At 43.2% G+C, this 121,896-nt stretch overlaps 1 protein-coding gene and 1 non-coding gene across 6 annotated transcripts; both read right to left on the bottom strand.

Moving 5' to 3' along the window:
* Positions 1-28,732: 28,732 nt before the first annotated feature.
* BACH1 (BTB domain and CNC homolog 1) lies at positions 28,733-113,934 on the bottom strand. Of its 5 annotated transcripts, none has more exons than XR_009494760.1 (6): positions 113,907-113,934; positions 87,529-87,822; positions 82,594-83,931; positions 80,790-80,996; positions 38,585-53,515; positions 28,733-32,889 (listed from the first exon to the last, which is right to left on the bottom strand). XR_009494760.1 is itself a non-coding variant. In XM_059887428.1 (5 exons), the coding sequence occupies exons 2-5, from the start codon at positions 87,760-87,762 to the stop codon at positions 59,741-59,743; spliced, it is 1,857 nt and encodes a 618-aa protein (XP_059743411.1). In that variant the 5' UTR covers positions 87,763-87,822; positions 113,907-113,934; the 3' UTR covers positions 57,604-59,740. The 5 variants fall into 5 exon arrangements, 3 of the variants coding, with proteins under 3 accessions (XP_059743411.1, XP_002684658.1, XP_015321892.1); XR_009494761.1 differs by lacking the exon at positions 28,733-32,889 and adding an exon at positions 58,551-59,818 and having other exon boundaries at positions 53,443-53,515; XM_059887428.1 differs by lacking the exons at positions 28,733-32,889; positions 38,585-53,515 and adding an exon at positions 57,604-59,818.
* LOC112448281 (U6 spliceosomal RNA) lies at positions 34,707-34,814 on the bottom strand. The gene has a single exon (XR_003036652.1). It is a non-coding gene; the product is annotated as a U6 spliceosomal RNA (small nuclear RNA).
* Positions 113,935-121,896: the final 7,962 nt, after the last annotated feature.

Here is a 121,896-nt window from a genome sequence, read left to right on the forward strand (position 1 = left end):
TTGGCAAAGTAATGTCTCTGCTTTTTAATATGCTGTCTAGGTTGGTTAAAGCTTTTTTCCAAGGAGCAAGTCTTTTTTAATTTCATGGCTGCAGGCACCATCTGCAGTGATTTTGGAGCCCAAAAAAACAAAGTCTGTCACTGTTTCCTCTGTTCCCCATCTATTTGCCATGAAATGATGGGACCAGATGCCATGATCTTAGTTTTCTGAATGTTAAATATTAAGCCAACTTTTTCACTCTCCTCTTTCACTTTCATCAAGACACTCTTTTGTTCTTCTTTGCTTTTTGCCCTAACAGTGGTATCATCTGTATATCTGAGGTTATTGATATTTTTCCCAGCAATCTTGATTCCAGCTTATGCTTCATCCAGCCCAGCATTTCACATGATGTACTCTGAATATAAGTTAATAAGCAGGGTGACAATATACAGCCTTGACGTACTCCTTTTCCTATTTGGAACCAGTCTGTTGTTCCATGTCCAGTTCTAACTGTTGCTTCTTGACCTGCACAAACATTTCTCAGGAGGTAGGTAAGGCAGTCTGGTATTCCCATCTCTTTCAGAATTTTCCACAGTTTGTGGTAAATTGTAAACTGTATGTGTAATCCATACAGTCAAAGGCTTTGGCATAAAGCCAATAAAGCAGAAATAGATGTCTTTTTGGAACTCTCTTGCTTTTTCCATGATCCAGCGGATGTTGGCAATTTTTATCTCTGGTTCCTCTGCCTTTTCTAAATCCAGCTTGAACATCTGGAAGTTCATGGTTCACGTACTCTTGAAGCCCGACTTGGAGAATTTTGAGCATTACTTTGCTAGCGTGTGGGATGAGTGCAACTGTGTGGTAGTTTGAAAATTCTTTGGCATTGTCTTTCTTTGGGATTGGAATTGAAAACTGACCTTTTCCAGTCCTGTGACCACTGCTGAGTTTTCCAAATTTGCTGGCATATTGAGTGCAGCACTTTCGCAGCATCATCTTTCAGGATTTGAAATAGCTCAACTGGAATTCTATCGCCTCCACTAGCTTTGTTCATAGTGATGCTTCCTAAGGCCCACTTGACTTCCCATTCCAGGATGTCTGGCTCTAGGTGAGTGAGCACACCATCGTGGTTATCTGGGTCATGAAGATCTTTCTTGTATAGTTCTGTGTATTCTTGCCACCTCTTCTTAATATCTTCTGCTTCTGTTAGATCCATACCATTTCTGTCCTTAATTGTGCCTATCTTTGCATTAAATTTTCTCTCAGTATCTCTAATTTTCTTGAGGGATCTCTAGTCTTTCCCATTCTATTGTTTTCCTCTATTTCTTTGCATTGATCACTGAGGAAGGCTTTCTTATCTCTCCTTGATATTCCTTGGAACTCTGCATTCAAATAGATATATTTTTCCTTTTCTCCTTTTCTTTAGATTCTCTTCTTTTCTCAGTTATTTGTAAGGCCTCCTCAGACAACCATTTTGCCTTTTTGTGTTTCTTTTTCTTGGGGATGGTCTTGATCCCTAGATCTTGTACAAGGTCACAACCCTTCATCCATAGTTCTTCAGGCACTCTGTCTATCAGATCTCATCCTTCGAATTTATTTCTCACTTCCACTGTATAATCATAAGGGATTTGATACAGGTCATACCTAAATGGTCTAGTGATTTTCCCTACTTTCTTCAATTTCAGTCTGAATTTGGCAATAAGGAGTTCATGACCTGAGCCACAGTCAGCTCCCGGTCTTGTTTTGGCTGACTGTATAGAGCTTCTCCATCTTTGGCTGCAAAGAATATATCAATCTGATTTCGGTGTTGACCATCTGGTGATGTCCATGTGTAGAGTCTTCTCTTGTGTTGTTGGAAGAGGGTGTTTGCTCTGACCAGTGCCTTCTTTTGGCAAATCTCTGTTAGCCTTTGCCCTGCTTTGTTTTGTACTTGAAGGCCAAATTTGCCTATTACTCCAGGTATCTCTTGACTTCCTACTTTTGCATTCCAGTCCCCTATAATGCAAAGGACATCTTTTTTGTGTGTTAGTTCTAGAAGGTCTTGTAGGTCTTCATAGAACCATTCAACTTCAGCTTCTTCAGCATTACTAGTCAGGGCATAGACTTGGATTACTGTAATATTGAATGGTTTGCCTTGGAAACAAACAGAGATCATTCTGTTATTTATGAGATTGCATCCAAGAACTGCATTTATGACTGTATGGTTGACTATGATGGTTACTCCATTTCTTCTAAGGGATTCTTGACCACAGTAGTAGACATAGTGGTCATCTGAGTTAAATTCACCCACTCCAGTCCATTTTAATTCACTGGTTCCTGAAATGTTGATGTTCACTCTTGCCATCTCTTGACTGACCACTTCCAATTTGCCTAGATTCATGGACCTAACATTCCAGGTTCCTATGCAGTATTGCTCTTACAGCATTAGACTTTACTTCCATCACCAGTCACATCCACAACTGGGTGTTGTTTTTGCTTTGGTTCCATCTCTTCATTCTTTTTGGAGTTATTTCTCCACTGATTTCCAGGAGCATATTGGGCACCTATCAACCTGGGGAGTTCATCTTTCAGTGTCATATCTTTTTGCCTTTCCAAATTGTTCGTGGGGTTCTCAAGGCAAGAATACTGAAGTGGTTTACCATTTCCTTCTCCAGTGGACCACGTTTTGGCAGAACTCTCCACCATGACCTGTCCATCTTGGGTGGCCCTACATGGCACAGTTCATAGTTTCAATGAGTTAGACAATCCTGTGGTCCATGTGATCAGTCTGATTAGTTTTCTGTGATTGTGGTTTTCATTCTGTCTGCCCTCTGATGGAGAAGGATAAGAAGCTTGTGGAAGCTTCCTGATGGGAGAGACTGACTGAGGGGGAAACTGGGTCTTGTTATGATGCACTGGGCCATGTTCAGGAAATCTTTAATCCAATTTTCTGTTGGTGGGTGGGGCTGTGTTCCCTCCCTGTTGTTTGACCTGAGGCCAAACTATGGTGCAGGTAATGAAGAAAATGGCACCTCCTTCAAAAGGTCCCATGCATGCACTGCTGCACTCAGTGCCCCCGACCCTGCAGCAGGTCACCACCAACCCATGCCTGCACCAGAGACTCCTGGACACTCACAGGCAAGTCTGGTCAGTCTCTTGGGGGGTCACTGCTCCTTTCTCCTGGGTCCTGGTGCACACAAGTTTTTGTTTGTGCCCTCCAAGAGTTCGTTTCCCCAGTCCTGTGTAAGTTCTGGTGGCTCTCTGGTGGGGTTAATGGCAACCTCGTCCAAGAGGGCTTATGCCACACCCAGGTCTGCTGCACCCAGAGCCTCTACCCCTGCGGCAGGCCACGGCTGACCCATACCTCCGCAGGAGACACTCAAACACAGATCTGGCTCAGTCTCTGTTGGGTCTCTGTGTCCTGGTGCACACAAAGTTTGTTTGAGCCCTCCAAGCATCTCTGGCGGGTATGGGGTTTGATTCCAAATGTGATTTCACCCCTCCTACCATCTTGCTGGTGATTCTCCTTTGCCCTTGGACATGAGGTATCTTATTTTGGTGGGATCCAACATTCTCCTGTCAACAGTTTTTCAGCAGCAAGTTGTAATTTTGGAGTTCTCGCAGGAGAAGATGAGTGCACAGCCTTCTACCCTGCCATCTCTCTCTGCCACACTACAAACCCCTTAGAACACTATATTGTTGTGCCACAGCTACAGAAAGTTGGACAATAGCATCCACATTAACAATATATAACCACTCAGCCCAGCCTCCCAGTTCTGCCGCGCATCCAGGCATGTCCACCACGTGCTCCATGCCTAACAAGGACATTTTCATTCATTCTTTGCTAACTAACCAAATGCAAGTGATCTAGGAAAATAAATATTTATTTTCTAACGGTTAAATAATACTATCGGAAAATTCTTCTCACTCAGATGACTGCAAAGTAGAAAGTTTACTGGAGAAATCCAGTCATACATCTGGTAAAATGTTTTTGGATGCTGGTAGAAAATGGATAATCAGGTGATACAATTCAGCATTCCAGAGACTTCTCTGATAGCCCGGTGGTTAAGAATCTGACTTGTAATGGAGGGCATATGGGTTTGATCCCTGACTGGGGAAATAACATCCCACACACCACGGAGCAACTAAGTCCAAGTGCTGCATCCACTGACCCAACTGCTTGGAGCCTGTGGGCCACAGCTAGAGACTCGGACGACCCAGGGAAAGACCCCACGTGGAGCAACTAAGACCTGAGGCAGCCACATAAATAAATACTTTTCAAAATTCACCATTCCAGCATCACAGGAGTTTAATAACAAGACAAAGGCTTTAAGTGGTATCTAAGACTAGAGACCTCATCAAGAAAATTAGAGATATCAAGGGAATATTTCATGCAAAGATGGACTTGGTAAAGGACAGAAATGGTATGGACCTAACAGAGCAAAAGATATTAAGAAGAGGTGGCAAGAATACACAGAAGAACTGTACAAAAAAGAGCTTCACAACCCAGATAATCACAATGGTGTGATCGCTCAACTAGAGCCAGACATCCTAGAATGTGAAGTCAAGTGGGCCTTAGAAAGCATCACTACAAACAAAGCTAGTGGAAGTAATGCAATTCCAGTTAAGCTATTTCAAATCCTGTAAGATGATGCTGTGAAAGTGCTGCACTCAATATGCCAGCAAACTTGGAAAACTCAGCAGTGGCCACAGGACTAGAAAAGGTCAGTTTTCAATTCCAATCCCAAAGAAAGGCAATGCCAAAGAATGCTCAAACTACCACACAGTTGCACTCACCTCACACGCTAGAAAAGTAATGCTCAAAATTCTCCAAGCCAGACTTCAGCAATACATGAACCGTGAACTTCCAGATGTTCAAGCTGGTTTTTAGAAGAGGCAGAGGAACCAGAGATCAAATTGCCAACATCCGATGGATCATAGAAAAAGCAAGAGAGTTCCAGAAAAAAATCTATTTCTGCTTTATTGACTATGCCAAAGCCTTTGACTGTGTGGATCACAATCTGCTAAGTCTGCTAAGTCACTTCAGTCGTGTCCGACTCTGTGCGACCCCATAGATGGCAGCCCACCAGGCTGCCCCGTCCCTGGGATTCTCCAGGCAAGAGTACCGGAGTGGGTTGCCATTTCCTTCTCCAATGCATGAAAGTGAAAAGTGAAAGTGAAGTCGCTCAGTCATGTCCAACTCTTCGTGACCCCATGGACTGCAGCCTACCAGGCTCCTCTGCCCATCGGATTTTCCAGGCAAAAGTATTGGAGTGGGGTGCCATTACCTTCTCCAGTGGATCACAATAAACTGTGGAAAATTCTGAAAAAGATGGGAATACCAGACTACCTGACCTGCCTCTTGAGAAACCTATATGCAAGTCAAGAAGCAGCAGTTAGAACAGGACATGGAACAACAGACTGGTTCCAAATAGGAAAAGGAGTACATCAAGGCTGTATATTGTCATCCTGCTTATTTAACTTATATGCAGAGTACATCATGAGAAACATTGGACTGGAAGAAGCACAAGCTGGAATCAAGATTGCTGGGAGAAATATCAATAACCTCAGATATAGAGATGACACCACCCTTATAGCAGAAAGTGAAGAGGAACTAAAAAGCCTCTTGATGAAAGTGAAAGAGGAGAGTGAAAAAGTTGGCTTAAAGCTCGACATTCAGAAAACAAAGATCATGGCATCCGGTCCCATCACTTCATGGGAAATAGATGGGGAAACAGTGGAAACAGTGTCAGACTTTATTTTGGGGGGCTACAAAATCACTCCAGATGGTGATTGCAGCCATGAAATTAAAAGACGCTTACTCCTTGGAAGGAAAGTTATGACCAACCTAGATAGCATATTCAAAAGCAGAGACATTACTTTGCCAACAAAGGTCCGTCTAGTCAAGGCTATGGTTTTTCCAGTGGTCATGTATGGATGTGAGAGTTGGACTGTGAAGAAAGCTGAGTGCTGAAGAATTGATGCTTTTGAACTGTGGTGTTGGAGAAGACTCTTGAGAGTCCCTTGGACTGCAAGGAATCCAACCAGTTCCTCCTAAAGGAGATCAGTCCTGGGTATTCATTGGAAGGAATGATGCTAAAGCTGAAACTCCAGTACTTTGGCCACCTCATGCGAAGAGTTGACTCATTGGAAAAGACTCTGATGCTGGGAGGGATTGGGGGCAGGAGGAGAAGGGGACGACAGAGGATGAGATGGCTTGATGGCATCACTGACTTGTTGGACATGAGTTTGGGTAAACCCTGGGAGTTGGTGATGGACAGGGAGGCCTGGCATGCTGCGATTTATGGGGTCACAACGATTCAGACACGACTGAGCAACTGAACTGAACTGAAGATGGTTGAATGGCATCATTGATGCGGTGGACATGAACTTGGGCAAAGTTTGGCAGATGCTGAGGAGCAGGGAAGCCTGGCATGCTGCAGTCCAATGGGAGGTGAAGAGCTGGAGACAACTGGGCAACTGAAGAATATCAAGGCATTCTTTTATGCACATTAAACAGGATTCCAGGAGCACATCTCCCCCGACCCACACCACATCATAATCGTGACTTATAGAGGAATATTCCTGCAGACAAGGAGAACACTCAGCTCCTACCTGTTCCTTGATCCCGATCCTACCATATCCAGGCAATACCTCCCTCTTATTACCACTTTAGAAAGCCATGTATTTTAAGAAGTTTCTTAAAATAGATCTTTCCATTCTTACGCTCCAAATTCAGTTTCAATTATGGAATCAAATGTAAATGACCAGCAATTGAGAAAACCAAAAAATTAAAAACCAAAAAAACCCTCCTTGAAACAATAAAAAAATGCTCAATTCCCTGAAAGCCTTTTCCCTGCCACTGTAGTCAAAATAATGATTATTATGAAATATAAATTTTCAGGGAAGAGAAGCATTTTTTTTTTCAATTTTTATAATAGTTTTCTAGGTTGGATCCTTCTGAATTCATGTGAACAGAGGGATGGTCGGCTGCTTTTTATTCCTCCCCTTGGTGCTTCGCAAATACTAAAACTGATGGCCAGGATGTTGGTAAGGGGAAAATATTGAAATAACACAAAAAGTAATGTCTGAACTCAGATTTATTCTATCCACTATACTAAAATACTTGGGTAAAACTCACTGTGGCAAAGTATCGATATTACATGATAACATCCACAATAAAAATGATATTTTCTGTTGATGTTGCTGTACAGAAGAGCATAGAAAACACCAAAACTGTGTGGAAAACACCTGCTTCTTCCCAGCTTTTCCTTTTGGCTGAGACCAAATGGATTCCCAGAGAAATGCTATAAGCCCTCCAGAGGCACCAGACACGGAGCTCTTCCATTCTGATTTATGGCTTGTCCAGAAGACCCTTTGGTTGTGCAGAGGACGAATATTAGCTATATGTCAGTCATACTTTACTTGTGAGAGAATTTGGTCACTTATAGCATGTTAATAGAAAGCACACTTAAAAAACATTCAATCAAAAACAACTTGTCAAATACAGAAGACTAGAAAACACAGTGACCCTGCAAAGAGAAGTACTCACTCGGGAAAGAGCTCGCTTTACCCAAACAGTACTCTATGCAGACCACGAGGAAGGGAATCCTAGGACAGAAACACAAAGAGCCTGGATCTCAGAAAGAGGAAGTCAAAAAATATTCTTAACAGCATTTATCTTTCATGGAATAAGAGAAGGGAAGAGAGTAGACGCCAGAGGAGGCAATGTGGTCACTTCTTTTTTTTTTTTTTTACCCCGGGTGGGACATGAATGTGGTCACTTCTTGCCTTTTCTGAGCTGAAACCCCAACAACACTTAACATTCAGATGACTTGCCTGCTTTTTACAGCTCTTTTCTCTTAAAAAATTTTTATTTGGGGAAATATTTAAGACATAGAAAAGGAAACAGCAAATAAGTACCTGTGCACCCACCTTTAGTTTAAGAAATAAAATAACACTTTGTTCTTGCTGTTGTTCAGTCACTAAGTCGTGTCTGACTCTTTGTGACTCCATGGAGCATGCCAGGCTTCCCTGTCCTTCACTATCTCCTGGAGTTTGCCCAAGTTCATGTCCACTGAGTTGGTGGTTGATGCTATGCAACCACCTCATCTCAAAAAACACTAATCCAGTATATTTAATGCCCTGGGTTTACTCATTACAAATATATCCCCATGGCTGCAATCACCATCTGCAGTGATTTTGGAGCCCAGAAAAATAAAGTCTGACACTGTTTCCACTGTTTCCCCATCTATTTCCCATGAAGTGATGGGACCGGATGCCATGATCTTTGTTTTCTGAATGTTGAGCTTTAAGCCAACTTTTTCACTCTCCTCTTTCACTTTCATCAAGAGGTTTTTTAGTTCCTCTTCACTTTCTGCCATAAGGGTGGTGTCATCTGCACATCTGAGGTTATTGATATTTCTCCCAGCAATCTTGATTCCAGCTTGTGCTTCTTCCAGCCCAGTGTTTCTCATGATGTACTCTGCATATAAGTTAAATAAACAGGGTGACAATATACAGCCTTGACGTACTCCTTTTCTTATTTGGAACCAGTCTGTTGTTCCATGTCCAGTTCTAACTGTTGCTTCCTGACCTGCATATAGGTTTCTCAAGAGGCAGGTCAGGTGGTCTGGTATTCCCATCTCTTTCAGTATTTTCCGCAGTTTATTATGATCCACACAAGCAAAGGCTTTGGCATAGTCAGTAAAGCAGAAATAGATATTTTTCTGGAACTCTCTTGCTTTTTCCATGATCCAGCAAATGTTGGCAATTTGATCTCTGGTTCCTCTGCCTTTTCTAAAACCAGCTTGAACATCTGGAAGTTCACGGTTCATGTATTACTGAAGTCTGGCTTGGAGAATTTTGAGCATTACTTTACTAGCATGTGAGATGAGTGCAATTGTGCGGTAGTTTGAGCATTCTTTGGCATTGCCTTTCTTTGGGATTGGAATGAAAACTGACCTTTTCCAGTCCTGTGGCCACTGCTGAGTTTTCCAAATGTGCTGGCATATTGAGTGCAGCACTTTCACAGCATCATCTTTCAGGATTTGAAATAGCTCAACTGGAATTCCATCACCTCCACTAGCTTTGTTCCTAATGATGCTTTCCAAGGCCCACTTGACTTCACATTCCAGGATGTCTGGCTCCTAAGTGAGTGATGGGTTTGTCTTTTCCAATCATTTTTGATAGTTTTATTCTGTGTATATGTAACCTTTAACAATTCTTGAATTGTGTTATATGTTTTCAACTTTTATATACTTTTTTAAATTTGCTAACCATTATATATGTTTTAACTTTTTAGCATTTACATAGCTTTATGTATTTAACTTTTACATAATCTTCAATTTTCTAAAGTATCACTATGTTTATACGGTTCTTTCATCAATATACTTGGCTCTAGTTTATTAATCTTCAGTGCTGCATAGTAGTCCTTTGTATGAATACACCACCATGAGTTTACCTGCTTTTCTGTTGATGACTTAGGCTTGCTATTACAAACACTTTTACAAAACATATTTTGCTGTGAGCATCTCTGTCTCCTGGACAAGTTGCCATGGGGTATACTCCTGTGGGTTGTTGAGTTATAAGGCAAGTAATCTGTGACTTTATTAAACATTGTAAAACTGATCTCCAGTGCGGCTCCCTCAATTTACATTCCCCCTGCTTGTGTAGGACCTGCCACTGCTTTACATCCTTGTCATGACATGGTATTGTCAGGTTTTCAAAATTTCTGTCAATGTGATAGGTGTGAACTTACAATCATCTTCTCAAGTGATTATTAGTTATTTCTGTTTCCTCATCAGTGAGGTTCCACATCACCATGTTTTTTTTATGTGTTACCTTTTTATTGTATTGCTTGTCCTTTTCATAGTGATGAGAATGAGTTCTTTTGTATACACTGCATACTAAGTCTCTGCTGATTGTACACGCTGCAGGTATCTTTTTCACTCTTATTGTGATGTCTTTTGATGAACAAAATTTTCATTGTAGTATATGCCATTCATATTTTTATAATTTGTACTTTACCAGTTTTATTTCATGACAGAAGTCTTAAAGATATTCTTCATTTTCTTCTAAATTTTTTCAGTTTTTTATCTTCATAGTCAAATTTTTAATATATCTTAACTCAATTTCTTTATGAAATAGTATGGCATAGTGATTAAGAGTGTAGAATCTGAAGCTAGACTGCTTGGGCTCACATCTCAGCTCTATCGCTTTTTAGCCAGTCACTTAACCTTTATGCGCCCTAGTTTCTTAATCTGTAAAATGGGTATAAAAATAACAGTGTCTATTGATAGATAAGTGTGAAGTTGCGACAAGGATAAGCAAAAAACTCTTAGAACCATATGTACTAAATGTGTTTAAGTGATTACTGTTATTACATGAAGTAGGGACCTAATTTTATTTTTGTATGTACTTAGCCAAATTTTCCACTCATTTATATTATTTAGTCCCTGTCTCTCTCACTTTCTAACAATGCCATTTCTGTCACACATCAGCTTTCATACAGTATGAGCATTTTTCTAGCTTCTTTATTCTTCCATTGGTCTATTTGTCTATCCTCTAGAAAAATTTCCAGTCTACTTTTTAAATTCCCTTAGTCTAGAAGTCTCTAGTGGAGGTGATGGAATCCCAGTTGATCTATTTCAAATCCTGAAAGATGATGCTGTGAAAGTGCTACACTCAATATGCCAGCACATTTGGAAAACTCAGCAGTAGCCACAGGACTGGAAAAGGTCAGTTTTCATTCCAATCCCAAAGAAAGGCAATGCCAAAGAATGCTCAAACTACCACACAATTGCATTCATCTCACATGCTAATAAAGTAATGCTCAAAATTCTCCAAGCCAGGCTTCAGCAATACATGAACCATGAACTTCCAGATGTTCAAGCTGGTTTTAGAAAAGGCAGAGGAACCAGAGACCAAATTGCCAACATTTACTGGATCATGGAAAAAGCAAGAGAGTTCCAGAAAAACATCTATTTCTGCTTTATTGACTATGCCAAAGCCTTTGACTGTGTGCATCACAATCAACTGTGGAAAATTCTGAAAAAGATGGGAATACCAGACCACCTGACCTGCCTCTTGAGAAACCTATATGCAGGTCAGGAAGCAACAGTTAGAACTGGACATGGAACAACAGACTGGTTCCAAATAGGAAAAGGATTATGTCAAGGCTGTATATTGTCACCCTGCTTATTTAACTTCTATGCAGAGTACATCATGAGAAATGCTGGGCTGGATGAAGCACAAGCTGGAATCAAGATTGCTGGGAGAAATATCAATAACTTCAGATATGCAGATGACACCGCCCTTATGGCAGAAAGTGAAGACTAAAGAGCCTCTTGATGAAAGTGAAAGAGGAGAGTGAAAAAGTTGGCTTAAAGCTCAACATTCAGAAAACAAAGATCATGGCATCCGGTCCCATCACTTCATGGGAAATAGATGGGGAAACAGTGGAAACAGTGTCAGACTTTATTTTTCTGGGCTCCAAAATCACTGCAGATGGTGATTGCAGCCATGAAATTAAAAGACGCTTACTCCTTGGAAGCAAAGTTATAACCAACCTAGATAGCATATTGAAAAGCAGAGACATTACTTTGCCAACAAAGGTCCGTCTAGTCAAGGCTATGGTTTTTCCAGTGGTCATGTATGGATGTGAGAGTTGGACTGTGAAGAAAGCTGAGTGCTGAAGAATTGATGCTTTTGAACTGTGGTGTTGAAGAAGACTCTTGAGAGTCCCTTGGACTGCAAGGAGGTCCAACCAGTCCATTTTCTGAAGGAGATCAGCCCTGGGATTTCTTTGGAAGGAATGATGCTAAAGCTGAAACTCCAGTACTTTGGCCACCTCATGCAAAGAGTTGACTCATTGGAAAAGACTCTGATGCTGGGAAGGATTGGGGGCAGGAGGAGAAGGGGACGACAGAGGATAAGATGGCTGGATGGCATCACTGACTCGATGGACGTGAGTCTGAGTGAACTCCGGGAGCTGGTGATGGACAGGGAGACCTGGCGTGCTGCGATTCATGGGGTTGCAAAGAGTCAGAAATGACTGAGTGACTGAACTGAGCTGAGAAGTCTCTAAAGTTGTTACTCTGGCCTCTTCTTCTTTTATCTACAATCCCACCTCAACAACATTATTTTTTTCTTTTTTAAATTCATTTACTTTTTAACTGAATGATAATTGCTTTACAGAGTTGTTGTTTTCTATCAAACTGCAACGTGAGTCAGGCACAGATGTACATATGCCCCCTCCCTCTTGAGCCTTCCTCCCATCTCCCAGCCATCCCACCTCTCTAGGTTGATACAGAGCCCCTGTTTGAGTTCCCTGAGACATATAGCAAATTCCCATTGGCTGTCTATTTTACATATGGTAATATAAGTCTCCATGTCACTCTTTCCATACATCTCACCCTCTCCTCCCCTCTCCCCTTGTCCATAAGTCTGAACAACATTATTTGTAGTTGTTTGATAAATAACTGAAGGACAAGGGCACTCTTTGTTCCCTGGGGCTGCCAAAACAATATACCACAAACTGGGGAACTTAAACTAGTTGTCTCTCATTTATAGAAGCTGGAAATTTAAAATCAAGATGTTGGCAGAGTCATGGTCCCTCAGGGGCCTATAAAGAAATCCTCCCTTTTCTTTCCCTAGCTTCGCATGCTTTGCTGACAATTTTTGGTGTCCCTTGGGTTACAGATTCATTGCCAAATCCTGTCTTCATGTGGCATTTTTCCTGTGTCCCTGTTTTTACATGGAGTTCTTTTTGTAAGGACATCAATCATATTGGATTAAAGATCCCACCTACGCCTGTGGGGCCTCATCTTAACTAATTATGTCTGCAACAACTCTTATTTTCAAACCAGGTAACATTCTGAGGGACTGGGAGTTGGGACTTTCTTTTGTGTGGGGGTAGCATTCAACCCATAACAAGAGCACAGCCCAAAATGCTAATGTTTGAATTCAATCACATCTTTCAATCTTCACCTGAACACTGCAATCCACCTGCTGAGAATTCTTGCCTTTCTCTTTCAGTTACAGTGGTTCAATCCTCCTAGACCCAGTTGTCCTAACTCAGACAAATTTTAAACCAAATAACTGCAAACTTCAAAGAACGATCTATATCAGGAGTTAGCAAAGAATGAAGATTTTAGAATCTTACCCCCAGAGATCCTGATTTAGTGGTTCGAGTTGATTAATGCCAATGCAGATAGTCAAGGGACCACACTTTGGGAAGCACTAAGCCAGACAATAGTGTCATAAGGCACGTTTCTATGGAAGCAGCAATCTGTGGCATAGCCCACCTCATTACTCAACATGCAGGCAGCTGCTTATCAAGCCAAAGGTCTTGGAAAAGGCTGTCTGCAGAGAACTTGAGTTTTCTTGATAAGTTCTCTGGAAAGTTAGATTAATACCACTTCAGAGTTTAAATCCCACTCTTAGAGGATCACAGAATTGAACTGGTTTCATTTTTTAATTAGTAATTCAATTGTGTCTTCAATTTTCACAGGCTGCAAATTCCCTCAAGGTCTAAAGTAGGACACTGCAGGAATCTATTCTACATTAATAAAGCTTGGACCAGAGGTTGCTTTTTTATCCAGAAAAATAAAATTAAAAGACAACAGCTGGTATTTGTTAAAATCCCACTACTTGCCAGCATTTTTCTGGCCACTACTGATACAGCGTTGAACAAAATAGACATAATCCCTGTTATTGCAGAGCTTTTATTCTCATTAATGGGAGATGATTGAGAAGCAAGAAAAATTAGTAAAATTAGTGAAAACTCCAGGATGATAGACATTTTCGACTGTTTCATTTAATACTGCATTCCAAGTGCCTAGAATGGTCGTTGGCACATAGTTGCAGGTCAACAAATGTATGTGTGGGTGCATGCTAAATTGCTTCATTTGTGTTCAACACTTTGCAATCTGATGGATCCTGGCCCACCAGACTCCTCTGACTGTGGGATTCTCCAGGAAACAATACTGGAGTGGGTTACCATGCCTTCCTCCTGGGGATCTTCCTGACTCAGGGATTGAACCCACATCTCTAATGTCTCCTGCACTGGCAGGGGGTTCTTTACCACTAGCACCACCTGCATATGTTGACTACCAAATAGTGATGAGTGCAATGGCAAAATAAGGTAGGAATATGGAATAAAGTGCGGGAGGGGATACAATTTTAAATGAGAGAATCAAGAAAAGGTTCATAGAGAAAAGGGTCTTTGGAGTAAAGATCTGAAGGAAGTGAGGATGCAAGCCATGCATGTACCTGAGAAAGAAAGGGACCAGAACTCAGCCTGTGCAAGGGCCCTGAGGCGGGAGCAAACTTGGTATATTCAAGGAATAGGGTGGAGACAAGGAAAGGAGGGAGAGAGAGGTAGGATCATGGAAAGATAAGGGCATTATGGATGGACAGTTTGGGAAGAGCCAAAAGTACCCCTGTAATGAGCTTAGCATTTGCTCTGAGAAGGGAAAACCCCAAGGGTTTAAGCAATGGAATAATAGAAACTGCTCATATTTAACAAGTGTATATTCAGCTGCTGTGTTTTGAATACACTGAAGTGCATAAGCAGGAAGTCATCACAAAAACCCACAAAAAATTAGAGTGTCTTGGAACAGAATGGTAGTAGTAGTACAATAAGAAGAAATAGAATTCTAGGTGTATTTTGAAGACTTGGGCAACAGGATTTGCTGAGGGATGAAATTTCAGGTGTGAGAAAAAGAGAGTAGTTGAAGATGTAGCCGGGCAAATGGGCGACAAAGGGAGACAGAAAGGTTCTGTATATTGATTGTGGCAGTGGTTTCATGATACATTCTTCAGTTGAAATTCATTGAATTGTGCAGTTTAAATGGACAGTCTAATGGGCATAAATTATATCTCAAAAGTTGATTAAAAATTTTTTAAAGAGGATAAAGCTAGGGGTTTTATCTTAAGTGACCAAAATAATGGAGTTGCAATTTACATAAATGAGAAGGACAAAAAGAGAAGGCTATTTTGTTGACGGGGAAATAGCAGGAGCTGAAACTCACGTTGAGCTTGAAATACCTATAAGATATGGAAGCAGAGATGTTAAACAGACAGTCAGATATAAAAATCTGGGGTTCAGGAAATAAGCCAGGCTGGAAATACACATATGGAAATTATAACACATAGATAAAGCCATAAGGCTGTATAAAATTATTACAAGATTGAGTATAGATAGAAAATAGATGAGAGCTAAGGACCAATCCCTGAGATGCTCCAGCATTAAGAGATGGTGAAGATGAGGAGGAACAGCAAAGATCCTGAGAAGGAGGAGCAGTGATTAAGGAGGACAAGAAGTGGAGTCTGGTACCCAAGAAGGCTAGTGAAGGAAGGTTTCAGAGAGAAAGGAATAATCCTGTGGCAAACACTGCTGATAAAACAGGCTAAATGAAGACTGAGAACTGCTCATTCATGTAGGCAACCTGGAGGTCATTACTAATGGGCTGATAGTGAAGAAAGAAAAGAGAAATTAGAGTTAGCCCATATAGTTAATCCATTCATGACGTTTTACTGCAAGAAATGGGAGTGAGTGGTAAGTGAAGGAGAAAGTGCGGTCAAGGGAGAGTTTCCTTAAGATGAGAAAAATCATAGCATGTTTTCTCACTGATGGGAATGACCCAGTAGAGAAAGAAATGTCATTGCCTTAAAGGAGCTAGGGGGAAATTGTTAGAGCATTGTTTCTGAGTAAGTAAGAGACAATGGAATTGAGCGCATCGGCAGAAGTGGTGGCTTGTGTCAGGAGCCCAGAGAGCTCTTTAGTTATAGAAACAAGGAGGAGACTGAAGCACAATAAAGCGAGGTGAGGCCAGGGGAGCTGCTGCTACGTCTTCTCTGATTTGTTCTATTTTCTCAATGAAAGAAGCAGCAATATAATCATTGACAGTGAATGTGAGCGAGAGGGATTACCAGGTGGCTCAGTGGTAAAGAATTTGCCTGCCAGTGCAGGAGACACAGGTTCGATCCCTGGGTCAGGAAGATCCCCAGGAGAAGGAAATAGCAACCCACTCCAATATTCTTGCCTGGGAAATCCCTTGGACAGAGGAGCCTGATGGGCTACAGTCCATGGGGTCACAAAGAGTTGGACATGACTTAGCGACTAAGCACACACACACATGAGTGAGAAACTGTTGGAGACTTGACAAGAGAGATCAAACTACGCCAATAGCCAGCTAGTAGGAGAAGGCAATGGCACCTCACTCCAGTCCTCTTGCCTGGAAAATCCCATGGGCAGAGGAGCCTGGTAGGCTGCAGTCCATGAAGTCGCTAAGAGTCAGACACGACTGAGCAACTTCACTTTCACTTTTCACTTTCATGCATTGGAGAAGGAAATGGCAACCCACTCCAGTGTTTTTGCCTGGAGAATCCCAGGGATGGGGGAGCTTGGTGGGCTGCTGTCTATGGGATCGCACAGAGTCGGACATGACTGAAGCGACTTAGCAGCAGCAGCAGCATCAGAGGGACTGGCAAACCCCAGCCCCTTGGCCCACCTCTTTTTATATGGCCTGTGAGTTAAGAATGGCTTTTACATTTTTTCAAAGTAAATGTAAAGGTAACTATAGCCTTTTAGTGAGAACAGGTGCTTGAAGAGCTCAGGATATTTACTCTCAGCTCACAAAGTCTGTAATATCTACTAATGGCCTTTTAGGAAAAAACTGACTGTCCCTTGATGTAGGAGAATGAGAGATTGAGTGGGTTGAGACTGTACAGCAAGACATGCCAGACGACAGGAAGGCGCTGGGTGGGAGCTTGATAGAATGTCAACACACGGAATCCTCACACAGGCACTGCAAGTGAAATATTAATAACCCAGTTTTAGAGATACTCTAATTGGCTTTCAGGGAAGTTCAGTAACTTTCTCAAGGTCACACAAATAGTAAGTGTTGGGATAATGACTTAATTAGCAAATATACAGCTACCTCAAATTCCTGTTTCCTTTCCACTCTGCCATGTCGCATTACAGAAGACTGTGGTCTCTTTCCCTTTACCTAGATTTCTTGCATCTGCAATGGCAAATTGATGCATAAAGGAAGCAGCACGTGCAGCCAATGAGCCACTTCTTAAGCTGGACAGATGTAGGGGTAGACCTCTCCCTGCTCTTGGCTTTGTGACCTTGAACAAGCTATGTAGCATGTCCAAGTCTCTGATTTTCTCATCTGTAAAATCGGATTAGTAATAATTGCACCATTTGAAGTTGTTGATCAGTTCAGTTCAGTTCAGTCACTCAGGCATGTCCAACTCTTTGTGACCCCATGGACTGCAGCACACCAGGCTTCCCTGTCCATCACCAACTCCCCAAGGTTATTCAAACTCATGTCCACCGAGTCACTGATGCCATCCAACCATCTAATCCTCTATCTTTCCTTTCTCCTCCCACCTTCAATTTTCCCCAGCATCAGGGTCTTTTCCAATGAATCAGTTCTTCGCATCAGGTGGCCAAAGCATTGCAGTTTCAGCTTCAGCATCAGGCCCTTCAATGAATATTCAGGACCGATTTCCTTTAGGATGGGCTGGCTGGATCTCCTTGCAGTCCAAGGGACTCTCTAGAGTCTACTCCAACACCACAGTTCTAAAGCATCAATTCTTTGGCCCTCAGCTTTCTTTTTTTTTTTTTAATTATTATTTTTTTTAATTTTATTTTATTTTAAACTTTACATAATTGTATTAGTTTTGCCAAATATCAAAATGAATCCACTTATAGTCCTACTCTCACATCCATACATGACCACTGGAAAAACCACAGCCTTGACTAGACGGACCTTTGTTAGCAAAGTAATATCTCTGCTAGTCAGCCATGTTTTACCTGTAAAAATGATGGTTTCATATATTTCAAACTATTACCTACCATCCAAGGATACTGTGTGGGTTAAAGTTGTTTTTGTTGTCGCTTAGTTGCTTAGTCATGTCTGATTCTTTGTGACCCCGTGGACTGTAGCCAGCCAGCCTCCTCTGTCCATGAAATTTCCTAGGCAAGAATACTGGAATGGAAGAATGCCATTTCTTTCTCCAGGGGATCTTCCCAACCCAGGGATCAAACTTGCGCCTCCTGTGTCTCTTGCATTGGCAGGCAGATTCTTCATCACTGAGCCACCTGGGAAGCCACTGGATTTACGTTAATATACATCTAGCACAAAAGCGACTTAGCGCAGCAGCACAAATAAAATGCCAGCATTTAAAGAGCAGCTCTTCTATGGACAATAATAACAGGAGCATCCTTACACCTAAAAAAGTATTTATTTGGAGAGAAGGAGCTGCAAAATGACTCCAACTATGTTCACCTGGCCCAGAGGCACAGGGGGAAATGAAGGGAGGAAGTCTGCAGGAATCCTAGTTGTGGTCAGTCAGCCTCAAATCACACTAACCCTAAGTCTAAAACCATCTTGATAACATTTGGCTTGGAGGAGCCCTGCAGGCCACTTCATGACCACCTTCTAATACTTGGATGACTCATGGGGTAGTCAGCCATTTGACTGAGACATCTCACTCTGCTGGGCCACAGGGCATAGAAATAGGTATAGTGAGTGGAAGTTACATGGAGACAGTTACAAGACATTGAGCTAAAACATTCTGGTACTTAGAATTATTAAGCATGGAATGAGCTGCAGTGGGAGGTAGAGAGTTCAAGGGGAGACCAGGAAAGCATTAGATCATCTATTGCTAAAGGAACCACATAATGGGCATGTTCATCCCATAATAAACTAAAAGATCTTCAATCTTTGAGATTCTTTCCAACTCTAAAATAGTATTAGTTAATAGCCCATGACTTCTTGCTCCTTGGAAGAAAAGCTATGACAAACCTAGATGTCACTTTGTCAACAAAGGCCCATATACTCAAAGTTATGGTTTTCCAGTAGTCATGTACATATGTGAGAGCTGGACCATAAAGAAGGCCGAGCCCCAGAGATGCTTTTGAACCGTGGTGCTGGAGAAGACTCTTGAGAGTCCCTTGGACTGTAAGGAGATCCAACCAGTCAATCCTAAAGGAAATCAACCCTGAATACTCTTTGGGAGGACTGATGCTGAAGCTGAAGCTCCAAAACTTTGGCCACCTGATGTGAAGAACTGACTCATCAGAAAAGACCCTGATGCTGGGAAAGATTTAAGGCAGGAGGAGAAGGGGATGACAGAGGATGAGATGGCTGGATGGCATCACTGACTCGATGGACATGAGTTTGAGCAACTTCTGGGAGATAGTAAAGGACAGGAAAGACTGGCGTGCTGCAGCCCATGGGGTCTCATGACTTAGTGACTGAACAACAACAGTGGCCCTGACTTTGGGCTAGTAATGCTGTAAAGTGAGAACAGCTAGTTAAGTATACCAACCCCACATCCAAGGAGCCGTGGCTGTGTGGGCGCAGGAGGGCCTAGAGGAGCTATCCCATGATGAAGGTCAGGAAGGGTGGCAGTGAGGAGATACCCCTCATGCAAGGTAAAGAGCAATGGCTGAGCTTTGCTGGAGCAGCCGTGAAGAGATACCCCACGACCAAGGTAAGAGAAACCCAAGTAAGATGGTAGGTGTTGCAAGAGGAGGGCATCAGAGGGCAGACACACTGAAACCATACTCACAGAAAACTAGTCAATCTAATCACACTAGGACCACAGCCTTGTCAAACTCAATGAAACTAAGCCATGCCTGTGGGGCAACCCAAGGTGGGCGGGTCATCGTGGAGAGATCTGACAGAATGTGGTCCACTGGAGAAGGGAATGGCAAACCACTTCAGTATTCTTGCCTTGAGAACCCCATGAACAGTATGAAAAGGCAAAATGATAGGATACTGAAAGAGAAACCCCCCAGGTCAGTAGGTGCCCAATATGCTACTGGAGATCAGTGGAGAAATAACTCCAGAAAGAATGAAGGGATGGAGCCAAAGCAAAAACAATACCCAGCTGTGGATGTGACTGGTGATAGAAGCAAGGTCCGATGCTGTAAAGAGCAATATTGCATAGGAACCTGGAACGTCAGGTCCATGAATCAAGGCAAATTGGAAGTGGTCAAACAAGAGATGGCAAGAGTGAATGTCAACATTCTAGGAATCAGCGAATTGAAATGGACTGGAATGGGTGAATTTAACTCAGATGACCATTATATCTACTACTGCAGGCAGGAATCCCTCAGAAGAAATGGAGTAGCCATCATGGTCAACAAAAGAGTCTGAAATGCAGTACCTGGATGCAATCTCAAAAAGGACAGAATGATCTCTGTTCGTTTCCAAGGCAAACTATTCAATATCACAGTAATCCAAGTCTATGCCCCAACCAGTAACGCTGAAGAAGCTGAAGTTGAATGGTTCTATGAAGACCTACAAGACCTTTTAGAACTAACACCCAAAAAAGATGTCCTTTTCATTATAGGGGACTGGAATGCAAAAGTAGGAAGTCAAGAAACACCTGGAGTAACAGGCAAATTTGGTCTTGGAATACAGAATGAAGCAGGGCAAAGACTAATAGAGTTTTGCCAAGAAAATGCACTGGTCATAACAAACACCCTCTTCCAACAACACAAGAGAAGACTCTTTACATGGACATCACCAGATGGTCAACACCGAAATCAGATTGATTATATTCTTTGCAGCCAAAGATGGAGAAGCTCTATACAGTCAACAAAAACAAGACCAGGAGCTGACTGTGGCTCAGACCATGAACTCCTTATTGCCAAATTCAGACTTAAATTGAAGAAAGTAGGGAAAACCACTAGACCATTCAGGTATGACCTAAATCAAATCCTTTATGATTATACAGTGGAAGTGAGAAATAGATTTAAGGGCCTAGATCTGATAGATAGAGTGCCTGATGAACTATGGAATGAGGTTCGTGACATTGTACAGGAGACAGGGATCAAGACCATCCCCATGGAAAAAGAAATGCAAAAAAGCAAAATGGCTGTCTGGGGAGGCCTTACAAATAGCTGTGAAAAGAAAAGAAGCGAAAAGCAAAGGAGAAAAGGAAAGATATAAACATCTGATTGCAGAGTTCCAAAGAATAGCAAGAAGAGATAAGAAAGCCTTCCTCAGCGATCAATGCAAAGAAATAGAGGAAAACAACAGAATGGGAAAGACTAGAGATCTCTTCAAGAAAATCAGAGATACCAAAGGAACATTTCATGCAAAGATGGGCTCGATAAAGGACAGAAATGGGATGGACCTAACAGAAGCAGAAGATATCAAGAAGAGATGGCAAGAATACACAGAAGAACTGTACAAAAAAGATCTTCATGACCCAGATAATCACGATGGTGTGATCACTGACCTAGAGCCAGACATCCTGGAATGTGAAGTCAAGTGGGCCTTAGAAAGCATCTCTATGAACAAAGCTAGTGGAGGTGATAGAATTCCAGTTGAGCTATTCCAAATCCTGAAAGATGATGCTGTGAAAGTGCTACACTCAATATGCCAGCAAATTTGGAAAACTCAGCACTGGCCACAGGACTGGAAAAGGTCAGTTTTCATTCCAATCCCAAAGAAAGACAATGCCAAAGAATGCTAAACTACTGCACAATTGCACTCATCTCACACGCTAGTAAAGTAATGCTCAAAATTCCCCAAGCCAGGCTTCAGCAATATGTGAACCGTGAACTTCCTGATGTTCAAGCTGGTTTTAGAAAAGGCAGAGGAACCAGAGATCAAATTGCCAACATCCGCTGGATCATGGAAAAAGCAAGAGAGTTCCAGAAAAACATCTATTCTGCTTTATTGACTATGCCAAAGCCTTTGACTGTGTGGATCACAAGAAACTAGAAAATTCTGAAAGAGATGGGAATACCAGACCACCTGACACACAGGAAGCAACAGTTAGAACTAGACATGGAACAACAGACTGATTCCAAATAGGAAAAGGAGTACGTCAAGGCTGTATATTGTCACCCTGTTTATTTAACTTATATGCAGAGTACATCATGAGAAACGCTGGACTGGAAGAAGCACAAGCTGAAATCAAGATTGCCAGGAGAAATATCAATAACCTCAGATATGCATATGACACCACCCTTATGGCAGAAAGTGAAGAGGAACTAAAAAGCCTCTTGATGAAAGTGAAAGAGGAGAGTGAAAAAGTTGGCTTAAAGCTCAACATTCAGAAAATGAAGATCATGGCATCCGGTCCCATCACTTCATGGGAAAGAGATGGGGAAACAGTGGAAACAGTGTTAGACTTTATTTTTCTGGGCTCCAAAATCACTGCAGATGGTGACTGCAGCCATGAAATTAAAAGACGCTTACTCCTTGGAAGGAAAGTTATGACCAACCTAGAAAGCATATTCAAAAGCAAAGACATTACTTTGCCAACAAAGGTTCATCTAGTCAGGCTATGGTTTTTCCTGTGGTCATGTATGGATGTGAAAGCTGGACTGTGAAGAAGGCTGAGCACCGAAGAATTGATGCTTTTGAACTGTGGTGTTGGAGAAGACTCTTAAGAGTCCCTTGGACTGCAAGGAGATCCAACCAGTCCATTTTCTGAAGGAGATCAGCCCTGGGATTTCTTTGGAAGGAATGATGCTAAAGCTGAAACTCCAGTACTTTGGCCACCTCATGCGAAGACTTGACTCATTGGAAAAGACTCTGATGCTGGGAGGGATTGGGGGCAAGAGGAGGAGGGGACGACAGAGGATGAGATGGCTGGATGGCATCACTGACTCGATGGACGTGAGTCTGAGTGAACTCCAGGAGTTGATGATGGACAGGGAGGCCTGGCGTGCTGCGATTCATGGGGTCGCACAGAGTCAGACACGACTGAGCGACTGATCTGATCTGATCTGATAGTACCTAACGGGGCTTCCCCAGTGGCTCATCGGTAAAGAATCTACCTGCAGTGCAGGAGACCTAGTTCAATCCCTGGGTTGAGAAGTTCCCCTAGAGGAGGGCATGGCAACCCACTCCAGTAATCTTTCCTGGAGAATCCCATGAACAGAGGAGCCTGGTGGGCTACAGTCCATAGAGTCACAGAATCAGACAGGACTGGAGCAACTGAGCATGCAGCACGCATAGTGCCCAATACAGAGCAAGCATCTAAGCAATGTTTGACCCTTTCCTCGTGATTCCTCTGTTCCTGAATGCAGGAAGTCTTACGAGGCTGTCTTATCATTCAGCAGTTGTATTCTCTCTCTCCTTTATTTCATTCTGTTTGATTTATCATCTATCTGCTAATTAAGAAACAGACGAAGGAAGAGCTGATTTTAAAGCAACAAGTTTAAGCTCAAATTTTAATCCAAATCCATTGTCATGAAACTGTTATCATATCACAGTCAGTATTTTATATTTAAACTGGCTTTTCCAAGAATAGATCACTGGGATTTATATCACTGTTAGGGAAAGAAATTGTTTTCTGAGAATAGATTGAAAATAAGCAATTGTCATTTGAAAGATATTTAGATCACTCACAGATAGATGGAACAGAATTGCTACCTACTTTAGTCTGATTGATCAGAAAAGCCATCCATGTCAAAGACAATATTTAAGCTGATTTCCAATAGACAAGTCACATGAGTCAACAGTGGAGAGAAAAGAACAGAAGGAGCAGCATGTGTGAACATCTTGAAGTAGGAAAGATTTGGGTGTGTTTGAAAAAGAGTGACTCTGGTGTAGTGATGGCGTAGTGCAACCTAAGTTTGGAGAGATCAGCAGAGACAGATCAGGTAGAGCCACAGGGCCAAGAAGACTTGCAAGGAGGTCGGATTTGTTACAAATAAAATAAAAAGCCACCAGAAGCTTTATGTTCTGGAAGATGATTACTTTTGCCTGTGATGTGGAAATGGATTATAGAGGAGCAAATGTGGAATCAGAGAGACCATCAAGGAGATATCAACATAGTCTATGAAGGATGGGCTGTGACCAAGAATCAAAAAGAGGGAGAAAAGAGAGAGTCTAGACAGGTTGCAGAGTAGAGTCAGTTGAAGTTGCCAGGGCTTTGGATAGGGTTATGGGAAAAGGAAATCAGGACTGATTCACATTTCTGGATTGAGTATGTGCGTGCTCAGTCACTTCAGTCATGTCTGACACTTTATGACCCTGTGGACTATAGTCTGCCAGGCTCCTCAGTCCATGGGATTCTCCAGGCAAGAATACTGGAGTGGGTTGCCATGTTCTCCTCCAGGGGATCTTCCCGACACAGGGATTGAACCTGGGCCTCCTGCATTACATGCAGATTCTTTACCATTGAACCACCAGGGAAGCCCCTGGATTAACTAAAGGATAATTGTGCCGTTTATTGGTATAGAACAGACGGAGGGAGGGGTTCACTTATAGAAAAGAAATGAGAAGTTCTATCTTAGATGTATTCATTGGAAGGACTAATGTTGAAACTGAAGCTCCAATACTTTGGCCACCTGACTCAAAGAGCCGACACAATTGGAAAGACCCTGGTGCTCAGAAAGATTGAAGGCAAAAGGAGAAGGGAGAGGCAGAGGATGAGATGGTTAGATAGCATCACTGACTCAATGGACATGAATGTGAGCAAAGTCCAAGAAATATTGAAGGACAGAGGAACCTGACATGCTTTGGTCCATGGGGTCACAGAGCCAGACACAACTTAGCGACGGAACAGCAACAATCTTAGGTGTATATGATTCCAAGTGTCTGTAAGACATACAGAGCCGTCAGGTAAGCAGCATTGCATACGGTGCTCAGAAAAAAAGAAATCATCTAGGTTGGAGATATAAACTTTGGAGTCTTGAGTCATAATGATTTTTAAAGACAGAGAATTAATAGGATCACTCAGGGAGAAAGAGTAAAAGAGGATCCACAGCTTAAACCAGAGGAATGCCAATACTTCAAGGGAGGAATAGGAGCCAGCAGAGAAGAAAACTGACTGAGGAAGCCAGTGCATTTGGAAAATTAGAAAACAATAGTGCAATGAGAGCCAAGAGAAGAGAGTGTTTCAAGAAGCAAATGGCCAGCCCCATCACATACCCAAGGGGTGGATAAGAGGACAGAGAAGGAGACATTGCAATCGGCTGTGTGAGGATTGTCAGTGATGCTGAGACAAGAAATTTCAGTACAGTGGTGAGGCAGTGTAGGAGCCATATTGGAATATATTAAAGAAAAGTTCAGGAGGTGGAATCAATACAGTTAACAATCCTTGAGAATTTGGGTTATACAGAATAATGGAAAATGAGTGAAATCAATCTTCAAGGAGCTATGGAACCAAGGTTTGTTTGTTTCTAAGATAAAGATGGAAAATTAGAATATGGTTACAAAACTGATCTGGTAAAGGAACTTCCCTGGTGGGTCCAGTGGCTAAGACTCCACGCTCCCAGTGCAGGGGACCTAGGTCCAGTCCCTGGTCAGGGAACTAAACCCCACATGCTGCAGCTGAAACTTCACATGCCTCCACTAAAAGCTCACATGTCACAGCTAAGATGCAGTGCAGCCAAAGAAATACATAAATTTTTTTTTTTTTCTAAATCTGATCTGGGAAAGAATGGAAAATTTCATAAAAGTGGGAAACCAAAGTGAAATGTTTTAGAAATCAAAGAGCACTGGATCCAGAGGATAAAGGCAAGACCTGTAACTGGCCCAGATGAACAAAGTGCCCCCATCATGAAGGGAGGGAAAAGGTGAAGTTAGCGACTCCAGCACTCTTGCCTGGAAAATCCCATGGATGGAGGAGCCTGGTGGGCCGCAGTCCGTGGGGTCACGAAGAGTCAGACACGACTGAGTGACTTCACTTTCACTTTTCATTTTCATGCATTGGAGAAGGAAATGGGGACCCACTCCAGTGTTCTTGCCTGGAGAATCCCAGGGACGGGGGAGCCTGGTGGGCTGCTGCCTGTGGGGTCGCACAGAGTCGGACACGACTGAAGTGACTTAGCAGCAGCAGCAACAGCACCTTATGAAGGCTGTTGTTGTTAGTCACTCAGTCGTGTCTGACTCTTTGCAACCCATGGACTGCAGCACACCAGACTTCCTTGTCCTTCACCATCTCCTGGAGTTTGCTCAAACTCATGCCCATTGAGTAAGTGATGCCATCCAACCATCTCATCCTCTGTCGTCCCCTTCTCCTGTCCTCAGTCTTTCCCAGCATCAGAGTCTTTTCCAGTGAGTCGGCTCTTCTCATCAGGTGACCAAAATATTGGAGCTTCAGCTTCAGCATCAGTCCTTCCGATGAATATTCAGGGTTGATTTCCCTTAGGATTGACTGGTTTGATCTCCTTGCAGTCCAAGGGACTCTCAAGAGTCTTCTCCAGCACGCTAATTCGAAAGCATCAGTTCTTTGGTGCTCAGCCTTTTTTTATGGTCCAACTCTCTCATCTATACATGACTACTGGACCACAGAGAATAATCAAACAAATACAGAATGCAGGAAATCAACAGGAAAAATGACTCATCTCTTCAACAAATAAATGGCTTGTTTAAAAACAAAGAGGTGGGAGAGGAGGAAACTGTTAAACAATAATAGAAGCATAAAAGATAAATCAACCAAACTCTATTAAAAAAAAAAAAAAAGTGTTTGAGTCCTGATGGAACAAATAGGACAATTAACAAATTTTGAGACAATTGAAAAACTTTCAGCATGTATTGGAATAATATTTCAAATAATAATTTTGTTAGATGTGATAATACTATTGTGGGTATGTTGTTTTAAAGTCTTTACGTGTTAGAAATGAGATGCGTGTATGCATGCTGCCTCTTCAGCTGTGTCCAACTCTTCGAGACCCCCCTACCAACTGTAGCCCAACAGTCTCCTCTGTCCATGGGATTCTCCAGGCAAGAATACTGGAGTGGGTTGCCAAGTCCTCCTCCAGGGGATCTTCCTGACCCAGGAATCAAACCTATGTGTCTTATGTGTCTTGCATTGGCAGGCAGGTTCTTTACCACTAGCGCCACCCGAGAAGCCCCAGAAATGAGGTATTTACTAGTAAAGTTACTGCGGCCCAAGAGTGCAGAATGGTTAAACACAGTTGGCAAAATAATGATAATTATTGCATCTGGGTGATAGCACCATCAAAGTTTATTATACTCTTCTCTCTAATTCCGGATACGCTTGCAATTTTCCATAATAAAATACTTTAAACAAAGTTGAAATGGAAAAGACAATGTGCCGTTAAAATCTGAGCCTTGAGACCTGAAGCTTATAAAGTCCTTTCAGAATCTGAAATCACTTGCAATTTTATAGTACGCAAGAATGATCCAAATACCAATGTGTACTGTTATTCTGCTGAACTGACATTCACTTGTTTGCAGTGTCTTTATAAGAATCCATCATAGCTGGAGACATCCAGTAATCTGCGAAGAGCTGCTTGTCTTTAGCATTTGGCAGACAATAAACAGGTTACAAGTCTCGCTAAATCATCCATCCACTTCCGTCTTTAAGCAGGTGAATGACTATGATGGTGGGATTCAACTTCACAGCCAATTACCCCATCTGACTCAGATTTCTTGAGACAAAACAGGAGAATAAGGAAACATAAATAGTGGCTGTGTGCAGCCAGATGTACAAATATTTATCTAGCTACTCCACCACTGCAGAGAGTTTTAATGATGTAGTCTGACAGCATAAACGGCAGACACCAATATTGTATGTGTGTCTGAGATATGACAATGTAGCAGCCCCTCTGGGGTGCTTACACCATTTAGGAGTTTCATTCCAATGAAATCCAAATGCGAGAAGCATCCAGCTGTGCGGAATACATCAGGCTTTCTCTTCCTCTTTTCCCCTCTCCCGAACACCTTTGGGACCTGGACTCATTCCAAAAGCCCTGCAGTTTCCTCACAATGATCTATGTCCCCACGTGGCCCTGGTTCAACTGTACCTCTGTATCACCACCACCGCCATTTCCATCACCACTCACACACACACACACACACACACACACACACACACACACACACACACAGGAATTCCTGTTTCTAGCACAGGATACAGTAGAAATAGATCTCAACGTGTGGTGCTGAGATTTGCAGCATCACCTGGAAACTCCTGAAATTTGCAAAATTCTTGGACTCCCCCTACCCCAGACCTAGGGAACCAGAAGCTCTGGGCTGGGGGCTAACACCCCAAGTTTTAATAAATCCTCCAGGTGCTTTCTAGGCACGGTGAAGCTTGGGGAAAGTAGAGAAGGGTCATGCCCGTAAAATGAAGGGTAAGCTGGGAGGTTAACACTGAAAGTCTTTTTAATCCTTAAAAATCTCAGGCTGGGAATTCCCTGGTGGGACAGTGGATAAGACTCCACCTGCCAATTCAGGGTATATGGGTTTGGTCCTTGGTCCTGGAAGATTCCACATGCCCTGGGGGCAACTAAGCACGAGGGTGCCTAGAGATCATGCTGTGAGATGAGAAGAAGCCACTGCAATGAGAAGCCCATGCACGGCAGTGACACCCCACTCACCGCAACTTTAGAAAGCCAGAGGACCGCAGTGAAGACTCAGCGCAGCCACAGATAAGTAAATAAATAAATCTAGGGCAGAGTGGGAGAAGGCAATGGCACCCCACTCCAGTACTCTTGCCCGGAGAATCCCATGGATGGAGGAGCCTGGTAGGCTGCAGTCTATGGGGTCGCTAACAGTCGGGCACGACTGAGCAACTTCACTTTCACTTTTCACTTTCATGCATTGGAGAAGGAAATGGCAACCCACTCCAGTGTTCTTGCCTGGAGAATCCCAGGGACGGGAGAGCCTGGTGGGCTGCCGTCTATGGGGTCGCACAGAGTCGGACACGACTGAGGTGACTTAGCAGTAGCAGCAGCAGCAGGGCAGAGTGAGTACAAGACATTCTCATTTTACACAAGAACAAAAATGAATAATTAAGAAATCAAAAGACACATGGTCAATGTGAATTCATTAGAGAAATCACAGAGGTGGGTGAAAACAGGCCAGATAATCCAAAACCAGTGTTAACAAAATAAGTGCTAAATGACTGTTATTGTTTCAGCATATCTTCCAAACTGAGGTTAGCGTAACAGCAGTTTGTGTTGAATCCATTTGTCAACAAGTGCTAATTGAACACCTGTGATGTCCTTTTCTTCAAAGCACAACCACCAATGGAGACACCCAGAAAGAGAGTCTTTGTGGAATTCCCTGAAGGATGTAGGAATTACATCATAATATGAGTAATGTGTATAAGAGACATTAGAGTAAACTTTAAAGGGATTATTAGAAAGTGAGAAAATTATTGGGGTATTCTCTTCTCTGTCTCTGTCTAGTGTATAGAAGAAAAAAAAAATCTATTATTTTAAAAGGAACAAATATAATGGAAACAGTGTCCAAAGACATCTACTCCACATCTCAGTTCAATGTGAAGTTTTCCTCCTTCTGACTTATTTCACTCTATATATATTGACAAATATATACGGAATCTAGAAAAATGGTACAGATAAGCCTGTTTGCAGGGCAGACATAGACACAGATAGAGAACAGATGGGTGAACACAGTGGGGAAAGGGAGGGTGGGATGAATTGGGAGATAGGATTGACATATATATACCACCATGTGTGAAATAGCCAGTGGGAACCTGATATACAGCACAGAGTGTTCCGTTCAGTGTTCTGTGATGACCTAGATGGGTGGGATTGGGGTGCGGGGGTTAGGAGGAAATCCCAAGCGGGAACAGGACATATGTATACCGGATACACTTCGTTGTACAGTAGAAACTAACACAACATCATAAAGCAATAATACTCCAATAAAACACTTGTTGTTTAGTTGCTGAGTCATGTTGGACTCTTCTCGACAGCATGGACTACATATAGCCCACCAGGCCCCTCAGTCCAAGAGATTTCCCAGGCAAGAATACTGAAGTGGGTTGCCATTCCCTTCTCCAGGGGATCTTCCAGATTGAACCTGGGTCCTCTGCATTGGAGGCAGATTCTTTACCATCGGAGCCACTAGGGAAGCCCAAAAAACTTTTAATTTTTTTTTTTTTAATGTGAAGTAAATTGTTGCTAAATTCGAACTCAAAACCAGTATGTCTCTTACTGAACTTTGTGTTTATTGGATCCTGCCAAGAAGCCAGTTCATGAAATCCACTTCTTTGGAAAATCTCCAGGGAGAGAATTTCTGAAATGAGGATTCTGAAGTACAAGTATGTGGGTTATGTCTCTAATTTCCCAGAATACATGTGATTTCTCATAATTAAAATGCCCAGGGTTTTTCTTTGATTTTTATTAGGTTATAAAACTGGTGGGATAATTATTCATGTTAAAAAGAATTATTTTCAGTTTTAAGCTATCACCGTATTCCAAACTCTTTTCCATTTCTCTTCATGGTGGTGAGGCTGTATTTATAAATGTAGAATAAAGTCACCCAGATGATAATATTTCAAATACTCCCTGCCTTCTTTTTAATTAATAAACCCAAAAGCCATCTTTTGCAGAAATGACTGCCTTAAGCTTCAAAAAAGTTTTCAGCTTAAAAGTAGCAAAGTTCAACATTTTATAGTCGGCTGTTTTATTGCAAATTTATGTGGTAGTAGGAAAAATCAGAAAATTGAATCAGGAGATTCAAAAGATGTTAAAGTATGGCAGAAACCAGAACAATATTGTAAAGCAATTATCCTCCAATTAAAATAAATGTAAATATAAATTTTTAAAAAATGCTAAAGGGGTCATTTTCCTCCCTCCATACCACCCTCCTTAAACTTTTACATAATGCAAAAAAAAAAAAATCTTATTTTTCCTTTCTAAAATAATTTGCCTAAATTTTACTGAAGGCTTTTATTATCATTATGACATCTAAAGAGTTAGAATTGAATGTATTTCTGTGGAAATAGACAAAGACCAATCAAATGAGAATAATGAAGGGCTATTTATTCAGAACTTGGATAAGAAGTGAGTCGGCCACTGTCCCTGGCATCTTGGCAAAGATGCAAAGGCAGGCAGGGAAGTAGAAAACTTGATGGATCAAAACAGAGAGGCTTCAGGTGTGCTCTGAGAGGAGGCTGTGGGCTCAGGAAAGCTGGAGGAGGGCTAAATCATAGCAGGGCGTCTTCTGTGAGCGGTTAAGGCTACATATTTGGCTTTTTCTGGTTGACCCTCAGTTGGAAGCGGGACAAAAAATTGGGAAGCTATTTTTAATCAAGTTCTGGGCATTTGGGGTCGACTGTTACAAAAATTACTGTGTAGCCAATGCTCCCTAGATTGTTATTAGAAATAGTAGTCTGACCTCTAACAAGTCAGCAGTCTGACATATGACAGGCTGGCTTCCTGGACAGTTTATTGTCAGTAAAGGGGCTGGTTTCCTGGGCAAGTTTGTTGTAGGTTGTGGGTCAGAGTTCTATTTTTATATAGGGCCTGGCCATTGTCTGCTTCTATGTTTAGTTTCTCCTTTCCAAGTCAATTATAATTTAATGAGTAGCTGCAATACTGATGTAGCTCAGGTTCAGAATAGGACACCTACCTCTGTGGAAATTTTGGCCCAGCAATCAGAGGAGGTGTCGTACAATTCCCATGTGTATGAGGACCTATCCAAGTGATAATAATTTGGGATCTTTGGAGAGACAAATCGAAGTGAACCACCCCGGGACAAAGATGGGGCCACAAAGAAAGGTTTGAAAAAATGTCTGGCACAGGCAGATGGTTTCCAGAAAGCAGAGGTAAGACAAATCAGAAAAGCCAGTAAGCTCTAAGACATGAGACAAGATCAGTTCAGTTCAGTTGCTCAGTCGTGTCCAACTCCTTACTGCAGCACGCCAAGCCTCCCTGTCCATCACCAACTCCCGAGGTTTACTCAAACTCATGTTCACTGGGTCGGTGATGCCATCCAACCATCTCATCCTGTCATCCCCTTTTCCTCCTGCCTTCAATCTTCCCCAGCATCAGGGTCTTTTCCAGTGAGTCAGTTCTTCACATCAGGTGGCCTAAGTATTGGAGTTTCAGCCTCAGCATCAGTCCTTCCAATGAATATGCATGACTGGTTTCCTTTAGGATGGACTGGTTGGATCTCCTTGCAGTCCAAGGGACTCTCAAGAGTCTTCTCCAACACCACAGTTCAAAAGCATCAATTCTTCGGGCCTCAGCTTTCTTCATAATCCAGTTCCACATCCATACATGACTACTGGAAAAACCATAGCTTTGACTAGATGGACCTTTGTTGGCAAAGTAACATCTCTGCTTTTTAATATGCTGTCTAGGTTGGTCATAACTTTTCTTCCAAGGAGCAAGTGTCTTTTAATTTCATGGCTGGAAATGTGAGAGGACATGCATCCTAAAGGCTCAGAAACAGAGTCCAAAACCACTCTGCATACCTAACAAAACTCATCCATTGGCAACATGGCCCAGAGTCCTGCCCATCTGGGACGCCTGTCCAATCTGATATTCAGCCTGTGTACACTGGTTTGACCTAGCAATTAGTCAGTTCCCCATTCCATCATGGTGCCAAGACAACTGGTCATTAAGTATGCATTTTAAGATTACCCCCACTTCAAAGTGACAGCCAGAATGTAGCCTCAACCAATGGTTACCAAGAATAAACTATTTGGATGTAGTTTTGTAAATATACTGTTTCCTTTCAATCTTGTTCTTTAGTCGCTAAGGCATGTCCAACTCTGCAACCACATGGACAGCAGCATGCCATGCTTCCTTGTCCTTCACTATGTCCCAGAGTTTGCTCAGACTCATGTCCTTTCAATCTAGATGCTGTGTAAATTGTCTCAAGCTTGATCTGAGCTCAGAAGGTATGAGAAGCTAAAAGAAGGAATCAAAGAAAAGTACCCTGATAAGAAGAGGGTACACTTTCCTTATTGAGTGAGGGCCATAGGAAACCTTGAAGTTTGAAATCACACACTCATGTCACCAGGGCAGGTTGAAGGACAACTCCTTGGGATCTGTGGCCATGGAAGGGATTATGTCAATGCTGCAACTGAGGTCATTGCAGAAGCTTCCGAAATGGAAGCCCAGGGACATCCTTGGTGGTCCAGTGGTTAAGACTCCATGTTACCACTGCAGGGGGCACAAGTTCAATCCTTTGTTGGGGAATTAAGATCCTGCATGGAAAAAAAAAGAAAGATGGGAGGCCAAGTCAGAGCAGAGAATGAAGAGGATAAAGAAGAGCATTAATTCTGAGAGTTTCAGCAAGAGAATTGCCAGTCCCCCCTGGATCCCATGGACGGAGGAGCCTGGTAGGCTACAGTCCATGGGGTCACAAAGAGTTAGACATGACTGAGCGACTTCACTTCACTTCATTGATAATGTGCCTCCGTCAGGAAGTCACGGTGATGGACACTGCAGGGGTATTTCTGAGTGTGTGTTCAGAGCAGAGACACTGTCTTCCCACCTCATATGTTAATTTGCCCCTGCATCCTCCCAGGTTAGCATCCACCTTAGGTTAAAAAAAAAAAGAGGGGTGGACATTTAACAAACATTTTTTACCATTTGAATGTTTCATAATAGTTAAGTCCATTGCTATGGCAGTAAATGAACAGATGCTATTTGGGGGAAAATATCCAAAATTCACACATGACATGCCACAAGGATGGTAAACTAGTTACTAAAATAGCCAAATAATGTAAAGGTAGTTTTTAAAATACCTTTTTTTTCAGGTCAATATTTGAAATCCCACAAATTCTATGATTCCTGAAAATAAAACTGTACTGAGTATAATTATGATGTTATTTTTTTCTAGTTACTTCTATTTAATGGATATGCATTACAGACCAAAATAGATTTGCTTATTCTGGGAAAGGGGAATTCCTCCCCTTCTTTTGTGCATTTTTAGTTTCTGCCGTTTAATTTCGAGAAGGATCTGCTGGGGGGGTGGGGTGGGGAGCAGGTTTCCCTAGTAGCTCAGCTGGTAAAAAATCCACCTGCTATGCAGGAAACCCTGATTCAATTCCTGGGTTGGGAAGATCCACTGGAGAAGGGATAGGCTACCCACTCCGGTATTCTTGGGCTTCCCTGGTGGTTCAGATGGTAAAGAATGTGCCTACAATGCGGGAGACCTGAGTTCAATCCTTGGGTTGGGAAGACCCCCTGGAGGAGGGCATGGCAACCCACTCCAGTATTCTTGCCTAGAGAATCTTCATGGACGGAGGAGCCTGGCAGGCTGCAGTCCATGGGGTTGCAAAGAGTCAGACACCAGTGAGCGACTAAGCACAGTATATCTGCTCGGGGACAGTGTTGCAGCTGCTATGTGAACCAGGTCCAATCCCAAGTCCACAAGCCTTTCCAATCAGAACAGCTTTTCTCTCAAGAAAAGACACCATCTCTTGGCAATATGTTCGGGGATGTTTATAGACATTTCAAAATTTCAGTTTCAGAGCCTTGCAACTTAACTCTTTTTTTTTAAAGGCCCAATTTACTTATTTCTTCCTTTTAATTAACTTTTATTGGAGTGTAGTTTCTTTACAATGCTGTGTTAGTTTCAGGCATACAGCAAAGTGAGTTGCTTTTACGTATACATATATCCACTCTTCTTCAGATTTCCTTCCCATTTAGATCCCCACAGATCATGGGGTAAGGTTCCCGGTGCTAAACAGTAAGTTCTCGTTAGCTATTTGTTTTATGCCCAGTATCAATGGTGTATATGTGTCAATCCCAGTCTCCCAAGTGATCCCATACCCCTCTTCCCCCACCTTGGTGTCCATAAGTTTCCTCCCTACATCTTTGTCTCTACTTCTGCTTTGTCAGTAAGTTCATCTATACCACCTTTCTGGATTTCACACATAAGGGATATTATATGATATTTGTTTTTCTCTTTCTAATTTAGTTCACTCTGTATGAGTGTCTCTAGGTCCATGCCTCTGCAAATGGCACTATTTCATTCGTTTTTATGGCTGAGTCATATTCCACTGTAAAAAAAAATATATATATGAAATGCTTTACAAATCTGCATATCATCCTTGTGCAGGAGTCATGCTGATCTTCTCTGTATCCTTCCAATTTTAGTATTTGTTGTTGTTGTTTTAGTTGCTAAGTCATGTCCAACTGTTTCAAGACCCCACATACTATATACCACCCCAGGCTCCTCTGTGGGCTTTCCAGGCAAGAATACTGAAGTGGGTTGCCATTTCCTTCTCCAGGGCATTTTCCTGACCCAGGGATCGAACCTGTGTCTCCTGCGCTGCAGGTGGATTCTTTACTGCTGAGCCACCTGGGAAGCCCTAATTTTAGTGCAAGTGCTGCCAAAGTGAACAACCAACTTAACTCTTTAAAATATGAATAGAGTAGATGATACAGATCCCTCATCTCGCACACAGTGGGGTGCTGATGATAGTAATTCTGTTGTCTCAGAATCGTTGACTGAGACCTGAAGCAGAAGGCAGAGACACACCAAGCACCTCCCACTCTAAGGACAGCTGCCGACAGCTGGAGGCGTGAACCCCTGCAGAACATTTTAATAGACCAGAGTCAACAAGCTGTACTGATCTCAACCATTTCCCTGCCCTAAGCAAGCACAAGACCACGAAGAGGAGAGGGAGGAGAGACTGCCTGTCATGAGTCATCAGTGAAAAGGTGAGAGCCTCAGTACTTTCCATGGAGGAATAAAAAAGGGGAATACTCACAGATATTGGGGTGTCAGAAACAAGAGGGGGTGGGCATCTTGATCCCCAGGGGACACAGGCCGATGGGGCAGTCATGCTGAGCTGCTCAATCTCGGAGCCTCTCTGAGCAGGGGAGAGGAGGACTCAGAGGGCAGAGAGAGAGAGACTAGAAGTGGGAAAACCAGCCCTCCTGCTACCTGGTGTTTCCAGGAAACCTGAGTCTGCAGTGACTCATGGTTGACTGCAGAAGATAGCTGGGCTAAAGCCATGCTTACTGTACTCCAAACAAGAGGTCCACGCACAGGGTGGGTGTCCCCAGTGATGGAAAAAGAATGGCAGGGTGTATCACTGGTAGTGAAAGCTGCAGTGGGATTCAAAGAACTTGAGCTAGTTAGTCTCCCTTGGTAGGAAACTTGATGGAAACAAGAGATGGAGCTCTGGGTTCATATTAAGAGGTGCGTAAAGAACTCACACGTGCACCCCAAGAAGGAAGCAGCATGGGATGTCCACCCTCAGGGGGTATCTGTACTTGGTCCATCTCAACCTAAGAAGGAATAGCCAATGGAATTATCTGGAGGTCCAGTGGTTAGGACTCCATGCTTCCACTGCAGGGGACATGGGTTTGATGCTCGGTCAGGGAACTAAGATCCCACATGCTGTGGCGCAGCCATAGATAAATAAACACATGTTTAAAACAGGAAGCAATAGCCAAGGGATGGCCAATGCACACCGGGAATGACAGATCCATCCCTTTCCATCTCCCCTCTGTAATCAAGAAGAAAAGTGCCCCAAGAAATGAGAGATAAGGAGTAAAAAAGCAGGCCAAGCCTTCTTCTTCCTCTAAGACCCCTTGGAAAAGCATGGCCAGGGTCAGGAGGAGGAGAGGAGACAGATGGATCTAAAATAGATATTTTAAACTTGACCCGCCATTTTAAAATATTCATAAGTAAATAAAAAATGCATGGAACTCTGTATGAGGCAGCATTTTCCTCCTCAAATGAATAAACATTTGCAGGTAGTAAATTGCAAGAAGAGCTCTCCAGCCGAGAGGGATGTAGCCCTGAGGTCAGGGAATCACAATGATGAAGCAGGAGCATGGCAGAAGTGACCCCTGCGCAGGATTTCAATTCCAGGCCACTGTTTTCTTAGACTTCAGGAAAACTAAAGGTAAGCAGCAAAGTTTAAAGTATTTCATCAAAACTTCAATGAAAGATTTTAAATATGTGAGCAACTGGGTCATAAAAACCAAAAAAAAAAAAAAGAGAGGAACTGATCCCCAGCAGGCTCGCCATCACCTCTGGGATTTTGCAGAGGTGAGGAGATCACTTTAGAAGGTACCCTGAGGCCAGGCTCCCCTACTAGAAGGGCAAGAAGTAGGTACTTGCTTTGGCTTAGAAAAGGCTGGGGAGAAAAAAAGCAGCCTGAAGAATAGATAAAGAAGACTTTGCAAAAGCAGAGAAAACTCCCTACCCTAGTGAATACACTAGAGCAGTGACTTTCACACTCCTAGTACCAAAATCCATAAGAATAACACACACTGTGACCAGGACCCTGGCCACCTGGACATGCATCACTAAGATTCGTGAAACAGGATTTACTCGCTATGTGCAATGAAGGGACTCTGGTCTTTTACATTCTGTTCTCTTTTTTTTAAATGCTGGTCACAGCTCATATAAATTGATTTCCAGATCCTAGTAGCCTACCAGTGGCAGTATGAACAACTCTCATTAGGGCCAGATGACTCTTAAGAGGGAATTTGGGTCACACACCATGGACACCGTTTGTTTCTTCTCTCCCAAATACGATTCCCATGTCCACAGCCCCCTCTAATGTCATCAGATTGGAATCATGTATTCCTTTTAAAAATGCTTATTTTTAATTATTTGGCTGTGCCAGGTCTTAGCTGTGGCATGGGGCACGTGGGATCTAATTCCCTGACCAGGGATCGAACCTGGGCCCCCTGCACTGGGAGCATGGAGTGGTAACTGCTGAAACACCAGGAAAATCCCTGGAATCACTTACTCCTGATAACCTGCTTTCCAGATGAGTTCAAGGTTACATCTCTCTACTGGTTCTCTTATCTAACTATCTTCCATGCCTTTCTAGCTCTCCCCCTTGTAGACATGGATTAGACTACCCAACATTGAAAGTGAAAATGAAAGTCACTCAGTCGTGACCGACTCTTTGCAACCCCATGAACTATACAGTCCATGGAATTCTCTAGGCCAGAATACTGGAGTGGGTAGCCTTTCCCTTCTCCAGGAGATGTTCCATAGCCAGCGTTCAAACCCAGGTCTCTCACACTGCAGGCGGATTCTTTATGAGCTGAGCCACAAGGGAAGCCCACCCAATATTATCTCCACTAATTAAACACTTTCCAATCCCTTGGTGGGTTAGTCACTACATCGTGTCCGACTCTTTGCTATCCCATGGACTGTAGCCCACCAGGCTCCTCTGACCATGGGATTTTTTTCTGGCAAGAATACTGGAGTAGGTTGCCATTTCCTTTTCCAGGGTATCTTCCCGACCCACAAATCGAACCCAGGTCCCCTGCATTGAAGGTGGATTCCTGCACTGCAGGTGGTTTCTTTACCGACAGAGCTACAAGGGAAGCCAATCCCTTAAATATCCAGTATGTACAAGTCATCCACAGGACATTCTTCATAAGCATGTCTGAATAATAACAGTAACAAGTAACATTTATAGATGCCAGGGTGTGTCAACCACTGTCCTCAGCTTTATCAATCTATATCTCTGTACTGGTCATCTTTGTAGTCATCCCATAAATAAGGAAAGACAGACCCGGGAAGGATAAGTAAGGACACATAGCTGTTAAGTATATACTTTGAATACAAGGGATCTTGGAAAATTAGCAGGTCATAGAAAAGCATGACACAAAGAATAAGTTTGATCTTCTGATGGGGGGAAGAGGGTCATGAGACAAGGAACATCAGTGGGTCTTATGCAGAGCCTCTTCCAGGTTTTACGCTCATGGCTCATGGCATAGAATAACCCTTCTGTACCAAAGGGTTCCAACCAAGAGACTTCTTGCTCTCTCAAAAAGACACACATTTGTTTCAGTTTCAGTCAAAATTTCTACTTTGTAAAGTCAAATCTTGCAATAATTTTATCCCCACAAAACAGAGAAGCGAGATACACATCCTGATAGCATTTGGATGTGTTAACCATCTTTTCCTACCATTTTCACTTGTTTGAAGAATTGTAGATCCTGCGTTACTTGGAATATTGCCTAGAAAAGTCTTTCTCAAGGGAAAGTTCCTCAGAGTGACTGTGCTCATAGGTCCTCAGTTTTCTAGTTCAATGTGACAGCAGAATCTAGGGGCATACAAATCATGTTTAACAACGCTAGATCCTTCACTTAGGATGATATTCCTTTCCACTCCTCCAGGGGGCACCATTTACATAGAATTCAATACAAATGGCACCCGCGGGGATTAGGCAGAGTGGTACTCCTGAAAAATCGTTCTGCTTGAAACCTCTTCAGATATCAGACACCTGGAAAAATAAAATAAAATAATCAAATGAGTTAATTGAATTAATGTTCATAAGGTTGCTCGCTTCCCTTGTAGCTCAGTCGGTAAAGAATCTGCCTGCAATGCAGAAGACCCAGGTTCGATTCCTGGGTCTGGAAGATCCCGTGGAGAAGGAAATGGCAAACCACTCTAGTATTCTTGCCTGGAAAAACCCATGGACAGAGGAGCCTGGTAGGCTACAGTCCATGAGTCCGCAAGAGTCAGACATGACTTAGTGACTAAAGAACCACCAAGGTTGCTTAGTGTCCAGAGAATAGGTAGGAAAGGTAGAAACAGATCGTTTCATCACTTCTTCCTTTCAGAGGGAAACTGTCTGTTCTGTTATTAATAATTAATGCCTCTCTTCCAACTGTTAGGTAGTTAGAATAGGGGGAAAAAGTCCAGAATGGCAGTGGCTAAAAGACAAAGAAGGGAAAAGCCCGCCAAAATAGAACAAAGGAAGGTCTGAGGACCAGAGTGAGGACCTCAGGTAGAACAAACAGCATTTCTGACTGGCCCAGTTTACACAGGGCAGGCCCAGGGGGAGAAAAAGACACATAAAAAGAGGAGCCAAAATTGGGCCAGGGGTTCCCCTTCTCTTCATATCTTTTAGGTCAGCCCACCCTCACACCTCCAGGATGTGTTTTCCTTTGCTTTCCAAATAAACTGAGCTGGAACATGGAGCTGTAACACTGGTCCATCCGAGGGCTGTAACACTGGTCCGTCCACCGCTTTGAATTTTCGTTGCAACAAGACAGAACCGATGAAATTACAAATTCCCCCATATTCTCTCTAGAATGTGTTAGTTTCCCTATTGGTCAGGACTTATTCTCAACCATTCTTTCTAAGGTGATTTTGCAGATATCTGATTTCATTCCCATTATGCTGATTGTCACATAAAATTCTCTGAGTTCTCTGAGTTCCTGAATGTAGTGCCGGTTCTCATAGTATGGTCCCTGGGTGTCAGCAGCAGCACCACTTGGGAACTTGTCAGAAGTGCAAATACTTGGGCCCTAACCCAGACATCAGTGTGTTTTCTAGTCTTACAGATGATTCTGACGCATGCTAAACTTTGAGAACTATTGCCTTAACATATAATTTCCAATTCCACTGACACCAGAAACACCCATGAGGTTTTTTAAACTACATTGCTGTTGTCATTCAGTCACTAAGTCAGGTCTGACTCTTTGCAACCCCAAGGACTGCAGCACGCCCCTGTCCTTTACCATCTCCTGAAGTCAGCTCAAACTCATGTCCATTGAGTTGGTGATGCCATCCAACCATCTCATCCTCTGTTGTCCCCTTCTCCTCCTGCCCTCAATCTTTCCCAGCATCAGGGTCTTTTCCAGTGAGTCAGCTCTTTGCATCAGGTGGCCAAAGTATTGGAGCTTCAGTTTCAGCATCAGTCCCCCAAGTGAATATTCAGGGTTGATTTCCTTTAGAATTGACTGGTTTGATCTCCTTGAGTCTAAGAGATTCTTTCAGACACCACAATTCGAAAACATCAGTTCCTCAGTGCTCGACCTTCTTTATAGTCCAACTCTCATATCCATGCATGACTACTGGAAAAACCATAGCTTTGACTATACAGGCCTTTGTCAGCAAAGTGATGTCTCTGCTTTTTGTTACGCTCTCTATAGGTGCCCTGGATTCTCTCCGGGCCACTGGGAGAGTAAAAATAACTTTGGAATCAAAAAGATCTGGGTGGAAATTTTAGTTTTATCACTCACCAGTGTGTTCCTGGATAAGGCTGCATTTTCTCACCTCTGAAGTGATGATAGTAGGACCTGCCTCCTAGGAATGTGTTGGAGGTAAAATGTAGCAAATGCCTCATACAGAGATTGACAGTGAATCCTCTTCCTTGGCCTCCATCACAGCTGGAATCTCATTTGCCCAGCCTGTGAGGGTGCAGGTCTCATCTTACTCAGAATCACAAAACAAGAGTTGCCAGAAGCTGTTTCCAAAGTTTCACAAAATAGCCTAACATTTTCACAGCAGTTATTGGGGGTTTTGCCATGAATCAGTGGGAACAATACGGCCCTGAGATCCCACGAGCTATTTCAAACTCTAGATTGATGAGTACAGGAGTTCCTAGGAAGTGATATTTACCAACTGAGAGCATTATAATTGTTAAAGTAGCTGTTATGAACCAGATCATATTCCTGCTGACAACAGGGAGGCAAAGAATTTCAATGGTTGCCTAGAAAATTGAGTAAAAGTTCCCCAAGTCACCTGCCACACACAGGTTTGTTTTTCCTTAATTATCTGGGTAATTGCTTTGCGTACTCTATCTGCCTTTACCAAGAGACACCTGGGCAGAAGAGTGAGCAGTTTGAGTGTTTACGGGGCTGCCTGCTGAGTGCAGCTTCAGGCTGCCCATCTTGGTGTGGTGACTTCTCCATTGTCAGTGGGACACGCCTATCAACTCCTCCCGCCCCCCGCACCAGAACTAATGAGGCCTTTCTAATTAATCTGGGTCCCTGCTCTGGCAGAATTACATGGTTTGTCCTTTTTTTAATGTACATGAAATTATCTGCCTAAAATCAAATCATTTCATTGGAAAACATAATACTCAGATCAATTTGATAATATACATACAAATTTGTGAAGGAGTCAAGACAGAAACAATCAGGTCTCATCAAGGCAGCAGTCGTTTTCTTAAATGTCATTTTTTACAAATCTGTACAAATCAAACCAACACTCATCAAACACTGTCTCTGAATGAGAGTACAGAGCTCACTAGATAGTTATCACTGGATTTCCTGAATGTAAGATAAAAGGTAAACATTAGAAGCCAAAGTTGAGATTGGAGCTGGTGAGAGAGTTAGCAAATACACCACTTATGGTGAAGAAAAGACATTTTTCAGAGGCACCAAAACATCCTTCTTGGCCTGAACATGGTAGGCCAAGTGAAGCACAAGTCAAAGTTTCACTCAAAGACACAGGACTTGAATTGCAGATGCCGAGTGACACAGATCAGCTGTCCCTCCCGGATGACACAGGAGGTTTAGTCTTGCTTATGCTACTTCTCTGTGTTTGTGAAAAGGCCCATTGTATGAGTCAGGATAGGCCAGGCTATGCTGCCGTAACAAATAACCCCAAGTCTCAATAAGTTATTGCTACAAATGTTTACCTATTGCCTGCTTTGTTGGTCAGGATTTTCCAGAAAAACAGAACAAATTGTAGATAGATAATGAGAAATTGGCTCATGCGATTATGGAGTCTAAGACATCCCCAAAATCTGCAACCTGGAGACCTAGGAAAACTGGTTGTGTAGTTCAGTCCCAGTCCGAAAGCTTGAGAACCAGGGGAGCTCATGGTAGAAATCCCAGCTCAAGCACAGAAGATAAAATGAGATGTCCCAGCTCAAGAGCTGAAACAGAGAAAATCAAGAATTCTTCCTCCTCTGGTTCTGTTCATGCTCTCAACAGGTTGGATCATACCCACCTACACGGAGGAGGTAAATTTACTGAGTCCCATCATTCGAATGCTAATATCATGTGGAAACCCTCTCACAGGCACATCTGGGAAAAATGTTTAGTTAATATCTGGGCACCCTGTGATCCACTCAAGCTGACATGTAAAATTAACCATCACACCAATGTAACATGTCAAACAAAAGTTGGCTGTGGCTTTGACCCACTCACCTTCACTCAATGAACCACAGTAAGGAGGACGAGCAACATTCCAGGACCAGTTGGGACAGACTGAGGGAAGGGAGACATGGGAGAAATATGCACTGATTCTTAGTGCTTCTGCCTGGGAGTGATGCATGATCCTTGCGCACATACCTCACTGGCTGCAGCAAGTCAAATGCGCTCTCCTGAGTTCAGCATGGTGGGAAAGTAAAATCCTTCCACAGCAAAAGATGGAGGGGAAAATGAGGTATTAGGCAAACAGAAAAAGATGTTTCTCACTCTAACATACTAACGGAATTCTGATGGGGTCCCCAAATAAATGCTCCTTCTAGACCATACTCCATAGACTTCCCCTCAGTGCCCCACTGCACTTCTTACCACTACTCCATGCAAGCCAGGCTTCTGCTGTACTCGAGGAGAGTTGCAAGCCCCTCCTTCAGTCCCTAAAAGTGCAGCAAATGCCTGGATGAGCATTTAAGACAATTTATTGAAGGCCTGATTATATTCTTTGCAGCCAAATATGGAGAAGCTCTATACAGTCAGCAAAAACAAGACCAGGAGCTGACTGTGGCTCAGACCATGAACTCCTTATTGCCAAATTCAGACCTAAATTGAAGAAAGTAGGGAAAACCACTAAATCATTCAGGTATGACCTAAATCAAATCCCTTATGATTATACAGTGGAAGTGAGAAATAAATTCAAGGAATCTGATAGATAGAGTGCCTGATGAACTATGGATGGAGGTTTGTGACATTGTACAGGAGACAGGGATCAAGACCATCCCCATGGAAAAGAAATGCAAAAAAGCAAAATGGCTGTCTGGGGAGGCCTTACAAATAGCTGTGAAAAGAGGAGGAGTGAAAAGCAAAGGAGAAAAGGAAAGATATAAGCATCTGAATGCAGAGTTCCAAAGAATAGCAAGGAGAGATAAGAAAGCCTTCCTCAGCGATCAATGCAAAGAAATAGAGGAAAACAACAGAATGGGAAGAACTAGAGATCTCTTCAAGAAATTAGAGATACCAAGGGAACATTTCATGCAAAGATGGGCTCAATAAAGGACAGAAATGGGATGGACCTAACAGAAGCAGAAGATATTAAGAATAGGTGGCAAGAAGAACTGTACAAAAAAGATCCTCATGACCAAGATAATCACGATGGTGTGATCACTGACCTAGAGCCAGATATCCTGGAATGTGAAGTCAAGTGGGCCTTAGAACCCTCTTACACTATTGGTGGGAATGCAAACTAGTACAGCCACTATGGAGAACAGTGTGGAGATAGCTTAAAAAACTGGAAATAGAACTGCCTTATGATCCAGCAATCCCACTGCTGGGCATACACACTGAGGAAACCAGAAGGGAACGAGACACGTGTACCCCAATGTTCATCACAGCACTGTTTATAATAGCCAGGACATGGAAGCAACCTAGATGCCCATCAGCAGATGAATGGATAAGAAAGCTGTGGTACATATACACAATGGAGTATTACTCAGCCATTAAAAAGAATACATTTGAATCAGTTCTAATGAGGTGGATGAAACTGGAACCTATTATACAGAGTGAAGTAAGCCAGAAAGAAAAACACCAATACAGTATACTAACACATATATATGGAATTTAGAAAGATGGTAACAATAACCCTGTGTACGAGACAGCAAAAGAGACACTGATGTATAGATCAGTCTTATGGACTCTGTGGGAGAGGGAGAGGGTGGGGAGATTTGGGAGAATGGCATTGAAACATGTATAATATCATGTATGAAACGAGTTGGCAGTCCAGGTTCGATGCACGATGCTGGATGCTTGGGGCTGGTGCACTGGGACGACCCAGAGGGAGGGTATGTGGAGGGAGGAGGGAGGAGGGTTCAGGATGGGGAGCATGGGTATACCTGTGGCGGATTCATTTTGATGTTTGGCAAAACTAATACAATATTGTAAAGTTTAAAAATAAAATTAAAAAAAGAAAAAAAAGAAAATCAAAATAGTCAGTCAAAAAAAAAAAAAAGAAAGCACCACTATGAACAAAGCTAGTGGAGGTGATGGAATTCCAGTGGAGCTATTTCAAATCCTGAAAGATGATGCTGTGAAAGTGCTGCACTCAATATGCCAGCAAATTTGGAAAACTCAGCAGTGGCCACAGGACTGGAAAAGGTCAGTTTTCATTCCAATCCCAAAGAAAGGCAATGCCAAAGAATGCTCAAACTACTGCACAGTTGCACTCATCTCACACGCTAGTAAAGTAATGCTCAAAATTCTCTAAGCCACGCTTCAGCAATACGTGAACTATGAACTTCCAGATGTTCAAGCTGGTTTTAGAAAAGGCAGAGGAACCAGAAATCAAATTGCCAACATCCGCTGGATCATGGAAAAAGCAAGAGAGTTCCAGAAAAACATCTATTTCTGCTTTATTGACTATGCCAAAGCCTTTGACTGTGTGCATCACAATCAACTGTGGAAAATTCTGAAAGAGGTGGGAATACCAGACCACCTGACCTGCCTCTTGAGAAACCTATATGCAGGTCAGGAAGCAACAGTTAGAACTGGACATGGAACAGCAGACTGGTTCCAAATAGGAAAAGGAGTATGTCAAGGCTGTATATTATCACCCTGCTTATTTAACTTATATGCAGAGTACTTCATGAGAAACGCTGGACTGGAAGAAGCACAAGCTGGAATCAAGATTGCTGGGAGAAATATCAGTAACCTCAGATATGCATATGACACCACCCTTATAGCAGAAAGTGAAGAGGAACTAAAATGCCTCTTGATGAAAGTGAAAGAGGAGAGTGAAAAAGTTGGCTTAAAGCTCAACATTCAGAAAATTAAGATCACGGCATCTGGTCCTATCACTTCATGAGAAATAGATGGGGAAACAGTGTCAGACTTTATTTTTCTGGGCTTCAAAATCACTGCAGATGGTGATTCCAACCATGAAATTAAAAGACACTTACTCCTTGGAAGGAAAGTTATAACCAACCTAGATAGCATATTCAAAAGCAGAGACATTACTTTGCCAACAAAGGTCCGTCTAGTCAAGGCTATGGTTTTTCCAGCAGTTATGTATGGATGTGAGAGTTGGACTGTGAAGAAAGCTGAGCACTGAAGAATTGATGCTTTTGAACTGTGGTGCTGGAGAAGACTCTTGAGAGTCCCTTGGACTGCAAGGAGATCCAACCAGTCCATGCTAAAGGAGATCAGTCCTGGGTGTTCTTTGGAAGGACTGATGCTAAAGCTGAAACTCCAATACTTTGGCCACCTCATGTGAAGAGTTGACTCATTGGAAAAGACTCTGATGCTGGGAGGGATTGGGGGCAGGAGGAGAAGGGGACGACAGAGGATGAGATGGCTGGATGGCATCACTGACTCGATGGACATGAGTTTGGGTGTACTCCAGGAGTTGGTGATGGACAGGGAGGCCTGGCATGCTGCGATTCATGGGGTCGCAAAGAGTCAGACATGACTGAGCGACTGAACTGAACTGAAAGATAACAAGGACATTATAAAGGAGAAAAATGAAAGAAAACAATAATCCTGGATAGGAAATATACACTGGTCCTTGAATTGAGTCCCTCAGCCATATGCCCTCCACTAGTTTTCCTTCTCTGTGGGCTCCCCAAGCCCACCTGTCACCTTGAGCTCTCAGTCCCCAGGGAATAGTCCTGACCCCGCTTTTTCTCACTGAAAGATATCATTCATCATATCCTCACTCAAACCCCACCATAACCCCACAGAGATTCGATTTGCTCACAAAATTCAGCTCTGATGATTTTATTCAGAGTTGTTTAGCATCTACAGTTTCAATTTGTTGATTCTAAGATAGAATTTTGACTTTTGCATGAACAATGAGCCCATAGAAGAGCAATTTTACTCAAAGATGATGAGTATCTTCTACCTGAGTAAGAGGAAATTACAGCTAGATTCATAATACAATTTGTGTCCATTGTACTCCAAAAGATAATGACACTGTGTGTGTGTGTGTGTGTGTGTGTGTGTTGTGCTTATTGTGGACATAGATATGCATGTGTAAAGCGAGTACTTCTTTTACATTTTAAAGTCGCTCAGTCGTGTCCAACTCTTTGAGACTCCATGGACTATACAGTCCGTGGAATTCTCCAGGCCAGAATACTGGAGTGGGTAGCCATTCCCTTCTCCAGGGGATGTCCCCAACCCAGAGATCAAACCCAGGTCTTCCGCATTGCAGGGGGATTCTTTACCAACTGAGCCACCAGGGAAGCCAAAAATCTCACACTCGTAATTTGTTTCCTCCTGCCGCTTAACAGAGAGATAAAAAATGTCTGACAGTTGCAGCCTATTTCCTCTGTTTGGACACCCCTAGCTTTCCTGCCTGTTACCCTCTCATTCTCCCCTTTTCTTTTAGGAGAATTATGTTGCCTAGGGAAAGGGGCATTGTTCTCATTCTGTAACTGCTTCTGAGCTGAGAAGGGGCATCTTCCCTAAACTGGTGATGCAACATGTTCTCATAAGCCTCATATTGAGGATCTCTGATCCAGGGGCCCCAAGTAGTAGTTCGAGGAAGCTGCTGAAGTCGCAAGAGTGTGAGCAACCATTTGTAACTTAAAAGCCTTCATGCAGCTAGAAACAAATCCAGTTACACAGTTACAGATGCAGGGAGCAAACAGCAAAAGCAGAACAATCAGCAAAGTTAGAAGTCACATTATGTCCACAGTTAAGGTACAGAGTGTTGCACCAGTCCATTTTAGGATTGTTAGATGTCATCAGATTAAGAAGAGGCATCACATATGATTGTTGTTGTCGAAGGTATTCACAGACTTGGAGGAAGTCCTTTCCTTGAAGTGGAGACGCCCACCATAGGGAAGCCCTCCGATGAAAAGGGAAGCACTCTGCAGACCCAGCAGTTAGACTGATTGTGGAAGGCAGCATAGGAATGAGCCCAGGACAGGAAGGCATTGTCTTGAGGATCAAACGGCAGACTCAGGACTTTTGGAGTCAGCAGAAGCAGGCTCACATAGATTATCAGGCCTGTCCAGATCAAATTCAAAGGAAGTTGTGATGCTCATTGTCCTCGTAGGAGTCCACATGGTATGAAGAAGCACTGTGGGGAGAGCCAACCTGTCTTGGGTCCTTTGGATGCCCCGCAGTCTGCAACCCTCCACTCGGTGCTCTGATGTCAATGGGGTGCCAGAGACCCACAGGCAGGGTCTTTCCCAGCCCCCATGCATTAGCTCCAGAGTACTTCCTGGGTGTTCATATATACATAGTTTGAATATTCATGTAAATAATATTTTATGTTTTGCATTTTCACTTAGGTCATAAACATGTTTCAATATTTTATATAATTCTCCTAATTAACATGGTTAAAAACTACACAATATTCCATCCTGATACAATATAATATTCCATCTATACAATATTCCATCTTGAAAAACTGACATAATTTAATAAAGCATTCTCTTAATTTAGATAGTTTGCTTTAGTTTGCTTTATTTAGTATTATGAATGAGCTTGTCATAAACTGCTTCATGCTTATGAATGTTTGCTTCTGTGAGATTATTTTACTGAGGTAAATTTCCAGGCATAAATTCAATATTTCACATAACTGCCTTAATTAACATGGTTAAAAACTATAACATTCCTGACTTAATAATATAAATATTATTACTTTGTCCTAGTTTTATATGCCTTCCTCAATTTACATTGATTATGAATAATTTTACTGCAGTATTAGATAATATCTTTATTTGAAACTTGTGTTAGCTCAGTTTAATTTGATCAACTAATAAACTCAATGAAATACACATAGTTTACTTCTAATATGAAGAAATTTAAAAAAAAAAGAAGAAGAAGAAATGTTAACCCCTCCAGAATTAGCCTATAAATATTTGCACTGGGATAAAGGAAGCTTCTTTTTATATAAAGGCCTTCTGATATACACAAATTATATGTGTATGATAACCTTTTGATTGCAAGTAACAGAAATCAAACTTACACTAATTTATGCAAGAATCAGAAACCAACACAATACTGTAAAGCAATTATCCTCCAATTAAAAATAAATTTTAAAATTAAAAAAAAGAATTAGAATATTATTAAAACTCTCTTCCATCTCCTTCTGTCTAGACCTTGCTTCATCTTCTCCTACTGGAGACAGATGTCTGCACCTGGAGCCATTCCCAACAGTTCTACTCCCAAAGAGAAAACGAGCTGTTTGTTGCATATTGGAAGACTGCTTCCAATTCTTCATCCCTCAATGCAGCCACATATTAGCCACGACCTGATTGCAGGCAGTATATCTGTCTGCCCTGGCTTTGGGCTGGTGCACGTGACTTGCTTTGGCCAATAACAAATGGGTGGAGATGACAGCGTGCCACTTCTGAGATGACATCTCTGATACTTTGTATGTTCTTGCTTGCTCTTTTGTGGAACATTCCCCACTAGTCTGCTGGAAGTTAAAGAGACACATGCAACAGATGTGGAAACCTGAAATGTGGACTAGAGATACCCCAGCTTCATGTACTTTTATTTTTTGAGTTATATTTTAAATATTACAGTAATCCATTTTTTTTAAACTAACATAAAAAGTGAGCTAATTACTAGTTAATACAGTAAATAATAAATACCTGTAGACCACCAGGCTCCTCTATCCATGGAATTTTCCAGGCAACAATACTGGAGTGGACTGCCATTTCCTTCCCCAGGGGATCTCCCTGACCAAGGGATTGAACCTGAATCTCTCGAGTCTCCTGCATTGACAAAAGGGTTCTTTACCAGCTGAGCCACCAGGGGAAGCCCCAAATAATAAAACTATATGTAATTGGAATCTCCATTATGGCCAGCAATTCTAAAGAAAGAAAAAGGAAAAGAAGAAACAAAATGCAATACTTACCAAAAGTCAGAAACAGCAATGTTTCTTTAGATTAAAAAAAAATCTTAAAATGTGTATTTGGTAATAAACATATTTTAAAATCCAAGTGAAAAAGAAGTAGTCTTTTAAAACATCATTTACCATAACTGAGGAAAAATAGGAACTGTTTTCACAGGGAAGTAAAGAGTATTGTCTCTCAAGTCACAGGTTAAAAGGCTGCCTTTAACGTCTTTTTGTTGCCATCTGGCCACCAGCATCAGCTCCCAGCAAAGGTTCAGAGTAAACTATTTGGTGCCAAATGCAGGTGACCAACTGAGTGGCTGAACACACATAACTGTGCAGGTGAGCTAACCTAGTGGAAGAAGATGCAGAAGGAACCAGCTAGAAAAGCGAGGCAAAGGAGACAGAAATAGTACCAGGATTAAACAGAACAAGGGCTGAGACTCACGGCCAGAGAGAGCACAGAGGAGAGCTGCACACGCACCCTGGTTCCCAGGGCCCAGGAGCGACCACAGCGGCGATCTTCGGTGAGCAAGGCGGACCACAGCAGAGCAGAGAACCCTGGAACACCAGACAGCTGTTTCTGAAGAAATCCAACCAAAAGCGAAGCAGGATCAACAAGAGAAGGATCCAGAGGAATGAAGTTCGCAGGAGGGGAGGCAATGCCAGCTTCTGTCTAGGGAAATTACACACAGGGCTTGACACCCAAGCATCTAAGAGAACCAAGCCGAAACAGGCTGGGTAAGCAGCCTCGCCTCCTTGCGAAGGGCATTCCGGGGAGTGATCGCTTTCAGTTATGAAGCAGACAAAAATTATTTCCAAATGCCATTATTTCCAAAGATAGTTCTATTGATATGCTTCCCCATGCCTCTCCCGAGATCCATGATGAACTGCAAACGGCGTTCAGATAATAGAGTACAGAGTAGAAATAGCTGGGATGGGCAAGAGCAAAGCAGAGACTGAAAACTGGGCACCCTTCAGGACTGTTCCACTAAAGACTTTAAAGATCATGTAACATCTTTATCAAATGACATAGTCATTTGAACTGGAGGAAAAAAATCTGTAACTGGGAGGAGTGGTTCTTTTCATACAGGAAGGTTTTTCCTGTAGTTGATTAACTTCAACGCTGGGCAGTAGAAAATAGGTTAATATGGGGAGAGTTAAAAGGTAAACTTTCCTCTCTCGAATCATTTTCAGACATTTGAGAATGTATACCTTTTTTTTTAACTTCCTCTTGGAAGGGTTTAAGGATGATAAGAGACTGAAAGGGGAATTTGTATTAGAAAAGGAGGAGATTTATGACAGAAAGCACCTCTCTTTTCTTGGTTGGGCTCAAAATACCTTGAAATAACTTTGTAGTTCCCATAAACCTGTCCATGCCGTCTTTAATCCAAAGAGAGACCAGTTAGGTGTCACCTGAGAAGGTTCCATGGTAAAAGAATCCACCTGCAGGGGATGAAGTTTCAATCTTAGGGTCTTGAAGATCCTCTGGAGGAGGAAATGTCAACCCACTCCAGTATTCTTACCTAGAAAATCCCACGGACAGAGGGGCCTAGTGGGATACTGTCCACAGGATCTCAAAGAGTCAGACATGACTTAGCGACTGACAATTTCACTTCACTTTAACATCTCTATAGGGCGTCCCTGGTGGCTCAGAGGTAAAGAATCTGCCTACAGATGCAGGAGACAAGATGTAGGCTCAATCCCATCAAGAAGATCCCCTGGAGAAGGAAATGGCAACCTACTCCAGTATTCTTGCCTGGGGAATCCTATGGACAGAAGCACCTGGTGGGATACTGTCCATGGGGTCACGAAGAGTCAGACATAACTTAGCGATTAAACAACAATAACATCTTTACAACTATGGACATATGTTGATCCAACTTTTGATATCTGCAGCAGGAAATCAGGCTAAATGCGAAAGGTCTCCTCCCTTGTCTTTTATCTTTTTAAGTATTTATGAGCACTTGCCAAGAATTAACCAGAACAATGGTTGTATCAGTCAGGGTTCTCCAGAGAAAGAGAGATAGACTAAAAGAATAAGTGTGTGTGTGCACATGTACATCCACACACACTGGGACCCGTTCCTACAGATAGGGTGGGATCCATGTCACCCACAGCACCTGGTCTGTGAGTGGGAGAGGGGATGCTTCTGGGGGAGGGGGGTGCTTCTGCGCTGGCTGGAGACAGGTACCTTACAGGCTAGAGAGACAACCAGTAGAAGACCACCCCTGCCAGATGGCAAGAAAGTGTCAGGGCCTTTTCCCCATGAATTCATTTTCCTCCTGTAAAGTAGGGAGCTCACATAATTACAGGGAGAAGAAATTAAAATAATTTGAAAACCATTCATCCCATCTACAAAATACTCAGTCTCATCTATACAGTTATTTATGGTTTTCAAAAGTACTTTGTGTGTCAGTACTTTGACTTGCATAACAGCAGCTCTAGGGGGCCACCTGGAGCTCTAGAGGCTTCCCAGATGGCTCAGTGGTAAAGAATCTGCCTGCCAAAGCAGGAGACATGGGGGAGGCAGGTTCCATCCCCAGGCCCCAGACAAGGGGCCTGGTGGGCTACAGTTCATGGGGTCGCCAAAGAGTCAGACACGACTTAGCAACTAAACAACAACGGGGGCACCATCTAGTGGGTAATAGGACCCCCGCTGGACACCTGACGGGAACCAGGCTTCTGTGCCACCACTCAGGGTGTGTCCCTCTCGTGCTTACTGAACAGGAAACTCCCAGCCTACATGTCTGCTGGGAGGGAGATTCTCAGAGGTTCCATGAGAGGGTGCTCAGAGGCTGAGTGAGAGCAGAGGAGGAGGTGCAGAAAGAGAAGAAGAGGTTCAAGGCAAGAAAAGGAAAGCTCAGAACAAAGTGCCCACTGCCAACAGCATGAGTGGAATTCGTTTTCCCAACTGGGTGACGAACAAACAGAAATGGATTGTCTCGCATATCTAGAAGCTAAAAGTCCATGATCAAGGTGATGGCAGGGTTAGTTCCTTCTGAGGAGTGTGAGGAAGAGTCCACCCTTTCTAGCTTCTGCTTGCAGGCAATCTTTGGTGCTCCTTGGCTTGTAGGCACATCAGTCATCTCTGTCTTCATCTTTACATGGCGCTCTCCCTGCATGTGAGTCTGTCTCCTCCAGAGGTCCTCGTTGCGTAAGCACATCAGTCATGCTGGATTAGGATGCATTCTGCACTGCTGTGTGCTTGTGTGCCTGGTCGTAGCCAATCTTTACGACCCCAGAGACTGTAGCCCACCAGGCTTCTCTGTCCCTAGGATTCTCCAGTCAAGAAGACTGCACTGGGTTGCCATTTCCTCCTCCAGGGGATCTCCTCGACTCAGGGATCAAACCTGTGTCTCCTGTGTCTCCTGCACTGCAGGCAGGTTCTTTACCAAGCAGCCATTGAGGAGGTTCAGTTCAGATCAGTTCAGCTCAGTCGTTCAGTTGTGTCTGACTCTTTGCAACCCCATGAACCACAGCACACCAGGCCTCCCTGTCCATCACCAACTCCCAGAGTTTACCCAAACTCATGTCCATTGAGTCGGTGATGCCATCCAACCATCTCACCCTCTGTCATTCCCTTCTCCTTCTACCTTCAATCTTTCCCAGCATCAGGGTCTTTTCCAATGAATCAGCTCTTCGCATCAGGTGGCCAAAGTATTGGAGTTTCAGTTTCAACATCAGTCCTTCCAATGAACACTCAGGACTGATCTCCTTTAGGATGGACTGGTAGGATCTCCTTGCAGTCCAAGAGACTCTCAAGAGTCTTCTCCAACACCACAGTTCAAAAGCATCAGTTCTTCGGCACTCAGCTTTCTTTACAGTACAACTCACATACATACATGACCACTGGAAAAACCATAGCCTTGACTAGATGGACCTTTGCTCAGATGCATCCTAAAGGCTTCATTTTAACTTGATTACTTCTGTAAAGACTTCAGCTCCAAATCAGGTCACTTTTTGAGGTACTGGGGTTTAGGTCTTCAACATCTGAATTTTTGAGGAAACATGTTTCAATCCATAACAGATACTAGGTGTTTAGAGCTGAGCCCACCGACCACAGGTGAATATTGAGCATTTGAAATGTGGCTAGATGGAACAGAGATGAGCTGTGAATGTAAAAAAGACACCAGAGTTCAAATACGCAGAGTGAAAAAAAAAAAATGTAGGATACCTCCATAATCTTTATACTGATTACCTGCTAAATACTTTTGACATATTGGGTTAAATACACTATAACACAGAATGAAGATTAATTTCCTCTCTTTATTTTTACATTTTTCAATCTATGCGGCATCAAGAAAATTTAAAATTGCACATGCAGTTTGCATGTGTGGCTTGCCTTAGATTTCTATTGCACAGCACTATTCTAGAACCTGAAATTCACCAGGTCCCTGACACCTGGACACTTAGTGAGAAGATATTCTGAGCTTCTCATACAGTTCTCTGACAATGAAGGCAAAATTAAGCATTTGATTCACTTAAAATGTGACATGAAGTAGATGGTAAACATTAAACATTATACCTGTGCAACCTACTCTAAATGTGAAATAAGGCTTTGTCTAATCTAAGTGACAAAGGCTGTATATTGTCACCCTGCTTATTTAACTTATATGCAGAGTTGCTATTGCTAAGTTGCTTCAGTCGTGTCCGACTCTGTGCGACCCCATAGACGGCAGCCCACCAGGCTCCCCTGTCCCTGGGATTCTCCAGGCAAGAACACTGGAGTGGGTTGCCATTTCCTTCTCCAATGCATGAAAGTGAAAAGTGAAAGTGAAGTCGCTCAGTCGTGTCCAACCCTCAGCGACCCCATGGACTGCAGCCTTCCAGGCTCCTCCATCCATGGGATTTTCCAGGCAAGAGTACTGGAGTGGGGTGCCATTGCCTTCTCCGTATATGCAGAGTACATCATGCAAAATGCCAGGTTGGATGAAGCATAAGCTGGAATTAAGAATGCTGGGAAAAACAGCAATAACCTCAGATATGCAGATAGCACCACCCTTATGGCGAAGAAAAGCTAAGAAAGGGAAGAGGAACTAAAGAGCCTTTTGATGAAAGTGATAGAGGAGAGTAAAAAACCTGGCTTAAAACTCAATATTCAAAAAACTAAGATCATGGCATCCAATCCCATCACTTCATGGCAGATAGATGGGGAAACAGTGGAAACAGTGACGCACTTTATTTTCTGGGCTCCAGAATCACTGCAGATGGTGACTGCAGCCATGAAATTAAAAGATGCTTGCTCCTCGGAAGAAAAGCTATGACAAGCTTAGCATACTAAAAAGCAGAGACATCACTTTGCCAACAAAAGGTTCATATAGTCAAAGCGATGGTTTCTCCAGTGGGCATGTATGGATGTGAGAGTTGGACCATAAAGAAGGCTGAGAATCAAAGAATTGATGCTTTTGAACTGTGTTGTTGGAGAAGACTCTTGAGAGGCCTTTGGACGGCAAGGAGATCAAACCAATCAATCCTGAATATTCACTGGAAGGGCTGATGCTGAAACTGAAGCTCCAGTCCTTTGGCCACCTGACGCAAAAAGCTGACTCATTGGAAAAGACTCTGATGCTGGGGAAGATTGAAGGCAAGAGGAGAAGGGGGTGAAAGGGGATCAGATGTTTGGATGGCATCATCATGGACATGACTTTGAGCAAGTTCTGGGAGATGGTAAAGGACAGGAAAGCCTGGCATGCTGCAGTCCATGGGGTCGCAAAGAGTCAGACACAACTGAGAGACTCAACAACAAAAGTGACAGAAGATACATTTGATCAATAAGGATCACACTTTATTTTTATTACTAAGAACTTAATTTGGAACAGGCCACCCAATATCATCTTATAATAGTGGTTCCTGTTTAAGGTAATCACTTTTTCATTTACCTCGTATGAGAAAAATGAGGCTACCTAGCAAGGGTGCCTTTTATTAATGATTACCTCAGAATGGTACCAGTCATTATAAAAGACGGTTTTCCAAGTGAGTTTTTGCATGTGCTCCTTGCCGATAAATCATGGGTTCCTTAGTGGAGTCACATCAATGCAGATGGATTTTGCTTTATGAAATGCACTGGGTTGTAAATACTCTGACCTTGTTTATAAAGGGAACCGGTTAGTTCACTTAATAAAGACATTAATTTGCCATGCAGCTTGGACTGATTACTCATTAGCTGCTCTCTCCTGACCAGCAGCTCTGACTTAACAAACGCGGTTGCTCTAATCGTAGGCAGTGGTGTGCTGCCACCTACGGCTGGAAAATAAAAAGGATCCTGTGTGGAGTCCTGCCAAAGCCACAGTATTGAAAAGAGTTAGAGTGGGGGGAAAAAAAAGGTTAGAACAAAATGCATTAAAAAATATACAACTTCAAGAGGGAGGGGCCATATGTGTACCTATGACAGATTCATGTTGATTTTTGGCAGAAACTAAGGCAATACTGTGAAGCAATTACCCTTCAATTAAAAATAAATGTATTTTTTGGACCTTTCTCATGGACCTTTCCCATGTTAAAATCATTGTAAAACATTGACTTCCAGCAAAAGAAAGCCTCGATGAAGCAGGTCATATAATATCACAACTGCAAAGCCTTAACCCAATTATTCTTGGTGGGGCTGGTGCAATTCTGATACATCAAACAGTGTGCGGTCTACTATAATCACTTCCCAAGTAGGACACTGTTTCTGTTTCCCAGAACTCACCTTGGGATCTCCACAAACACGACTTCAAAAGTGGATCGTATGTTAAAGGCAGAAATGTAAAGCTTTGGTGCAAATCTTCCTCCTTGACCCAAGCCTTACGTATCAACCACGCACTAGACCTCTCCACACGGAAGCACACGCTGTGCCTTGCACACTGCCCAGTCATCACTGAAGCCTTCCTCAAACCCGCTTTCATCTTTCTGAACAGCCTCACTGACTAGCAACCACTTCTACTCATCATTCAAGAAGGAAATCTGGGAATAGTCCACGATTCTTCTGTCCTTTTTTACCAATCCTCCTTCCCACCTAACAGCAGTCTCCCTTTTCCTACCTGTTTCATGCATCTGGCTCCTGCTCACTTGCCTTCCAGCACTTTCTTAGTAGAGCCCACCATGATCCCTCCTCTGACTATAGCCCTGGTCTCTTATTCATCTCCCTACCTGTTTTATGCATCTAGCTCCTGCTTACTTGCCAACCCAGACTTTCTTAGTCCAGCCCACCATCATCCCTTGTCTGACTATAGCCATGGTCTCTTATCCATCTCCTCCATTCCATTCTTTCTCTCCACAATCAGCTCTCCTCACAATGGCCAAAGCAAACTTCCTAAAACACAGGACTGATCATATCACATCTTTCAGAAGTTTCCTGTCGTCTTTAAGATAAATTCCAGGTCCATCACGTACTTATCACAGCCTGGACTCTTCTCAGCCCTCTCCTGGCTCATTGCCCGCCCCTCCTCCAATCTGGAATCCTCATCACAGGGACCACACACACCATATTCAGTCATGCTAGACACACATTTCAGGTCTACAAACAAACCAGGTGCTCTCTCGCCCCTCAGCTTTCCCAGGCGTGGTCATCTAGGCTCAGAACACTCCTCTCCAGCCCCCTTAAAACAGTTTCCTGTTCACCTTCCAGAACTTCACTGGTTGGCTCCTTGCAATCCCTCCTCAGTGTCTGTGTGTGCATGGATGCTCAGTCATGTCTGACACTTTGTGACACCTATAGACTGTAGCCCGCCAGGCTCCTCTGTCCATGGGATTCTCCAGGCAAGGATACCGGAATGGGTTGTCATTTCCTTCTCCAGGGGATCTTCCAGGCCCAGGGATCAAACCGCATCTCTTACATGTCTCCTGCATTGGCAGGTGGGTTCTTTATCACTAGCACCACGTGGGATCCCCAGTTTCTGTACCTGAGGGTAAATCTCAGGAAGGCAGCTGGAGTCTAGAGTCCAGATATTCTAGCATTCATTCCAGTTATCTATTGCTATGTAACCACCCCCTAAACTTTGTGACATAACTATAATTTTTCTTTGTGTTCATGGAATCTGTGCCTGCCCAGTTGCTTCAGTCGAGTCTGACTCTTTGTGACCCCATGGACTGTAGCCCACCAGGTCCCTCTGTCCATGGGATTTTCCAGGCAAGAATACTGGAGTGGGTTGCCATGCCCTTCTCTAGGGGATCTTCCCAACTGAGGAATCGAACCCTCTTATGATTCCTGCATTGGCAGGCAGGTTCTTTACCACTAGTGCCACCTGGGAAATCCTATGGAATCTGTGAGTCATGGACAAAGATGGTTTGTCTCTGTTCCATGGTATCTGAGATCTCAGTTGGGGAGACTCAAACAGCTGGATATGGCTTGAATGACTGGGGATTAGGGTCATCTGGAGGCTTCTTTACTGTGGCTCTGAGCCTGGATCCAGCCAGTACCATTAATGGACATGCCTAACATAGGGTCTTTCTGTGTGACCTGGGCCTCCTCACAGCCTGAGGGCCTTGAATATCTGGGCTTGTTCATGGTGACCAAGGGTTCCAAAAACAAGTATTCTGGTATATTAAAAAAAAAAAAGAAATTAGGAGCTGCATGTCCTTTTGAGAGCTAGGTTCCAGAAGTCTCATAGAATGAGTTCTATTGGACTTCCCTGGTAGCTCAGATGGTAAAGAATGCACCCACAATGCAGGAGACCAGGATTCGATCCCTGGGTTGGGAAGATCCCCTGCAAAAGGAAATGGCAACCCACTCCAGTATTCTTGCCTGGAGAATTCCATGGACAGAGGAGCCTGGCGGGGCTACACAGTTCATGGGGTCACAAAGGGCACGACTGAGCAACTGACACGAACTACTGGTGAATGCACCCACAAGTCTACCCAGGTTCAAGAAGAGGGGCCATGACACAGATCCCATTTGTCAATGGAGGAGTGTCAGAGAATCTGTGGGCAGCCCGAGTCCCTGCTGGATGGTGGAGGCTAGAAGAGCAAGCAAGAACAGATCATTTAAGAGTGACTCCCAGAAACCAGCTCCATGAAGGGTAGATGGAGAGAAAAGTCAGACCGCAAGACTTCAATCAGGGAACAGAGAAGAAAATCTGCACGCTTTACTAGCAAATGCCTCTGTGCAATGATATATCCCGGACGTGGAAATAAAAACTAAATCTTTTAGTTAAATATTGTACATACCTGGTGCATTAAATGGGCCAGATTCAGAAAAGACAGTCCTGTAACGTCTGCTCTTCTTCCACCACTTGTGATACTCTGCGACGTCTCTTCCCTACCCCCTGGTGGCAGCTCGGGCAAATCTCAAAACTGTACCATCGTTTTTGACTCAAAGAATAGTTTTATTTTCAGGTGTTCAAAAACCCGGAACAGAATCTATTCAAAATGTACATTGTGTTTCAAAAATGGCATAGCTTCACACCAAAATCCAGCAGTCTGGCTTCTTTTGAAAACCTGGGGACTTCCTGACAGTCCAGTGGTTGAGACCACCTTCCAGCACACGAAGTGTGAGCTGAATCTCTGGTCGGGGAGCTGAGACCCCACGTGCCTTGCGGCCAAAAGAACAAAGCATAAAAAGGAAGCCACACGGTAATGAATTCAGTAAAGAGTTTCAAAATGATTTACATCAAAAAAAAGAAAGAAAAGAAAACCTGAAGATCTGGTAACAGCTGACCTGCCCTGCAACAAACGGCAGGCGCAGAGGAGCGCTTGCCCCTTTCGGACAAGGGGAATGCCACAGCCCTGCTCGTCCGGTTCTGTGAATTGCCTCCCGGCTCTGGGACTCGCCCCAGAATGGACACATGGCGTCTTCTTTACTCCCTGGCTCCCGTTCCTCCTCCTTGGCCCCTGTTTTTAGTTTTCTCTATACTGTTGATCTGTTTCATCCAGGGAGGCAACCAGACAGCAGCTTTCCCCTGGGGGTGGGGGGGATGCATCTCTATGGTCCCCTCAGGGATCTCCCACAGGAACATGGGTGAGGCACCTTCCACGTGACATCTGACGATTACTGCTCCATCTGACACTCGCCTTCACTGTACAAACGTCTTGTCCCTTATGAGGGACGACATTTCTTTCTTTTTTTTGAAGGGGACAACAGAGGATGAGATGGCTGGATGGCCTCACCAACTCAATGGACATGAGTTTGAGTAAACTCCGGGAGTTGGTGATGGACAGGGAGGCTTGGCGTGCTGCAGTCCATGGGGTCACAAAGAGTTGGACACGACTGAGCGACTGAATGAAGGATGAAGGCACGTCCTTACAGGGCTTCAGCCTACTTACCTGCCATGGCACACACTTGGCAGCAAGGCGGGCCCCGCTGTGGTAACAGGGCAGGCTGCTCTGCTCTCTCTGCCCAGCCCATCCTCTCCTGCAGCTCAGCCGGCCTCCCCATCATTAGACCTCTCCACTGAGGACATGGGGCCTCTCCCATCACACAGATGGCCGGCTCCCCACTGCAAATTATTAAGAGCACACATCAGGTTTTTATGTTCTGTGCACAGGTCAGAAAAGAACTTCCAGACACAAGACAGAATGAAAGGAGAACAGAGTTTATTAGACCAGGAGACACTGTGAGCAGGCCAGCTTTTCCAGTGGTGAGGGAGTATGTGTGCTAAGTCACTTCGGTTGTGTCTGACCCTTTGTGATCCCATGAACTCCTCCATCCATGAGATTTCCCAGGCAAGGATACTGGAGTGGGTTGTCATGCCTTCCTCCAGAGGATCTTCCAGACCCAGGGATCGAACCCACATTTCACGTTTCTTGCATTTGGCACATGGGTTCTTCATCAGTAGCGCCACCTGGAAGCCCATGACAAATATGGGTCACCTGCCTGTTTTGGTAGCCAGGGAACAAAGGAATGGAGTAGGAAGCTTGTGAGTCATTTGCTGATTGGGTGGGATACGTATCATTTCCTTACACAGGGAAGGAGAAGAACATGATTTCTAACATGGGACACGAAAGGGACAAGCCAGGTGCCGGGGACCGCTCAAAAATTCCGCAACGGTTCCAACACGGCAGGAAGGGTGACGAGGATCTGGTACTTTATGTTCCTGCGTCTACGGCCCCTTGAGCTCATCTCATACTTTTGGCCTCTGGGCACCACAAGGTTCCTTAAGAACCCTTTCTTACTTGCCTCGGAGAGCAACCCAGGGGGAAACACACCAGTATCTCGGGTCAGACGCATCCAGCCGGGAGCAAATGTTGGCCTCCCCTTCCAGAGACACCCCATCTGGGTGAGGTTCTCCTGGTAGGCCCCCTTTCACTGAACTGGGAGGATCAGAAACTCCCCTTCCGTGCCCCACAGCAGCCTCCATTCTGATGAATTCACCTGAAAGAATCTAGTCTCTCAATGGACCTTGAGGCTTCTCTTATCTAGACTGGAAACCAGAGACTGGCCAAAATTCTCATCCGGCCTCTGCTAGTAAACCCTGGAGGTGCTTCCCAAGCGATTCTATGGTAAAGAATCTGCTTACCAATGCAGGAGATGCAGAAGATGCAGGTTCGATGCCTGCGTCGGGATGATCCCCTGGAGGAGGAAATGGCTACCCACTCCAGTATTCTTGCCCGGGAACTTCATGGACAGAGGAGCCTGATGGGCTACAGTCCACAGAGTCGCAAGGTGTCAGACACAACTGAGCACACACATGCGAGCAGTAAGCCCTGTACAAATGCGTCTATGCTGACAACTCTCTTTAATATGTGGGATCAATGTCTCCCACTGTCCTCAGCTATGAGGCTTGAGCTGAAATTCTAAGACAACAATGTCCCATGACACTCCTGTTACATATGAGACTGCATTTTCCTTGATGTATCAACTTTAGACTCTATATTTAGCAGTATGCAATAGAACTTTCTACAGGGATAGAAATGGTCCGTGTCTGCACTGTGCAAAGTGGCAGCCAGCAGCAACATGTGGCTGTTGAGAACTTGAAATGTCACTAGTGAGGCTGAGAAATTGAATTTTTATTACTACTTCATTTGAATTCACATAAGTTTAAACAGCTTATTGTGGCTAGCAGGTACTGTATTAGAGGGCACCACTCTATGTAATAATAAGACTAAAATTTATTATATGCTAGCTATGTACTAATTGGGCTTCCCTGGTGACTCAGACAGTAAAGAATCCACTTGCAAGGTGGGAGACCTGGGTTGAAGCCCTGGGTTGGGAAGATTCCCTGGAGGAGGGAACAGCTACCCACTCCAGAATTCTTGCCTGGAGAATTCCTTGGACAGAGAAGCCTGGTGGGCTACAGTCCATGGGGTGGCAAAGAGTCGGACACAACTGAGAAACTTTCATTTTATGTACTAACTGGTTTTCTAAAAGGAATTATTCCAAACATTGTTTTATTTGATTCTTACTATAGCCATGCAAGATTGATCTCTTCTCCATTTTTTACTTCATAACTTAAGTCAAAAAATAATCTTCAAAGTATAACCAACTAAAGCTCATTTAACTTCCCTCAGTTCTTTATTCAAATATCATCTTCTCAGATGACTTTCCTTTGCCAGCTTGTACAAAGCTCCCACTCTGCTCTTCTGCTTCTGTGCTTATTTTTCTCAAGGCCTTTTTCACCTTCTAATATACTCAATGCTTTATATTTCTGCTTCTGGTCCCTTTGTCTGGACTAGAATGTAAACTTGGTGAGGATACAGATTTTCATCTCTCTCTCTCATGGGTCCCTGGAGCCAAAACAGTGTTTAGTGGTTCCTCCTGGAGCTTACTAGGATTTTGTTGAATGAATGAATAAGCTGCCTTCTAGAAGAGACAGTCCTGCTTCACGAAATCCCCACTGTTCTGCTGAGCCCTTGTCGGAGTTTGCAAGTGAGATGGTCCAAAGCCATCCTCGGAGACTGAGAGAGGAGAGAGCTGCATGTGGGCTCCCCAGGGCAATCGGGGGAAGAAGGGAAGAGGCAAGAGTCGGTGAGCTGTTATGAGGCCGAGACCCCACATGAAGCTGGGCAGGCTGTGAAAATCCCCCAGGGGAGGGGGAGACCTCAAGATGGAGCTATCACAGTGTTCACACTGAAGCTGTCTATATTAAACTGAAATAAATATATTCCCCCAAATTGCAATAAAGCCTACTCTACCCATTCAGCTCTAGTGCCAGAGGCAGTTCTTTACTGAAGTATAGTTGATGTACAATATTATATTTTATAGGTATATAATAGAGTGACACAATTTTAAAGGTTATTCTCTATTTACAGTTATTATAAAATACTGGCTATACTTCCTCTGCTGTACAATATATCCTTGTAGTTTATTTTAATATATAATAGTTTGTACCTCTTAATCCCGTACCCAGGGAGTATTTTGTTTGCTTACTTAACTTACCTGCTTACTTATTCATTTGGGTGAAATTAAAGGAAGCTATTGACTTTAATGACTTTATCAACAATGTCTAAAATATAGCACAAGAAACAATAAGGTGAACTATTTGGATGGAAGAAACTGCCTAAGACAGCAAGGAGATCAAACCAGTCAATCTTAAAGGAAATCAACCTTGAATATTCATTGGAAGGACTGATGCTGAAGCTGAAGCTCCAATACTCTGGCCAGCTGATGCAAAGAACTGACTCATCAGAAAAGACCCTGATGCTGGGAAAGACTGAGGGCAGGAGGAGAAGGGGACAACAGAGGATGAGATGGTTGGATGGCGTCACCAACTCGATGCACGTGAGTTTGAGCAAGCTCAAGGAGTTGCTGATGGACCAGGAAGCCTGGTGTGCTGTGGTCCATAGGGTCACAAAACATCGGATGCGACTGAGCAGCTGAAATGAACTGAACTGAAGTACCTAATTCAGAGTCACCATGAGACTCTAAGCCAATCGCACCACAAATATCCACGTTCACTCTCCAGAAATCCACCCTTCCTTCCCAATTTAAGGAGAGTATTCACTCACTATGTGTCAAATAGCTGACTAGGACTTTAAAAGAATATGAATGAAAGTTTGAGTCAATCTGACTTCGGTCTCAAGGGCCAGAAGACCCAGTATGGCGTATGTACAGATAAAGAAGCTACAGGAGAAATCAAGTGGACTCTCCTACAGCTGTTCAGTAATGAAGTGTCAGAACCTGGCTTAAAAACTCAGTGTCTTCACTCCAGGCCCACGTTCCTTCAGTCCCCATCGTCTTCTTTCTGAAAATATCTGGACTTTTGCCTGAGTCATTACTTAAATCTGTGCAATTCCTTTAGTCCTTAAGTGCATACTTCCTTTTTAGCCTATTTAAAACACATTTGCAGCTCTCAGGTCTGCCAGACCCTAGCAAACACAAGGCCTGTCTACGAAGTGCTTGGACTAGCCAAATTCCCCTACTTTATCTTAGCAGCTTGAACTCTTTTAATTTATACACGCTCCACTCCTCATTCTTGTCAGTTTCAAACTCCATTTTTGATTCCACACCAAGCTGCCCTCTCAGGTTATACTAATTTATCTGGTGGGCCAAAACAGGGCTGTCTGAGCAGATACCCAAATTTCTAGGCATGGTACAAAGGGTTTCTTGGCAGACTAAATTTACCACAACAGACACCTCAAATATCAGATGTTGAGCACAGTAGATGAGGTCTTCTAAAAAAAAAAGCAAATAAAAATCTCAAAGAAGCCTGAAACACAATGTTAAAAAAAAATTCTTTTTTTTTTTAAAGAAAAATTTATTTCAAAGGTACTGGTAGTGGTCCTGTTCATTTAAGGTTGTTATCGTTTAAATCAAAGCAAACCAAACAGAAGTTTAGCAATTTCACAAAAGATAATTCTTTGAAATTAATAGTCCAAAGCAAAAAGACTCAAAGTTTCTGAGGTGGATCAAAGAGGTATTATTTTAGAAAGATTAAATTACAGTGAATATTTCCATATTTAATCGTGCTCTGGGTATTATTTGCAAGACTTGCCTCGAAAGAGATTAATATCACACCAGAAACCTGCCTAACAAGACAGTATCTAGAAAATTATTTAGGTCCAGTCTCCAGAAAGAAGGAAGTTAACTGTTTAGGAAACAGTGGCTTTCCAGACAGTGAGTAAATGGAAGCTAAAAGGGGAGAAGGGAAACAGTGTCTGCTGAAAAGACCAAGAACAAGTGAAGTCGTTCAGTCGTGTCTGACTCTGTGCGACCCCATAGACGGCAGCCCACCAAGCTCCCCTGTCCCTGGGATTCTCCAGGCAAGAACACTGGAGTGGGTTGCTATTTCCTTCTCCAATGCATGAAAGTGAAAAGTGAAAGTGAAGTCGCTCAGTCGTGTCCGACCCTCAGCGACCCGATGGACTGCAGCCTTCCAGGCTCCTCCGTCCATGGGATTTTCCAGGCAAGAGTACTGGAGTGGGGTGCCACTGCCTTCTCTGTTACTGTCTGAGTTCTTTCTAAGTGAAAAGAGGATATGTGACAATCAGTTTTTAAAATCCTTTCCATTTTCTTTTCACTTACACTTCTAGAACAGTGACTTCCCTGGTGGTCCAGTGGTTGAGACCCCACCTCCCAGTGCAGGGGCCGTGGGTTCAGTCCCTGATGGGGAAACTAAGCCCCTGGACCACAACTAGAGAAGGCCCTGCCCACCACGAAAAGACCCAGTGCAGCCAGAATAAAAAGTAAATTAAAAATGAAAATAAACGTCCAAAACCTAGAACAGTGTAGATAACAGAGGTGAAGGGGAGAAAAAGAAGTGCTTGGGCTTAAGCACAAGGTAATACTTTGTTTTTAACCCTGAACCTACAGCTGCCTCTAGAAGCAGAGGAGGAAGTGGGGAGGCTGGAAACGTGAGTTCATGACCTTCACTGAGGCCTGCTTCTCTCTATACCTTGCTATTTCTCTTCTTGTAAGCTCTCCATAAGGTCACAAACACTCCGACATGACTGAGTACACACCCAGTAATAGTGTAAGCTTTCCAAAGTCACCAGAGTCACTGCCTCCAGATAATTCCTTCCCACATTTCCCCTTTAATCTCCTACGCTCTGGTTTCTGGGAGATGATCCGTTAACCTCTTTACCCCTTCCATCTCTGGAGAGCTGGGAGTTGATTCATGAATTTGGAAAAAATAACTGGCTGTCCTCCGCTTGGGCATGGACCTTCTTCCTCTTGGGATACGCATGCAGCACCTCTTGCGCTCAGCCCCACTGCACAACCATGCAGATGAAGCAGAGGCAGGGCGGGCGGTGTGCTGCTGCTTAGAGGACAATCTCTCAGAATCTCTCTTCGTGGAAACCAGGAGCAGGGAAACGTTCATTTCCTCCAACAGGGAACAAACTGATGACACAAACGTGTCTCATCCCGGAGTTCACACCCAGATCTCTCTCTAAGCTACATCTTCAACTACAGTTTATTGTTTCCTTTTGGTTTTCCACCCACCATTCCTTCATTTTATTTCGCTACTTGCTCATCACCCAGGAAGGGACTATGAAATCCTCCCCAGATCCCAAATATTTGGTGGGGGCGTGGCAGGGGGGTGGGCGGAGGGCAGTGTTTAGAGATACTGAGAAACCACAATCAGAATAGAATTGGGTGGTGAGGACCCATGTGATCTGGAACCTCACGGCACCATGGCGCACAGTGGGGGCCAGGGGATCTAACTTTGGTGTTGCCTGGGGGCTTGCACTGGGCCCAGTGGGTTTTCACAGTAGCTAGCACAAGTGGCTTGGGTAAGAGCTTTTAAACCAGACTGTGAGCCTTTTGAATTTGGACGGTCATTGTGGCTTATATTTTACTTGTAAAATATGACTTTCTGTGGGGTTCTAACTGCCTCTGTGAGCTTTTGAAAAGGCTCAGTGGGCATCTTTAAGCCATAGGTGCCAGGACCTCAGCAGAGGTGTGGGTCACCCTTCACAGGATCAACAGCACTCCTTTGGAGACTCAAAAGTGGTAATGGCTCCATGCCAAGACTCTAAAGTGACTCAGAGTTAATCATGACACACACAACAGTAGCACGTATTTGTGCCACTTGGTTTGAAATTGAGCCAATATCCAACCATTAGCACAGCTACATGCCCAGAATACATACCCAGTGTGCCCAAAGGCTGTGGCAGATGACGAGTACCCCGGAGAGTTTCCTCGTCAGTGCCCACTTGCCAGATTCTACTGCCTACGGACCTAAATTCAGCTGACAGAAATACCCCTGCCCACAGAAAAAGCAAGGGAATTCCAGAAAAATATCTGCTTCTGCTTCACTGGCTATGCTAAAGCCTCTGACTGTGTGGATCACAATAAACCCGTGGGAAATTCTTAAAAGAGATAGGAATACCAGACCACCCTACCTGGCTCCTAAGACACAGGTATGCAGGTCAATAAGCAACAGGTAGAACCGGGCATGAAATAATGGACTGGTTCAAAATTGGGAAAGAAGTACGTCAAGGCTGTCACCGTGTTTAACTTATATGCAGAGCACATAATGCAAAATGCCAGACTGGATGAGTCACAAGCTGGAATCAAGATTGCCAGGAGAAATAGCAACAAGTTCAGACATGCAGATGATACCACTCAAGTGCAGAAAGCAAAGAGGAACTAAAGAGCCTCTTGATGAAAGTGAGAGAGAAAGTGAAAAAGCTCTCTTAAAACTCAACATTCAAAAAAGTGAATATCATGGTATCTGGTCCCATCGCTTCATGGCAAACAGAAAGGGGAAAAGTAGAAAAAGTGACAGATTTTATTTTCTTGGGCTCCAAAATCACTGCAGATGGTGACTGCATTAAAAGACACTTACTTCTTGGAAGGAAAGCTATGACAAACCTAGACAACATATTAAAAACTAGAGACATTACCTTGCCAAAATAGGTCAGTATAGTCAAAGCTATTGTTTTCCCAGTGATTATATATGGATGTGAGAGTTGGACCATAAAGGCTGAGTGCCAAGGAATTGATGCTTTTGAACTGTGGTGTTGGAGAAGACTCTTGAGACTCCTTTGGACTGCAAGGAGATCCAACCAGTCCATCCTAAAGGAAATCAGTCCTGAATATTCATTGGAAGGTCTGCCGCTGAAGCTGAAGCTCCAATACTCTGGCCACCTGATGCAAAGAGCCGACTCATCAGAAAAGATCCTGATGCTGGGAAAGATTGAAGGCGGGAGAAGAAGGGGGCAACAGAAGATGAGATGGTTAGACAACATCACTGACTTGATGGACATGAGTTTGAGCAAGCTCCGGGAGATGGTGAAGGATAGGGAAGCCTGGCGTGCTGCAGTCTACGGGGTTGAAAAGAGTTAGACACGACTTAACAACTGCAAAACAGCAAAAGGACCTTAGAAAATGTGTGCAACATGGAATAAATGAACTTGCAGCAGCACGATTGTAGGGGCCCTGCGCAACACCAAGAGCACAACAGCCTTGCGAGCACAGCCCAGCAGCATGAGCCCTCAGCCTGGGCAGGCAACCTCAAGGCACGACTTCCAGAAAGGACTTCACAGGGCTGTTAGAACTGGGAAACATGTGCACTGCTTTCCTGCTTTTTTCAAGGCAGCTGGGTCCCAATGCATTACAGTGTGCTGGTAAGGTTCTAGCTTTTAACTGGCAGTGCCAGGCCAGTGTCACTGACCCTACGCTTGCCACCCAATTCCAGTCTGTATGCAGGACCAAGGATCCAAGGCTGGTCCCTCAATAATCCAAAGTGGCTTGTCTTTAGGTGCCTCTGGATTGCTTACATCCATGTAAAGGAGAAAACATCCTTGGGAAGGCAACTTTCTTAGCTCTAAACATTGCTTTGCAAGGGGCAGCCTACTCATCTCTGAGGCTCCAATCTGAATATGCCTGTTCACATAGGGATGTGGCCTCCAAGCCCCTAGGGGGAGCTCTCACTCAATCCATCCTGGGTGCCAGAAACCCCTTGGAAGCATAAGAGCACATGAAGGTATTATGCAATGGTGAAGTCTCTCCTCCAGAAACAGTCAATGTCTAAGGTCAAAACTAAGCCTCCACCTACCACACAACATTACACGCAGAGGAGACGCACAAAATAACTAGACCAGCAGACCTTGATCTGGATTGCCGGTAACTCTGAGCAGCTGCCCAAAGCATGATTACAAAGGCCTGGTTAGAAGTTGAATGTAACATGGTTGATTTGATCCTGCAGATAAATTTTTCAAAACTGAGGACTGAAAGAGATACCCCTTAACCCTACAGTTCTAGCCGAAGACTAAAATTAAATCAGAAACAAGGTTAAAACCTGTGCTTCTTTAAATACCTGGTGATTGCTGAGAACCTTCTTTTCAGGCGTGATAATCAACTAATGAACAAGACCCCTTCAAACAGATGCCAGAGCCATACTGTTTATTGACCAAAAGACCAAAATTAGTAAATTCGTATGAGAGGTGAGAAAATGGAAATGGAGTGTACAAATCTAGTCGATCAGAAGCAGTTTTCGAGACTTTTATTGAACTGTCATTTTATTACCAACATTTACCATTCCTAGTTTTGCTACATTTGGGTAAGCACAATAGGAAGAAAATGTAAATTAAATACTATGAAAGTTCATCTTTAATGAAACATGATCTTGATAGGATATTGATATATAAATTTAGTGGTTTTATTGCATTGTTAGAAAATTATATTATGAAAGATACAAAAAAAATCAATAGCTGTTATTATTTCTGTTTATTTTACAATCAGTATGCCATCTTTTGCCATTATGGCTTTAAATTTTCATTCTGCCCAACAGGTTTCAAAGAATAGTTTATTACATGCTTTAATAAAACAGTTAAAATATTTACAAATTCAAAATAGATGTTTCATAACTGAAAAAAAAGTTCACCTGAGAATTCATTATAACATTGCCATTTTTTTATTTTTTTTCTCCAAGTTGTTAATGTGGCTGAGTGTCCACATGCAACCTGTATCGTCTACTGTGTCAAATATATTTGATTCCTTATTTTAAATTAGTTAAGCATTAAGCTATAGTAAATTATAAGATGTACAGATGTAGTACTTAGATTTATATCCATGTTTGTTCTGAATATAGCAACTTAACAAATTATTTGCTACAGCTGCAGGATTCAAATAATGAGAAACACTTTAAGGTATGGTTATTTTACTGAGTTAGACCTAACAGCTTTTATAAATCATCAAGCAGTGAGAAGGCTAACTCATAAAATAAGGAACCATAATCGTGTAAATACACCATATACAAACTGAAAATCACCTTTGCAAAGTTCTGCATGAAGGAAAAGATATACACTGTATACACATAATCCTGTCATTTGTCTTTGGCAGCATCAAAAAAAAATCAATTTAAAACAAATTTTCTTAGAAAAAACGTCTTTAGAAGTTAATGTTAAAATAGGCATAAATGTGTAATGCTATGCAATATATAAAAAACTTCCCCACTTTATGGCCAAAAGACAAAGATAAAAAAATTTTTATCTCTCTGTTCCTCTGGATTACAACTTGAAAATCATGTAGGTATGAGGTAGTGTAGTTACTTGTATTACATGCTGGTTATTAAAAGTAATGCTCTATTTTATGAAATAATACACTTGGCCAATAATTAGAATATCATTAAAATAAACCTTAATGCTAAACTGTTTATATGTAGCGAGAAATTTAATCCAAGTGCCTTAAAAACTGTATTTAAACTCTGGAGACAGCTAGGTTTCATCATAAAATAGGAAGTAATCTTTCAAAGCAGTTATTTACAGTAGCAATTAAAGTACGAGACTGACATTTGCACATACACAGACTGGTGCGAAAAATAGCCGAGTGCACACTGAGGTAGGAAATGAAGGAGTCCGTCGGCTTGGGTAAGATTTTACACACTGTAAACCAGAAAAGGTTTTATATTATTTCATATTTTGAATTTAAAATTACAAGTATCAAAGAAATAGCTAGATGGAAGAATACACACACACACACACGCGTACACCATTGATCACTGTTTTGTAGTATGGGATTCGTTATCATAGAATTATATTCTCCCTGACAAATTCTTAGGTGTACTTATAAAAGCCTCTAGAAAATAAACAAGTCCAACTAGTTTTTTCCTACAACAGCTAAGCTGATAATAGAAATAACATACAAACCACTGAAAAGATAGTGGCAACAGCTCCCGCAACACCAGCCCCCATGAAAAAGGGTAACATTAGACGAATTACTCTGAAATGGGAAGCCTGGTCCCCACATCGCCTCACAGGCCTACTGGCTTCAGACCCATTCCTACACGTTAACTACACAAGCCCTCTGCCAGACTCAAGATGCACTCTACACAAGTCAGGTGTCTAACCTCAGTGAAATGAAGTACTTTCCAATCCAAACTCTAAAAATTACTTTCTGTACCCTTTCAAACTGGATTCTGCAAACGTTTCTCTGAATGCAAATATTCAATGTTGCTTTCATCACTGACAGGTCCACAGCTTTCTATAACAGCAGAATGGCTAAGAACCATTGCATAATGGCATGGGATAAGGGTTCAGATTATTAGAAAACTATCTTAAAACAGGATTGAATAAACACAAAGACTGATTTTAAAATGCCCAAGTCCAAAATGATGGGTGTGCCCTTACGTGCTAGATTTGGGGAGGAGAGCAAGACTAAATCTGGCTTCCAAATTCACACAATGGTACAAAATTATGTTTTTAGCCTATCTCACAAACCTACATGGTTGTTGTGGACACATTTTGATCTATCGTAATGCTTTTTACAAAGAAACCACAGACCTTCAGAGACAGGATGGGAAATGAACTGCCACTCCTGATAAATGCAGGCCATCTTCCCCTGCGACAGCGGGTTCCCTTGTATGAGTGGCCTCTGGTGGGCAGGCCCCCAGCCTTGTCCCGGGTGAGCACTCCAGGATTCCAGGGAGGCTAAGACAAGGCTGCCATCACAGGAGCTCACGCCACTGTGTCCTGAGTTTTATTTCTCCTTCAAAAGGACGAGAATGTGAGCAAACAGAAAGATCATGCTGGACCCAGATGTAGAAGAGATGAAGAGGAAAAGAGGGAAATGACACTTATCTACTGCTGATGCAGCCACGACTCTTAAAGTCGACACTGAGGAGGATCAGGAGCCTCTGCCAGAGGCCAGCCTCCTGCCCGAGGTTCCTAACTGTTTCCAACGTAGCCGAGAATCACAGCTACAGGCCAACCAGTCTCCACTTTCAGCGAGAGCTGAAAGAGCAACACGCAAGGGTTCAGGCAAGATGGTCTCTATGTGTTCCCACTTCAGGCCTACAGCACTGTGCCCGAGGTGGTGACACCTCACTTTTCAGTAGCATGGAACTCTGTCAGCATTACTTGGAAGAACATTTTCTTTTAAACCAGTATGTTGTAAGAAGGCCGGATGATTAATCTTTTGCAGGCTACTTCTTTAGAGCAGGAAGTGTCTGCAGAGGTTTCAACCTGTTTAACTGTTGTCTGATTCGCTACAGTTTTTCACTTTCTTGTTTACTTTGAACACTGGGAAGAATCATTACTAATAGCTGTTATTCTTTAAAACTGAGCAGTTTTCAGTACCCTTGCTGGAAAATCCCATGGACAGAGGAGCCTGGTATATGCTACAGTCCACGGGGTCACAAAAAGTCAGACATGACTGAGCGACTTCACTTTCTTTCTTTCTTTCAAAGCCTTACTGCATTTCCATGTGGGAGTTTTCAGCATCCAGGTAGCAGATCATTTCTGCCCCTCCTGTGGAAATGAAGGAAAAGTCAAGGCTGATATCAAAGGAATTCCCTTAACAGCAAAGTACGAGGGAAGACAAACCATACTGTCAAGAGACAGGTGGCCATATCAGGCTTTTAAGACAATGTCAAGATGTCAGTAGGAAATAGCCGGAGGTGCGTTTACTCATCAGTAGTACACTTGTCGGTCATCTGTTGACAGAAGTCTGAGATGCCCCCGCTCTGGCGGCAGGGCTCCCTCGTCTCTGAGAGGGTGCTGGTGGCCGTCTGGGACTCCTGGCCCCGCACACCGCCCGCCTCGCCGCCCTTGGTGCTGGGGTAACATAGGCTGGGCTCCCCGGCAGGCAGTCCAGCCGCAGGCCTTTCAGACAGACTCAGGATCGAGGGTAACGCGAGCTCACTATCAGGAGTGCTCTTGCCTTTCTCGGAAATTAACAGGGAGAGCGGGCAGTCGGAGGCTGAGTACTTGGCAAGGATCTGTATCTGTTCTTGACTCAGAGCCGCTTCTTTACAGACTTGCTGGCAGAGCCCGGTCAGGTTCTGCTTGGTCTCGCCCAACGTGGACAAAATGTGATCCCTCTCCTTCAACAAGCTCTCCTTTTCGTTTTGCTGTAGGCGAGAAAGAGAGTACGGTGAGCTGTGTTGATGAGCTCGTCAACATGGCTAGGGTGTGCATTCATTCATATCCACGGCACCTCCTCATCATGTAAGGTCATGGGGAATTTTTCCTGCTAATTCCATTCAAAAATATACTCAATCCTGAGGCTCATAAGCCCTCATCCCTAACAGGCCTACACATATCTTGGAGTTCAGAAGTACTCAGATTCTAGAGACAAAGTATACATGCACACATAATTCCTCCAGCAGCATCTGAAGCAGCACCCCACTCTCAGGCACCTTCCCATTTCTAAATAAGACACAGGAAAGCATCAATAGACAAAGTAGGATACATAACAATTGGGTACCCTGATCTAGCCTTGTGTCAGTTTTTTGGCCAAAATAGTTGCAACAGACTTGCACAGTTTTCAGAGTTTTTTGGATCTGTGGACTGCAGATAAACCCCTGCAGACTCTGGGGATGAAATACAACCTCCGCAAAAGCACAAGTGAAGTGATCGTAACTCCAAAGATTCTAGTCACGACTGGACACTAGCTGTGCCAGACACTGTGCTAGATGTTTCCAAACGTACCATTTCAACTACGTAATCCTCACGATGACTGCTGATTTCAGGACTATCAAACACATTTTACAGATGGGGTTCAGATTATAACATGCCCAGAGTCAGAAAGCTAGTACGTGAGTGATTGACATGTGAAGAATGGAGGGGGAGGGGAATTGTGTTTATTAATTACTATTATTGCTATTTAGTTGCTAAATCGTGTCCAACTCTTTTGCGACCCTGTGGGCTTTCCACAGGACTTACTAGACACACTGGAGTGGGTTGCTATTTCCTTGTCCAGGGGATCTTCCTGACTCAGGAACTGAACCCAAGGCTCCTGCCACATCTCTTACACTGCAGGTGGGTTCTTTACCACTGAGCCACCATGGTTTCCCAGGTGGCGCTAGTGGTCAAGAATCCGCCTGACAATGCAGGAGACATCAACAGACTCGGGTTCAATCCTTGGGTCAGGAAATCCCTTGGAGGAGGAAATGGCAACCCGCTCCAGTATTCTTGCCTGGAAAATCCCATGGGCGGAGGAGCCTGGTGGGCTACAATCTGTGCAGACACAGAGAGTCAGACACGACTGAGCACAATTATTACCCCTATTGGTACTGTTATTATTTTCATGTTAAATGATTATCCCTGTAAGAAAGCCTACCATGAAGTTTTGGTCAGGTTTTCCCATTCCCAGCCACCATGTCCGCCATCACTGGTCACTGCGGACAGCGTGTCTTTTTTCCTATCATTGTGCCACCTCATCCTTCCGATTCTACCACTGCACTGCGCCTAATCTAGTATGAGCTAGAAAACCAAATCATCAAGCTGGTTATAACGTAAGAGAAAATAAGTGTTGACAGAGGGTCAAAGATTTCTCTTGTGAAATCTATGATAAATCTCCTGGCTTCTGCTCTTTGGCAACTTCAGGGGAGCCAGAGCTGTTAAATGTTGCCAGTTAACATTTAGACAGGTTGCTTCACAGTAGCCATCTGCAATGGCCAACCTTTAAATAGATGCTCTTTCGGGACTAAAATAGTTAAAAGGTTAAAAAAGAAACCTGCTTTACACAAAAGTACTGCTGTGGTTTTATATTAAAGTTTTCCTAAAAAAATAAATAAATAAAGTTTTCCTACAAAACTGCGGGTGACTCCAACTATGGGTAGTCAGGTTTTAAATATTTCAGGGCCATCTAAGACTTTGAAAAACGTTGCACTGAATAAGAAACACTAAATTTTTCTATTGCAAGGTACATACTTCTATTTACTGAAAGTGAAAGTGAAGTCGCTTAGTCGTGTCCGACTCTTTGCGACCCCAAGGACTATAGCCTACCAGGCTCCTCAGTCCATGGGATTTTCCAGGCAAGAGTACTGGAGTGGGTTGCCATTTCCTTCTCCAGGGGATCCTTCTGACCCAGGGATCAAACCCCAGTCTCCTGCATTGTAGAAAGATGCTTTACCATCTGAGCCACCAGGAAAGCCCCTGTTTACTGAAGCATGATGTATATCCTGAATGAACACATATTTCACACACACACAGAAGGAGCAACTCTCCAGCAGCAAGCATGCATTCTGGAGTCTAATACCTGCTATAAGAGACTAGGGATTTTTACAGAAAGGGGTGGCTCCCCATCTCTAAACAAGAGGCGGCTTCCCAGGTGGCTCAGAATCCCAGGTAAAGAGAAGGCTTTACCCAGGTGGTAAAGAATCCGCCTGTCAGCGCAGGAGACACAGGAGACTTGGGTTTGATCCCTGGGTCGGGAAGAGCCCCGGGAGGACAGCATGGCAACCCACTCCAGTCTTCTTGCCTGGAGAGTCTCATGGACAGAGGAGCTTGGTGGGCCACAGTTCACAGGGTGGCAAAGAGTCAACCATGGCTGAGCACGCACACAGATGCAAGGCAAACCTATGAGACACTGCTGTAAATGGCACAGGCACACCAACGGGGTCGTGTCAACAGCACACACCAGCTGGCTGAGGAGGCTGGCTCTCCCCGGCAAGCCCGGGAAAACACTGACATCAAGAAGACCAACGACTATTATGAGTTCTAAGAAATTAAACTAGAAAAAGATTAATCCATGAGTCCACTGTGATACTAAAAGGATGTGGTCAGACGGAGGAAAAAGAGGAGGGAAGGAAAGTTCTTTTTAAAGAGGAATACCAATAAATGTAAGTGGAATAACAAAATTGGAAAAATCCCGATTTTGCAGTCCCCGTTGTAAAGGCCATCATCACATGCTTAAAACCAAAGGACAAAGGAGTGTTGGGGAACCAGATATTCACAAAGTGCCTAATTAACAGTCCACAGAAAACAATCACAAAGGCAAAAAAAAAAAAAATTTGGAGATGATCTGCCCCCGTGCACTCAAGTGGAACAACATCCTGAGATGGTGTCTCCCCAGGTGACCCAGTATGAATGTTTAATCTCGATCTATGAACACACACTTTCACAGTTTACATGAAATACAAAGAGTGAAGGAAGGAGTTACATAAAACCAAGGGGAAATGATCAGACAAACATTAAAAGTATGACATTTCACGAGAACACTGGCCTAGACTCTTAAAAAACTTATTATCGTTAAAAAATAGAAGGGGGGCAGTACTGGGCATATACCCTGAGGGAACCATAACTGAAAAGGATACAGGTACCCCAATGTTCATCACAGCACTATTTACAATAGCTAGGACATGGAAGTAACCTAGATGTCCATCCACAGATGAATGGATAAAAGAAGTTGTGGAATGGAACACAATGGACTACTACTCACCATAAAAAGGAGTGCATTTGACTCAGTTCTTATATATATACATATATATATATATACACACACACACAATGGAATATTACTCACCATAAAAAGGAATGCATTTGACTCAGTTCTTACATATATATATATACACACACACACACACACACACACACACACACACACAATAGAATATTACTCAGCCATACTGACATGTCCTGGAGGAGGAAACGGCGGCCCACTCCAGCATTCTTGCCTGGAGAATCCCCACAGAGGAGCCTGGCGGGCTCTAGTCCATGGGGTCGAAAAGAGTCAGACACAACTGAGGGAGCAGCGATTGACATGTACTCACTGCTATACTTAAAACTAACACAACACTGTTAATCAACTAGACTCTCCTAGAAAACAAAGATTTTTTTAAATTAAAAAAAATGGAGGGAGAAGGGGGAGGATTTGTTCTAGACTGAGAGACTAAAGACAAAACTAAAAACATGTGAGAATTGGCTCCTACTTTGCAAAGAAAAAATGTATATAAAGTATGCCTAGGGACAATAAGGGTAATTTGAATAGGAACTACATATGTTACTTAAGATTTATTAATTTTCTCAGGTATGACAAAGATATTGGTAAATACATTTGATAAAGATATCAAAAAATGTCATTTTAGAAGATTCATATTTAAGCATTTAGGGGTGAAATGTCATAATGTGGTAGGTTTCAAATGATTCAGAAAACAAAACAAGAGCCATAAAGACGGACAGGGAGTATAGCGAGAAGATCACCCAACTGTAGTTACAAAGAATCCAAGACTGGCTAACAGGGACAGAGGGACAAAGACCCACAGACCAACCAAGCAGAGCAGGGGACACAGACCTGGCCAGAGAGACAGAGACCAGGACCCACAGGAAGAGGCAGAAAGCAAAGATGGCAAAATGTCAGTGACTGGTGAATCCACCGCAAGTATGTGGTTGTCTACCGCACTGTTCGTTTAACTTTCCTGCAAGCTTAGAATGGGGAGGAGGAAGATGATTCTCAAGAACAAATGAAAACACATTAAGCGGGCTCCCTATGAGACTCCAAGCATTTTATTGGCAAGGGCTATGTCTCACTGATCTTTGATTCCCCTGGTACCCAGTACATTTAATATGAATGAAAAGCAGATACTCGCAGAAAACATAACTACTAATTTTTACTGAGCCCTGAACATGTGTGGGGCAGGACAAAGAGCCTTCCATCTCTAGCTGAATCTCATCCTCGCACCAGACCTGAGGGAGATACTACTCTTATCTCCTTGTTATTGATAAGGGGATTGGGTTTTGGAGAGGCAACGACCTCTCCAAAGCCATCAAGGGGCCAGACAGAGTTTTCAGCTGTTTGACTCCAAAGCCTCCATCTGACGTCTGTGTTCTAGTGCAGCGGGTTCTAGAAACTTAGTGTGCATAATAAAGACTCACACTGGAAACTTGCAGAATGCATGTTCCTGGGCCCCTCCCACAGGTCTGGGATGGGGCTCCAGAGGGAGCATTTTGAAGGCGGACTCCTGGGTAACTCTGATGCCAATTGTACACAGGTCACATTTCAAGACACGCTGCTCAAGGGCCTCACAGAGTGGCAGCGGGAAGGCCCCAGAGGGCCCACAGCAGGGTGTGGAGATGGCAGTGCCCATGTGACTAGAGCAGTAGTTAGACTGTGACCAGAAAAGGGTTGTTTTTAATACAATAATCTTCACGACCAAATTCACAATAGTAAAGACAGACTGGGCTACCCTGCTGGCTCAGAATGCCTTCAATGCGGAGAGCTCTGGGTTCGATCCCTGGGTTGGGAAGATCCACTGGAGTAGGGAAAGGCTACTAGCCACTCCAGTATTCTTGCCTGGAGACAAGCCACAGGAGTGCATACAGTCGGACATGACTGAGCGACTAACACATCCCCTTCACAAAGACAGGTGAGGTCATTTGACTCCTACACCATCATCCTGGACGAGGGCAGTGAAACAAAACAATGTGTGATCATGTCAACCCCAAGTTCCAGAACTTTGTGAACGCTGTGATTTCTGATCACTTATAAGATGATATCAATCAATATCTGATTTCTTCTAAGAGAAATTACACTTTAGCAACTTATTATTTTTCTTTAAAAAGCAAAGTTTACTTCAAGGTTACCTTTGTTTGAGACCACAGTGGTATCAGAGACACATATTGTCTAACTTCTGATTTCATCTTACAGAAAAGAATAAACATAGACCTTGAGAAGAATCCTATAAAGATGACAGCTTTGTAAGTCAAACACGTTAACAAGGTGAATGACTGTTGAACTTTGCTCAAGATCTTCTATTTATTGGCAAAAGCAAAGTCATGATTTTTGTTTGTAAATTATAGATATTCAATTCTTACAGTAAAAGCAATACTGAATTAATACCTAACCTTTAACATACTATCAAATTTTAAATTAAGATTAAAAGTCAATACCATCAATTTATCGACCAAATAAATATCCACCTTTTTTTTTCTTCAAAGGTTACTGACAGATTCCAACAGGACATTCAAATTAACATCTCCCTTTGGCTTTCTCAGCATATAAAGACCACCTGAAGCATGCTTAAAAGACATTTACTCCTTGGAAGAAAAGCTACAAACCTAGACAGCGTATTAAAAAGCAGAGACATTACTTTGCTGACAAAGGTCCGTCTAGTCAAAGCTACAGTTTTTCCAGTGGTCATGTATGGATGTGAGAGTTGGACGATAAAGAAAGCTGAGTGCCAAAGAACTGATGCTTTTGAACTGTGGTGTTGGAGAAGACTCTTAAGAGTCCCTTGGACTGCAAGGAGATCAAACCAGTCAATCCTAAAGGAAATCAACCCTGATTATTCACTGGAAGGACTGATACTGAAGCTGAAGCTCTAATACTCTGGCCACCTGACATGAAGAACTGACTCACTGGAAAAGACCCTGATGCTGGGAAAAGACTGAAGGGGGAGGAGAAGGGACGACAGAGGATGAGATGGCTGGATGGCATCACCGAGTCCAAGTACGTTGAGTTGGAGCAAGCTCCGGGTGTTGGTAATGGACAGGGAGGCCTGGAGTGCTGCAGTCCATGAGTCAGACAAAGAGCCAGACGTGACTGAGCGACTGAACTGAGCAGAAGCATGCTTCACACATGGTTTTCATCTCACTGACCCACCTTAAAAATACTATTTTCAAATCATTATTCGTTTTGTAATCAAAATACTTTTTTTCACGTGCTGATCCATCCACAGTCTATTAGGCTATTACTCTTAGAAGCAACTACAAAAGTTTCCTAAGAACCATGGGAAAACCAAATATTCCCTTCTACTGAAAATTAACCAAGAGTTATTCCACCAATGACATGAAAGGAATCTTTCTATAATGAGAGGCAATATAAACAGTGAGGTCCAAACCCGGAGTCTACAGAGTAGGCAGAGACATTATCAAAGGAACAATCAAGGGAGAGAAAACTGAAAATTGATAAATAATAGTACAGCAATAAGAAGAAGAAAGTAATATTTATTGAGTACTATGTGCCAGGCATTTTTCTAAAGACTTGGATGTATTAGCTCATTTAATCTTCATAAACTGGAGAAGGAAATGCAACCCACTCCAGTATTCTTGCCTGGAAAATCCCACAGATGGAGGAGCCTGGCAGGCTACAGTCCATGGGGTTGCAAAGAGTCAGACACGACTGAGACACTTCACTTCACTGCACTTCCAGTGTTTTTGCCTAGGGAATCCTATGGACAGAGAAGCCTGGCAGGCTACATACAGTCCATGGGGGTCACAAAAGAGCTGGACACGACTTAGAGACTAAACAACAATAACCTTCATAAATGAATACTCAGTTCTGTAAAGTAAGAAATGGTATTATCCCATCTTACAGAGGAGAAAACTGACGGACAAAGATATGACATAGCCTACCCAGAGTTACACGGGCTTCCCTGATAACTCAGACAGAAAGAATCTACCTGCAATGCAGGAGCTGCAGGAGATGTGGGTTCGACCCCTGGGTGGGGAAGATCCCCTGGAGCAGGGCATGGCAACCCACTCCGGTATTCTTGCCTAGAGCACGCCATGGAGAGAGGAACCTGGTGGGCTACATTTTAGGGCGTCGAAAAGAGTCAGACACAACTTAGTGACACCGTGCACACACAGAAAACAGAACATTCAATGACCGTTTTTACCGCATCTAGACACTGTCTCTGCTCTCGTCTCTAACCAGGGTTTTAGCTCTAGCTGGCCTGCACTATTATCTTTCTTCACACAACGCTTCCTTCTGTTAGTACCAACCACTACCGTACAAAGAAAACATTGGTGAAAATTAATCCATTTTTTAGTTAATTTGTGTTTTGATGTCAGAATAAAAAATAAGATGTAACAAAGTAGGCATTCTTATCCCTGAGGATCTCATTAGGTATTAAAATTTTCTATTTATATTAGCACATGAATTTTTCCCTTAGATGAAAGATTCAAGTTGGCTGGTTCACTTTGCTATCAACCAAAACAAGTTACTGGTTCATTAAAACCAACAACTGAAACATATTTACAGACACCAAGCACTACACAAAGAGATTAAAGTGTTTTATCATTTCTTTCATTTTTATTCAACCACCAGAATTAGATAGTGAAATTATCTTTAATCTATAAATCACTTTTTACAAAGACACATAGAAATAGTTCAACTTACATATGACAGTATCCCACTATATACACAAAATACTTGCTTAGGTAAAATTATGAAAATCCTCATTGTTTTTCATCTCCTTATTTTTCTGAAAATGTCACATAGTTTATTTTTTTAATATTAATTGGCAAATTTTAAAATAATTGAACATTATATCTGACTTAGGAATTGAAACAGCTATTTCCTTATAAAAAAGAAAGACAGAATGAACTGTTGGAATTAGAATAGGAAGAAACTTCTAGACTCACCAGCTTCTCAATTTCTGATTCAAGATTCTGTATACAGTCAAGCTTCCTCTTGCGACAGCGCTGTGCAGCAATTCTGTTTTTACTTCTTCTCCGAATATCATGGATGCAATCCAGCTGTTCTGGAGTCAGTTTGTGCATTTTCAACAAAGATTGAAAATCATTTCGAGAGAGTGAAATTATTCGTTGTGCATTAAATGGCAATTTTACCTAGAAGGTGAAACAAACATTAGCAATTATTGCTGCATTTTTTGGTTTTACTTAAATGTAGGAAGAGGAAAATATGCATCTATGTTTTCCAGGGAACTTTATTTAGACTTAAAAAAAAACCCTCTATCATCTCCAATCTCTATACATTCTTTTTTTTTCCTTCATTATTTCTGTTCTATTTTCGAGAGGGTTTAGAAGAGAAATTGAGAAGCAGATTTTTTTCGCAAATCAAACATCATAAACACAAATATTAATGTACTTACGGTGAAAAAACAGAATTTAAATTATTTTACTAGGGCATGTCAATACCCCATAGAGATCTTTAAGGCATTTTCTAAAGTGTTTTAAATGTATTTTTACACAAACCAAAAAAATTCTGTTTTGTTCTTTGACTTCTATTACTGTGTAGCACCGACTTAATATTGTGTATAACACCACCAATAATTTCTAAAGCATTTCTGAAAATTTTTCTGTCAGAAAAATGGCAGTTTCACATAACTCATTTTACTTGCCAATGCAGAAATGGTTAGAAAAACCTTATGAATATTTTACAGTCATTTTCAACATATTTAAATTTCAAATAATAATAATAAGATAATCTTTAAAAAATAATACTGTGGGAAAGTTTAATTATCAAAAAGAAATGAAACATTTGTCAGTTTCTACTTAAGTCTTTCAAGCTTACAGAAATTAGTTACATAAAATATTCTAAAATTTCTTAAATGTTTCATTTAAAGACTTTGTCATAGTTTCAAGCACTGCATTTACAAATGTCATACAAAAATCAATATATATAACTTCATGCTTACATATTACTTCTTAAATAATGAAACACTTCCTTCCAAAGCCAAGGGGGAAAAAAAAACCTCTTCATTGTTTCAAACTATTTTATACCTGTTTTAACAGGTATAAAACCAAAGAGTATGATAAAGAACTAACGAACCTTTATTATTACTGGAACTATAGTCAAGTTTTACAAAAAAGCATCTATCAAATACCAACATTTATACACAAAGTTCACAGATCAAGATTAGTGTGATTAATAACAAACTGGATACATGTAGTTCATACTAAATTATTAAGACATTCTTTAAATTAATAGATGAAATGACTAAGAAAAAATTTTATAGCTATGAGAAACTAGTATAAAGAAAACTCTGGACCGGAAGCCACATTCCTGCAACTGGTCATTGCTAAGTCATTGCTAAGTGACTAAGTCCCACGTCTAGACGTCCTTGTGGCAGTGAATAAGACTGAATATATGCTGTATTTAACCAGGAGTTAATCATCAAATGATTAGAGAATCATTATTCTTTTTCCTCTCGGGACCTGGCACTTGATTTAAACAGTTACATGGCCAGTGTGGGAATCCACTCCCTGCTTAACAGAACAAAATACACCTACTTGAAATAAAGGAACACAGCAGTCCTTCCAACTTCATCACCCACTCCTGGTATGTATCATACCGTGGTATAATTAACTGAGTATGGGTTTCCTCCTCCCTCCCTGAGCCAGATCACATTCCCAACAGGAGCAGACACAGTCAGCCCAGTTAACGGTGGTCAATGACTTGAGCACACACTCCTTTTCCGCTCACCTCACACTCTTGTTCTCTGGCTGAACAGGGCTCACTGTCCCCTTCGGTATCCGTCTCCGAGTCGTCTCCCAAGCTGATCACACAAGCGTAGGGACAAGGCTCCTGCTGGGGCTCTGAAGCATAGTCATCAGTTCCGATTTCCAGGCTGCTGGAACAGCCCTCAGGACTCAGAGTGCTTATAAAAGGGCAACTGACAGAACTCAAGGTCGTGAAAGTCCTCTGGCCCGGTTCAGGGCTCTCGCTGATCCTGATGCCTAACCAGGGACACTCAGACCGCTTCTGGGGGTAGTTCTGCTCTGGGCCGTCTTTGGCCACGACAGGTGACAACTGCATTTGGCAGGGAGCGTCCGTGTTGCAGACGTCACTCCAGAAGCCCTTTGCAAGGTGCTCTGCCACCTCTCGCTCCACGCTGCTCAGATCACTTGCAGCAAGGCCACTCTCCTTCCTGGGGCCGGAGTCTGATTTCACATCTGGACTCTCACCGAAAGCCTTCTCTTCTCGCACATCGGAACCCGACGAAGGCTTTTCCGTTAACACTGTCGTGTTCTGCGTGCCAGCAAAATTCAAGTCACCGTACTGGTCGTACGTGTGTAAGACAGACAGAGAGTAGAACCTGTGGGGGTCTGCAGAATTGGGGGGGCAGGGAGTTGTTTCTGTTTTTCCAGATGAGCCCTGGGAAGCGAGATCTTTCTTCTTGGCTTCTTCATGTTCCATCGCTGACTTTCTTTCTTCACATTTTAAAATCACCTGCAAGTCTGCACAGTCCTGGATTCCTCCTAGACACTCATTTTCCGACGGCTCGTGAGGCTGAACAGAAGCAGCCTGAATGTCTTTGACGCTGGACTCCACAGTTCGGACTCTGTCAGTTCCAAACGCTTTCTGGAATTTTCGGTATTTGGGGCATAAAGACGGCAGAGCCAGGGCAGCATCCTTTTCTAAGCACATGGATTCACATGTTTGGCTGGCACTGTCCTGCAGAGGAGGAGTCGCTTTTGCACTGCCTTGATACCTACGCAGTTTACAGTGAGGGGTTTGGACATTTTTGTTGTCCAGAAATTCCTCCACCTCATCAATTTCTAAATCCTTCTGGTCCAAAAGAGAAAACTTAAAATCTGGTTTCTGGCAAGGCGAGGAGAAGCATTTTTTTCTGGGGCATTCCTGCTGGTCTGCAGTGGAGTCCAGAAACTTGTATTTGAGAAACTGAAAGCAGGATTCCTCAATATCAGGTACACCTAAAAATTCCACACACTTGTACACCTCATCCACATTGTCCTTACTGAGTATCAGTTTAGCAGTGTAGGCAAACTGAATTAAAGGTTCAAATCCTTTAACTGTCACCTGTTAATATACAAAACAAAAACAAACACATCACATAAAAAGCTGTCTAGCAGATAAGGACGAGAGAAGTAGCAGGGTGGCAAGATGAAAACCGCTTAGTGATACTTATAAAACAGGGATTTTAATTTGGTGAGAAAAAAATATTCCTCTCAGAAATGTAAAGCTAAGGGAATCTAGCAAAGCTTGCTTCTCACATCCTGTTCACTGGGACCACACCCTCCACTTTATAGATATCCACTCATGATGATCCGTGGAGTATGATTTACTCATATGAGATAAAGATATAAACATTACCACAACTTTCTGCATTAGTGGAAAGAAGGCATCTATGGAATAAAGCAACATGGATAAACGTTCAACACCCTGTTTCGAGTGCTGGGGTCTGCTGCCATCCTAGATCTGCGTGGTTACCATATTCCAAACAACTCCTCAACCGTGATAAACTACTAAAGTGGAATATTCAATGCTGGAGAACAGTATAGCTAAAGCAATGAAAGTATTCCTAACCACGGTGGACAGTAAATGGCTACCTATCAATTATCTTAGAGTTTCTAATAAAATTTTTAAAGATTCAGATTTACAAAGTGATCTACGTGAAGACCTAAAACTTGTGCCTAGTACAGTCTCAGCAAAGAATTCAAGGACTCTAGCTAATAAAACCTTTAAGCTCAAAATTGTACATTTACACTGAACCTGCCTCTGCAGAGAGAGGGAGAGATGACCCCTACTGAGGGCATGGAAAGCTTCATTCTAGACTCAAAATACAAAAATTAATTTTAAAACACTGAATTCCAACAAGAGTGATCAAGATGTAATTTTTCTGTGATCCTCTTAAACACCTGCTAAACTGGGCATACTTAAGTAGCTTTTAAATAGCTGAAAAAATAAAATAAAAATAGCAACATCAAATACTGGTGAAGATGTGGAGAAACGGGAAAACTCACACATTGCTGGTAGGAACGTAAAATGGTGCAGCTGCTCTGCAAACCAGTTTGGCAGTTTCTTATAAACATGCAACCACCATATGTCCCAGCAACTGCACTCCTATTCTTTTATGCCAGAAAAATGAAAACTCGTCTTGCACAAGCGCTCACTGCAATGTTATTTGTAACAGCCCAAAATTGGAATTAGCCTGATTTCCTTCAATAGGTGTACAGCTAAATAAAAACCGGTACACCCACAGTATGGAAAGGTCAGCAATAAAAAAGAATACACTGAGGATGCCTAAGACTTGGGTAAATCTTAGAGAAATTATGGGAAGAGGAAAAAGGCCAATCCCAAAAGGTCACCTACTGAATGATTCCATTTATGTGACATTTTTCAGATGACAAAACTTTAAGAAAGGAGGACAGATTAGTGGTTGTCAGGGATTAGGAATGGAGGGAGGGGTGAGGGAGTACGGACGGAAACCAGGAAGGGAGTGAGTGGGATTATAAAAGGGCAACACAAGGGATTCTCGGGTGGGTGCTGAAACTGTTCAGTTTCCTTACCGTGGCAATGGATACATGAACCCATCCAGAAAATGAAACTGTAGAGAATTTCACAGCATACTCAATTTAGTGCAAGTAAAACCAGGAAAGCCTGAGACGGGTGAATTGCATTACTGTCAAAATCCTGGTTGTGATACACAATTTCGCAAAAACACTCTACCATTGGAAGAAACTGAGCAGAGTGCAGCAAAGGGGCTCTCTGCCTTATGTCTTACAGCTGCATGTGAATTTACAATGATCTCAATAAATGTTTCAACTGGGAATTTTTAAATAAAATAATCAAGAGGCTTTAAAGACAGCTACACAAGGATCTTTTCAATCTGTCATTATGATGAGACACTTCAAATATCTGAAAATGTGTATCTTATATTCAAATTAGAATGAATGAATGCATACATACACACGTGCATGCAGATACCTTTCCTTCCATATACAGGAATCAAATTTTTTTCTGCTTGGAAAGTCTTTTTAAGTAATTTGAAACTACAGATCATAATGAGGATATCTCGATTAGGATATGTGTTGCTACTTGTTAAAGAACAACGGCTGACCAATAGCTGGCCCTTCTTGCCACTGCCTTAGTATTATATTATTTGCTCCAACTTCTGCCACAGAACTGACAACCTGTAGCTACCATTTCATGGATGTATGTATGCATGGCCAGCAATAAGCTGAACTATAGACTCAGTGTCATCACAGAACAGCCCACACAAACCTGTTGTACACAGACAGGTTCTACATACTTTGTCCAAATTCCTTTTAACAACTTCTAATGTGTGCTGGAGAAGACTCTTGAGAGTGCCTTGGACTGCAAGAAGAGCAAACCTGTCCATCCTAAAGGAAATCAGTCCTGAATATTCATTGGAAGGACTGATGTTGAAGCTTAAACTCTAGTACTTTGGCTACCTGATGTGAAGAACTGACTTATTGGAAAAGACTCTGATGCTGGGAAAGACTGAAGGCAGGAGGAGAAGGGGATGACAGAGGATGAGATGGCTAGATGGCATCACCAACTCAATGGACATTTGAGTTTAAGCAAACTCTGGGAGACAGTGAAGGACCCGGAAGCCTGGCCTGCTGCAGTCCATGGGGTCACAAATTGTCAGATACAACTTAACAATGAACAAAATGTGTGTCCCAATGCACAAGGCTCAGCACTCTTCTAGTTGTAGTCACTAATGAAGCCAAACAAACTGTTAAAACGGCCAGTGTACCCAGCACTCCTGCCTAAGAGTCGTCTCTTAGAGGTAGGATGGTAACAAGAACCTAAGTGTCTAGGTGTGTGAGCTCCATAATAGGCTTGGGGGGAAAGGTGTGTAAGAACAAGGCTCTATAAATATGACACAAAATCATCTTTCTTCTACCCAAGCACCGTCTCAATCTCAAGAAAGAAGAAAGGGAGAGAACCCTTCTGAAGTACCTAACAGCCACGTGTGGACAAAATGAGGAGGCTGGAATGCATAATCTTTTAGGTTTCCTCCAAATTCTAAAACATCCGGCTTGAAAAACGAATAGATCTGGCAACTCGGACTCATAGTTAAAACAATAAAACTGAGCAGCACAGGGAGGCTGTCCCCAGTAATTCCCTTTCAGCCCCGTCCACGAGGGCAGGTCGGTCATAGCCAAATTCAGGCTTGGGAGGACCCTAATCCCTGTCACAGATGTCCATCACAGGAAAAGGTCCAAAGGGGGAGTCCCGCCCAGGTGTGCGACCTCTCTGAATGCCCGTATCCACTGGTGAGGCATTTCATTAAAACGTAACAGAGGGTCGAGCTATTCAACAGCCCAACAGATACTAACATCCAAAGTTATCATTTCAGAGACTTCCCTGGCAGTCCAGGGGTTAAGTAAGACTCTGCACTTCCACTGCCGGCGACAGAGGTTCGATCTCTGGTGGGGGAATTATGATTCCGCCTGCCTTGAGGTGCGGCCAAAAAAAAAAAGTAAACCAGTTGACAGAGAAAATGCCAGGATGTCTACAAAGCAAGTTAAATGTGCGGCTGCAGAAGCACGGGCAAGGGATTACGGGGAAGACGGGGTTTTGCCCTAACGGGATCAACCAGGGGAGACTTAGTTGGTTGCATGAACGCGGGGCGAGCTCTCCCACCTCTGCGGGCAGCGTGATGCGCGGCTCAGGGCCGGCCGCGCCGGCGAGCCGGGCGTGGAAGTAGGCACTGCAGGCGGCCAGCACAGCGCGGTGCGCGCGGAAGGGCCGGCCCTCCACCAGCACCGTCACGTCGCACAGCTCGTCCTTCCGCCGCTGCTCGTCCAGGCAGCGCAGCACGTGCGCGCCGTGCACCGACGACTCGTAGGCGAACACTGCGTTCTCACCCAGCCACATTCTGCGTCCGGGGCGGCGTCGGGAGGGTCCGAGAGAGCATGCTTCTGACGGTCGTCAACCCTGCTGAGACACAGGCTGCGGTCACTCATGGAACGGCTTGGGAAAGAGGTCTGTCCTGGCGGCCCCAGCAGGTACCCATCAACACGTGGCTGCTGTTTAATCGCTCAGTCGAGTCCGACTCTCTGCGACCTCATGGACTGGGGCCCTCCAGGCTCCCCCGTCCATGGGGTTTTCCAGGCAAGAGTACTGGAGTGGGATTTGCCTATGTTACACATAATAAATCTTTTAAAAGAAAAAAGGCTCCTGAGAGCCTGGAAGCATTTATTCACTTCACTTCATTTAATAGAGATTTTTGATAAGCAATTTTTATAATAATAGGAAACATATTCTTGGGGTGAAGGCGGGGAAGACCTTTTGAAGCAAGGATTTTATGGCTCTGAAATGAGGCATTTAATACAAAGAAAACAGCTCCAATGAGCAAACCGGGAAGGCTGAGAAGTTTCTGGGGGGCATCCCAATCTGTTGCTTTAAGACATTAATGGGTGCGTGTAGGTCACCAGAGGTCCCACTCTGGGCTGGGCTAAATGGTGGAACAGGCAGACAGCACTTCACATGCTCTGCGTCCCCCATTTCCCAACACTTGACGGCAGGCAGGAGGGCGTGGCGCTCCAGAACAAGGGATGCGTTCTACAAAAGGCAAAGCTCCTCCCAACACGAAGAGGAGCAGGATTTCCTTGATTTAAAGACTCAGGTCTGCCAGGCCAAGTCTTAGTAATTAATCTTTTTACATAACAAGTCTTACTTAACACTATAAAATGTAGATAACAAATAGGACTACTCCATCATTAACAACACGGTTCACCACACAGAGGAACTCTTGGTTTTCTCAAAATGCTAAAACAAAAGGGAAGATTATCAAAAATGTATGTTTTTAAAAACACATACTAACATATGAGCATGCGTGCCTGCTAAATTGCTTCAGTCATGTCCATCTCCTTGCGACCCTATGGACTGTAACTCACCAGACTTCTCTGTCCACGGGATTCTCCAGGCAAGAATACTGGAGTGGGTTGCCATGCCCTTTTCCAGGGGATCTTCCCAACCCAGGGATTGAACCCACGTCTCTTACGTCTCCTGCATTGGCAGGCGGGTTCTTTCCCACTAGTGCCACCTGGGAGGCCCATACTAATACAGAGTAGCCTCCAAACAGCTTTTGAGCATATATATACCCAACACACACACGAACAACTACGGGCCTCCCTGGTGGCTCAGTTGGTAAAGCATCTGCCTGCAGTGCAGGAGACCTGGGTTCCATCTCTGGGTCAGGAAGGTCCCCTGGAGAAGGGAATGGCAACCCACTCCAGTATTCTTGCCTGGAGAATTCCATAGACAGAGGAGCCTGGTGGGCTATAGTCCATTGGGTTGCAAAAAGTGGGACAGGACTGAGCAACTGAACTGACCCAGCCCCACCCCCCCCCAAAAAAAGGACAGTTTAGTTGCTACATTGTGTCTGACTATCTGACCCAGGCACTGGAGCCCACCTGGCTCTTCTGTCCATGCAATTTCCCAGGCAAGAATACTGGATTGGGCTGCAATTTCCTGCTCCAAGGGACCTTCCTGACCCAGGTACCACAAGCTCCTCTTCTGAACCTTACTCATGTCCCAAAACATGAAGGTCCTCAAATGTTACATGACTGAATAAACATTACTGTTTTCACAGTTGCTACAGGCCAAACAAAAATGAAAGGAGAAATAAAAACTACTAAATCCAGACAGACTAGGCCCAAAGTTGTGTCCCAGTCTCTGCGATCCTATGGACTGTAGCCCGTCAGGCTCCTCTGTCCATGGGATTCTCCAAGCAAGAATACTGGAGTAGGTTGCCATTTCTTCCTCCAGGGGATCTTCCCAACCCAGGGATCAAACCAGCGTCTCTTACATCTCCTGCATTGGCAGGCGGGTTCTTTACCACCAGCGCCACCTGGGAAGCTCCAATCATAGGTGAATTCCACCTCGAAGACACGATGTCTCAGTAACCACACAAGACATGCATCTATGAGTTCTATTCTACTTATGTGTTCATTTTTAAGGTGCTCATTATAGCTGAAATATTAAGTTCCTCAGAAACAGTCAATGAAAATAAAATCTCTCACTATGTGGTTAAACTTTTCCCAAGGTCAAGGATCACAACCTATCATTGATTTACTGATTCAGCATACCGTATGAAATCATGGCAATTCAAAAACCACGTCCAAGGACTAACTCGACTTTCGGGTTGTGCCCACCTTGAAAGGGTAGTAAATGCCCTTTCGCAACTGGTCTTGGTATTTCAGTTATCAATATAAGGAACTGTTAAGAGTAGTGGGAGGAGCTATCATTCAATGAAACTGTGTATCTGGTGTGTGTGGTACTGCAGGGACCATTGCCTTCCACTTTATCCAAGACTGTCCACCTCCCCAGCCAAGCCGGATTCAACAGTGACCGTGCGCCTTGCAGTGGTCCTGGACAAGTCCCCAGCCTTCTTATTCTGTCCTATCATCTGCCCTGATGATGATATAAAACTACATAAATCCTACCCTCATATTCTGTGAGGCCACCATGGAAAACTGGGGAAATTCCTCAAAATAATGAAGACCAGAACTACTGTATAATCCAACCATTCCACTTCAGGGTATTAATCCAAAGAATATGAAAACACCAACTATAAAACATACACACCCTCATGTTCAATGAAGCATTATTTATCATAGCCAAGATGTGAAAATAACATAAATGCCTATCAACGGATAAATGGATAAAGATATGATGTACATTTACACTACTCAGCCATAAAAAAATGAAATCTTCCAATTTTGACAGTATAACGTTAAGTGAAATAAGTCAGATGGAGAAAGATAACTATTGTGTGATCCTCACTCATATATGGAGTCTAAAGAAAACAAACAAAACAAAATAAAATTCATATACACAGAGACTAGACTGCTGGTTACTAGAGGGGAATGGGCTTCCCTGGTGGCTCAGACGGTAAAGAATCAGCCTGCAGCGCAGGAGACCCGGGTTCAATCCCTGGGGTCAGGAAGATCCTCTGGAGAAGGAAATGGCAACTCATTCCTGTATTCTTGCCTGGAGAATTCCATGAACAGAGGAGCCAGGCGGGCTGCAGGGCATGCGGTCACAAAGAATCAAACGCCACTGAGCAACTAACACTTTCACTTTTACTTACTAGAAGGGAACAGGGTTCAGGATGAGTAAAATAGATGAAAGGCATCAACTGTATGTATGGTGATGAATGGTAACATTTGGTGGTTATTACTTTGTAATGTATACAGATGTGGAATTGTAATGGTGAACACCTGAAGGTTATATATATATAATTGGTATATAATGTTTATATACCAATTTTACCTGAATTAAAAAAAAAAAAAAAAAACTATACTGAAAGACACTGACAAACACAGAATAAACGGAGAGGGACTTTGACCTAAAACAAGCGAGGCCCAATCCCCACAGAGCTGCTGTCAGCCCACATGTAATCCAACCATTACATGTTGCTCCAACTAGTCTGTTCACTACTCGCCTCAAGAGAGAGTTTATTTTTGGCTCAGTCCCCTTGTTCAGGCAGTTCTGGCTGACAGGCTACCTCATAAATTCATGCCCAGCTTACAGCTTTGGGCCGTATGCCAACACCAAGTTCCAACAGCTGCAGCTGAGAGAAGCTAGAAAATCAGGGAGTCAAACAGCCACCTGGGATGATGCCTCTTAAAAGGGTCAGGTCTCCCTTTAAGTGGACTGACCTGACTCCTCCCAGAAACCTGGGCCTCGTCCCTGAGACCTCCCACGCTCGGCCCTGTCCCTTGCAGCTAAGACCCACCTGTGTCCATCTGTCCTGCCACAACTCCAGTCCAAGCCACACTGGCTCTTGCCTAGACAAATGCTGTTTATCCTCTTGCAAGGCCTCACAAGCTCACACATGTACAAATATAATTATGTAAAATAAAAAGTGACACAAATGTTCACAGAGCAATATTTTATCCTTACTAGTGCAACATAGTCTAATTTCTACTCTATTAGAAAAAAAAATCCAGTTGTGATCCACTCAAATTTTAAGAACCAATAATGGACCATGACCTCACACACTGAAAACATAAGACCACTGGCTATCAGAACAGGGTCTAGAATCATACAGCACCTGGGTTCAGATCTCAGCCCTGCCCCTTACTGGCTATGTGGCCCTGGCAACCTGCTTAGCCTTGCTGGGTTGGGTCTCGGTTTCAAACAAGATTAACAACAGCACCTAGTGAGGGTTGTTGTGAGGTTTACATGAAGACGATTAGGGTAAAGGGTTGAGCACACAGTGTCTGGCCCAAAGCCAACAAATTTTAAATATTAGCAGCTGTTAACGATGATAATAATAAAAATAACAAAAGCCTCAGTCCCCCGAATCCCCTCATGATCCCCTCCAATTTATTCCCCTCCATCAAAGTTATAGCTCCCTTGCTAAAAACCCCACAATGTCTTCCAAATTCCTTATGATCAATTCTAAATCCTTAGCATGTCCTCCAGACCTACATGGTCGGGTTGCCCATTAATCCAGCCTTGCCTCAAAGCCTTCGTCTCCCTCTCTCGCTGTTCTCCAGCCTGACCATCCTTCCTTCCCACTCCACAGGCACCAAGCTCCTTCCAGCCTCAGGACCTCTGCACATGCTGTCCCCACCCCCTGGACTTCTACTCTTCAGCTGGCCAACTCCTCACCTGTTAGGTCTCAGCTTCAATGTCAACACCTTGCCTGACCTGTTCTCTGTCACAGCTCAAGCTTGTAACAGAGTACCTGGCCCAATGCAGGTACCTGCTTCTGAATGAATGACGGCATTTTTAGTATAAACCCAAAATGCAGATCGTCTAACTTCATCTTCCAGACACAGCACAGTCAGCCACTCCAACACACAGAGGAACAATGCGCTGAGCCAAGTACTCAGAGAAAAGTCCTTGGATAGCTTTTCCAGAGTCAGAAATACAATTACCCGGACCCTGGCCTCACTAGCGTGGAGCCCTACATAAAGTTATTCTGAAATTCAAATTCAACTTTCCTCATTCTGAAAACCATCTAGGTGGTCAGTAATCTATTTTTACCAAGTGACATTAACTAAGGAATGACTAAATTAGCCAAGAATGGCACACTCAGTCACCTTCTGACATTTTTCAAACATAAACAGTAAGCTATAACATCCCCACAGAGTCTTCCGGGCCTAAATTTCTGTGAATTTATTAACTCCAAATTTAGATTCCTATCTTATACCTGAATTTTTCTATGTTCTTAGAAATAGAAACCATTGTTATAATTCAAAACAAAGGTTCACTGACCTGAGCAAATTGCTGATTCATTCTGTAATGCTGATAAAGGATGAACAGGCATTTTAAAGCTTCCTGCATCTCAATTTGGAAATAACTTCTGCTCTCTGCTCAGTACACAATTTAAATTTTAAGTCACCTCTTGATATTTTGCTTTCCAAGTCATTTTTTTAATGAAACAAATTCCTGTGGCTTTACCATATTTTAATAACTTTAAGGTAATTTATCTAAAAAAAGTATACAAACTGTTAAAATCCTGAGGTGAATACTCCATCATGGAACCAGATCTTTAATGCTTCAGAACAGAAATTCAGAATGAAGATGGAGTTCCCTGTGCACAGAAGAGCTGGACTTTATTCACTTCAGTGAGAAGTCTCACAACTTGGTTGTCTAAGTCTCAGTGTAGAAGGGCATGGGAAGTAACCTAACACCAAGGACTCATAAGAGAGAAGGACCATCATCCACACATCCTTCATCTTTCACTTGAGGATGACAAATGTTCTTTCTACAAGTGCCTACCTGTGCCATACAGCAGACTGGTGCCATGAAAACACACACACAAAAGACAGTCCATACATTAAAGAAGAATATAGCCTGGAAATGTTTGAAAATGATACCTTGGAGTGAAAGATATGACAATGATCACTATAATCAACTTACACAGGAATGTGGGCAGTTCCTAAAGGTATCTGCAGTAAGACTTCAAATAAAAACTACTTTCTGGACAATTCTCATTTAACCATAATGTTCAATTAATTGGAAGGGGAATATAGAAGAAGAAGGCAGCAAAGGATGAGACGCTTAAATAGCACCACTGACTCAAAGTCATGAATTTGAGGAAACTCTGGGAGACAGTGAAGGAAGGAGGAGCCTGGCATGCTGCAGTCCTTGGCGTCACAGAGTCAGACATGCCTTAGAGACTCAAGGACAACAACAAAGGAAGAAAGAACATAGGAAATCCAAGTTCCAGAACCAAAAGAAGAGCAGCAGATTCTTCTGTTATATCCTCTTACTACAGCAAATGTAAGAAACAATGAAGCCTCTGATGTGTGTAACATATGTGGCAGCTATTCGATTGTTAATGGGACTGTTATATCTCGATGGAGTATAACTGCGTTTTGAAAACAAGAACTAGCAACTAGAATTGGCTCATACCAATAGGGCGTATTTACTGAATTATGTATTGTCTACCATGCACTTGTCACTATTTTATTTACCAACTTAGAGGCAGGATTTACATTGAATGAACTCAATGAGTTTTAAATTTAAAATACAGAATTCAGTGAGTTTTGATACTTGTATGTGTGGATGAAACCACCACCACCATCAGGATAAATTTCCATCCTTCTCAAAATTCCATATGCCTTTTTGAGGTCTCTCCTTCCCTGGTCCCCTGGTCCCAGGTAACCAATGATTTGCTTTACATCACTGTCGATCGGTGTGCATTTTCCAAGATTTTTGTGTAAACAGAATAACACATACTATTTACGTAAACAGAATGTACTCTGGCCTTCGGTTTCTTTCACTCAGTTTAATGACAATCAGGATGCATACATTCGATGTTTGGGTTCTTTATTGCTGAATAGTATTCCATTATATGTACACACCACCATATGTTTATCCATTTAACTGTGGATGCACTATTGTAATAAAGACGTGTGCTTGTGTGCTAAGTCACGTCCGTCGTGGCTGACTCTTTGCCACCCCACGGACGGTAGCCTACCAGACTCCTCTGTCCATGGGACTCTCCAGGCAAGAATACTGGAGTGGGTTGTCCTACTCTCCTCCCTGGGATCTTCCCGACCCAGGGATCGAACCTGTGTCTCATACATCTACCTGCACTGGCCAGCAAGTTCTTTACCACTAGCGCCACCTGGGAAGCCCGTAATAAAGATGTACTGTTTCCAGTTTGGGGGTTGCTCTAATAAAGCTTCAGGGAACATCTTCACAGACGTATACTTTATTTCTCTTGGGTAACTAAATACCTATGAGTGGAGAAGCTGAGTGATATGGTGCTGCTGCTGCTGAGTCGCTTCAGTCATGTCTGACTCTGCATGACCCCATAGATGGCAGCCCACCAGGCTCCCCCATCCCTGGGATTCTCCAGGCAAGAACACTGGAGTGGGTTGCCATTTCCTTCTCCAGTGCATGAAAGTGAAAAGTGAAAGTGAAGTTGCTCAGTCGTATCTGACTCAGCAACCCCATGGACTGCAGCCCACCAGGCTCCTCCATCCATGGGATTCTCCAGGCAAGAGTACTGGAGTGGGTCGCCATTGCCTTCTCCTGAGTGATATGGTGAGTTTCTGTTTAACTTCTTAGAAACTGCTAAACACTGTTCCAAAGTAATTGTATCCTTTTCTTGCTACCAGCAGTGTGTGGGAGAACTCCAGGTGCTCCACATTCTCACCAACCTTGGTCATGTCAGTCTTTTTAATCTTAGCTATCCTAACATATACAGTGGTACAGCAGGAGACGGTGAAGGACAGGGAAGCCTGGCCTGCTGCAGCCCATGGGGCTGCAAAGAGTCGAACACGACTGGACAATTCAACAGCAGCGCTGTGGCTTTAGTTTGCATTTCTTGACGGCTAATCATGTTGAGCATCTCTATATACGCTTGTTAGCCATCTGTATATCTTCTTCTGTGAAATGTCTGTCCAATTATTCTGTCCATTTTTAACTGGACTATCTTCTTCTCGAGTTGAAAGGGCCAGCAGAATTTTGATCAAGATAGCAGTGAATCTAAACAACAATTTTGGGAGAACTGCCATCTAACAAACCGAGTCTCCTGAGGCATGAACATGGCATATCTCCCCATTTACTTAGGTCTTCCTTAATTCTCTCAGCACTATTCTCAAGTTTCTTAGGAAAGAGATCTTGTACTCTTTTGTTAAACTTATTCTTAAGTTTTTTTTTTTTTTATAGTTACTATAAACGGACTTGTTAAACTTCACTTTCTGGTTCTCTTCGATAGTATAGACATAAAATTGATGTTTTTAAATATTAACCTTGAATTCTCCACAACCGTACTTCATTTATTAGATCTGTTTCTTTGTAGATTCCTTAGTATTTTCTATGTACACAGTCATGTCATCTGCATAGAGACAGTTTTACTTCTTTCCATCTTCACACTTTTTCGCCCTTACTGCAATGATTTGGTAGTGAGAGTAGTGAGAAAGGGCATCCTTGCCTTATTCCCCTGTAATGAAAGTGTTCAGTATTTCATCATGAAATATGACATTAACTATGGGTGTTCTAAGATAGGCAACTGATGGGCAAAAAGGGAGGTGCAGTAGTTACTATGCCAGTTAACTTAGGACTCCTGTAAGATACTCAAAGGGAAAATGAAAAGAAAAAGCAGAGTGAAAACTTCCAACAGTTCCCCCTGAGGAGTAAAATTCCCAAATTCACTCAGCCTCTTCCAAGGGGCTTCGTTCCTACACCGCTTTCGAAGTATTTGCCCCAGACATCTATAAGACTGCACCATCAGGGACTAGAGATCAGTCATCAGAGGGCACACCTAAGACTGACTCTCTCAGAACCTTGCAAATATGGTCGCTGTCTGCTCTAGAGATCACCAGAGGCGGACAGCACGGAACAGTGTTCTAAAACTGGAGGACAACCCTGCCAGTGGGCAAATTACATACCTCTAACAATTCCTTTTTTTGGAGGGAGGGGGAGAAGGGACAAGGATAGTACGTCACGTTGTTGTTCTTCAGTCGCTTAGTCCTGTCCGACTGCTGGGAGGATCAAATGAAATAACATTCCTAATGCCCTTAGGAGCGCCTGACACATACCAGTGTTCCCTAATTGTCAGTGATTATTTGAATTTGATGTTAGAAATGTTTTTGTAAACATAAAATATCCTGAATAGCCAAAGCAACCTCGAAAAAGAAAAACAGAGCTGGAGCAGTCAGGCTCCCGGACTTCAGACTACACTACAAAGCTACAGTATTCAATGCAGTGCAGTACAGGCACAAAAAAAGAAATATAGATCAATGGAACAGGAGCGAAAACACAGAAATAAACCATGCACCTATGGTCAATTAACCTATGACAAAGCAGACAGAAGAAAAGAGTCTCTTCAGTATCTATGACAAAGCAGACAGAAGAAAGAGTCTCTTCAGTAAGTGGTGCTAGGGAAACTGAACAGCTCAATGTAAAATTAACTTAGAACATTCTCTAACACCATACACAAAAATAAATGCACAATGGATTAAAGACCTAAATTTAAGAATGGATACTATAAAACTCTGAGGAAAACACAAGCAGAACACCCTTTGACAAAAATTAGAGCATATCTTTTTTAATTCATCTCCCAGAGTAACGGAAATAAAAAAAAAAAAAAATAAGACCTAATGAAAGTTAAAAGCTTTTGCACTGCAAAGGAAACATTAAACAAAATGAAAAGACAATCTACGAACGGGAAAAAACATTGCAAATGATGCAACCAACACGGGATTAGTCTCCAAAACACACAAACAGTTCATACAGTTTAATATCAAAAACACGAACAACCCAATCAAAAAAACAGGCAGAAGACCTAACAGACATTTCTCCAAAGAAGACAAACAGATGGCCAAGAGGCACATGAAAAGATGCTCAACATCACAAATGATTAAAGAGAAATGCAAATCAAAACTATAATAGGTATCACCTCACACTAGTCAGAAGGGCCATCATCAAAAAAATCTACAAATAATAAATGCTGAAGAAAGTGTGGAGAAAAAGGAACCCTCCTTCAGTGTTGGTGGGAATGTAAATTCATATAGTCACTGTGGAGAACAGTATGGGGGTTCCTTAAAAAACTAAAAACAGAGCTATCGTACAATCCGACAATCTTTTTCCCAGAGAAAACCATAATTTAGAGAGATATATGCAGCCCAACGTTCACTGCAGCACAACTTTCAATAACCAAGACACTGAAGCAACCTAAATATCCATCGACAGATAAACGGATAAAGATGTGGTCTATATATGTGTATACACACATATACACACACACACACAATGGAATATTACTCAGCCTTAAAAAGTGAATGAAATAATACCATTTACAACAAGAAGTATGAACCTAAATAGTATCATACTAAGTAAGCCAGACAAATGTCATATGATATCACTTATATGTGGAATTTTAAAATAAAGATACACATAAATTTACATTAAAATAGAAACAGACCCATAGACATATAAAACATGCATGCTTACAAAAGGGGAAAGGAGGGGCAGGGAGAGGGATCACTTAGGAGTTTGAGATTAACATATACACATTACTACACAGAAAACCAACCAGGATATACTATATAGCACAGGGTACTGTACTCAAAATTCTCAAATAATCTATAAAAAAAAATTTAATAATCTGAATGTGTGTGTATCTGAATCACTTTGCTACACACCTGAAACTAACACAACATTGTAAATCAACTATATTTCAATAAAAAAATAAATGTTTTTGAGTGGCATCGAGTGACCTTGAAACTGTAAGGAGAGAAACGTAATAGCATGTTACTTAGCTTTCCAGTGCTCAATATTGACACAGGTATAATAACATGAACACTGCTAACTGGTTTTCATTTTTCAGAATAATGGGAGACTTAATCATGGTTATTAAATGAAATGTAATTATTAACCTTGACAAATAAAGGGGACAGGGTGAGAGATAGAATCAGACAGAACCCAAAGGAAAAGCAGTATTTCTTTATGACGTATACTGAGTCAAAAGATACTGCCTTAAATACTGTTATCTGCAAACAGATAACATCTTAGGTTCATAAATATAATGAGGGCATAAACAAAAAACAGAGGTAACCACCAAAGAACATTAAATAGCAGAAACGGGTAAAGACGAATATTATCTCTGAAGCCAAATTAGGTGTGCGATAGACGAGACTGCTTTACGATAAATCTATTGTTTTTAAATCAAAAACATGTAATACTTTGTAAAAACATGAACCTAAAAGATGTTTAAACAGACAATAAACAAAATAAAAAAACAGTGAAACTCAGTTAAAGTCTAAACTGCTGATAACTTAGCTGTAAGGCTTATTGCAACTTTTTAAAGATTCCTCAAACAGAAAAGGAATTTGATAAAGAGAAAAATCTATCTTTAACCAAAATCTTAGATTACTTTGACAAAACTAGGAGATAGTCAGGGAAGAAAAATATAATAAGATTTCTTCTTGTTTGGGAACAACGTTATACATACTGTTTAATATTACATATTGACAAAGATATTAATTCAAATAGATTCTTTAAAAATTTAAGGGTATCCTTCAGGGAAACAAGCTGTTAAACTGCCTAACTGACTCACTGGAAGAAACCCTGATGCTGGGAAAGATTGAAGACAGGAGAAGAAGGGGACGACAGAGGATGAGATGGTTGGATGGCATCACTGACTCGACAGACATGAGTTTGAGCGAGCTCTGGGAGTCGGTGATGGACAGGGAAGCCTGGCATCCTGCAGTCCATGGGTCGCAAAGAGTCGGACACGACTGAGCGACTGAACTGAGAGCACTGATTCTCTGAAAGCTGTTTTATTTCTGCCAAGAAAACCACTCACATAACAAAATTTGGCAGCTGCTTTTGATAACACTGATGATCTAAACCACGAGCTGCTTCTTTAAGGAGACCAATAAAATTGACAACCTTCTGTAGTCTCACCAAGGAAAATTATGAGAAAAAGAAAAATACACATTTCCATTGTTATACAAAAATACTGCAGTGGCTCTTAAAATTTCTTGACCCTCCACACATCCTTCGAACCACAGTAAAATTTACTGCTCTCCTTTATAGTGCTGCTGTACTGTGGTCATTTGTGTCCGACTCGTTGCAACTCCACGGACTAGAGCACCCCAGGCTGCTCTGTCTATGGTATTTCTCTGGTAAGCATATGCGAGTGGGTTGTCATTTACTTCTCCAGGGGATCTTCCCAACCCAGAGATCAAACCTGCGTCTCTTGCATCTCCTGCATTAGCAGGTGGAGTCTTTACCACTGCACCACCTGGGGAGCAGGCCTTTATGGTAAAACTCAAAAAAAAAAAACACAACTATTTATATTCCCACTGTCTCCCAACTCTTCCCTCTCTCTCTTCATTTGAGCCCACTAAAATCAAGCCTTCTCCCCTCCACTCCCTGGGAATTACTCTGTGAGGATCAGCGGCCTTCACATCGCCAAATGGGAAATATTGAGTCTTCTCAGATAGCATCTTAGCAACACTGACCAGGTTGATCATTCCCTCCCTGAAATCCTTTCTTCACTTTGCTTCCTGAATACCACGGCCTTCTGATTTACTGCCTCACAAACACCCCCTTGTCAACCTGGTGGATTCCCCCTCTCCTCCAGGGCTCTAAGTGCTGGGGAACCAGGACTTGGTCCTCCCATCGCTCCTTCTCTTTGTAACACTCCCTACGAGAATTCATCCAGACCCACAGAGCAGACATGATCACTGATGGACTTGGTGTATACTCTGATATTTACATTTCGTCTAATCTCACCTATTCTCGAACTCTGTACTCACGTACCCAACCGCATGCTCAAATTACTACCTGTATGTGTCTAGCAGACATCTCACATTGAACATGTCCACAAACCTTGGTTCCTCGACCTCCAGCTAGGATATACATCAAAATATTAACAATAGTTACATTTAGGTAATTTTTCCTTGTTTCTGCCTTCAAATTCTTAACTATAAACACATATTACTTTAGAATCAGAAAAATGTTCAAACAGACAACAAACTATAAACAAAAATATGTGCCTTCAGAAAAAAAAGGCAGTTCCATTTCAGTTGTCTTTAGGGCTCCCAAGGAATGTCAGTTATTTTTTCCCCCTTTATAATGGATATTTTCTCCAGTCATCAGTAGATACTGATTTATCACTGACCGGAAAATTCATGGGTAACTCTAAAACACTGTTTTAAATCAGGCTCCATTGATATCTCCACAGTAATTACAAAATAATTAAATTTCATAGAAATTTTAAAAGATGCTTTGATGTGGGAAAAGACCTTGTTACAGGAAAATAAGAAGAAAAGATCCATCAAGTCCAGTCTAGCTCTGTGAATACAGGCAAATGTGCGTCCTTGTGACTTAAGCGGGGAGTCCCTGCCCTCTGTGCGCCCCAAAGGTCTTTGAAAAAGATAAAGTATTACACACAAAATACAAAGAATTATGAAATGCATAAGAAAATCAATTTTAGCACCACCAGCAGCATGATATTGGAAAGAACAAGTAGTGGGATATAATTAAGGTAATGCAGGTATCTCCAACAGTGTTATCTCTAAGATCTTAACCTCACCCTACAGGTTCCCCATAAGGAAAACAACACCAACACTTACGTCAAGGACTGAATGGTTGGCTGCTTTTAACAGCACAGTGCCTGGCATAAGACTTATCATTATTATTCCCAACTTTATGCAAGTGACCAAAAGAAAACTACATTTTCCAAGGTTCTACAAACCCAAAAAGTTAAGCTACAAAACACAGAGATTCCGGAACCTCTAAAAATGAAAGAATGAGTAAGCCTACTAGTGATCTCAACAAGATAAAAACAAAGTATTAAGATTACACAAGTCTGCTCAAGAGAATGGATAATCTCATAGACCCAAAGAATTCCCAACTAAAAGATGACATTCATCCAATACAACACACTTCCGTTACAGATGAGGAAACTGAAGTCCCGAGACGGTAGTATCTTAAGGTTAAAAAGGTCTTCTTCAATGTAATTGAAATATTACATTTCAATTCATATTACATGATCTAAATAGTGATGCTGTGTTGAGGACAAGGGTAAAAGTGAGAAGGAAGAATACAAAGAATAGAGGGAAATGCCTCAAGGGTCCTCTGCGTGTAATGAGAACGTTAGACAAAGATTAAAAGGACATTTAGGGAGTAGACATTTCCCCTTATTATGCAATATTTGGTTTATTAATTTCTGATCAACACTTCTTGAATCACATAGATCATTAAAAATCTCATAGATCATTAAAAAGAATCTGACACTAAACTAGGCTGAACTTAAACCAAAGTCAAGTTATACCTAATGAAATATCCATAGAAATTTAAAAGAAGGACACAGTGCTAGAGATATTTCACCAAAAGTTACTTTCAATACAGAATAATAAGTGTTCCTGTCCTACACTCATAATGAAATATTCACGGCATTTGTTTTCAAGCTGTAAAAATTATAGCCGTGATTTACATTATTTCTAATTGCCTAGAGGAAGTGAAAACCTTAAAACTAGACCTCGGTCAGAATGACCTTCTGTAGGTCTAAGACTTGACAAATATAGTATGCAAAGCAACTGAAAACACAAGCAAACCACGGAAAAGGGGCCCTTGAAATTCCCAACCACTCCAGAAACACCTTCTCATCCCGACTCCTAATAAACCTGAGTCAAAAAAAAAAACAGATTAAGAGAAAAAAACATTAAGTAACAATGTTAATTATATAAGGCAACAGTTACAGTAGGTCTTCCCTGGTGGCTCAGTCCATAAAGAATCTGCCTGCAATGCAGGAGACCCAGGTTCAATCACTGGGTAGGGAAGATCCTTTGGAGAAGGGAATGGCTACCCACTCTTGCTTGGAAAATTCCATGGACAGAGGAGCCTGGCAGGCTACAGTTCACAGGGTCACAAGAGTCCGACACAACTTAGCAACTAACACCACCAACCACCACTGCAGCTGCAGTAGAGCAATTACAATATGAATCACAGATACGAAACTTTCTAATTTTAGTAGAGGTACTAAATTGAAATGCTTTATTTAAAGATAACTTAATCCACTAATCCCTGGTAGGCAGTACAGTGCTAGGTATCTCAATAAACATAGCTACAACTAAAATTTTAAAATCTGTTTCTCATTATTGATGTTAACTTGGAAGTCAAAATTACCATCTCTAAAATGGAAAACATCAAGCTGTAGGCTTTCCATCTAGCCTTTAAAGAGCTAGTTTCCAACATATAATCCCAAGATTTAGTCAGCTAAGTAATATTAATTTGAGGCCTATTTTTAAAAAAGCTAAAATATTCCTCAGTTCAAATATTATTTGAGGAACAACTGACTAGGCAAATACTATTGTTTTTCATCTGAGATGGAAAGTGTTTCGGCAGTACTGTCTTTCTAAATTCTACCCAAAAAAGTAATACCATTTCAGAAGCCTCCCCTAACCATCTATCACAGCTATTCATTATTCTCGATTAGGAAAAAAAAAACCTATTAACAGTTACTCTCTATTTGATGAATTCACAACACTAAGTGTTTCTTTACTTATGCTGCTTGTTTGCCCTTCCTATGGGGAGGGCTGTGCTGTGCGCTGTGCTTAGTTGCTCAGTCGTGTCTCTTTGCGACCCCATAGACTGTAGCCCACCAGGCTCCTCTGTCCATGCGGATTCTCCAGGCAAGAGTACTGGAGTGGGCTGCCATTTCCTTCTCCAGGGGATCTTCCTAACCCAGGATCAAACCCAGGTCTCTCACATTGCAGACGGATTCTTTACCATCTGAGCCACCAGGGAAGCCCAAACAAAGCACCAAAAACGGGACTGAGAAGAAGGAAACCAAGTCCTCTGAACATATATCAGAGTGCTGGGAGCAGTTCAGAGTGTAACAGAAACACTGCAAAACTGAAGGGGAATTATTTTTGAAGTTTGAAAGGTATGGCAAACAAGCTAACCACAGGACAGCTTTCCCTCCGACAAGAATGAGTGTGTAAAGAGGGACTGACGGATCTGTTTGTAACCAGATTCAAGGACGTGGGTTCCAAAGGGTCCTGGCCGATTCAGGCAATGAACCAACTACCCAAGCTGGACTAGCCTCACCACTCACGACAGCCACAGACATCACAGGTGGGCGTGCCCTACAGAGGCGGAGAGAGAGTGGTTCCTCTTGGGTTAGATACAATCAGAAGCTACAAGACACACTTATGTATTCTCCTTTCCCTGCAAGCAGGAGGAGGATCACAGAGAACTGTAGAACTGTTCAGAGGACCGAAAGAAATATATTCCTTCTACACCTAATTTTTGGGGTAGAATGGGCAAATTTTCACAACTTTAAAAGTTAAACATTTAAAAATAAAACATTTATGTGATCTGATGGTAAAAATAATACTTGATCATAGTAGGAAATAAGAGGGGAAAAAAATCACCTAAAACCCCAAATCCAAAGACAACCACATATTCTCTCTCTACTCAGAAGTATGTGTCTACAGAGTAGCAATGACATTTATATGCTGCTGCTGCTAAGTCACTTCAGTCGTGTCCGACTCTGTGCGACCCCACAGACGGCAGCCCACCAGGCTCCGCCGTCCCTGGGATTCTCCAGGCAAGGACACTGGAGTGGGTTGCCATTTCCTTCTCCAATGCATAAGAGTGAAAAGTGAAAGTGAAGTCGCTCAGTCGTGTCCAACCCTCAGTGACCCCATGGACTGCAGCCCACCAGGCTCCTCCATCCATAAGATTTTCCAGGCAAGAGTACCGGAGTGGGGTGCCACTGCCTTCTCTATATGCTACCACGTGTAATACAGATAGCTAGTGGGAAGCTGCCGTGTAACACAGGGAGCTCAGCTCGGTGCACTGTGGCCACCTAGAAGGGTGGACTGGTGGGGCTTGGGGGAGAGGGGAGGCTTAAGAGGTAAAGGATATATGTGTACATACAGCTGATTCACTTTGCTGTCCAGCAGAAATACACTCCAATTGTAAAGCAAATATACTCCAATAAAAAAAAAAAAAGTACCTGTCTGCCTGTAGTGTTGGTGTAAGTAGCAGGCAAGCACGATCCTGCGGGCCATCCAGCTATCATTCGCCCCCCTCGTTTTCTAACCAAATCCTGACTGTGCCTACAAGTCTACTCCACCTGAGGGCGTGCGTTTCTGGGGGTAACAAACCCTAGTCCCAACCTAAGACGAATCACAATCCGTTTCAGCCAGTCACTGTGGTCCCCTTCCCTTGACACTGACTTGTTTAGACATAAATTTATGCAATGCTGACTCAACAGAGGAGAGGCTGGGGTGGCATCTACTATGAGGTCTTTGGGAAAGGCTTTTATCACTGATAGAGAGACATCACAGGAAAAAAAAAAGGCTTCTTCCAAGAAACTTAGTCATACTTACGTGTACACTTGAACTTGTGGCAGTCATCTTGCAACCTTAAGAGGAACTAGCCGTGGGCAAAATAAACATATATCCTGCATTTTCAACTTTTTCTCACTGACCTTACTTTTAAAAACATACACACACAGACACATCTTTCTGACCCAACCTCCCCCTACTAAAACCGCTCTCTCTTCTCTACTCTTCTCAAAAAAGCTATCAAAACAAGCTGTTTCCTCCCCTAAACTATGCACTCATCATTGACATTCCTAGGCTTTTTAAATTTCCCAAAACTTATGCTTCTTCTACCCTACATTTTCAAGGCACATTTGACATGTTGCTATTTTGGCAATGAACACACGCTACAGTAATGGTTTGCCCTGCAGATTATAATCTCTGAAAACACTGCCAATATCTAGAAAAGTTCCTGGCATATAAAGCACAAATATGTGTTTCATAAATGAAATGGAAATCCAATGCCTAACAGACAGGCATATCCCGAATGTTGAAATGAGTGTAGCAACCCTACAATCTACAAGCACCAGAATATGCCTTTGTGTGTGTTAAGCTGGGAAGAACAACAAATGCACAGGAAAACAAGAGAGCAAAGTGCCTTGAAACCTGAAGACACAATTCTTCTTTACTCTCCAGGAATCAGAGGGCTGGTCAGAGTTAACTCAGTAGCAGAGGGGAGGGCGTTTCCACACCCTGAGATACCATTGGTATCTCAGAACCAATGGCGGGAAGGCGTGCCAGGATCTGGGTGACTCTGCCACTGGTCAGCTCTGCTGCCAACCTGCGCCAGGGAGGAAGCCCTGCTGCCAACCTGTGCCAGGGAGGAAGGGGCGTCCCAGCCCTCCCGGGGCCTGGAGCTGGCAACGCATCTGACCAGTGACAACGGGCACACCTCAAAGGCCAGCCGCGCACAAGCATACACACACACACACGCAAAAACCAAAGAAATACATTAGAGCTTAAACTGTACTTGCAACAGTCCAAGAGACAAGGAAGCAGGCAAAGTTGGTGGAAGTTCCAGATTCAGCCCTACCCAGCACTTCCTTTGGTATGACAACTAGGAATGAAGGGATGTAAGCAGAGAACTCTACTCAGTTAAGCAAAAATGCTTTTCTACTTCAAAAGTCACTTCTGAGTGTGAAAGAACTGATTAAAAGAGCAATGGCTTTTTTCTTACTTCCCTTTCTAATTTTAGTAATAAATCCTATCTAGAAGGCAATGGCACCCTACTCCAGTACTCTTGCCTGGAAAATCCCATGGATGGAGGAGCCTGGTAGGCTGCAGTCCATGGGGTCCTAAGAGTCGGACACGACTGAGCGACTTCACTTTCACTTTTCACTTTCATGCATTGGAAAAGGAAATGGCAACCCACTCCAGTGTTCTTGCCTGGAGAATCCCAGGGGCGGGAGAGCCTAGTGGGCTGCCGTCTATGGGGTCACACAGAGTCGGATACGACTGAAGTGATTTAGCAGCAGCAGCAGCAGAGGAGAGTCCTGGGCCATGCTGGGAACACTCCTCAGAAAAACAGTAAATAAAGAGACACTAGATATTTTTCAGTAGTCATGTATGGATGTGAGAGCTGGACCATAAAGAAGGCTGAGCACCGAAGAATTGATGCTTTTGAACTGTGATATTGGAGAAGACTCTTGAGAGTCCCTTGGACTGCAAGGAGATCAAATCACTCAATCCTAAAGGAAATCAATCCTGAATATTCATTGGAGGGACTGATGCTAAAGCTGAAATTCCAATACTTTGGCCACCTGATGCGAACAGCCAACTCATTGGAAAAGACCCTGATGCTGGGCAAGACTGAAGGCAAAAGAAGAAGGGGACGACAGAGGATGAGATGGTTGAATGGCATCACCTACTCAATGGACACGAGCAAGCTCCAGGAGATGGTAAAGGACAGGGAAGCCTGATGTGCTCTAGTCCATGGCGTCACAAAGAGCTGGACACAACTGAGACTGAACAACAAGATACTTTGAAAATGAAAAGTGTCTTGGACCAAGATCTGACAACCACAGTTTATAATACAGTTCAGTGCAAAATGCTAATGAAATCAGTGATGAAATTACTGATCAAATGAAATTACTGATCTTACCAAACCCCACTTACTCCAAAAAGACAACCTAATCATTGAAACCTAATCAATTCATTGAAAGACTAATAAATCTTTTATAGCTGCCCATTTTATAGCAAACTCTCTGAAGGACAAGTACGTCTCCTCACTGATTTAACTAAATTCCAAAAGACGCTGGCACACTTTAGAGGAGAATAAGGTATTAAGGATATGAAGATAGCAGCAAGTAGGAAGTGAAGTGGATGGGTCATATCATTCCAACAGGGTCCTAGGAGGTCACCTCCTTAGGCAAAAACATCTCCCTTGTGAATCCTAGAGGCTGACCAGTCAATAAAGAGAGAGATCAGTGTGTGTGTTGGGGAAGAGGAAGGGAGAAGGCAAGACATTCTCTATACACATACCATGGTTAGTCTATAACCTTAGAGGTGGGATACTGCCAACGTCCAGGCAACAAACAAATGGAAAAAATGACCCCATCATATAAAGTGCTTTTTAATGTAATTTGACTTTAATGGGGGATGGGGAAATGGAGTGCAGCTGACCACGATGACTAAGATCCAATCTAAGAAATGACAAAGTAAAAATGACTTTACCAGATAGTACCTGGGGGACTGTTATTTCTTTACAAAAATATCCTTTGATTACTAAGTTTCCTAAGCCATTAAGAAAATGACTTGCTGCTAAGTCGCTTCAGTCGTGTCCAACTCTGTGCGACCCCATAGACGGCAGCCCACCAGGCTCCCCCGTCCCTGGGTTTCTCCAGGCAAGAACACTGGAGTGGGTTGCCGTTTCCTTCTCCAATGCATGAAAGTGAAAAGTGAAAGTGAAGTCGCTCAGTCGTGTCTGACTCTTAGGACCCCATGGACTGCAGCCTACCAGGCTCCTCCGTCCATGGGATTTGCCAGGCAAGAGTACTGGAGTGGGGTGCCATTGCCTTCTCCGAAGAAAATGACTTATGTTTATTTTTTAAAAGGCCATGACTTGCACAGAGCTTCAGCTGCATGGAGGTAACATTCTCTAAACAGTGTCAGTACTGAGAAAGGAGCCAGCAGCCCGCTGACTCCATGGCATGCCCGCTGTGCTTCTAGGACAGTCATTAACAACCAAGATCCTGGCAGCCGCTCTGTCTTTGTTCCTTACATTTGCTTGGGGACAATTTTTATGATGCTATTAATATTCTCTAAACTGGCCCTGATCCTCAATAACACAAAGGATCGGTTCTAGAGGAGTGATCATATTAAAGGAGAATAGTAGCCAGACAACCCAAATTATATTTTGCCCAATCTAATCCTAAGTCAATTACAAGGACAAAGAAGTCACAAGATCAATTTTCTTTCTATCTTAGGAGATGAACTAAAAGAATGATTTAAATCCAGCTGCTTCCTCAATCCTCACACCCATGAGGCAAACAGAAAGCAGAATTCTCAATGATCAAGAGTTTTAATTTGGTACACATTTCAAGTAACTTAAGAGTTTAGCAAACACTTTTTTCTTTCACTCTTTCGAAAATTCCCAATTTCCAAAGCACAGAACTAAAATGAATCCACATTATACCACCAATGCAGCATCTGACAGTTTACTGAACACACACAGCCAAACCACATTAAATGTTCCATGGAGACCAAATAGAAGACATATATCATTATCAGTAAGAAACTGACACATTCTAGTCAAAAGGATGCTCAAAACCTTTGACATGACCTTTCTGAACTACTAATAGATGCAAGAAGCTATATGCTAAATACATCCACTGTTCATCATGGATACCTCTCTATATTAATACAGGGACGTCATTTTTTAAAAAGTACACCACCTAGATGTAACTAACTGGCAGGTAAATTTACATTGCAAATGTTCACGACATACAAGCTGTAAAGGAGAATCAATATTAATAAATCAGTTCTGTCTTGATGTTAATAAGCAGGAAGAGACCGGACAGGTTACTAACCTGCCAGACCACAGCGTCCTCAACCATAAGGGGAGGAATAAATAGATTAGATGCAGGATGGCAGGTGTTTTCATTTATTAAAAAGCCAATTCCAATTAACTGTAATAACAGCCTCTAGAGCATTTGGCTGAGACTGTTTAATCGGCTGATCCCTTTAATAAAAAACCATGTCCTGTGCTCCTTGCCCTCAGAAGTGGTCTCTGTTTGAGATGCTGCTAGCGATTTGTCAGGATGTTCACTTGAGCTGTTTTCCCAGTAACAGCCACGCGTGGCACACCCACGGGCTTCTCTTCAATCTCTCCTCTGATCAATGGTTGAAAGCAGCTCAAGGAGGCGACAAGACAGGACTGTAACCAAGTATTTCAATGAACTAAAGAACAGACGATCACAACCAACCATATTGATGTTTAATGTGGAGCCAGCACTGTTCTAACCACTTAACACATATTAATGTACTTAATCTGCAACCACCTCTATGACGCAGATTATATTATCATCATTCCATTTTACAGATGAGAAAAGGAGACACGACTAAATGAAGTAACCTGTCTGAGGCTTCATGGCAGGTAAGTAACAGAGCAAGAACTTGACCTTCAGCAGTCTGGCTTTAGGTGACTCACTGTCAGTAACTCTGCTTACTGCTTCTCTGTCAACTGTACAGTGATCAGACCCACCACTTCAGTTCTGTCAATACTATGGCAGCCAGAAGCCCAGGTTTCACGGTGGGTGTACGGCTCTATTTTATCTGCAGTCATGAAACGTTTGCTTTCTCCAAGGGGCCTGGATCCAGGCAATTAGTGCTCAAACTACCCATACCTTGGGCTTGGGCAGATTACCTTATTTGGCATATTTTTTTTAATTAAAATAGTTTCATAAGTCATCCATTCCACCACATAAAATACACCATTTAGTAGTGCATGCGTGTACTAAGTCATGTCCAACTCTTTGTGACCCACGGACTGTACAGCTCTTCTGTTCATGCAGATTCTCTAGGCAAGAATACTGGAGCGGGTTGCGATTCCCCTCTCCAGGAAATCTTCCCAATCCAGGGATCAAACCTGCGTCTCTTATGTCTCCTATGTAGAAGCCTCAGGAAATCGAGTTTAGGGTTAGGACGATTCTCCCATTAACAGAACATTGGTCAGAAAGCTGGGAGGAAGAGATAATTCCTTAAACCTAAGTCTTGGAGAGGATAAGCATTGTGATGAGAATCTCTGACAACTGGCCATTTTAAGGGGTTTTGTGACCATTATTCTCAACATCATTTCTCACAGTACAGGAGTGCAAAAGGCATATGGCCTACAAGATTTTAACTGAATGGTAAATACTCACCATCCCCCAGCATGCCTAGAAGGCTGATTTTCTGAGTAAATCACATTCTCCTAAGGGGAGAAATGCCACTTTCCAAGTGATCTGCTCAATATGTAGTCTTCTTAATCCTTGTTAAAGGGGCCCCTTGTAAACTTGGCCCCCTAAAAATGCAGACTTTGAGGTGTAACAGCACAGAGTAATTGTTCAAAGAATATGTTACATACAAATTATACTGCAGTGTGCAGATTCTTTTCCGGTGGTCCCATTATACTCTTTCACTTATTACTACACTTCAGATCCTATCCATGAAACAAACCAACCTCCTGACTTGTCTCCAAATTCAACATACATGGTATCATAGGTAATGGGCAACTCTGCATTTTTTGTTCTTTCCATTCTCAACATCAACAGTGTAATGATGAAATAAATGTACCCTCAAGCTTCTAAATCTTTAATATACAGGATTTTAAAAAAAACCACATGTGAAATAATTTATATTAATTAAGAACATCTGAAAGAATGATAGCTTTTAAGAGGAAATCACAAGTTTAAAAAAAAAAATAAACCCTAGTTGTTGTTGAAAGAGTACTATTGGCAGTGGTTAACAAACTATGTTCCCAACGGTGGGGTTGCAGGGGAGGGGGGGGGGGCATGCAAAAAATCTACGTTATAAAACATGCATGTACTACTGTTAGTCTGTACCTTGAAGATTAATGTCTTTCTTATTTTATAGAAGTGATGTTTTAAAAAAACCAAGGGCTTATTGTTTTCTTCCAAATGAATCATCTGGCACCCACCTTAGAAGCCCAAATCCCTAAAAAATTCATGATTTCTAATCTCTTCTAGTTGCAAACGTAAAGGACCATTTTCCACTACAAAATATCTTAAATAAAAGCCCATCAAAAAGAAAAAAGATTCATTCTTGTGACCACAGATAAGGGCCAGCTGCTCCCAGTTCACATTCCCCATCCCTAAACTTTGTAGACAACAGGGACTGTATGCTTGGGTCTCGGGCGTTTTTTAAAGCAAGAAGTAATGATCCAACTTGGAAAGACACCAGCGTCATCACTCCTCAGACAATAAGACAGACAGCCATATGGTTTGCCTTCCATCAGTCAGCACTTTCTAGACTTGACCCAAAGAGACCTGTTAATTCCACCCACGTTCTCCTCTCCGCCACCGGAAACTACTACTGTGTGCCTGAAAAGCCACGGTCCATGAAAAACCAAGAGGCAGGCTCCTTCGGTGTTCTCCTAAATATGAAGGACAGATTAAGCGCGTTTTCTGAGATGTATACACCACACAACAGCAAAACCACAGGGAAACAAAAAAAACCCTGAGTGCAGTAAGAGAAATGAATATTTCTGTTACAGTACTGTTGGGAGGTGACTCCTAGCTGCACATTTCTTCCTCTGTTTTAGCTCTCACTGGCACAAACTTCTTAGGCAGTAGGTCACGAGGCTGCTCTGTGTTTAAACACCACCTCAGCGTTAGTTGGCCGCTTCCTAAGAGTGCTGGCACCTCACCCACTGATTACCTGCATCCACTCACACACAACCCCAGCTTCAGGCCTCTGAGGCAACCCTTCTGGAGTGCTCCTTGGCCTTTTATAGTGGAGGCATGTGATGAGCGTACCGGCACCAGCTGTTCCTAATTACCTCTCCGGCTGGGGCGAATGACTCAGCAGCCCAACTTTCTTTTTAAGGAGTCATTTACCTTGCGAGCCAACCAACAAACGGAACAATGGTAAAGCACTTGACACGGCTATAGGTTAAACAACAACAATCACGCACGATGCCAGGCTATCACTTAAACCAAGGCGGTCCTACAGCAGGCTGACACCAGGTGTCTCCCCCACCCCCACCCCGCCCCGTCCCCAGGCTTCCCTAGTGGTTCAGACGGTAAAGAATCTGCCTGTAAAGTGGGAGACCCAGGTCCGATCCCTGGGTGAGGAAGATTCCCCTGGAGAAGGGAATGGCAACCCACTCCAGTATTCTTGCCTGGAGAATTCCACGGACAGAGGAGTCTGGCGGGCTACAGACCACGGGGTACAAGAGAGTTAGACACGACTGAACGACTAACATCTTTCTTTATTCCAAAGGCTGAAATAGGGAGCCTTTTCCAGTCCAGGCAGCCCTTGCACCACTACCCAAGACCAGGAAGAAGCCAGCCGGCCTCTTCCCACTTCTCTGCTTGACCATGTGAAGCGCTCAACCGCGCTCCGTCACTCGCACGCCCGGGTGTTTCCACCCCCTTTACCATTCGGAACTGCAGCCGGAAAGGCAAACCCCTCCTGGCTACAAGGAGTGTCAAAACACAGGAACCCAAGATCTAGCCCTCCACACCCGATACTGACAGAATTCTCGCCCAAAAGACAAGGCGTCCCTACAAAACAGCCTTTGTTCCTCCGAGAGTGACCTCGCAGCTTGTTTCCCCCCGCCCCCGCCCCCACGCAATTTCTTCCACAATGACTACTACGCTCTACCTCGGAATCAGCCCGAACCCAACGCTCACTTTGCATAAAAGCCTTTCTGCACGATTCTACTCAATGACACAAAACTGCCGCGCAAAGACGCGCGAGCGACGGCACTCGCCTGAAACACGCACAAAGCTGGCGTCTCTACGAGCAACTCCCACTCTCACCCGACTGTGGGAGCCTTTGATTACAGCGTGCTGAGCAAAACTCCCAACAAAGAGGGTGGGGGGGTGGGTGGGGAGGGGATCCTGGGATCCCCTGGGGGCTCCCCCCAAACCAGTCTTGGCGAAACCCAGCCAGCTCCTCAAGGTGGTGGTTGTGCTCCAGCCACCGACTCGGCCTTTCTGAGTCCGCGATCACACGCGCCACCTACACCCCCCGGCTCTCCCCCTGGGCAGACGGGAGGCCGACAGCTCGCGGGCCGCAGCGGCCGAGGGTGGGCGGGAGAACAATACGAAGCCAGGCCGGCCGTGCGGGCGCTGCTGAGGTGTCACAGCCGGGCACACCGCGCGCGGCATCAGGGCGGGGGTGAGGTGCGCCCGGGAGGCGGCGGAGGGCCCCCCGCCCCAGCCCCGCGGCGCCGGGTAAAGTACAGAGCCGGCCCGTAAACAGCGGCGCTGGCGGCGGCGCGCGGGGCCGCTCGCCCCTTCCGGCGGACGCGGCCCCTTCCAGGAACCCGAGCCCGAGCCCGAGCCGCCCCGCGCGGGCCCTGCTCCGAGGCCCCCCGCGCCCGCCGCCCAGACCCAGTGAGCCGCCGCCCCTAGTCCTCCCCTCCGCCGCCACCCCTGGATCCGCCCGAAGACCGCCGACGGCCCCGACCGCGCGCCACCGCCGCGCCGAACGCTCCCGGCGAACGGCGCCCGGGACGGGAGAGCCACTCACCACAGCCGAGGCGCGGCGCGGCCCGACTGACGGCGGCGAGCGAGCCAGACGGGCCGCGCGGGCAGCGATCAGGTGACTCACTCCCTCCCGGCGGCCAGCCTCCCCCTCCGGGCCCCACCCCTCCCTTCGCTCCTAAGCCGCGGCTGCCACCGCCCCGCCCCTTCCCGGTCCCGCAGCCCCGCCCACCCATTTCACGAGGCCCCGCCCCGTAGGCCAACCTCAAGAGGCCCCGCCCCTCCCGCTCCTGCGCGCCTAAACCCCGCCCTCCCGAAAAGCCCGCCCTATACGCCTGCCGGGAATCCCGACTCTGCGGATGCCTGCAGCTCGCTCCCTGCTGCCAGAAGCCCACCCGACGGGAATGCAGGGAGGGACCGTACGCGGGTACCGGGCAGGGCAGGGTAGTCTAGCAGGGGATGGTGTCTTTGCAACCTCCGCGGACGGCGCCCCTTTGCAGGCACAGCCCGCTGTCTGAACGAAAAAAAAAAAAAAAAAACACCTGAGGACCATCATCTCCTCCTTTCCTGCTTCAAGAGGAAAGGAAAAGCCTGATGGCCTGCTCGCTCGGAGTGTTGCCTGGACACCCGGAGTCGAGTGCCAGCGGACACCAGGAGGGGAAGACGAGCGCCGGCCCACGTCCCTCTCCCCAGACCAGACCCCATCAGAGGTAGCTTATGGCAGCACGCTCCTCTGCCTTCTCCTGGGTGTGGCAGGGGGCCCAGGTTCGCAGGTATTTGAGCTTTCTGATAAAGACGCATCAAATGCACCCAGGATTTTGTAGAAAGCATCTGGCAGCCCTGGTGTCTGACAGTGAAAACAACAGCGTCGGCTAGCAGGTGTCCCCTTTACGCCGTGGCTGCCAGGAAACTTGGGAACGGGTTCAGTGTCCTAGTGGTGTCAGCCAGCTCATCTCGGTCCCAGGTCAGACATCCATCTCTTCTGCTGTTTATTCTGGTGTTTATCCAGTTGTCGGCTTTAAAATTAAGTTCCCAGTCTACTTAAGCATCTCTGCAGTTCAAAGCACTAACTGTGGGCAGAGACGCCCACCTGGCAAAAAGCCTACACTTACCAATCTAACGGGAGACCCGAGTGTCCCTTTCACTGTGCCGATCGGTTGGAGGCCGGATCTTGGGATTTTGCGAACGGCTTTTGATTGTTGAAACACAAGTCACTGATGGTTGGACAGCATCAGCGCCAGGCGGAGAAGGCAATGGCACCCCACTCCAGTACTCTTGCTTGGAAAATCCCATGGATGGAGGAGCCTGGTGGGCTACAGTCCATGCGGTCGCTGAGAGTCGGACACGACTGAGCGACTTCACTTTCACTTTTCACTCTTATGCACTGGAGAAGGAAATGGCAACCCACTCCAGTGTTTTTGCAGCACCAGGAGGTGAAGGCTCATTCTGGGGTAGGAAGGAAGACAACTCTGCACCTCCCAGTGCAAAAAAGGCTGCCAAGTTAACAAAAGTCAGGTATTGTCACTTTCGTGACTACATTTGTACTCACAGACTGAGACTGAGGGACATTTGAGTTATATCCAAAATACACGAGAAAATGACGAGTGAAATTGTGCAGAGTCCAAGGGGCGAAGTGATTGACTGTAACCTAGAATTTGGACAGGAGGTGACATTTACATTGAAGAATAGGCCCCCATAAGCTAAGGAGGGAAGACTGTATGCAACAGTCTAAAGGGAGAAGGCAGATGGCATTTCAGGCTGCCTGAGTTTGTGCATGCATGTGTGCTAAGTCCCTGACTCTTTGCCACCCTATGGACTGTAGCCCGCCAGGCTCCTCCATCCATGGGATTCTCCAGGCAGGAATACTGGAGTGGGTTGCCATCCTCTTCTCCAGGGGATCTTCCTAATCCAGGAACCAAACCTGCATCTTTTATGTCTCCTGCATTGGCAGGTGGGTTCTCTACTACTAGCGCCATCTGGGAAACCCTTGTGTTTATTTAATATTGAAATGGTAAGTAAGGTGAAAGGAATGTAGTCTCTGACTTGGGATGTTCACAACTTCTGATTTAAAAAAGGCAAAAATAATTTAAAAATAAACTATTAGTATAAGGATATATTGTACAACACAGCCATATTTATTTTATGATGACAATAAATGAAGTATAACTTTAAAAATTCTAAGTCACTATATTATACACCTGTAACATATAACATATAATATTGTACATCAGCTATACTTCAGTTTTTTAAAAGGCAGTAATAGAGAAAGAAAGAAGACAATATTGGAGCAGAAGAACTTAATGTGACAGGGGCCAAATTGGTGAAAGAGGTGCTACTGGAATACCAGATTTAATGACAACCTAATTGGTTCAGTGTAGGGTCTGAGTAGGGAAAAATTCCTGTGGCTCCAAAAACCAGTTGGGGATTAAAAATGGCAAAAACTCTGTTGTCACTCTCTCCATCAAGAGGGGAATTTGTTTTCCAACCATTTGAATCTGGACTGATGCTATAACTGCAGAGCCAGGAGAACACTGCAGAAATGATGCTCTGTTAATTCTGGGTTTAGTCTTTGGATTGGCATCTCCCACTTCCTCTTTCTTGGGACCCTCCCTCTCAGACAAGTCACCATGCTGTGACAAGCTCAGCATGGGACTTGTGTACCCTCTCTAGTCAACTGCCCCCAGCAGAACAACCAGGCAATTTGTTGTTTTTCAGTTGCTCAGTCGTGTTTGACTCTTTGTGACCCCATGGACTGCAGCACACCAGGCTTCCCTGTCCTTCACCGTCTCCTGGAGTTTTCTGAAACTCATCATTCATGAGTCAGTGATGTTATCTAACCATCTCCTCCTCCGTTGCCCCCTTCTCCTCCTGCCCTCAGTCTTTCCCAGGCAGGCTACCGTCCATGTCTCTCAACCAGCCAATATTTGGTATCAAATGTGTCATGAGTGAGTCATCTTTGATGTTCTGTTCTAGTCAAGTTTAAACACGACTCCAACCCCAGCCAAAAACAAAACTAAAAAACTCCTAATAGAGTGCAATGAATTCATAAAAACTAAGATAATAAAATGATTGCTGTCTTAAGCCACTAAGTCTTGGAGTGGTTTGGTTAAGGAAATTGTCTGGTAATGGAGTAGAGCATGAAAATGTACTTAAATTTGTGAGAAAACTCACAAGGTCAGTGGTCAAGGCTGAGAGGAAAGTTCAAATAAATAAAACAGGAAATATGTAGAAGAGACTCATTTTAAACCTGTGTCAGTCTCCTTGATCTGAGATGACCCTTGAGATTCTCCTCAATTACAAATTAATTGTGCCCCAAAATTCCTTCAGTCTGCTGTGTTGATAGAATTAAGTAGAGAAATCCTTATTCTCTCAGAAATTAATGCTAAAAATTGTTCTTCACAAATATATACTGTACATATATTGTTGTTGTTCAGTCACTAAGACATGTCCAACTCTTGACACTCAGGATGTCCTCTGCCTCTATCAAGTGAAGAAAGTGAAAGTGGCTCAGTTGTGTCCGACCCTTTGCGACCCCATGGACTGTAGCCCACCAGGTTCCTCTGTCCATGGGATTTCCCAGGCAAGAATACTGGAGTGGGTTGCAGTTTCCTACTCCAGGATATCTTGCCGACCCAGGAATCAAACCCTTGTCGCCTGCACTGGCAGGCAGATTCTTTACCAGAGCTACCAGGGAAGCCCAGCCTTTACCTGGAGCTACTGCCAAAGCAACATGATGCCAGGGCTGGTGCTAACCCTCCACCTTGGCTTGCCTCAGGGTGCTGCTGCTGCTGCTGCTGCTGCTAAGTCGCATCAGTCCTGTCCAACTCTGTGCTACCCCACAGACAGCAACCCACCAGGCGCCCCCGTCCCTGGGATTCTCCAGGCAAGAACACTGGAGTGGGTTGCCATTTCCTTCTCCAATGCATGAAAGTGAAAAGTGAAAGTGAAGTCACTCAGTCATGTCCGACTCTTAGCGGCCCCATGGACTGCAGCCCACCAGGCTCCTCCACCCATGGGATTTCCCAGGCAAGAGTGCTGGAGTGGGGTGCCATCGCCTTCTCTGAGCCTCAGGGCACACTGCTGTCCATTTCCTGTCTGTTTCCTGCCAGTCCCCAGCTTTATTCACCAGGTCCAGTCTTGGGGATAACCAGAGTGAATATATTAAACACATATGAAGAAAGAATGTAACTATCAAAAAGAGGAACTCATCAAAATCTGAAGCCGAGAAGAGGGGAGCCAGAGACGCAAACACGGGCAACACATGCTGGCACTGGGGTGTGAGGGTGAGGGCGCGGTAACAGGTATCTCCTGATTTTCAAAAGTTCGCTTTATACCACTTTGATTTTTACAGAACACCTGCATGAGTACTTAGTTTTACTAACAAAAAGAAATCTGAAGAGGGTTTTTATTTTTATGGAAAAAAGTGAAAATAGCATTCAGCTTTTGTTTCTGGGAGAGAGGCATGGCAACCCACTCCAGTATTCTTGCCTGGAGAATGCCATGTACAGAGGAGCCTGGCAGGCTGCAGTCCATGGGGTCTCGAAGACTGAGCGACTAACACTTGGTTTTGCAGTGAGCCTTCGTAGAGGAAGGGCTGCCCTGGTGCCTCAGACAGTAAAGACTCTGCCTGCCATGCAGGATTTCTGGGTTCAATCCCTGGGTCCGGAAGATCCCCTGGAGAAGGGAATGGCTACCCACTCCAGTGTTCTTGCCTGGAGAATTCCACGGACAGGAACCTGGCAGACTGTATAGTCCATGAGGTCGCAAAGAGTCAGACACGACTGAGCGACTAACACTTCTATTTTATAGAGGCAGCGCACATCCTGCTCGCCAAGAGTGGTGCCACCCAGCTCATCCCCTGAGAACTGCACTCAGCATCTCAGTGTTAAGTTGCCACAGCTCTGAATTGTATCCGAGCATCTGTGTTTTATCTCAATTTATTTTGAGCATTCATTAGCAATATATATCCTAAGGTAATTATGTCTTAACTTTATGCCATTTCAGCTTATGAAAGCTTTCATAGGAACACTCTACTTTCTCTCAGAAGGTGAGGAAAACTGTATTTTATTCCCAGGTACTGTTACATACAGGTTGCAGGGAGGATGGGAGCTGAGGGCTACCGTGTCTTAGTTCCACTAGATTAGCCACCAAGGTCACCCCATTTACATCGCCATTTGATTTCATTCTAATGATTTGCTTCACATATACATCTGCCTACGGGGAAAGATTATTTCATTAGTGAGCATCAACAGTTGGTATGTTTGCTGGCAATATTCTCATCATAAACTAATAAATCATCTTTCTGGTTGTCTTCCTGCCTCTACAGCTTCGAGTGAGTGAGTATTCAAAAGACAGAGTCACTGAGAGGAGTAGAGTTCAAGTTTTCTGACTACAAGTATAGAATAGTACTGAGTGTGACAAGGTAAAGCCCAGGGTGACCTGTCCTAGGTCCCCTACTTCACAGGAACTCTCTTTGTATTCATCGCTAGTGAATTTTAGATCAGGGGCACTATGCCACCCATTCACTTCTCTTTCCCTAGATCCCTGTTTGGCAGGCACGGCTAGTTGTCTACTCAGTATCCATCGCCCCTTCTTCTTTCTATACTGATTGAAAATGAAGTCGCTCAGTCTTGTCCGACTCTTTGCAACCCCATGGGCTGTAACCTACCAGGATCCTCCATCCATGGGATTCTCCAGGCAAGAATACTGGAGTGGGTTGCCATTTCCTTCTCCAGGGGATCTTCCCAACCCAGGAATCGAACCCACATCTCCCTCATTGCAGGCAGACACTTTACCCTCTGAGCCACCAGGGAATTCTGATTGAATGTGTGCTTAAAAACACTTGAAAACACCACTCCAGACTCCCATAGCCATGTGACCTAGGTCTTGGTCAACCAGATATAAGTGTGTATACACTCAGTAGCAGTTCCAGGAAAGCACTTACTTTTCTGATAACAGAAGACCAAATCAGCCAACGTGCAGTTTTGCCTTGTGCCCTCCCTGCCTTGCGTGACTGGAAGTAGGGCTCTTTTCTTTCATCCCTGAAGATGAGAACCACACTCTAAGGATAGCAGACCAGGAAGCTAATAAAAAGCTCAAGTCAGCTGCTCATGACCAGTCCTGGTTGTGGGGTTCACTCTTCTTATCATACCAGAAAAAAAACAAAAACAAAAACCCTATTCAGTCAGGCTTGTAGAGTTGAGTGTCAATTCAATGAAGCCAAAGGCAGCCTTAACGGATAACTTTTATTTCCAGGCTTTGCCAGGTCCCCCATATTATTCTGTTTGAAGCACACCCTGAGAACCCTGAAGTCACATATCCTAAGTTATGTGGGAATGAATAAGTTGTTATGATCATATGCAAACTATACATATGACCCCTAACTAGCAAAAAAACAGCAGTGAAGAGTAGTATGATTGTGTTGAGAGTACTAAAAGGACAAAAAATTGATTTCATTATGAAATTGCAGAGTATCATTATTGATTTCTGGATTGCCATATCCTCTTAGGTATAACTAGGTCACAAATAAGAAAAGAGAGATGCAGTTAAGTCAGTAAAAGTTCTCTGATAAAATTCCAGGAAATGGCTCTTCTAAAACGTGGGATGGTTGCCAAAAAGGGGTAAGAAGGAAGTTAAAATTGTTCAGAACAATGGATTTTAGCTCCTCAAAAACATTGGGAAGCATAAGGAATTGTATGGAGTTATCTTCATAATTGAAACTCTTCCTCTTTTAATATGCATTTTATAACTGAACCATCAAAGTCTGCATTGCAGTTAGATTACACGAATTGAAAGAAGCATATCAACTTATAGCAGCCAAAATAAAGAAATTCACATCTATGCCATGAAGCTGTAAGAATTGGGAGATGTTGAATCCATTTAGTCAAACAAAATGTCTTTTCACACTAATAATTTGAGAATTTTTTCCTAAGTAAAAGGAGACTTTAGAATTAATATTAAGTTTAGAGTTCTAAAAGCATCCATTTAAACTGATGAGAACATTAAAAAAAATTGCCTCCTGGCTAAATAAGATTTCCAGAAGAAACTCTATTGGGATATGTTTTATATCCCTTAGGATAAATGAGGAAAGGAAACCTAGGGCATATCTCTAATTAACTACATGTGCCCCATGGGTTTCCCAAAACAAGCTCTAATATAGTTTAATTCTTTATCCTTAGCAATGAGAAGTCAAGCATAAAGCCATGTGCAAGCACCACATGATGTGCAATAGAAAGGAAGCAAAAATAAACATAGACTTTTTTTTTTATCATCTTTAATAGGCAAAATCCATACTTCTGTTACCAGATCCAGAGAGATCAAGTTTTGCCCTTTGTACTTCTCTATTTGGGGTCTGAAATCCCTTGGAAATTAATTTGGGGAGGATAAAGGTTTTGCACATTCAGAAGTTCTCTGTTAAAATAAAAATTGCTTCAAAGGACAAGTACATCAAGCTGCCTTCAAGGACAACCACAATTAACTCTAGAAAGAATAAACTTATAAAAATACTCATGGTGTATAGGGTTGAAATGCATTTTGATAGGAAAGTAGGAGTAAGTAGAAGAAAATTGGAAGCTATACCTGGGAGCCATGCCACTTAAAGAACTGTGATGCAGTCAGGAAAAGCAATTGAGGGGCAGTGAATGCAAAATAGTAGGATACTGACAGAGACCAATTCAGAATTATGGCCAGGAGCTGGCACAGCTTTGGAGAACTAATGTTTCCTATTCAGTAAATAGGTAGTGAACAGAGTTTTGCCAAGAGAATGCACTGGTCATAGCAAACACCCTCTGCCAATAACACAGGAGGTGATTCTACACATGGACATCACCAGATGGTCAATACCAAAATCAGATTGATTATATTCTTTGCAGCCAAAGATGGAGAAGCTGTATACCAGTCAGCAAAAACAAGACAGGGAGCTGACTATGGCTCAGATCATGAACTCCTTATTGCAAAATTTAGACTTAAATTGAAGAAAGTAGGGAAAAACCATTAGACCATTCAGGTATGACCTAAATCAAATCCCTTATGATTAC

The sequence above is a fragment of the Bos taurus genome, chromosome 1 (genome assembly GCF_002263795.3).
Source record: "Bos taurus isolate L1 Dominette 01449 registration number 42190680 breed Hereford chromosome 1, ARS-UCD2.0, whole genome shotgun sequence".
Lineage (NCBI taxonomy): Eukaryota > Metazoa > Chordata > Mammalia > Artiodactyla > Bovidae > Bos > Bos taurus.

Coding starts and splice junctions, on each gene's coding strand:
- BACH1 (XM_002684612.7), bottom strand. CDS start 87,762: ATGTGGCTGGGTGAGAACGCAGTGTTCGCCTACGAGTCGTCGGTGCAC. Junction 83,932..87,528: donor GCATCACGCTGCCCGCAGAG/GTGGGAGAGCTC, acceptor GTATATTAACAG/GTGACAGTTAAAGGATTTGA. Junction 72,554..80,789: donor AATCAGAAATTGAGAAGCTG/GTGAGTCTAGAA, acceptor TCTCGCCTACAG/CAAAACGAAAAGGAGAGCTT.